Here is a 121896-nt window from a genome sequence, read left to right on the forward strand (position 1 = left end):
ACTAGTGAGAGACCAGAACAAGTCTAAAGAAGGAAGGTATGTGCTTTGTTTGGTTTTGATGCATAAAACTGAGGGGTTTTAAAATTCTGTTGGAAAGGAACTATAAAATAGGAAGACATGGGAGATTCAGGGGAGAAAGAAGAAAATCTGTAGATTGTACTCGATGAAAAGGAGGTGGCTTGGTCCCCCTGAGGTCAGAGAGAAAGGGGCATTCCTTTGTGATAAAAGGTTTAATAAAAATACATGAAGATCATAGGTTTTCAGGTTGGAAGGTAAGATAATGGTTATTAAAAAAAGCTTCAATTTTCCCTCAGAAGAAGGTAAAGTCACTGGTTAAGAGGGGGGAGGATTCTGTGGGGTAGAAAGATTGAGGATAACAGGGAAGGCTTGAAATAGCCACTGTGGAGAAAGGATAATGAGAGCCTGGGGGTTAATGCCTAGTTGTGCCAATCTGTACTTTGTGATGTTTTCTCCAGAGGGTAGGAATGAGTGGAGAACACAAACAATCTAGTTAGTTCAAAGTTGAGGAAACTGCTGCCGAGCATGATATGAAGACCGTGGAAGCAGGGGCTGGAGGAAATTGGGAAAGAGTCTTTGACATGAAGAAGCATTTGTTCTTGTCTGAATAGGGAGGTAAGAGAGGACCTGAGGAGGTGAAGGTAGCAGTGGCAGTTGGGGTCAGGGAGGTGAAGGGACAAGGTACCTTGACGAGACAGGGGCAGGTGTAGCGGGATCAGGGTGAGGGATTGGGGATGGGGGCCATGTATACAGAACACAAAGTTTGGAGTTCAGGTTTTATAAAGGAGGCAGATGGAGTGGCATGTTAGCTGGCGTGTGATGGGGTGGAATGTGAGAGAAGGAGGAGGTTATTGGAATTCAGGTGGTACAAGAACCGAGAGCTTAGGGTGTAGGATGTATGGATGCTGATGTGGGGATTGAAGGTCACTGGGATTTTGGCAGCATTGGGTGAAGAGGTCCTTGTAGCCCTAACATCATATTATTTGGATTTAGTATAAAAGGAACCAAGGGGGCTTCCCTGGTGGCGCAGTGGTTGAGAATCTGCCTGCTAATGCAGGGGACACGGGTTCGAGCCCTGGTCTGGGAAGATCCCACATGCCGCGGAGCAACTGGGCCGGTGAGCCACATCTACTGAGCCTGCGCGTCTGGAGCCTGTGCTCCGCAACAAGAGAGGTTGTGATAGTGAGAGCCCCGCGCACTGCGATGAAGAGTGGCTTCCACTTGCCACAACTAGAGAAAGCCCTCGCACAGAAACAAAGACCCAACACAGCAAAAATAAATTAATTAATAAACTCCTACCCCCAACATAAAAAAAAAAAGGAACCAACAATTAAGTCAGTGGTGTCTTTTAGTGAAGTTCAGTGAATAATACTGGATAACAACTGGTTAAGAATGTCTTTATTTTATTAAAGCAACTCAATGTTCATCTCCAATCAGATATTGTTGTGTGCCATGTCATAGTGGGAATAGGGTAAACTTTGATTCAGAAATTGATCCGACCAGCCATTTATCAGCTGTGTGGCTTAACTTCTCCAAGAATCTTTCCTTATTTGTAAAGTCAGAGGAGTAATACTGGCCACCTAAGATTGTTGAGATTTTCACATACTGGGACATAGATGAAATGGATGCCTAAGATGACTTGCCTGGTAGAGCCTTCTTCCTTCCCACCCCTGCCTGTCCTGCCCTGGGTCCACATGGGAGCCACTGCATTGAGACAAAATGCCCCTTTCCCTGGTCCCAGGTGATTAGTTTCAGGTGAAACCAACATGTACCCGCCAACACTTTGCACTCAAACCAGAATGAGTGTGGTCTGTCTTCCTCCCATGGCTGAAATCCTGGGGTGAAAAATACAAAAGGTGTGAGTCTTGGGAGCGAAACGGAGCTGATCTGCAGAGAGGTGCCAGGGAATCTCCTCTTCTGCCTCAATGGCAGAGGTGGATATTTTTTTGAAAGTGCCAGCAGATACAGTGTGTGAACATCCATGGCGGAGTACCTGACAGAGTTTGCAGGTTCCATAACTGCTTTTATTTTTTTTCAAGGTGTTTTGTAGGAGAGAGGTTAGGAGTCAAAAGTAATCTACGTGATTTACGAGACACTGCTCTGGAGTATGTGCATGGGTGCATGAGAGAGAGACAGAGACAGAAGGGGAGGAATTGGGAAGCTGGCAGAGGAGAGAGGGGAGGATATGAGACATAACCTCTGAGAAGAGTCCCAGCTAAAGAACCAACTTATCTTTAGTCAATAACACCCCCGCAAACAACCAGAACCTGCTTCCTGTCTCCACCCTGTACTTCAAGCCCAAGTTGGAAATACTCCTGGGAAGAGGCAACAACAACATCAGATTATCTTAAAACGAGAAGGAAATGAGGGAAGAAACAGCGATCCGGAGGTGGAGCCCAGCCACCAGGAGCCAGAAAGCGGAGGAGGGCGACTGTTCTGCTGAAACGTGGACCTTCTAATTCAAAAAGCTTAGTCACCAGACTGAGGACAGATAACGAGAGTGGGAGGAAGGACTGAGGAGTGTGGGGAAACATCTCAGAAGGCTCTGCAGTCCTGAGGCGTTGAGCGCAAAGCTCTCGATAAACTCGCAGTCCTCTGGAAGCTTCAGAAAACCAACTCAGGATAAAGCAAACAGCTCCATGGGGGATTTCACAGTGTAAAGCTAACTAACACCCATCGGACAGAGGCTCTGAACAGTGGAGATGGTTCAGAAAGCATCTTCTACCACTGGCCATGATTATATTCGATCCTCGAATAATCTGTAAAAATGTGGCTCCATTTGGACAATCACCATTTCGTGCCTAAATGGCCTGGTTAAAAAATCGGCTCCAACATGGGGAGGGGAAGGGTGAGCTGGGACGAAGTGAGAGGGTGGCATGGACATATATACACTACCAAATGTAAAATAGATAGCTAGTGGGAAGCAGCCACAGAGCACAGGGAGATCAGCTCGGTGCTTTGTGACCACCTAGAGGGGTGGGATAGGGAGGGTGGGAGGGAGACGCAAGAGGGAGGGGATATGGGGATATATGTATACATATAGCTGATTCACTTTGTTACACAGCAGAAACTAACACACCATTGTAAAGCAATTATACTCCAATAAAGATGTTAAAAAAAAATCGGCTCCACTATTTCACTCAGTCTAAGGTCCCTTAGAGCTCTAACCACAAGCTTAAGAAAAACGACATTCATTTTTTTAAACGGCTCTGTAGGGGACGAGTAAACACAGAAACTGATGTGGGTGCTCAAACCACCTGTTAACACTAGGTTATAAGCACCCAGATGAGTCAATTCTTGTTTTAACTTTATACCTTATCATCAAAATGAAGATACAAACTTTTAAAAATGTTTATCGAGAAATGAACAGATCCCTGAGAAGGTGTCACCAAACCCCTGCAGATCTGTGGACCCCAGGGTTCGGTAGATGGAGCCATCAGGCAAGGTGATCTGACCATTTCTTCCTGGCTCTGTGGAGGGTGAACTCGGTGGGTGAGGGGGAGACCGGAGACCACGTCTTCAGTAGCCATGGAAATAGTTGAGGCAGAAGGTAAAAGGAGTGAAAGACGGAAAGGGGAGGAAAGAAACGGAGGGGACAGCTTTGAGGGAAGGAAGGGATGAAGGCTCAATGGAGCCTCATGGCCACTAGGGGGAGAAAACAGAAGTCAGCAGTGTCTCTAACTAGAAAACACGCAATGCATCCATACTTAGGTTTCAAGTATCCCAGTCAGGACTCTTTTCTGTGGAGACAAGCTTCTGCGCACAAGTGATTCAACAAAACTCTACAGAAGGAACACTTAGTCCCATGTCCAGCGGGATGTGCGATTAGAAGCCTTGGGCCCTCTTCTCAACTCCGCTAAGTGTGGAAACTGGAGGGCATGATCCCACAGGCAGCTGTTTCCTGGTCTCAAAAGTGGTGGGCGGGTGGGTGAGTGGATAAAATGCTCAAAGAAAATTCCAGAGCAGCCTGATAGAAAGACCCAGAAAAAAAAAAAAAAAAGGTACCAAAAATTAAGTCCGGAAATCCCTTTGTAAATGGTCTGAGCTCAAACGAACCTAGCCTTGAGCTGAGCAAAAGATGCAGTCAGAGATAAGGTTTTGGAAAGTGATTTCCAATAATTGCTCTGTTCTCTGCCGAGGGGAGTAGGCAGCTTGGCTTTGAGAAGAAATGGCCATTTAACCGCCTATTGCTCAGGGCAACCGGTTTAATTCGAAGAGAGCCTGCCTGTGATTGACAGCTTAAGAAAAGTCAAGTTTATTTGCAAGAGATTTGAGATCGGATTATAATAGGGGTGTAGAAAGCTATCAAGCAGTTAGGAAAACAAGAGCAGATTTTAGATATGTTTAGCAAGTTACGAAAAGTCTATTACATAAAGGCTGAGTTCTTGTGAGAATTTGCTTGCAAGCTATTGGATAACTTCTAAGAAAAATAGTAACCGGAGGCATAGAAATAACTAAACAAATCTGGTGAATGAATTTTCACACACGGAGCAGATGTCACTACATAAAATCCAATCCAAAACATTTGATCAAAAGGCTCCTTCTCAGACAAGGTTAGAAGTACGTCAGACATGGGTGTTTAGAATACATAACCGTTGGTGCAACAGACAGTTGAAGCAGACTTTGGAAATTCCACTGAATCCCTCAAATTCCTAATTTTATATATACCTTTTTACAGTGATATATTACTGGGTATGAGTATAGAGTCACTATCATTTTGTTGGTTTACTTTCCTTTCAAAGAAAATAAGCAACTGGTAAAACTTTCAAAGAAATGCATTTTCAACCCAAGTAACATCTCAAAATGAATTGTTTATTGAACAGAGCATCCTTCTGGTGAGTTCTCGTTGGCTACATCTGCTGTTTGACAAGAGTCATTACTGAGTCACAGACTGACTCTGATTTCAGATTGTCCTCTGACCTTGTCAGAAGCCATGTATTGTGTTACATCTGTTGCTAGGACAAAATAGATAATTTATCCTCTTGAATTCCTTTTGTATCATGTACTTACAGTACCTATGGCATTGTATTTCACTGAATTTTCTTCTATATTTGTATCCCACTTGTTTGAAAGCCTTCAAGAGCAAAGAGTATGCCTCATCCCTCTATTTTTAGCTCCTGGACAAGTGCCTGGCATACCAGTAGCCCTCAATAAAAATTTATTGAATGAATGAATAAAGGAATGAATAAGAGCTTTCTTCAATTTTTGCTGATCTTTACACATCAAAACCTAATACAGTTTTAGAAAGCCATTGAAGGGAATCAGAATATGCCCTCCCCAAAGATGCCACTTTGGCATAAAGATGATTTTGAGCTGAAGACAATTCATAATCAGCGGATGCAAGAAGAATTCCCTGACCTTCCCTTCTCTGCCAAAAAGGAAGATATTAATTTCCATGTGTGAAGGTGTCCCCCTCTCTCTTCCCTACCTTTCTCTGTAGCATAAAGAGAAGATCAACTCATATCACTGGAGACAGGCGAGTCAACATCCCCCTAAAATAACTCTTACTTTCCATTAGTTCTCCCATATATTTTTCCTAGTTACTTCCCCGTGATTTGTCATCCCTTGAAGCCCAGCTCCCTGCCCTTTCTGTTAAAAGGGTATATAAGCCAGAGTCTAACCACTTCTTTGAATTTCACTTCTTTTCTATGAACTTTTGTGCACATAAATATTAATGAAAATTGTGTGCCTCTTCTCCTGTTAATCTGTCTTTTGTTAGCTTAATTTGCAGGCCCCCAGGTACTCACTGTAAGAGGATAAAGATTTTCCTACCTGACCTTATTATATTTATTCATATTTCTCTTTATATCTGTCAAAGAAACATTTCTCCTGGCTATATTCACTTTATTTCTTATCTTTTCTCTCCTCTGTTAACAATTCAAAGGATAGTATAAAAGCAAGAAACTTCTACCTTGACCACATGGGACTCTTTTTAAAGGCTTTTCATTCCTGTTAATGTCTCAGCCCCAAAAAGAAACTCCAGAGGTTTCCACTTTTCAGCCCCTGCCTTTATTAATTACCCCATTTTCTATACTCAAGGACTGTAAGCACATTTTCATCCTTATATTATTTTTGTCTGTTATTCTGTCAATGTTCACTGTCTTAGAGTATTTTTGATTATAGATTTGGCAAAGTAATTTTCTTCTTTCCAAAGGTTACCCCAAACTCTCATCTTTGTTCAGGGTAACAAAACTCTATCCTTGACCAAACTTTGGTCGGGTTGCTTTGAACACTCTTTTCAAGAAGGACTCAACTCTTGGACTCCTGTGTCTATCTTGGCATTGCCCAATTTTACCAAAAGCCCTGCTAAGCCAGGTAAGAGAATTCTCCCACCCTCCATCTCTGATCACTTTGATATCTGATTAAATTCCTCACCCATCCCCAGGTGATGTCTGATCACCCTGGCCTGCCTTCAGCAAGAATGTCAGGTTGGTTTAACCAGAATCCCCTTCATCCTGGCTGTTTTCTCTTTGTGATGTTCCATCCGCAGACCCCCACCCTGCTCCTGGTCTATAAATATCCACTTGTTCTTGCTGTCTTCAGAATTGAGCCCACTTCTAGGCTGCGGTCTCTCGTCCTCTCGTGCAATAGCCCCTGAATAAAACCTGTTCTTACCACTTTACTGTCAGACTCTGATTTTTCTTTCACAAGTTGTATAGGGACCAGTATCTCAAAAAGGACCTCTTGCAAAGGAGCCTCCTTTTATTTGTCACTCGCTTTGCCCTGCCAGAGTGTAATTTAAGAAAAACTAAAAACATGACTCTCAATCCTCTCCATTATCCATCTGGTTAGGATCACTAGAAAGACCATAAAACCAAATCCCTCACTGCTGCAACCAAGTGGAAATGACTTAGTGGCCTTGCATGAACTAGAACGAAAACCAAGCATATACATACTAAAAAGAACCTCAAACAGTACAGAGGATAAAAGAACCTAAAGAAGCCGAGAGTCAGCAAAGTTCAAGCTCCACTGCTTTTTGTCATTCACACTGGCAGCCAAGAAAAGACAAGCCTGGGCTTATGTAGCCTATGAGTTTCACGTCTCAAGCAATGCACTGTACCGGGCTTCCAGGTGAGTCCACGAGAGTGCTGCATGGCAGCCTCCAAAATTTCTAAAGTATAGCTTTTTAATGTTAAAAATATGCATCTCATGCATAAGTAAAAAATGAGCATGTGTCCAAGATTTTAACCAACTTGGTAATTAATGAAGGAACCAGTAAGACGTTAAGACTAGTTCAAAAGACACTTTGGATGGATGGATGGATGGATGGATGGATGGATAGATAGATAGATAGATGTAAACAGTTGGTTAAGAATGGTAAAATTTGTTAATAGATGCAAAACAGGTTAATATCTTATGGGGCAATTAACTGTAATCTTTGAGATTATCTTTTATATCTTTATTGTAGAAATGAATTATTACTCTAGTGAAACAAAATTTATTTGCCTTGTTGTGGGCAAGAATCAACTGCATTGCTATCAGTTTTTGCATGATAACTTCTTCTCTTATATCTCTTAGATATAAAATTACCTAGATATAAAAGTCAACCAGAGGTGCACAGCCCTATAGAATTAGACAATCTCCTAAGGGGTTTCCAGCCCTTTGCTGAAAGGACACTCTAATCGTTTTCCCCCATTTCCAAATCTTGGACAATTGCTCCTGACTTCCTTTGGAATTTTATTTATCTTCCCTCCCTTTCTCTCTCCCTTCATTATTTCTTTCCTTCTTTCCTCTTCATATATTTATTGATTATTTATTGTATTCTAGATCAGCACTGACCAATAGAACTTTTTTTTTTTTCTGATGTGGACCATTTTTAAAGTCTTTATTGAATTTGTTACAATATTGCTTCTGTTTTATGCTTTGGTTTTTTGGCTGCGAGGCACGTGGGATCTTAGTTCCCTGACCAGGGATCGAAACCACACCCCCTGCATTGGAAGGCGAAGTCTTAACCACTGGACCGCCAGGGAAGTCCCAGAACTTTCAGTGATGACAGAAAGTTCTATGTCCCTGCTTTCCAGTACGGTAGCCACTAGCTACGCATGGCAATTGAATAGCTGAAATTTGGCCAGGAGGACTAAAGAGTTTTTAACTGATTTAATTTTGACTAGTTAAAATCTAAATAGCCACATGTGACACTGGGGACCATCATGGAAGGCACAGTTCTGACGCTGTGTACGATTCTTCAGTATGTAAGGTTCCATGTCCCTCACCTCCCATCCCTCCTTCTAAGGTTTATGTGCTCACAGAGAATTTAAGCCAGGTATGAATGCACTGTTCTAGAAGGCAGTTGATGCTCTGTGGTCTCGGAGAGGAGACTACGTCTCGCTGGGCTGGTCTGTAAAGGCTTTAGACAACAGTGGATGAAACTTCGACTTGCCAAGTTATCAGAGAAAGACCTTCCAGGAGGAGGGGACAGGATGGCCAAAGTCAGGAGGTAGGTAGATGTTTAGGGACTGAGCAGTCGTCCTGGCAGGCCACCGCCCAAAGCTCAAGTAGGCAAGCTGGGAAATCTCAAGCTTTCTAGAAAGGAAAGGGGCTTGGAAACAGCCTGTAAAGTCCTCTGAAATCACTGATAATATCAGGACCTTCTCCTATAAAAGTTCTGGGAAATCACTAAACGCATGGGGGCAGGGGTGGGCATGGACAGGACCAGATCTTTATTATTAAAAAGCTCCATAAAGACAGCACGGAAGATGGATGGGAAGGCAGGAGCCACCGACGTGCAGGAGACGGGTTGGAAGGCTGTTAAAAAGCATCGACATGTCATACAGAGTGAAGTAAGTCAGAAAGAGAAAAACAAATACCGTATGCTAATACATATATATGGAACCAAAAAAAAAAAAGATTCTGAAGAACCTAGGGGCAGGACGGGAATAAAGACGCAGATGTAGAGAATGGACTTGAGGACATGGGGAGGGGGAACGGTAAGCTGGGACGAAGTGAGAGAGTGGCATGGACATATATACACTACCAAATGTAAAATAGATAGCTAGTGGGAAGCAGCCACAGAGCACAGGGAGATCAGCTCGGTGCTTTGTGACCACCTAGAGGGGTGGGATAGGGAGGGTGGGAGGGAGACACAAGAGAGAGGAGGTATGGGGATATATGTATACGTGTAGCTGATTCACTTTGTTATACAGCAGAAAATAACACACCATTGTAAAGGAGTTATACTCCAATAAAGGTGTTAAAAAAAATCATCGACGTGAGAGGTAATAGGGTCTGCATCAGAAGGGTGGTAACCAATGAGGTGGGATACATCCATCTGACATTGCTGTAGCCCAGAAAGGGGTTTATTTTTTATAAATATAAATTATATTTATATAAGTATATGTATGTCTCTGTGTGTGTGTGTATATATATATATACACACATATATATTTATATATATTTGTATAATATAATATATAGTTACATATAAATATATTTATATATTTATGTATATTTATATATTCATGTATATATTTATGTATATAATACATATATTTATATTATATTTATGTATAAATAATATATATTTATGTATATTTATAGACATATAAAGAATGTATTATATATATATATTTGGACTAACACGTTTCTTCAAGTGCTTTTTGAACAGAATGACTATTGGGGGTGTACTTAGACATGACAACCCTAGCTCTGACCATAAACAAGTAAGAGGAAGAATTACTTTAGGTTCTAAAGCCAGCTTTGTGAATCTCTGAGATTCTCAGAGCAGGCTTTGGATGACATATACAGGGTCAACCCTGGACAAAATTGTTACATATTAAACATTTTAGAGTATTCAGCATTCCTTTTCCCTATATATCCTGCATAACTAACATGGATTTAATTTATTAACTCATTATGTACCTGGCACTTCTTTAGGGTCTTTAAATATTTTATTAGTTTTCTGTTAGTTTGTGTTCATTTTCTAGAGCTGGTGTAACACATTACCACCGGTTCAAAGGCTTTAAAACAACACAAATGTATTATATTACAGTTATGAAGGTTAGAAATCTGACACAGTTCTCATGGGGCTAAAATCAAGGTATCAGCAGGGCTGTGTCTCTTTCTGGAAGCTCTCGGGGGGATCCATTTCTTTGCCTTTTCCAGCTTCTCGAGGCTGCCAGTATTCCTTGGCTCTTTGCCCCTTCCTTCATTGTAAAGAGAGCAATCGTAGGTCAAGTTCTTCTCCCAATACTTCACGTCACCTTGACCTTCTCTTCTGCCTCCTTCTTTCACTTCTAAGGATCCTTCTGAGTACAGTGGACCCACAGAGATAATCCCGGATCATCTCCCTATTTCAATAATCTCCCTGATTTGCAACCTTAATTCCATCTGCAACCTAATTCTCCTTTGCCATCTCCCCACCTCAAGGTCCTTAAAGGTAATCAACTGCAAAGTCCCTTTCAACACATAAGGTGACACATTCATAGATTCCTGGGATTAGGATGTGGGCATCTTTGGGGAACATTATTCTGCTTCCTGCAAATATATTATTTCCTTTGATTCTCACCACACTGTTAGTATGATTATCCCCATTCTACAGCATCTCGTGGCACTATTACAGTGATCCTTCTGTGTTGTGGATAATGAACCCAATGCTTAGGGAGCCTGAAGGCAGCAACCTGTAGCACACACAGCTTGCACAGCGGTAGTGCTAGGACTGGAACCCATGTCTGTCTCTCGTGCTCATTAACCTCTTCGCCACTACACCACACTAATTCTCACAAATGTCACTTTCTCCTGATTACTCCTTTTCTCCCTCAGAGTTTTATTCTCTCTAACCTACCCCAGAAAAGCATTACACCAGGAAGGTATGTCAAACTTGTTGCATTTTTAAAGCATCATGCTTCAAATGATACATTTCTAGGGGTACCCGCTTTGGGCAACATGAAGGTCTAGGAACAAAGGTCAGAAATTGGTGGAGAAACTAGCAAATTCAGAAGGGATATTTTGAGCTTGGGGCTTTCTCAGCACTTCTGGGCTATAGATGATTGTCTGCTTTGCTTCCTGAGAGGAAAGCCTGGATCCCATGCAGAGGCTGCTTGAGTAGAAGGGGTGATAAGATTTTGAGAGTGATTTAGAGTAACTTCAGATGGCGCCTTTCTGCCCTTCTCCTCCTGGGAGCCGTCCACTTACAGTGTCAAAAGACAAACTGGCCACATATATTCAACATTAGTTCCCTTTTTTTAAAAAAAATTAAGTTTATTTTTTAAAAGGAGAGAAAAGCTAAAATGCTAGGATGAATCGCATTATCAGACATCTGCACAGAGATTAGATGAGCTCATTATGGAAATTCAAGAGTATCAGACACATTTGGAAGCTCATTTCTGAAAAGGTAGAGTCCTGTTACTAAGGTAAAAGGGATCGTGCTATGGTCCTTTTTTTTTTTTTTGCCTTGACCTCCTTCATCAGCTAAAAGTACAACCAATCCAGATGGGTTCTGCTGGGTAGCATTTGATCTTTTGATGTGAAAGCTGGTTGGGCAGGTGTGTTGAACTTGGGAGATTTAATTGAGCTGTACACTTATGATCTGTGTGCTTTCTGGATGTTGTACGCTAATCAATAAAAAAGACACTAACGACAGAGTGAGAACCAGGGAACAATCTCAATAAAGGAAGCAGGACTGCTGGGAAGCAGAGTCTGCTTTATCCTGAAGTTATGAGGCTTGTTTCCTGGGCCCCTCACCACCCTGCGGGGTTCCAGTCAATGCCAGGGGTAGCTGGGAGCAGTGAGTTTTCTAGGTGGGAGGGGAAGGCAGATTGCAATTGGAAATTTCTTAAAGAAAGAGATAAGGAATTAATTATTAAGAATCCAGTGATTTCTTTCTTTATTTAAACACATACTCACTTTTTGATTTTAAAAAGCAAACCAACAGGACTTCCCTGGTGGCGCAGTGGTTAAGAATGTGCCTGCTGACGCAGGGGACACATGTTCGAGCCCTGGTCCAGGAAGATCCCACATGCCATGGAGCAACTAAGCCCGTGCGCCACAACTGCTGAGCCTGCGCTCTAGAGTCCATGAGCCACAACTACTGAGCCTGCATGCCACAACTACTGAAGCCTGCGTGCCTAGAGCCGGTGCTCCGCAACAAGAGAAGCCACTGCAATGAAAAGCCCATGCACTGCAATGAAGAGCAGCCCCCACTCGCCACAACTAGAGAAAGCCTGTGTGCAGCAACGAAGACCCAATGCAGCCAAAAATAAATAAATAAATAAATAAATAAATCTATCTATATATTTAAACAAAAGCAAACCAACAAAAACAAATGAACTCACCACTTGCCCTTGTAGAAATCACAGTGCTGTGACAGGAGCAGCCCTGCATGGAGGAGGAGGAGGAAAGACTACATTGAAATCCGTGTGAAGCAGGAAAGACAAATAATTTGAACCACTACTGCACTGATTCCCAAACAGAAAAGTGCCACAGGTCCTGGGAGGTTCTTGTGGATTGTAGTGTCTTTTGAAATCCCTACCCTCATGGAATTTACTTTCTAAAGCCGGGGTGGAGAAAGACCGACACAAACAAGCACAATATATGGCACTTAAAAGGAAACAAGTGCTATGGAGGAAAACAAACCAGGGGACTAGGACAGGGAGGGCGGCGGTACTGGTACTAGAAGTGTGGTGTGATTCTTTAAATGAGGTGAACAGGTAAGTCTTCACTGAAAGACGAAATTTAAGCAAGCCCCTGAAAACTTAGAGTCCTGTGGTCATCTGTGGGGATGCATCAAGGTAAGGGGGATAGCAGGTGCAAAGGCCCAGAGGCAGGAGTCCAGAAGCAGCCAGTAGCTAGAGCAGAGTTGAGGAGGGGTGAGTGGAAGGAAAAGTTTTCATGGAGTGCGCAGATCTTGTAGGCTTGCTAAGCCATTTCGAGGAGTTTGGCTTTTACTCTGAGTGGTTTGGGGAGAATTTGCTCAGAGGAGTGGTATAATCCAATTGTAGCTCAGTAACAGCAATATAATTTAAAAATGGACAAAGAATTTGAATAGATATTGCTCTGAAGAAGATACACAAATGGCCAACAAACACATAGAAAGATGCTCAACATAAATCAGCCATTAAGGAAATGGAAATCGAACCCATTGAATCTTTCTGGTATTGTACAAATTGAGAAGAGACAGTCTGAGGGTAGGTGTGGAAGCAGGGAAAAGAGTTAGGAGCCTAAGCAATAATCCAGGTAAAAGATGATAGTGCTGTTGGTGAGAGTGTAAAATGGTGCAGCTATTTTGGAAAACAGCTTGGGATTTTCTCAAAATTTAAGCATGGAGTTACCATATGACCCAGCAATTTAATTCCTAGGTATATAACCAAGAGCACTGAAAACTGTTCATACAAAAACATGTACATGAATGTTCCTGGCAGCATCATTCAAGAGAGTAAAAAGTGGAAACAACGCAAATAGCTATCGACTGATGGATGATAAACAAATATGGCATATCCATACAAATGGAATACTACTTGGCAACAAAATTACTACCTAATACAGCACATACACCAACATGGATGAACCTTGAAAATGTTACGCTAAGTGAGAGAAGCCAGTCGTGAAAGATCGCGTAGTGTATGATCCTATTTAAGTGAAATGTTCAGAATAGGTAAATCCATAGAGACAGAAAGTAGATGAGTAGTTTCCAGGGGTTGGGGGAAGGGGGAAAGGGAGAGTAACTACTAATAGGTACAAAGTTTCTCTTTGGGGGGAATAAAAAGGTTCTGAACAGAGACCAGTGATGGCTGCTAAATATATTAAAAACCACTGAATTATACATTTTAAAAGGGTATGTTTAATGGTTTGTGTGAATTGTATCTTAATTTTAGAAAAAAAGAAAAAAAAGAATGAAGGTTCTCAAAAGCTAAGTTATTCTTAAAAGAAGATCTATAAGGGGGACATGTATCAATTATTAAGACGTACCATATAGTCACAGTAATAAAAGTACAGCAGCAAAGTAGACCAACAGAACAGAAAAAAGAGTTCAGAGGCAGATTCATGTATAGAGGGGAACTTAATGTATAGTAAAATGGCATCATTAATCAATGGAGAAAGAATCCATTATCTAGCAGCTAGTATTAGGAAGAAAAACAAACCTGAATTAATATCTAGCACCGGATACGTGGACACCAAATGGATTAAAGACCTAAAGTTATTAGAAAACACAGAGGAATATTTTTTGTGACTTGAAAGGGGGGAAATTCTTAAAATCTCAGAAGTGCAAACAATAAGCTAAAACTTGATGTGTTTGATCACATCAAAATTATGAATTTCTGTTCAGCAAAGAACATCATGGACAAAACTAATAGATTGACAGAATGGAAAAGTTATCTGTAATGTCTGACACTGACAAAGGATTAATATTCCTGAATACAAGAGACACTTTTGTATGAACCAAGAAAAAGATAACAGCTCTAATAGAAAAAGTCAACAAAGGATACAAAGAGGCAGTTTATAGCAGAGGAAAGTCACATGACTATAAGCATATGAAACAAGGTTGAAATGCAGTAGACAGAAAAGCACAAATTAAAACAACAAGGAGGCACTGCCTAATAAATTGATTGGAAAAGTTAGAAAGTTGGAAAACGATAAATGTTAACAGGAATGTAAGGATACCTGAATCCTCATGCACTCCTGGAAAAAAACGTAGACTGATACCATCATTCTGGGGAGTGACCAGGCACTTATATTCCCTGACCTAGGAATCGCATTCCAGATATATATTCAAAGAAATCCTCATATGAGTCTATAAGGAGAAGTATTTGAGCATAATTATTGCAGTCTTTTGGGGGAGGGTATCAGGAAGGTATAGGCACCTGGCTATATCTCACTGGGAGAGTAGATAAGTAAAATGTACTCTAAGATTCACATGCACCCATGTGCGTACATGCACTTACATACAAGGTGTTAAGTGCTCCATAGCCTGAAGAATAAATCTTTCTTTCTGTAAATCTGATTTGTCTAAGCCTATTCCTAATTCTAATCATAGACAATCTCATGTTTTTCTTAGGTCACAGGTCACCTACCCCACATATCACTTATCACACCAGGTACCACAACATATAACATGGTTTCTAAAACCTACACTCTCCTAAAACACACAGGTCATAAGAGCTATGCTTTTGCATCTTTCCACATTCTGAATTTGTAATGCAGGAACAAGCTGGTTCCTTTGTTATCCTGAGAGCCCTGAAGTCACACTTGATTCTTACCAGTTTTCCTTCCAAGAGACTAGACCTCCTTTCAAAATCAGAGCCTAAACAGGAGCTCTTGTTCTATTGACAGACTTCCTGTGATGGCTGCCCACCTAAACTTCAGAGCATCAGTTTTCTGGATCTTAATTCCTTTCCTTTCAAGTTGAGCCCCTTGTAATTCAGCTCATATACTCACCAGCTCTTGACTTTGATCAGGATAGGAGCCTGCCAAGTTCCACTAGACCTTGAATTTTGCCTACTGAGATGAAGCCTAACTGTCACCTAGGCACGTTCTTTATTCAGTACCTTGATCTAGATGGCTCACCTGTTGTCAGGTCCCGGCCACCTCTATCCGCCTTTCATTCTTACTTGAAGAGTGGACCACAGTGCCCAGTGCGGTAGGCTAAAGAATGGCCCCCGCGTTAGGTCCCTGAACTATTCCTGGGACCTGGGAATGTTACCTTATATGGCAAAAGGGACTTTGCAGATGTGACTATTTTAGAGATCCTTAGACGAGGGGTGTTGTCTTGGATTACACAATGGGCCCAGTGTAATCACAATGGTCCCCAAAAGAGGGATGAAGGAGGAGTCCAAGGAGGAGGAGATATAATGATGCAGGCAGAGACTGCAGTGACACTCTCTGAAGATTAGCGAGTGGCCACAAGCCAAGGGATATAGGCAGCCACTCAAAGATGAAACACCCAGGGAAACAGCAGAGCCCCGGGAGGAACCAGGTCTGTCAACACATTGACTTTAGCCCAGTGACACTGACTGTGAAGTTCTGACCTTCAGAACAGTGAGAGAATTAATTTAAGCCATTAAGTCTGTGGTAGTTTGTTACAGCAGCAATGGGAAACTAATACACCAATAATCACTCCCAGAGTGTTATACTGGAGACCTCCTCATCATAAAACTGAAGGATCTTTTCCTTTCCTCCTTCCTTCCTAACGTCTCTTGGGATTTTAAGGGGAAACACCCAGATCTGGTTCTAATTAGTGTTTCCATGCAAGAATTCTTTCTTGGCATTTCTCAGAAAATTTATGTTTTCCTCAATCCTGAGAAAAATCAGTTGAGAAATTGGGGACAGGGAGAAAGTATTATCATCCTCCAGCAAGAATTAAAGCTTAACCGTCAACGTCGGAGAGGAGAATTTAGGATCTAATCAGTCTTGCCTGTGGCAGTTGCCAGATTATTAGTGTTCGCTTCTGGCCCTGTCTGCTGCTAACAGTGAGTCATTCTGGCACATAAAATAAATATTAATAAGCTTATAGACATTGTATGCTTTATTTAAATCCTATGAAGAATGATTTAAGAAATAACAAGGTTTAGAAGCAAATAAATCCTTAAATTGACAGTTTCTACACAAGATTCTTTGATGTTCTATTAATCTTGCTAAGAGATCCAAACATTACATTATTTTAATATAAGCCAATACTGTTTGCTGGCATTTCCAGTGTTTGAACATTCACTATATAAATTCTACTAAATTTAATATTTGTTTATTAAACAAAAATTTTTAGATATCCATAATAATGAGTTAAGTATATAAAGAATGCTGGAAGTATTTTAAGAATAAGTTATGATTTGGGGGAATTCTTGAGAAATTCTGTAAATTATGGTATCTCATTCCTGAACCCCCCAAATTTGTATCTATCAGGACTTTGGAAGCACTAGTTCAAATCCCTCCTCTATCATTTTACTAGTTGCACAGTCTTGGGCAAATTACAATTTTGAGCTTAAATGTCCTCATCAATCAAAAGGGGACAATATTACCATATAGGTTTGCTGCAAGAATTAAATAACATTATATATGGAAAGTGCCTGAGACATAAGTCTTCAAAAAAAAGTTCAAGAAACCATAGGGGTACCTTTTCATAATCTTGGACTTGGCAACGGATTTTTAGATACAACACCAAAACACAAGCAACTAAAGATAAACTAGATAAACTGAACTTCAGCAAAATTAAAAACTTTGTGCATCAAAAGACATTGCCAAGAAAGTGAAAATACAACTAACAGACTGGGAGAAAATACTTGAAAATTGTGTCTCTGGTATACCTGACCATATTTCCAGAATACATAACGAGATTCTAATTTTCAACAATGAAACAACAAACCACCCAAAGGTGGTAAAGGACTTGAATAGATATTTCTACAAAGAAGATATACAAATGACCAATAAGCACATGAAAAGATGCTCTCAGTGTCCTTCATCATTAGGGAAATGCAAACCAAAACCACAGTGAGATACCATTTTACACCCACTAGAATGGAAATAATAATTTTTAAAATGGAGAATAATGTGTTGGTGAGGATGTGGAGAAATTAAACCCTTCTACACTGCTGGTGGGAACATAAAATGGAGCAACTCTTGTTGAAAACATTTTGTCAATTCCTCAAAAAGCTAAACGTAGTATCACCATATGACCTAGCAATTTCCCTCCTGGGTATATACCCAAAAGAACTGAAAGCAGGGATCCGAACAGACACTTATATGACAATATTTACTGCAGCATTATTCACAAGAGCCAAAATGTGGAAGCAACCCAGGTGTCCATCGATGGGTGAACAGAAAAACAAAATATGGTATATCCAAACAATTGAATACTATTCAGTCATAAAAAGGAGTGAAGTTCTGATACATGCTACAACTTGGATGAATCTTGAAAGTGTTAAGCTGAGTGAAATAAGCCAGACACAAAAGGACAAATCCTGTATCATTACATTTATATGAAATCTCTAGAACAGACGAATTCAGAGCCAGAGGGTAGATTAGAGGTTACCCAGGCTACCAGGACATGGGGAGTTATTGCTCGATGGCTCTAGGGTTTCTGTTGGGGTGATGAAAGAAGTTTGAAGTTTAAGTGATGATGGTAGCACAATACTGTAAGTAATGCCACTGAATTGTACACATAGAAATGGCTAAAATGGCAAATCTTATGTTAAATATATTCTATAATAACAACAACAAAAAAGAAGAATTTGGGGAAAAAAACATAAAACGAAACCCCCTACATGGTTCAACAGGCTAATGAATTTGAAATGTAGTTTGAAACCTTTTTCTCATCCGTGCTCTAGGGCAGAGACACAAGTCCCATGGGTCTTAGCCCAGCTTTCTGAGGAAAAGCAGACCTTGAGACAAGGCATTTCTCAAAGGTATTTATTTTGGGAAGGGATCCCAGGAAATAGAAGGGGAATAGTGCGGAGACTGAAACAGAAAATAAGGGCAGCGGTTCCATAAGTACATTCTGGGCTCCGTCGTGCTGGACACTCCTAGGAGCTGAGGAGACTGCTCCCCAGAAGGTAGCACTTATCACCCACATCCTTCCCCATGGGGGACAGGTTGCCACGCGGGTGAATGTTCTTGCACGTCCAGGCTGGCAGGATGGGGTATCTGCGAGGGGCCTTCCCTCCCATCCTGCTGCAGCGTCAGAGAAGTGCCAGGCCAGAAAATGAAAAAGATAGCTGAAGCCGAAGCAAGTGCCACCAGGTGACATCTGGGGTAACAGTGGGCCATAGAAGGGCCCCAAAGAAGCATGGTGCACCCAGATGTGGGATTATAATCCTTGCCATGCTGCAAAGCCCTTGTCAGGAAAGCTTGAACATATTTAGATCAGAAATCTATAGTAACTCCATGCTATCTGTCAAGTGAAGTTTAAAACTATTAAATGAGATTTCTGAAGCCTCCACAATTTTACCTCAATGTATCCATCCTCAATTCTTTGATGACTCACCTCTATGTATGTCTGTGGTCCAGCCCCACTACTCAGCATTTCCCAAACACGGGACAATTTCCTTCATTTGCACGTTTGCTTGGCTCATTCCTACCATTTAGAAATCCCTTCCATCCTTAAAAAACCATCTGCTCTTAAAGGAATAGATCAGATCTCTCCTCTACCAAAAAGTCCTTTCTAAGAACAGGACAGAGGTGAATCAGGGTGTGGCTAACGACTTGGGGCGTGGCTAATGACTTGGGGAGTGGCTAATGTATAGGGAGGGCATGGCTGGCCAGGCGGGTTTCTTGGAGCTCTGGACAGAGTAGTACAGGATGAACCCTACTGTATATACAGTGAATGGAGTCAGGAGGTCAAGATGTCACAAGGGCAGGCATGAGAAAAACGGTTCAAAGAAAAGTAGCTAAGAAGTTTAAATGGAGAGGCAGGAAAGCACAGCATTAAATAAGGTGGAAAACTCAGAGGATGCGATAAGCAAGGAACGAGAGCCGAAAGAACGGGGCTCCAGCCGGTGGACAGATTCATTTAAAGGGGCGGAGCTGGAACTGAGTCTCTGGTCAGAAGTTCCCTCTTCCTACTTTTTAGCCCAACGCAATCCACATCTGTCCTGTGTCTCTCGACACACCTTGCATCAAGATGATAGCTGTTTGCACACGTACTTTATCTCCCCTTACAGATGGTAAGTTCCTTGAGAACTAGGATCATGCTTCTTCTACACTACACAGTAAAAGGCACAGTGTCTTTCCAAGTGGCAGTTCAATAGATATATGTTGGACTGGATTAACATGACACACCAAAATAATTTTGGCAAAACAAAACGTAGAGTTAGATTTACAATCCCTTTCCAAAGTTCAGTTAGTCAGATAGGAAATGCCATAAATAATAGCTGTCTGGGGTATTCAGAAGGAAGCAGGGCGGAACTGATATTTTAAGTATTGCCTATATGTCAAACTCTGTGCTACACGTGTTTATACATCTTATTTAATTTAATCCTAGTGGTTGTACTATTTTACAGATGGGGAAGCTGATGGTCTAGACGCTATCCAGAGTTATCCAGGTAGGAAGTGGCTATCTGATTCCAAAGACTCTGATCTCATTAGCACCCAAGATGTTCATGTTAAGATGTCAGAGAAAAAATGCATAAACAAATGTCTTCCGCCTTTGAGACAACCACGTAGCTGAGATAACTCTGAAACAGAAAAACCAAAAATAATGGCTGTAATGTCAGGGTCATGTGATTGTAGGTGACTTTTGTAAACTAAAAGTTCCAAACAGTCTGCAATCATGTTGCATTTCTGGTAAAATTTAATGCAAAAGAAGAGGCCGAGGGCAGTCTTCCTCGTCGATAGTAAAATATCTTACTCATGACGTTTTTTTCTATTTTATGAGCCAAGCAGCACCAAGGACAGCAAAATGAGGGACCTTTGAACTTCATTCCTCAAACTTCTGCTTTGCTCTGATCAGCTCCAGCCCAAGCCCATTTTAAGAGGTATATGGGGCAGTACCCTCAAAGGAGGTTAAAATTAACAGGCATCTTGGCAATCAGCAAACTCAGCCTCCTTACTTTATAGATGAGGACTCCGGGAACAAGTGACCCTCAGTGAGGCAGGAGCCTGGAGTAAATGACAGCTTGAGGCCAGGGATAATAGCCTCTGATATTCCAGACACATCAGCCTTGTGAAAGGCTGGGGGGAGGGGCTGTGACATCCCCCACCTTTCTGTGTCCATAGCCTTAGACTCCAGTTCCCTCTCCCAGTTCTTTCAAATCACTGAGACATCACAGTCCCTAGTACACACAACTGCTTGGTTTTTTTAACGAAAAGGTAAAAAGAAAAATAAACCAAGTATAGAGGAGGAGAAAATAAGCCACAGAAGACCCCAAAGTGGGAAAAAGACAGGATATGCCTGCAGTTGGCTGATCTGCAATATATGGGGTGGTTGGGTGTTATGGATTGAATGTTGGTGGCCTCCCCAAAATTCGTATGTTGAAATCCTAACCCCTAAGGTGATGGTATTAGGAGATAGGGCTTTGGGGGAGGTAATTGGGTCATGAGGGTGGAGCCCTCATGAATGAGATTAGTCCCCTTACTAAAGAGACCCCAGGGAGCTCCATTCCCCCTCCTGCCACGTGAGGACACAGTGAGAAGGCTGTGTATTGTCTGCAACCAGGAAGAGCGCCCTCATCAGAAGCCAGTTGTACTGGTGCCCTGATCTTGGACATCCAGCCTCCAAAACTGTGAGGAGGAAATTTCTGTTGGTTGTAAACTACCCAGTCCACGGAACTTTGGACTAAGACACTGGGGATGCGAGGAGACCCCAGGTAGAATCTCTTCTCTGGCTGATCCAAAATGACATGGGAGCTGAGAGGAGAGGAAGAAAAATAACAGATGGAATTCCAGCTATGACTCTTCTGGACCAACCCCCAACATTCCTCTGCAAACTGAGTCAAGCAGGAGGTGCTGTGTGCCAAAGCAAACTGATCACCACACACTATTCTCACCTGAGCGCTCATCAGCAGAGAACAGGCCCCCAGGTATGAAATGATTTGCTCGGTACCATTCCAGGTCCGGCAGAACTGGAGCCGGAACCCGAGGCTGCGTGTTCCCTTTAAAACCAGATGCTTCCCTAGCACTGCTCCTCAAAGCCTCAGGTGTTTTCCAGGGGTGCCATTCATAGGTGTCCCACTCAACACCCTCCTTGAGCCAGAAAACTCCCTGCTAAGGTGGGGCTTCCTCATGAGAGTTTGCTTGAAGAAAGGGGTCCGAGGCTGGGACACTCAGAAGCCACGTTCCCACTCGGTCCTGTCCCTGGAGTGCTAAGTACCCACTGGCTCAAGAAAGACATATTTTTTCCTGCACCCAATGAGGTTTCTTTTATTGTTTAATGTTTCTCAGAACCAAAGAAGACCTGCAAATAGAACATACAGAAAATATCCACCACTCGGCCCCACAAGCATCAGAAGCTGTCACTCCAGGTGCAGAAGGGAATCAGAGAGCCCTACGCTGCCAGCCCCCAGGCCCCTGCAAGCCCTGGGTCCTAAATTAAGGCAGGAGGAAGGGGCGGTTTAGACGTCTGAACAGCGTGTGAGACGGGAAGAGTATTCTCAATGGGCTTCCCTGGTGGCGCGGTGGTTGAGTGTCCGCCTGCCGATGCAGGGGACACGGGTTCGTGCCCCGGTCTGGGAGGATCCCACATGCCGCGGAGCGGCTGGGCTCGTGAGCCATGGCCGCTGGGCCTGCGCGTCCGGAGCCTGTGCTCCGCAACGGGAGAGGCCACAACAGTGAGAGGCCTGCGTACCACAAAAAAAAAAAAGAGTATTCTCAGTCATATTTGAAGAGCAGCCGTTAAGTCTGGCAAAGTGGGAGGATGCTAGAAGGAAGATCTCTCCTGGGTTTCTCCTTTCTATTCAGATGTCCTTCAGGACACCCTGGTTAGGGGAAGAGGGGGAGGAGGGGGGTGACTTTGAGGTGGCCGTGACAAGGCAAAGGTGCGAATCCCAGGCCCGGCGCCCCACCCCCGGCTGGGTGACCTTCCCCTTAGATGTTCCTCACAAGGGGTTCCTTGTCACGGAAGAGCCCGAGTCAGGGGATCTGTCACCATAAAGCACGAACACGAGGCAGGGCCCACTGCAGAGTTAACCTTATCTGAAAGGCATTATGTGGTCAAGGGAGACTTGGCAATCCTCGCGAGGGCTGCTCAGCAGAACGGGCCCGAGCGCTGAGAGGTTCTGCCCCCGGCGCGGCTCGACTCAGCTAGATGGAGGGCTGGCAAACATCCTGTCGGCGTGATGACTGAAAGGACACAAACCAGACCCCGGCTTGCGAAGTTAAGTCCATTCAAAGGAGAAATATTTATATTTTACATTTTAAATAGTCCCCGAGGGATGCACAATATGTGTTTCATCTCGCCTGGGTTTAAGAACTAAGCGTCCTCGAGAAGCAAAGCAGGCCCCGCGAGTGGCGGATTCAAGTGAGACCGATGCTCTTATCGTGGAGATCAAGACCACAGCCTTCCAAGACGGACGAGGCTTTCCGCACAGACACACGCCAGAGCGGCTACTCAGAAGAAAAGGTAAACGACGGCCGAACGAGGGGCGCGCACCCCATCACACCCCTGGCTGTCTGGACGCAAGCAGCTAAACCGTCACCTGTGTCCCCAAGCTGCTTCTGTATGATTATGTAGCAGTAGTACCCATTTCCAGGAATGCGTTTCTTGAGACTATGGGGGAATGATTCACAGATTTGTGCAGAGGGAGGGCTAGAACATTCTAGAAAAACCCACCAGGGGTGGGGGGGGAAGGCAGGTAAACTTCTGATCTGGGCTGACCTGCTTCGTACAGTGTGGAAGGAAATTGGGCTGCTTTAGACAGGAAGGTTCTTGAGGGAGAAGGGTGACTACGTCCCTAGGGGATCAGAGAGAGACTAGTGTAGTCCACTTGCTCTCCGGAGAGAGAAAGGACCACCCAAGTGGATGAACAGAGCAAGACCTGGATGTTAGGGCATTGGAAGAAGTCGGTATCTAAAGAAGTGAGGGAAAGAGCCAACATGCAGGATGTCTCAGCGGGTGAATCACTCTCCTCCTCTCCATCATGGGTATAGCCTTCAGCTCTGTGAGAAATACCAGGACCGTCTACCACAAGCTTCACGCAAGGCCTGCAGGAGCCCTGCCAGGGTGTGGGTCCCAGCCTCCTCGCTCTCCAGCTGTGTGACTTTGGCCAAGTCATTTTCTCTCTGGGAGTCAGCGTCCCTATCTGAGAAATGGGGCATTTATTTATCTTTTTATCTTTTTATCTTTTCAAATTTAAATAAGCTTGTATAGCACTTACTATGTGCCAGAAACTATTCCAGCTACTTACAAGTATTTACGCATTGATTCATTACATTTAAATAGGGAGCCAAGGTTGTTGTGAGGGTTAAATGAAACAACAGAGGTAACTGTTGGTAACACAGCGCCCAAAATATAGACAGTGTTTGGCAAATGTTGCTAAAGTTGTTGCTGCTGTTATTATTATTATTTTTCAATGGACTTGGTTTAAGCTGGTAACTGGTCTGATAAACAAAATCTGATTGACGGAAGTGACATAATAATAGCTCTCATTTATGGACTGCTCATTACATGCCAGGAACTAAGGTGGGCTGCTTACACAGATCGTTGACCTGGCGAGGCAGAAAGTGCTACACCCATGCTGAGGACTGAGGCTCAGAGAAGTTAAGGAACTGGTTCAAGTAACCACAGCAAGTAAGTGTCAGAGGCAGGCCTCAAAGCCCGGGCTCTTTCAATACTCCAGCCTATGGAAGGCAGGATAAACACATTTTGTTATTGGTGAACAGACTACATGAAGAAGCAGACTCGTCTGAACTGCTGAATGATCCCTAGATGTGGGTATGTGTGTTCTGTAAACATCAGTGTAGTCACGTCACAGTAACTACCACCGAGTAAAGGATGCCCTCACAGTGGCTGACATAGTGCCTGGTATACAGTCGGTGCCTCACAAATGCAGGTGGTGCTCATAGGTGCTGGCAGGGGGTTGGGGGTTCCCTATTTCCACCACGTGAGTGACTGCAGACGTGGAATGCTCCCCAACCTCTCATTCTCCCAGTTATAGAGTTACACAAATCATACTGTTATTCCTTTTGCAAGAAAAGTTTTTGCTGAAGAAAGAGACAAATGAGATCCAGGAAAGAAGACAAAGGTAGACTCGACACATCCAGGCAGCGTGGAGGCGGAAGGACGGGTCGGGAGAGCTGGATTCTGGGCTCAGCTCTGCCGCTCACCAGTGGCAGCATCTCGGCCGGGCCCATCCGGCTGCCTCAGCTTCCAATTCCTGGATTCCCAAGTCCTCTCAGGCTTGGGAGTCGCATTGGAATTCAGACACACTGGTCTAAGCCTGCGATGCAGTGACCCAGCCATCCTCCTGGTCAGAGCCTGGACCCCCAGCCCACCCGACTCTGCTGTCTGCATTCCTTGATGCCATATGGAGGGAAGGCTTCAGGAATTAGGGGTGAGGCTGTGACACTCTTTCCAATATTGTGTCTGGACAGCTTCTTCTCTCTCTCAACTCCTTTTCCCCAAAGCAAAGTCAGTTTCTCCAAACCCCTTTCCATAGCTTTCTCTCCTCTATTACTAACCCTTTGTCATCCAGAACTTGCCTCTGATCTGATCCTACATTAAGGCAGCCTCCTGTTGTTTGGAGTTCCACCTTTGGAAAGTAAAGAAATTGAGCTTGAATCCATCAGAGTTTCCTACCAGACCTAGCATCCTATGACTCTGTACATGAAGGTATATATACTCACATCTGATGTCTATTTCGGAGAAGAATTCTGTTTGACAGTTAAGGCTCTGAGTTACCAAGTCAACAATAGTCTTTTTTTCTTTTTAGATTTTTTTTTGATGTGGACTATTATTAAAGTCTTTATTGAATTTGTTACAATATTGCTGCTGTTTTATGTTTTCGTTTTTTGGCCCTGAGGCATGTGGGATCTTAGCTCCCTGACCAGGGATCAAACCCACACCCCTTGCATTGGAAGGTGAAGTCTTAACCACTGGACCACCGGGGAAGTCCCAACAATAATCTTGATATAGGACATAATTGGATAATCAGACAAACATTATTACATATGCTCAAATTTGAGTGTCTCCTCTTGAAATAAGTTGTCAGGAATAAAACCACCTATTTGTATAGAGATTCACTGTTTGAAAACACTCTCGAATGCATTTTCTCATCCTCCTTATACTAACCCTAAAAGAGAGATGGAATTAACCCCTCATCAATATCTTACAAACATCAGTGTACCTATGTAAGAGTAACCACCTCAAACGTGCACTGAGGGTTAAAGGAGAGATACTTGCAATGCCAGGAATGGTGTCTGGTACAGAGCTGGCGCTTAACAAATGAAGACACAGTCCTAGTGCCAGCAGTGTTACGGGGGATAGTTATTCTCATTATGTCATATAATGCAGTGTGGAATGCTCCCCCAAGCCTCACTTCTAATACAAAATTACTGTCTTCTAAAAAAGACAACTAGGGCCTCCCTGGTGGCGCAGTGGTTGAGAGTCCGCCTGCCGATGCAGGGGATACGGGTTCGTGCCCCGGTCTGGGAGGATCCCATATGCCGCGGAGCGGCTGGTCCTGTGAGCCATGGCCGCTGAGCCTGTGCGTCCGGAGCCTGTGCTCCGCAACGGGAGAGGCCACAACAGTGAGAGGCCCGCGTACAGCAAAAAAAAAAAAAAAAGACAACTAAACAGAGATCGTATCATTTTTTTTACCTATTTTTTCATGTTAGTCATAAAGGAAACACCTGAACAGTGATAAGTCAACAGTTGGGTTCTGGAGCAAGCAGTATACTCTGAATTTGACTAAAGAATTGGTCATTCACTACCAAAAAAGAAAATTACAGGCCAATGTCTTTGATGAATAGAGATGCAAAAATTCTCAATAAAATACTAGCAAACCAAATCCAACAACATATAAAAAAGAACATACACCGTGACCAATTTGGATTCATCCCAGGGTCACAAGGGTGGTTCAACATAGGCAAATCAGTCCATGTGATAAACTACATCAACAAAAGAAACTACAAAAACCACATAATCATCTCAGTAGATGTAGAAAAAGCATTTAATAAAAGTCAACATCATGATAAAAACTCTTACCACAGTGTGTATAGAGGGAACGTATCTCAACATAATAAGTTATTTATTACAAACCCACAGCCAATATAATACTCAACAGTGAAAAACTGAAAGCCTTCCCACTAAAATCTAGAAGAAGACAAGGATGCCCACTCTCACCATTCTTATTTAACATAGTATTGGAAGTCCTAGCCACAGTAATCAGTCAAGAAAAAGAAATAAAAAGAAGGGAAAACCTAAAATCCTCATTATATGCAGATAACATGATACTGTATATAGAAAACACTAAAGACTGCACAAAAACTGCTAGACCTGATAAATGAACCCAGCAAGGTAGCAGGATACAAGACTAACATACAGAAATTGGTTGCATTTCTTTACACTAACAATGAAATATCAGAAAGGGAATGTAAAAAGACAATGTCTTTTACAATCACATAAAAAAAATACTTAGGAATAAACGTGACCAACAAGGTGAAAGACTTATATGATAAGAACTGTAAACCATTAATGAAGGAAATTGAGATGATTCAAAGAAATGGAAAGATATCCCATGCTCTTGAACTGGAAGAATTAATATTGTTAAAATGTCCATACTACCCAAAGCAATCTACAGATTTAACACGATCCCTATCAAATTACCCACGACATTTCTTCACAGAACTAGAACAAATATTCCTAAAATTTAAATGCCAAAGCAATTCTGAGGAAAAAGAACAAAGCAGGAGGCCTAACTCCCCCAGGCTTCAGACAATATGACAAAGCTACAGTAATCAAAACAGCATGGTATTAACACAAAAACAGACATATGGATTAATGGAACAGAATAGAGAGCCCAGAAATAAACCCAGACACCTATGGTCAATTAATCTTTGACAGAAGAGGTAAGAATATACAACAGAGAAAAAAGACAATCTCTTGAGCAAGTGATGTTGGGAAAGTTGGACAGCCACATGTAAATAAATCAATGAAGTTAGAACACACCTTCACACCATACACAAAAATAAACTCAAAATGGCTTAAAGACTTAAATATAAGACATGACACCATAAAACCCTTAGAAGAGAACATAGGCAAAACATTCTCTGACATAAATCGTACCAATGTTTTCTTAGGTCAGTCTCCCAAGGCAATAGAAATAAAAGCAAAAATAAACAAATGGGATATAATCAAGCTTACAAGGTTTTGCACAGCAAAGGAAACCATAAGCAAAATGAAAAGTCAACCTACAGATTGGGAGAAAATATTAGCAAATGATGTGACTGACAAGGGCTTAATTTCCAAAATATACAAACAGCTCATACAACTCCACAACAGCAACAACAACGAAAACCAATTGAAAAATGGGCAGAAGACCCAAAGAGACATTTCTCCAAAGAAAACATACAGATGACCAGTAGGCTCGTGAAAAGATGCTCACCATCGTTAATTATTAGAGAAATGCACATCCAAACTACAATGAGGTACCATCTCACACTGGTCAGAATGGCCATCGTTAAAATGTCTACAAGTAACAAACGCTGGAGAGGGTGTGGAGAAAGGGAACCCTCCTATACTGTTGGTAGGAATGTAAATTGGTGCAGGAACTATGGAAAACAGTCTGGAGGTTCCTCAAAAACTAAAAACGGAGTTGCCATATGATCCTGCAATCCCATTCCTGGGCATATATTCAACAAAACTATAATTTAAAAAGATGCACGCACCCCAATGTTCATTGCAGCACTATTTACAATAGCCAGGACGTGGAAGCAACCTAAGTGTCCATCGACAGATGAATGGATAAAGAAGATGTGGTATATATATCTATCTATCTATCTATCTATCTATCTATATATATATATCTATAATGGAAATCTACTCAGCTACCAAAAAGAATGAAATAATGTCATATGCAGCAACATGGATGGACCTAGAGATTATCATATTAAATGAAGTAAGTCAGAAATAGAAAGACAAATACCATATGATACCACTTATACGTGGAATCTAAAGTGTGACACAAATGAACCTATCTATGAAACAGAAACAGACCCACAGACATAGAGAACAGACTTGTGGTTGCCAAGGAGGTGGCGGGGAGGGATGGATTGGGAGTTTGGGATGAGCAGATGCAAACTAGTATCTACAGGATGGATAAACAACAAGGTCCTACTGGATAGCACAGGGAAGTATATTCAATATCATGTGATAAACCATAATGGAAAAGAATATGAAAAACAATGTTTATATATATATATATATATATATATATATATATATATATATATATATATATGACTGAATCCCTTTTCTGTACAATAGAAATTAACACAACGTTGTAAATCAACTATATTTCATTTAAATAAATAAATAAATGAAGAGAATCGGTCATTGACTTATTATCACAGCCTTTTTGGAAAAAGGTGTCTTAGTCTGCTTGTGATGTTGTAGCAAAATACCATAAACTGGGCGGCTTATAAACAACAGAAATTGATTTCTCACTGTTCTGGAGATTGGGAAGTCCAAGCCCAAGATGCCGGCAGATTTGGTGTTTGGTGAGGGACCACTTCCTGGTTTGTAGATGGCGCCTTCTCGCTGTGTCCTCACATGGTGGGAGGGGCAAGGGAGCTCTCTGGGGTCTCTTTTATAAGGGCACTAACCCCATTCATGAGGGCTCCACTCTCACGAGCTAATCACCTCCCTACCTCCAAATATTATCACTTTGAGGATCGGGATTTCAACATATGAATTTGGAGGGGGGAGGCAAACAACATTCAGTCTGTAGCACAAGTCTAATAATCTTTATCCACCTTGTAACGTTGTTAGAATATTAACAAAAAGAATTTTTAAATAATTCACAAAAAAGAGACTCATGCTTGTACACCTATGGGTAAATACTTCAGATGTCTTATTTGTTATCCCATCCAAAAAGTTAGTTTGGCATTTCATTAGATTGGCCTCTTATTTTTTACTCAACAGGTTTCAGATATGGAGGGAGATTTACAATTTTTGATTGATTCAGTTGCTCATCAAATACTAACTCAATGCCTTTTGTAGATCAGGTAAAGATCAAGCTTCTGGAAATATCCAGATGCATGAGAAAATGCAGAGATAGCTCTCTGGTGGGAAAGAGGGCGATCTCTACTGTAATAAACCACAGAGCCCCAGGAGCCATGATAGAGGTTTGGTGGGAACATAAAAGATGTTGACATCATCCCCCTGGGCTTGGTGAGACCTAGGAGAATGAGGGAAGAACTTGTAGAAGAACTTGTGCCTGAGGCAAGCCAGGCAGAGGGAACCTCCTTGAAGATACACGGAGGTGAGGAAGAGCAAGAGGACGAGGAAAATATGCAAGCAGTCTGATTTGGTTGGTGCCTAAAACACAAAGAAGGAGGAGACAAAAATGCAACAGGAGAAGTAGAAAGAGGACAAATCACAGACAGTCTTTACTCCATGTTAAGTAACTTAGACATTTTCATGGAGGCAATAGGAAGAAACAAAATATTCTTTTCAATTTATTTATTTATTTTTGGCTGTGTTGGGTCTTCGTTGCTGCGCGCAGGTTTTCTCTAGTTGTGGCGAACGGGGGCCACTCTTTGCTGTGGTGCGTGGGCTTCTCACTGTGGTGGCTTTTCTTGTTGCGGAGCACAGGCTGTAGGAGCACGGTCATCAGTAGTTGTGGCACACGGGCTCAGTAGCTGTGGCTCACAGGCTCTAGAGCGCAGGGTCAGTAGCTGTTGTGCACGGGCCTAGTTGTTCCACGGCATGTGGTATCTTCCTGGACCGGGGATCGAACTCTCGTTCCCTGAATTGGCAGGCGGATTCTTAACCACTGCGCCACCAGGGAAGTCCCACAGACAAAATATTTTGAATAGAGGAATGACTTGATTTGGCGTTTAGACAGTTCATTTTGACAAATTTTTATTTAGCAGCTTTAGGGCAGTAAGCTAAGTTAGAAGAGTACAAAAGTGAACAAGAGCTATCCTTTTACCCTGAAAGACGAAAGTTGAAGGGAAAAGGTAGACAAGGAAAGACGCCACTTCAGAACACTTGCTGAGTACTCTGATGCCCTGGATATCTGCAAAAAGAACACCCAGATAGAGTTGGCGAACCCAAAACAGCTCCAAAAATAGGTGGGAAAATGCTTCTCTTTCCTGAGTTGTACATAGTACGTTGGAGTCTTTGCAACACAAGTACATACATTGTCTTTCTTTATTCCTTGCAACAAAATGCCCCTGCACAGGCATCAGCTCCCAGACTTGCTGGGGGGCCTTAGAAGTCATCTAGTTTCATATCTCTTTAATAACAGCCTTCCTCAACTGTTATTAAACCACCCAAGTCAGCTTGTTCCACTGTTGGAAGTAGATATGTTAAAAAGGTGATTCCTGCATAATATTTCAGAGGTTCCTCATCCAGTAATGTCTTTCCTGTTCTTTTAACTCTCGTTTGAGGCAGCGTGTGTAACGGGAAAGACCCCAGACCAGAGAATCACAGTGGCTCTGCCATTTACTAGCTGTGTGGTCTTGGGTTAGTTACTTAAACTTTCTGACTCAAGTTTCTCATCTCTAAAATGGTTTAATATGGGACTTACATGATAAGAGAAATATAGGTAAAGCAATAAGCAAGTCCCTTGTATAATAAATTTCAGTAAATAAGAGCTGTTACTATGATGATTAAAACATCATTTCTGGATATGCCTGTGCCCTCGCTTCTTTAAAACAAAAAACAGAAAACGAAAAACAAGCAAAACTTTCATGAACTCTCTCCAAATGTTGGTCCCAGTATTGAACTCATTACCTGGGTTCATCACAGGTAATATGGTCACAGAATACTGTCTCTCTTGGGTAGCAAAAAATATATATTAGGCAATTTCAGACATTTATTTCCAACTAGTCTCTACTGTAGAGAGCTGAGCTGGGTGACTTAGTCCCTAGAAGAGCTTCATCTCTTCCACTTTGGCCTGATAACCAGGTAGTTCTCTGTGCATTTTTTTTAAGAGTGATGCATTTAAAACTCCAAATGAGACCCATTTCTTACCCATAATAATCACAGTAGGTGACCTTGTGTATCTAACATTTCACAATTGCTTCCTGGATTGGTCAGAAACTCAAGATGAATAAATAGTTTCTGATTCAAGGTGGTGACGTAGCAGGATCCTGAACTCACCTCCTCCCACAGACACAATGAATCTACAGCTACATAAGGAACGATTTCCTCATGAAAAAAACCCCAAACTAGCTGGGTGACTCCTACACTTTGGACGAATGAGAAGAAAACCCACATGGAAGCGGGTAGGAGGGGCTGAGGCACAATCTCACCATAAACCCCACCAGCCACATGGTGACAACCCACAGTCAGGAGGAAACTCAGAACCCCGAGCTTCTCCCCAAGGAGCACAGCATTTGACCCCCATATCAGGCACCCAACTCTTCAGACCTGCACCTGAGAGATGAGCCTCCCCCCAAACATCTAGCTTAGAAAGCCAACAGGGCTTGTTCCATGAGACCCGTAGATGACTGCAAACTGAGAAACACTCTTAAAGGGCTCACATGCTGGGACTCTCACCCCAGGGACCAGGCAGAGGCAGAAACTGAGAGGTGCCCAGACTTTCTACAACAGAGGCTTATTGCTTATTTGTTTATCTTAAAGCATCATCCCAATGGGGCAGGCATCCAATTTAACCGACATTTACAGTTGGCTGAAATACTCTCCAGACAGAGGCCAGCGGCTGCCATCTCCGTGCTCTCCCTCTTCCTCACTCCAGGTGGCCGGTGTCACCCCAAAAGGAGCTTCTCACTTGTGTGGCACCCTCAATTGTGCAACTGCTGCCCGGGAGACTCATCTGCATCTCCTGGCTCTGATGCCCAGTGGCACTTACACTAGTGGGTCCCATAGGATTACAACCAATGGAGAAAGAATTCTTAACCAGTGGACACTCCAGGGACACGGCAGAAAGGCAGCAGATTGGGGTACCCCGTGTCTCTGTGAAAGAGGCCTGTTAGCTTATCTTCAGAGCTGCAGCTGGAGGGTCAGGCTTCTACTCAACACGTATCTGAGGACGGACTTCAATCCTCTCCAGAGACCTTGGAGGGTGGATTCTATCTCTGCACTTTCCTTCTGTTGTGCTCCAGAGGGCCAGTCTCTCCCAGAGGGGAGCTTGGACACACAGCTGGTGCCCCAGTTTTTCTGGCTACTTCCCAGGGGATGCTCCTTGATCACCTGGGTTGATCACCTGACCAGCAGGGTTTGCATTCATGGGACTGGAACAGATGGAGACAGTTCTTGGCCTCCCCCCCACCCCAGGGCACAATGCAGACAGCAGACTGAAACACACCCCCAGTCTTTCTGTGAAAGAGGCCTATTTGCTTGTCTTGAAGCTTTGGCCTGAGTGGAAGGTTTCTGGTTTGGTGCACATCTAGGGGTCTACTGAGGTGCACTCCAGGGATGGAGCCTGGTGGGTACCATCTCTGTGCCCTCCCTCTGCCTCCTTCTCCCTCTGGGTTGCTAGAATCTGTGGAAGAGGACTATTAGTGTATCTTCATTGTTGTGGTCTGAGGGGCAGGGCTCTAATTAAACACAAATCAAGGGGCCAACTACAATCCTCATTAGGGACCAGGGAGGCCAGCGAGTTCCATCCTTGCACCTTCCCTCTGGGCTGCCCCAGATCATTGGTTCTGTGAAAAAGAAGCTCTGTACACATATGGTGCCCTGGTTTTTGTGTCTGCTGCCCAGGTGGACACATCCACTGAAAGCCTGGCTCTGGTGACCAGTAGGGCTTGTGAGCAAAGAGAAAATGACAGTTCTTAATTGGCTATCACACCAGTTTTCAGCACACAGGGAGCAGACAGAAACACTCATCTCCCAGTCCTCCTCTGAAAGAGGAATATTTGCGTATCTGAAAAGCTGCTTCATGAAGGTCTGGCATCCAATCAGCCTGAATCTAGGTGCTGACTGAGATCTTCCTCTCTGGTAAAATGACAGGTCTCAGCACACCCTCAACTATTGGGAGCCCCTAAAAGTAAAGTAGTCTGCTTAGACAATCACAAAGGTTTGAGACACAACCAAGATCCAGGGCAACATTGAAAAATAAGTTTCATTTCCTAAATGAGGCCACTCCTTAAGCCTGAGAAAAGTGACTGTTTTATCTAATGCATCTAATGCAAAGCATTAAAGAAAAAAATGATGACATGGAGGAATATGTTCCAAATGAAAGAACAAGTACAACCTCAGAAAAAGACCTCAATGAAATGGAGATATGTGATTTACCTGATCAAAAGTTCACAATAATTGTCATAAATATACTCACTGAGCTTGAGAGAAGAATGGATGAACAAAGTGAGAATTTCAACAAAGAGATAGAAAATATAAGAAAGTACCAAATAGAAGTCACAGAACTGAAGAATATAATAACTGAAAAATATAATAGCAGGGTTCAACAACAGACCAGATGAAGCAAAAGAAAGGATGAATGAACTTGAAAGCAGGGCATTGGAATTCACCCCGTTAGAACAGTGAAAAGAAAAAGGAATGAAAACGGAGTGAAGACAGCTTACGGGATGTATGGGGCACTATCAAGAAGACCAACATTCACATTATGGGAGACCCAGGAGGAGAAGAGAGAGAAAGCAGCAGAAAAATTATTTGAAGAAATAATGGTTCAAAATGTTTCTAACCTGGGAAAGGAAACAGACATCCAGATCCAGGAAGCCTAGGGAGTTCCAAAACAGATGAACTCAAAGAGACCCACACCATGACACATTGTAATTAAGTGTCAAAAGTTAAAGACAAAGAGAGAATCTTAAAAGCAGCAAGAGAAAAACAGCTTGTTATAAACAAGGGAACCCCCATAAGACTATCAGCAGATTTTTTTCAGCAGACATTTTGCAGGCCAGAAGGAAGTGGCATGATATATTTAAAGAGCTAAAACAAAACAAAACACTGTCAAACAAGACTACTCTACCTGACAAAGTTGTTGTTCAGTGTTGAAGGCAAGATAAAATTTTGCAGCCAAGCAAAAGCTAAAAGAATGCATCATCACTCGACCAGCCTTACAAGAATTGTTAAAGGCACTTCTTTAAGCTGAGCAAAAGGGCACCAATTAGGAACAGGAAAACATATGAAGGTACAAATCTCACTGGTAAAGGTAAATATATAGTAAAATTCAAAATAATCTAATGTAAAGGTGGTGTGTTGATGACTTAAAAACTATATGAAGGTTAAAAGACAAAAGTAGTAAAAAAACATAATTACAATAATTTGTTAATGGATACACAGATGTACACTGTGACATCAAAAACATAAAACATGGGTGGGGGAAGTAAAAATGTAGAGCTTTAGAATGCATTCCAACTTAAGCTGTTGTCAACTTAATATGGATTGTTACAAATATAAGTTGTTTTATATAAGCTTCATGGTAACCATAAAGCAAAAACCAATTGTAGATACACAAAAGATCAAAAGAAAGATACCTAAACTTATCACTACAGAAAATCATCAAATCACAAAGGAAGAGGGCAAGGGAAGAAGAAAGAAACAGAGGAATTAAAAACAGTCAGAAAAGAATTAACAAAATGTCAATAAGTACGGTTGATCCTTGAACAACATGGGGATTAGGGGCACTGACCCTCCACGCAGTCAAAAATCTGCATAAAACGTAGAGTCAGCCATCCATATTTGTGGGTCCTCCACATCCACAGTTCCTCTCTGTCCACAGTTCCACATCCAAGGATTCAACCAACCACAGATCGTGTAGTATTATAGTTTTTCTACTGAAAAAATTCCACATATAAGTGGACCCATACAGTTGAAACCCACATTTTTCAAGGGTCGAATGTACATACCTGTCAATTAACTTTACCTGTAAATGGACTAAAATTCTCTAATCAAAAGACACAGAGTGGCTGAATGGATAAAACAACAAGACCCATCTATATGCAGCCTACAGGAGATTCACTTCAGATGTAAGGACACACACAGACTGAAAGTGAAGGGGTGAAAAAAGATATTTCATGCAATGGAAAACAAAAGAAAGCTCAGGCACCTATAAAATATCAGACAAAATACACTTTAAGACAAAAACGGTAAGAAGAGACAAAGAAGGTCATTATATAATGATAAAGGGGTCAATTCAACAAGAAGATATAACATTTGTAACTATTTACACAACTGACTTAGGAACACCTAAATATATAAAGCAAATATTAACAGACCTAAAGGGAGAAACAGACAGCAATACAATAATAGTAAAGGACTTCAACACCCTACTTTCATCAAATGGATAGATCATTCACACAGAAAATCAGGAAGAAAGTACCAGCCTTAAATGACACGTTAGACAACATGAATTTATCCAACACATACAGAACATTTCATTGAAAAACAACAAAATATACATTCTTCTCCAACATAGATGAAATATTCTCCATAGATGAAATATTCTCCAGGACCATGTGTTAGGCCCGTCTTAATAAATTTAAGAATAATGAAATCATATCAAGCATTTTTTCCAATTACAATGGTATGAAACTAGAGATCAATTATAAGAAGAAAACTGAAAATTTTACAAATACGTGAAGGTTAAACAACATGCTACTGAACAACAAATAGGTCAAAGAAGAAATCAAAGAAAATTCAAAAAAATACCTTGAAACAAATGAGAATGGAAATACCACATACCAAAACTTATGGGATGCAGAAAAAGCAGTTCTAAGAGGGAAGTTCCTAGTGCCTACATAAAGAAACTAGAAAAATATCAGTTAAACCACCTAACCTCATACCTCAAGGAACTAGAAAAAGAAAGACAAATAAATTCCAAAGTTAGTAGAAGGAAAGAAATAACAAGATCAGAGTGGAAATTTCATAGTAAAATAGACACTAAAAAGACAACAGAAAATATCAGTGAAACTGTAACAGAGAGAAACAAACCTGACTCCATATTGAATCTATTCCTTTAGCTCTAACTTTTGTGCTCTGTTGCCTGTGCTTAGTCATGCTGGTTCTGCACCTTTCATAAAAGAATGTTGCTTATAACCTGAAATATACAGTCTAGCCCATTCTCAAAGCTCTGACCTTTAAAGGTATAACACTTTTCCATTCATATAGAGATAAAAAGTTGCAGAACAAAGAATAACATTTGTCTTGTTGGAGGTTTATAGAAGCATTGTGACCAGACTTACTTGGACAGCTGCAAGAATAAAGGATTCTGGTACCAAGAAGTTTGCAACAAACAGCCACACTCCCTCCCCTTTCAGTATAAAACAAGCCTGAATTCTAACTTGGGTAAGATAGCTCTCTGGGACACTAGTCTACCGTCTTTTTGACCTGCTGGCTTTCTGAATAAAGTCACTATTCGTTGCCCCAACAATTCATCTCTTGATTTACTGGCCTGTCGTGGGATGAGCAGTAGGAGGTTGGACTCAGTAATAAAACTAAAAGCTGGTTCTTTGAAAAGATAAACACAACTGACAAATCTTTAGCTTGACTCACCAAGAAAAAATGAGAGACAAATCATATAAATAAAATCAGAAATAAAGAAGATATTACAACTGTTATCACAGAAAAACAAAGGATCATAAGAGACTACTATGAACAACTATTGGACAACATTGAAGAAGTGGATAAATTGCTAGAAACATATAACATATCAAGACTGAACCATGAAGAAAAGAATATCTGAACAGACTGATTCCTAGTAAGGAGATTGAATTAGTAATCAAAAACCTTCCAACAAAAAAAGGCCAGGACCAGATGGCTTCACTGATGATTCTACCAAACATTTAAAGATGAATTAATATCACCCTTCAAATTCTTCCAAAAAATAGAAGAGGAGGGAACAAACTTTTTTCTCAAGACAAGCATTACTCTGATATGAAAGCCAGACAAGGATGCCACAAGAAAAGAAAATTACAGGCCAATATCCCTGATGAGCATGTACAAGAATCTTCAACAAAATATTAGCAAGTCAAATTCCATAATACATTAAAAGATCATACACCAGCATCAAGTGGGATTAATTCCAGGGATGCAAGGATGGTTAAACAACCACAGATCAATCAATGTGATACATCACATTAACAAAACAAAGAATAAAAACCACACGATCATCCCAACAGATTCAGAAAAAGCACTTGACAAAATTTAACAACCATTTTTTAAAATAAAATCTCTCAACAAAGTGGGTTTAGAGGAAACATACCTAAACATAATTCAGGCCATATATGACAAGCCCAAAACTAACATTATACTCAATGGTGAAAAAGCTAAAAGCTTTTCCTCTAATATTAGGAACAAGACAAGGATGCCTACACTTATCACTTTGTTCAACATAATATTGGAGTCCTAGCCAGAGAAATTAGGCAAAAAAAAAAAAAAAAAAAAAAAAAGGAAAGGAATAAAGACAGGAAGGAAGGGAGGAAGGAAGAAAAGGTATCCAAATCAGAAAGGAAGAATTTAAACTGCCACTATTTGCAGACAACATGAGACTACAAAGAGAACACCCTGAAGACTGTTAGAACTAAAATGTGGATTAAGTACAGTTGCGGGACACAAAATCGACAAAAAAAATCAGTTGCATTTCTATATACTAACAACAAGCTATCAGAAAGAAATTTAAGAAAGCAATCCCACTTACAACAGCATTAAAAAGACTAAAATATTTAGGGATAAATATAACCAAGGAGGTGAAAGACTTGTACACTGATAACTATAAAATATTGATGAAAGAAACTGAAGATATAAATAAATGGAAAGATACTCCACAGTCATGGATTAGAAGAATTAATATTGTTACAATGTCCATACTACCCAAAACAATCTACAGATCCAATGCAATCTCTATCAAAATTCCAATGGCATTTTTCCCTAGAAATAGAAGGAACAGTCCTAAAATTTGTATAGATCCACAAAAGACCCCGAATAGCTAAAGCAATTGTGAGAAAGAATAAAGCTAGAGGCATCACACTTCCTGATTCCAAACTACTTTACAAAGCTGTAGTAATCAAAACAGTATGGTATTGGCATAAAGACAGACACATAGACCAAAGGAACAGAACAGAGAGGCCAGAAATAAACCCATGCATACAGGGTCAATTAAGTTATGACAAAAAAGCCAAGAATATACAATGGGGAAAGGACAGTCTCTTGAATAAACAGTCTGGGAAAACTGGACCACCACATGCAAAAGCATGAAACTGGACCACTATCTTACAAAATACACAAAAATTAACTCAAAATGGATTAAAAACTTGAATGTAAGCCCTGAAATCATAAAACTCCTAGAAGAAAACGTAGGCAATAAGCTCTCTGACATCAGTCTTAGTGATGATTTTTTGGATTTGACACAGAAAGCAAAGGCAACAAAAGCAAAAATAAACAAGTGGAACTACATCAAACTAAAAAGCTTCTGCACAGCAAAGGAAACTATCAACAAAATGAAAGTGAACCTGCCAAATGAGAGAAAATATTTGCAAATCATATATCTAATAAAGGATATGATTAGACATTTTCCCAAAGAAGACATATAGATGGCCAACAGGTACATGAAAAGGGGCTCAATATCACTATTAATCAGGGAAATGAAAATCAAAGCCATAATGAGATATCACCTTACATCTGTTAGAATGGCTATGATTTTTTTTTTTTTTTTTTTTTTTTTTGCGGTATGCGGGCCTCTCACTGTTGTGGCCTCCCCCGTTGCGGAGCACAGGCTCCGGACGCGCAGGCCCAGCGGCCATGGCTCACGGGCCCAGCCGCTCCGCGGCATATGGGATCCTCCCAGACCGGGGCACGAACCCGTATCCCCTGCATCGGCAGGCGGACTCTCAACCACTGCGCCACCAGGGAGGCCCATGGCTATGATTTTTAAAAAATGACAAGTGTTGGTGAGAATGCGGAGAAAAGGGAATCATTGTGCACTGTTGGCTGGAAGGTCAATTGGTACAGTCACTGTGGAAAACAGTATGGAGATTCTTCAAATATCACTACCATATGATCCAAGATTCCACTTCTGGTATTTATGTGAAGGCCACAAAAACACTAACTTAAAAAGATGTCTAGGGACTTCCCTGGTGGCACAGTGGTTAAGAATCCGCCTCAGGGGACACATGTTCGAGCCCTGGTCCGGGAAGATCCCACATGCCGCAGAGCAACTAAGCCCGTGTGCCACAACTACTGAGCCTGCGCTCTACACCCCATGAGCCACAACTACTGAGCTTGCGTGCCACACCTACTGAAGCCCGCCTGCCTACAGCCTGTGCTCCACAACAAGAGAAGCCACCGCAATGAGAAGCCCATGCACTGCAACAAAGAGTAGTCCCCTCTGATGCAACTAGAGAAAGCCCGCGTGCAGCAACGAAGACCCAACACAGCCAAAATAAATAAATAAATAAATAAATTTTTAAAAAAAGATATCTCTACACTCATGTTCACTGCAGCCCTGTTTACAATAACAAAGATAGGGAGGCAACCTAAGTGTCCCTGATGGACGAATGGATAAAGAAGATGTGATATATATGTATATACCTATGTACAATGAAATATATTCAGCCATAAGAAAGAATGAAATATTGCCATTTGCAATAAAATGGACTGACTTTGAGGGCAGTACACTAAATGAAAGAGGTCAGACAGAGAAATATAAGTACCATATGATCTCATTTATATGTGAAATCTAAAAACAAAAACAATGAGCTCATAGATACAGAGAACAGATTAGAGGTTGCTAGAGGCGGGGGGTAAGGGGTGGGCAAAATAGGCAAAGGGTGCCAAACTTTTACTTATAAAATAAATAAGTTATGGGACGTAGTACAGCATGGTGACTATAGTTAAGAAAACTGTACTGTGTACTTGAAACTTGCTAAGAGAGTAGACACTAAAAGTTCTCATCACAAGAAATAAAGAAGTTGTAACTGCTATGGTGATGGATGCTAACTCGACTTGTTGTGGTGGGTTGTTTAGCAATATGCACAAACATTGAATCATTATGTTGTACACCAGAAACTAATCATGTAATATATCAATTATATTTTAACAAAAAAATCCTTAAGCCTAGAAACCTTTTGGAATTTTAGAACTTAAAGAATTCATTTGTTAAATGATGTTAAGTTGTATGAAAATCATAACTTCCATTAAAAAAAAACATGCTGCATAGACTGTAGATCCTCATGGGAAGAAATTAACATGAACAAGAATAAGCAAAGCCACCTTAAATGACTGAGACCTTAGAGAGGAGAAGGGTTGACTGGGACCAGAGAGGATGGTAAAAATTGTTAAGATTGCTGGACCAGAAGTCTGAGATCTCGAGCTGAGTCCTTGGTCAACTCCTTTACAGAGATAAGAGCTTGGGCTATCATGTAGACTCTCCAAACCTCAATTTTTTCTCTATAGAGGCTGGGTGTTGCAGGGATTGAGGTCACAGATTCTGGAGCCAGCCTGCCTTAGCTCTGTAACCTTGGGCAAGTTAACTGACCCCTCTGGGCCTCAGTTTCTTCATCTGTAAAAGGGGGGATGAAAAGAGTGTTTCACCTATACTTCCAGGGTTCTTAAGAGAATTAAATGAGTCTTATACAGCACCTTTAATAGTATCTGGCACCTAGTAAGCACTAAAAAAATATTTGCTATTACATCACCATTATAAAATCAAAGAGTTGAATTAAATCTCTGAGGTTGGTTCTTGCACCAGCATCATGGGATGCTGTGGGCTGAGTCTAGGGGCACTCTGTACAGCTATTAAAGGGGAATGCTGAGATCGTGAAACAAAACTAATCCATAAACCAGAAATCCTGGATACTTTCCAAAATTCTGTGTAAAGTCAAGGGTAGGGATGGGAATTGGTGAGAGCCTGGGTGGGTCCCAGCTGGCAGCACCTGTCTCTGTGGGCAGGGGAAGCGGAAGATCTTTCTCTTTTTATATTGGTCAATATGACTAGGGAGATGGAGGGATTTATCATACAAAGCAAGCAAGCCTCTGAGAAGCAAGAGGCTTTGCAAAGCAGGTTAAGCAGCGGTGGGGGGATGGGCTGGGAGGTGGGGGGAAGGTCCGTATGATAAAGTCTGTCTCTGAGACATGAACATTGTGGTAGGGGGAGGGCAGGTGTGCAAGTACATTTCACAGGCCCTTCACACGGGGTAAGATCACTTTGGATTTGGAAAACTCTTTGGCTTCTCAAACTTCCTACGATTTCCAGTGGGTTTTGAGATGTGCCTATGGAGGTAAAAGCTTGACCATGGGGGGCTCATTGCCCCCCACACATGGGTGCTAGGGCAGGTAGGAACATCCGCTGGGTGAGTTGGCACCACTGTCCATGGTCCCCTCGCTGTCCAGGGTGGCTGTGGATACCTCCAGCTGGAGGGCACCTGCCCTGTTTGAAGAAGCCAGCACTCCCGAGGGTGATGTATCATGGACCCTGGACTCTTTTCAGAGCTGGTCGCATTCCCTCAGCAGCAGGTGCAACAGGTACATTGGCAACAGGGGCAGTGGGTTGAACTCCTTTGGGCTCTGAATCGAAATCAAGTTGTGACCATAGCCATGACCTCAGACAGGTTCCTCTCCATCAGCTTCCCTTATTCAACCTCCAGGTCCTTAGGAGTATGATCAGAGTGGAACATAATAGGTTTTGCTTATAGTTAGGGAGTTTGGGATTGACATATACACACCACTATATATAAGATAGAAAACCAAAAAGGACCTGCTGCCTAGCACAGAGAACTCTGCTCAATGTTATGTAACAAACTAAATGGGAAAAATTTTTGAAAAAGAATGGATACATGTATACGTATAACTGAATCACTTTGCTGTACACCTGAAACTAACACAACAGTGTTAATCAACTATGCTCCATATAAAATAAAAAGTTTAAAATAAAATAAAGTGAGTGCCTCTGGGTAACAAGAATAAATAAATAAATAAGATAAAGAATAAGAGAGAGGGGCTCACGCTGGGTGTAAGCATTATGACACTTGGAGAGAGGCTTCCCAGAGGAGGTGGCAGACTGGGCTCAACCAGAGGGCCCCCCACCATCTCCCCGGCTCTGGAAATGAGTCAAGGTGAAAAAACAGTAAGGAAATATTTGAGTGACTGGTTTGGAGGCTTGAGTAGAAGATTGTAAAGACATAAAAAGGTTTGACCTCCATTCCCTACCAAGGAAAGACATTTCCATGAGCTGAGGTACAGCCCTGAGAGGTAAACTGTGGAAATGTGATAAAAGAACAGGATACTGATGATGATGATGGTGATGATGATGTTGATTTAATATTTATTGAGCCTTCAGTATTCGCCATGCACTGTGCTTCAGGAGCAGTAAGCATCTCATACTGACCCCACCACAATCTCAGGAGGTAGGGTCTATTTTTAGCCCTATTTTACAGAAATAAAAATTGCTCAAAGAAGTTGTAAGTTTATTCAGTGGCATTGCTGGGATTTGAACCAAGATTCCAGTTTAGCGCCTGAATTCTTAATGCACACAAGAGCCCCAACCTGATTGGTCCAGTCTACCCTAGCAACCAGCATCGTCACAATCCAACCCTTCCCCTCCAGCTTCGAAGAGGAAAGGAAGTGGTCAAAGTGCAGTATCCTGAGAGGGGAGTCTTACAGAAAGAGGTACAGTCGCATCTCCAAAGTCTGGCTTCTGGAAGGGGTGGCAGAGGGGTGATCATGGCTGTAATTTATGGGCATATTTATATACACCCTGGTCTTGGTCAGCACGCGGCAGTGGAACCACCTTCCCAGGCCCTGAATTCTGCCTCACAGTAACATGATACCAATTCTCCTTTCCCTAAAGAGGGCCCTGTCAGTGGGTGATAGATGTTCAAATAAGAATTCTGTATGACTTGCTCCTTGGTTTTTATTCCTCCGGGAGCATTTCTAGTTCAGTGACTAAAAAACAAATCCATCACCGAGTAGAAATACAGTGGAATCCTAAATTTAGGCCTCCTAAACAGAAATACGCTAACGTTATTGTGAAATCTGGTTTCAAGGAAAACACCACTTACCCCAAAGCTCAGTGAGTAACACATAACTTAGATCACTGAAAGGGATGACCGTGGTCAGCCACCCCAAACTTAGACTCTGTCCATATTTAGAAGGCAAAACGTCGTCATAATATTTTTATCATTACCACTCAATTTTGAGGAAAAGAGAATTTCTATCAATTTTTAAGATTGCTTGAGGCTGGAGGTCCAGCTCAGGCTGTTGGGTTGCTGATAGGGCTTAACAAACAGCCAGGTATAAGGTAGCCTGGGGGGAGGGGTGGCCAACCTAGAAAGGTACCCGCAGGAGCTGCTACATCCTATTCCTAGGATGACCCTTGCAGATGACCTCTGAGGGCCAGGTCTTTGCTTACAACCGGAGCACACCGGTGCTGGGTTGCAAAATACTCCCTGAAAATGTCCCTCCAAATCCTTCCGACAGCTGTGACTCCTTTTAATCCCTCAACATCCTCGGCACCACCTCAGCCAACGGTCAGATTAAACCCACTCTAGATTAGCAGATGCAAACTAGTATCTACAGGATGGGTAAACAACAAGGTCCTACTGTACAGCACAGGGAACTATACTCAATACTCTGTGATAAACCATCATGGAAAAGAAGATGAAAAAGAATATATATATGTATAACTGAGTCACTTTGCTGTACAGCAGTAATTAACACAACATTGTAAATCAACTAGACTTCAATAAAATTTAAAAAGAAATTAAACCCTGGGCTTCCCTGGTGGCGCAGTGGTTGAGAGTCTGCCTGCTGATGCAGGGGACGCGGGTTCGTGCCCCGGTCCGGGAGGATCCCACGTGCCGCGGAGCGGCTGGGCCCGTGAGCCATGGCCGCTGAGCCTGTGCATCCGGAGCCTGTGCTCCGCAACGGGAGAGGCCGCAACAGTGAGAGGCCCGCGAACCGCAAAAAAAAAAAAAAAAAAAAAAAAAAAAAAGAAATTAAACCCACTCTAAGTTGAAGGTTACAGAGTCGCTCACATCAAGATGTTTAACTTAGCCAAGCCCCAAGCTACTCTAAACTTGAACTGGGAACAAACTCATCCATCAGAGCTTTTCTAACTAAACTGGCTTAAGTTAAGGCTTCACGCCAAAATCAGAACGTGCTCATAGAAACCCAAACACGGTTGGTGCCAGGTGCTTCTTTTGCGTAAGCTCCACACCACGTCGACCTGTACAAAGGGGCTTTGTTCAGCTACATATTATTCTCCAATAAAAGGACGACAAAGCTCTACACGTCGGGGCCGCTTACCTTTCAAGGCAAAGAGGAATCAAAGTGCTGCCTGCGAACTCTTCATCCGGTAACTCCCGCGACTGAACCGACGCTCACAAGCAAGGCGGAAAGAGCAGGGGCTTTCAACGCAGGAACTCAGGTCTAGTGTGAGGCTTGTCGGGCGCTCATCAGCGTAACGGGGCAAGGGTCGTGCGCCTGCTCTTTCATGACGCCAGGTGTGTCTGATCTCCATCACGCCAGCGAAGCTCGGGCGGGGGGCGGGGCATCCAATCAGCAGCATCAGCATCAGTATCACCTGGAAGCAGTTCAAAATCAAGCCCCACCGCAGACCTACAGCCTCAGAAACTCTAGGGATGAAGCCCAGCAGTCAACACGGTGAAACATCCTCCATCAGTCCTAATGTCTGCCGAAGTCAGAGCACTATTGCCTTGTCATGAGGCTCCCTTAAACGAAGCTCTAAAGACAAGTGAAGGAGAAACGCCCCTCATTTTGAAATCAAAGAAAGGTTGAAGCAGATTGTGTTTGGGTGCACGTGGCAAAGACTATCTACTGGTAAGTGAGGAAGTAGGAGAGATGTATTTGATGCAGTGCCATGAGTCATTCTGGCAGGAAAATGGGCTTTTTTTCCCTTGTCAAGATATCTCATTAAAAAGTAAGAAAAATAGTAGGCATCTGTTTTCCAAGAAAAATGACTAAAGCCAGAGTTCTTTTCTATTTTAATGATTTATCCTAGGTAATCAGGAATGTTGCTTGTACATTTCATGAACTTACCTACTTAAATAATGTTTAGGGTTCTATATTTCCTCAGAAAGAGCATAAAAATATGTTTCACTTAGTAATATTATTCTCATAAACACACTCTGTTAAATCTGTGACACTTTATGCATTAAATCTACTGCCCGACTCAAGTTTTATGTTAAAATTTTTTGAATTTCATCTTTTGTTTCCAGTTTTCTTTGCCGAGAACAGATTTCCTTTGGTGCTTATAGAGAAGAGTGCTGACACAGTAGCCTTTAAAATTCCTAAGTTTGCTCATTTATGAGCATTTCTGAGCCAGTGGGTCACACTTTCAGGTGAACTATGCTATACTGGTTTTTTTCTTTATCGTTGATTCAGAATCTGACATCCAGTAACAGAAGGTAATACAAACCATCACATTAAAACAAGACTTTATTACATTTGTTTGTAATTTAGTTTGCTTATGGTTTATAATCTCACATACACACAAAAAATATATTATTGACATCAAAGAAATTACGGCAGATTTTAACCCAACAGACGTCTGTCCACTTCAAATACTACAAACAAACATCCTTTACTAGGGAAAAAATATTTTTTGAAAGTTTACTAGAATTAATTTAGAGCGTATGAGTTACTAAGAAGGTGTGAGTTCCATCACAGTGTTGGAAACTAACAACAAAAATTCATTTAAGTACAACCTGACATTTATACACTATAGAAACAAAATTGCATTATAAAATCAATAAGTTAATGAACTAAAAGACATACACTTCACCTAAGATAAAAATATTTAATTTATAAATCACTATAGAATACAACAAAAGAAACAAAATGATGCCATTGAAATTGATTTTTGAAGGATTTTGAGACTCAACTTATATTTTAATATTTTGTTCATATATAGCCAAGAGTAAGAGGGAAAGCCAACCTAGGGTCAGTCCAAAGTTCTGCAGGAGAAACATCAACCACGGTCGCTGTGTTTGAACATGAGTCATTTCAGGAAGCTAAAAAAAGAATAAAAAACCAGAATAAGATCCAGATATATTCACTGCTGGGAAAAGTTTGGTGGGAAAACATGAGAGACTCTGTTATTCAGAACTTAATAACCTTTCAAATTCCCCAAACAGTTACAAAATGTTTAATACCTACTCTTACCAAAATTCTAAAACATTAGATAAATTAAGCCATTTGATTGTGGTTAGAAGGATCTTAGTGATACCAGTAATCTTAAAATGACACAGCTATCAACTGAAAGCAAACCCAACTCTTCTTATTTTTATTTTTGGAAGATGCTTAAATGTGCAATAGATAATAAATGAAAGGTATCATTTTTGATCGTTCTGTTAGGTTTATGAAGTTGCTAAATTCACTGGCTATTACAAAGCATATACTTGTTTCTTTTCAAAATGATGACCAAGGTCTTCCTGACCTTTGGAACAATAAAGGCATCATCTCCTAAGGCTATGTTTTATTCTCAGAGAGAGAAATGGCAACCGCTTTATGTTTGTGAAATGCCGTATGCCATTTAGAGGGAAACGTTCACTCAAGCATCTGTGTGAAGTGCCTCAATGTGTTTGTCTCACATTCTTTCGAATCCCTCACCCTGAGAAGGTCAGAGTGACTATATCTCTCTCATGACAGTCATTTCTATTGGAGCACAGGCTCAGGTCAACAAGGATTGGAGACTGAACGCCGCCTTGGCACTGCTGACATTTGGGGCTAGATAATTCTTTGCTGTGGGAGTTCTCCTGTGTATTGAAGAATGTTTAGCAGCATCCCTGATTTCTATCCACTAGATGTCAGTTGTACATCTGCCCCTAGTCATGACAACCAAGAATGTCTCCAGACATTGTCAAATGTCCCCTGGGGGCTAAAAATCACCTCTGATTGAGAACTACTGGATTCTTTTACCTAGCAAGAGAAAGGTCAAACATATAAAATATGCAAGGGCTTTAGATTTATGGCAGTGGAAAACAGGCTGACGTATTTTTTCATGCCTGTATGGGAGCATCCGGTATATATATACCTTTTCAGATTCTTTTCCCTTATAGGTTATTACAAAATATTGAGTAGAGTTCCCTGTGCTATGCGGTAGGCCCTATTGGTTATCTATTTTATATATAGTCATGTGTACATGTTAATCCCAAACTCCTAATTTATCCCTCCCGCCACCTCCCTTTCCTGGTTGGTAACCATAAGTTTGTTTTCTATGTCTGTGAGCCTCTTTCTGTTTTGTAAATAAGTTCCTTTGTATCATTTTTTTAGATTCCACATATAAGTGATATCATATGGTATTTGTCTTTCTTTGTCTGGCTTACTTCACTTCGTATGATCACCTCTAGGTCCATCCATATTGCTGCAAATGGTATCCCTTGCTTTTTTTTTTTTTAATCAAAATAATTGGCTCTGTGATAACTTGCCATCCATTCAGGGGTACCTTCTAGCAGCTCACCTTTCCCTCGACGCCTTTCAAGATGCTCTGGCAGAAGGTCTTATGTAACATTTACTTTCATTTACATCCATTTTATCATGCCCTTTCTTATATCTTTCCCCCTCTCCTGTTTACTCCTCATAACCCTGTAAGAGGTAAAATTATTAACTTCTTTCAGTTATGAGGAAACACTGGCTCAAGGAGGATGATGGCTCATCCAAAGGCACACGGACGTGATGTCAGAACCAAGACAAGGAGCCAGGGCATCTCATTATTGTAGAGGATATACAAACACCTACAAAGACCAGCTTTCTCTCTGAAATCCACCTCTATTATGGCCAATACATTTCTAACTAATTAGAAAAAAATAGAAAATGCAAACACTAAAAATGTCCAACTAGGCATAAACTAGCCACTGCATGTGATAAAAATATGTAGTAGAATATACAGATATCACACTGCCTTTGTCATAAAAGACATCACATTACTGATTCTGTTTTTAAGGCAGACACTATGCTCTGGAAAAAAAGCTATAACAGGCTAACTTTGTACACCTATAGAAACAGACAAACAATGAAAATCAACATTTCAAAACACTTTAAGGAGATTTTCACCCTGATATGGAAGCTTTGATCTTAATTTGAGTGGCCTGTCTGAACTTCCCATGTCCATGTGGTTTGGTAAGAAAACCCAGCTAAGCTTGCTTTTGAGACAATACTTGGCCCTCTTTTGGATGACTATGGATGATAATGTGAACCGTAATATCTCTTGGGTACATGCCAAAATACCAGAGAGTTCTGCAGAATGTCTTTCCAAAAGATACAAACATAAAATGCCAAAGCTCAGACCACATCTGATCACAGTATTTCACTTGCTCCAAATCTACCCACATTAAAAAAATTTTTTTATTTATATTTTATTTATTTATTTTTGGCTGCATTGGGTCTTCGTTGCTGCATGTGGGCTTTCTCTAGTTGCGGCGAGCAGGGGCTACTCTTCATTGTGTGCGGGTTTCTCATTGCGGTGGCTTCTCTTGTTGAGGAGCACAGGCTCTAGGCACGCGGGCTTCAGTAGTTGTGGCACACGGGCTTCATTGCTCCACAACACGTGGGATCTTCCCGGACCAGGGCTTGAACCCGTGTCCCCTGCATTGGCAGGTGGATTCTTAACCACTGCACCACCAGGGAAGTCCTACTCACTTTTTTTTTTTTTTTTTTTTTTTTTTGTGGTACGCAGACCTCTCGCTGTTGTGGCCTCTCCCGTTGTGGAGCACAGGCTCCGGACACGCAGGCCCAGCGACCATGGCCCACGGGCCCAGCCGCTCCGCGGCATGTGGGATCCTCTCGGACCGGGGCACGAACCCGTGTCCCCTGCATCGGCAGGCAGACTCTCAACCACTGCGCCACCAGGGAAGCCCCCTACTCACATTTTAAAAATAATTTCAGTCAGAAAATTTTGAAGGAAAATAAAGGTCCATGTGAATTAATTTTCAAGAGCATTTATTATTCTTTTCCTCTTTTTAAAATGCCCAACAAGAGGTTAAATGCCACCATTTTCCCCTGGCTTTCAAGTGAGGAAAGTCCCCTTTTCCTCCAGGGCAATTAAATTCTGTTATTGAACAGTTTTACAGATGTTGATTTATACCCTAAGACGAGAGGGGTGAAATGATGGATAGAGTGTGTTAACATTGAAGTAAAATGTAGAAAAAAAAGATGAGAAATGTTAGTAAAACAGCCTTGCCCAGAGATAGCACTAGGAGAAATGTTCTTTAGATTTCTTCCAGATATTCGGAAACGTTGAAGTAGAAAGTCCTTCCTTTTTAACCTCCATGCTTGGCAAGTTCCTCAAGTCAGATCAGTGAATGTCAAGATATGATAGTCAAAGTGTTGTAATTTTCTGGAAAATAATCTTTAACTAAGATGCAACTCTTTAACATACCACTAAGTTCTTTTTTAAAATTTTCAATCAGGCACAGGAAAGAAATTCCCTGAGATGCACAAAGTCCACATATTGACGGTGATTTTTCTACAGATAATTGTCCTTGCAAGTTCTATTAACTAATTCAGAGGTAGTTATGATGGTCAAGTGCTGAGTAGGATTTCTGAACATTTTAGAAAGTGATAGTAAATAAATGTTTTACACTTGAGTCCATCCTGATAATTGTATCCTTAGTCAAACTGAAGCTTTAAAATGAATGTTCACAGAGAAGCTAGAACACATCAGGAAAGAAAGTGGATAAATACTAATATCATGTACCATGTAGTAATTATATACTAAGGAGGACTTGTCACAAAAAAAGGTGGTCTGTAAAATATCCTCTGAAACTAAGATTCTGTCTCTCCTTCTTGTACATCTAAGGTTCACACTCCCAGGCCATACAAAGACTTCTCTGTCCATTTCCGTTGGTATTCTGAAAATGGTTTCTTCTTGGTGTCATTAAAGATCACTGACTGGATTTTGCAACATTCACCTTCATTATGGTTCATAAATGTACATGCTAAAAAAGAAATCTCAGTGTCCAATATTTCTATTGATATAATACACTAAAAATTTCAAAGGCCTTTCATTATTAACAATGTACAATTCAAATATAGAAATTCAACATTCATTTGTTGAAGACACTTGGTGATCTCTCTTATGAAGGTAAAATAGTAATGCAAATATTTTTCCCCTCTCAGGAATCCACAGCTTTTGGCGTCACCAACTTTCAAGAGAAATAATGCGTTTCTACATTCATGAAGCACAATTAACAACTGGTTTATGCCATCTTCTTTACAGAGGGACCTTAAAACCCATCGTGCACACTGAGTCGGGTATATATTTGCCTTTGGTAAGAAGAACCATGCTTATTCCTAAGAAATATGATGAGGAAAAAAACCTCAGAAGACTTTTTGTAGGGCATCCTAATAATGTTTAAACTCTTTAGGGGCACATATGCAATGGGTTGGTCTGTCACATTTGTAAATGGCTTGATTTTGTCCTTGCAGAAGATTCACTTCTAAAAACAAAATGGAAACTTGTTAATGGAAGTCACCATTTGGTTGGCAATCCTGCAATGATCTGTTTGCATGTGCAACTGTATACTTAATAGTTGTGTCACCTACAAACTGGCACCTGCCATCTACCTCTAAGGATTAAATTATGAGCTGCTGCAGCTGCTGACTTTCAAGACCTCCTGAAAGGAGTTCCGGGTAGAGATCAGAAATGAGGCGCTCTTTGCTCTGGGAAAAACTGGCAGAACAGGTCTTCAGATAATTAGATATTGTCAGGAGACGATTTTTTTTTTTTTTTTTTTGCAGTACGCGGGCCTCTCCCGTTGCGGAGCACAGGCTCCGGACGCACAGGCCCAGAGGCCATGGCTCACGGGCCCAGCCACTCCGCGGCATGTGGGATCCTCCCGGACCGGGGCACGAACCCGCGTCCCCTGCATCGGCAGGCGGACTCTCAACCACTGCGCCACCAGGGAAGCCCAGGAGACGATTTTATGAGCCCAAATCTTGCATCTCCTCATATCTAGAAAAAACACTAAAATCCTTCATGCTGACATCTGCTCCTCGTGACTAGCTAATCATGAGATTAGCAGAAACCTTCTGCAAACAATATGTGCTTGATTGCATGTACTCCCCCTCCACTAAAACCACATATATACTGACCTTCCCCCTACCTCTCTGAAGCAGTTTCTCAGAGCTATCTGGGATGCCGTCTCCTGGGCTATAGTCCTCATTTTGCCCCAATAAAACTTAACTCACAACTCTCACGTTGTGCATTTTTTTCCCACCGACAGTTGAATATCGAAGACTTCTGGATTCTGGTATGGCATGTAAGGAGATTACAAGTCACCAATTCATCCTAACACGTGAAAAACTGAACAAACTCAAAGATTAACAAGCCTTCTCAGATATGTCAGAGAAGTGAGCTCACAGGGCAAACTGCTGGCCTACATATGGAAAGCCAAGAAGACACAGAGAATCACAGTTTACTGTAGCAGAAACCACAAGCAGGAACTTTTGCAGGAACCAGTGCCAGGGTAGGGAAACTGGAGCTGTAACTGATGGATCGTTAGAGGCTGAGTGTAGACAAGACTAAGCGTTTTGTAGTGAGGTGGATGGACCTAGAGTCTGTCATACAGAGTGAAGTAAGTCAGAAAGAGAAAGAAAAATACTGTATGCTAACACATATATATGGAATCTAAGGAAAAAAATGTCATGAAGAACCTAGGGGTAAGATGGGAATAAAGACACAGACCTACTAGAGAATAGACTTGAGGCTATGGGGAGGGGGAAGGGTAAGCTGTGACAAAGTGAGAGAGTGGCATGGACATATATACACTACCAAACGTAAAATAGATAGCTAGTGGGAAGCAGCCGCATGGCACAGGGAGATCAGCTCGGTGCTTTGTGACCACCTAGAAGGGTGGGATAGAGAGGGTGGGAAGGAGGGAGATGCAAGAGGGAGGAGATAGGGGAACATATGTATACGTATAACTGATTCACTTTGTTATAAAGCAGAAACTAACATACCATTGTAAAGCAATTATACTCCAATAAAGATGTAAGGAAAAAAAAAAAAACTTCAGGGGGAACCAGTCTTAGGGAGGCCTCCCACCCACACACTTTTGTGAATTTTACTGCGAGGAGCTCTACCAGATTCTCACAGTGAATACTGGAGAAAAATGCTGTCAAGCTTCCAGCAAGAGGAGGATTAAAAGAGCCATTTTTAAAATATGCCAGAGCTTTTTGTTATTTTTAACAAAAATCTCCTGCCCTCAGGAGAAACTACTTTACCAGAGCCTAACCTACCTGGGGAAGGGAAGTACCCAACTTTAGCCCCTTTTCAGCCATTCTGTCCCACCTAAGCAGGGAGGGGACAAGAAATCCATGGTCCAGGGGCACAGGCTCACCAACAGATGGAGATCTAATCACAGGCCTATAGAACTCCCCCCCTCCCCCCATGTCTCACACTGCATTACTAAAGCCCTATTTACCACCATTCTTTTCCCCAGTACACTACGCCATCCTTTCAACAAAAATAATATGGAATACTACAGGGCAAAAAACAGTTTTCTGAAGAGACTGAACAAGCATCAGACCTACAGTCAGGTATGGTAAGAAGGTTGGCTTTATCAGACTAGGAATTTTTAAAAACTATAACTAAAATGCTAAGGGATTTCTGAAAAGAAGGCAACATGTGCAATAGCAGATGGGTAAAATAATCAGAGAGATGAAAATTCCAAGAAAGAATGAAAAAGAAATGTTAGAAATCAAAAACACTCTAACGGAAATGAAGAATGCATTGGATGGGCTTATTAGTAGACTGCATACAGCTGAGGAAAAACTCTCTGAGCTTGAGAATATGACAATAGAAACTTCTGAAACTGAAAAGCAACTGAAAAAAGACTGGGAAAAGAAACAGAACACAATATCCAAGAACCATGGGACAACTACAAAAGATGTAACTTATGTGTAATGGGAATACCAGAAAAAGAAAGAGAGAAAGGAACAGAAGTAATATTTGAAGAATAATGACTGAGAATTTCCTCCAAATTAATGTCAGACATCAAACCACAGATCCAGGAAGCTCAGAGAAAATGCCCCCAGGATGACATATAGGCATATCATCTTCAGAAAATTAAAGATAAAAAAAAATCTTGAAAGAAGTCAGAGGGAAAAAATATCTTATCTGTAGAGGAGCAAGGATAAGTATTACATCTAAATCTTTCTCAGAAACTACGCAAGCAAAAAGAGACTGAAATGAAATGTTTGAAGTGTTGAGAGAGAAAAACCACCAATCTAGAATTCTGTACCCCTAAAATTATCCTTTGAAAGTAAAGGGAAAAAAAGACTTTCACAGACAAACAAAAATTGAGGAAATTTGTTGCCAGTAGATCTGTCTTGCAAGAAATGTTAAAAGAAGTTCTTCAGAGAGAGGAAAATAATATAGATCAGAAACTGGAATCTACATAAAGAAAGGAAGAGTGTTCCAAAAACTGAGTAAGTAAAGGTAAAATAAAAGCTTTATTTTTTCTTATTCTTAATTGATCTAACAGATAAACATTTGTTCAAAATAATAATAGCAACAATGTATTTGATTATGCATTCTTGTGTGTGTGTGTCTGTGTGTGCGCGTGTGCATATGTATGCCTATGTAATAGTGAAAGGAATGACAGCATTGACACAGGGGATGGGACAGGTGGTTTAGAATTATTTTGTTATTATAAGGTACTTACATTACCCAATAAGCAGTACGGTGTTATCTCAAAGTGGATCTGGATTAGTTATAAACATATATTGAAAATTTTAGGGCAACTGCTTAAAAAACTAAAAAAAGAAGTATAATTAATATGCTAAGAAATGAGTGAAAGTGGAATCAAATAAATTGTTCAAAACCACAAAAGGTAGAAAAGTGTAGAAGACAGAAATAACAACAGGGAATAAGGGTAACAATTAGAAAATGGTAATAAATATGGTAGATATTAATCTAGCTATATCAATAATCACTGTAAATATCAATGGTTAAATATACCCACTAAAAGACAGACATTATCAGACTGGATCAAAAACCAAGACTCAGCTAGATGCTGTCTACAAGAAACCCACTGTAAATACAAAGATACATGTGGATTAAAAGCAAAGGGATGGGGGAAGATATACCATGCTAACACTAATCAAAAGAAAGCAAGAGTAGCTATATAAATTTCAAACAGAGCAGACTTCAGAGAAAGGAAAGTTATCAGGGAAAAAGATGGGCATTAGATAAGGAAAAAAGAGTCAATGCTCCAAGAAGACATAACAATCCTTTATGTGTATGCATCTAACAACAGCATGTCAAAATACATGAGGCAAAAACTGATAAAATTGAAAGAAGAACTAGATGGATCCACTATTATAGCTGGAGACTTTAGCATGCCTCTTTCAGAAATGGACAGATCCAGGAGGCAAAATATCAGTGAGATCAAAGTGGAACTAGAGAGCACCATCAATCAGTTGGATAAAATTGACGTCTACAGACTGCTCCATCCAATCACAGCAGAACACACATTCTTCTCAAGCTCACATGGAACACTCACCAAGATAGACCACATTCTGGGCCATAAAGCTTAATAAACTTAAAAGAATAGGAATCATACAATGCCTGATCTCAGATCACAATGGAATTAAACTAGAAATTAATGACAGAAAAATAGCTGGAAAATCCCCAAATACTGAAGATTAAACAACACAGTTCTAAATAACGAGTCAAGAAGAAATCTCAGGAGAAATTAATATTTTGACCTAGATGAAAATGAAAATCAACTTATCAAAATTAGTGGGATTCAGTGAACATAGTGAATAGAGGGAAATTTATGATTGAATGTATATGTTAGAAAAAAGAAAGATCTAAAATCAATAAGCTAAGCTTCCAATTTAGGAAACTAGAAGAAGAATAGCAAATTAAATCCAAAGAAAGAAGAAGAGGAGAAATAATAAAAATTACAGCAGAAATCAATGAAATTGAAAACAGGAAATCAATAGAGAAAAATCGACAAAACCAAAAGTTGATTCCATAAAAAGAGCAATAAAATGGATTAGCCTCTTCCAGGCTAACTAAGAAATAAAGACAGAAGACACAAATTACCAATATCAGAAATGAAAGAGGGGACATCACTAAAAACTCCATGGACAATAAAAGGATAATAAAGGAATATTATGAATAACTCTATGCCCACAAATTTGATAACCTAGATGAAATATACAAATTCCTTGAAAGACACAATCTGCTAAAACTAACACAAAAAGAAATAGACCATCTGAATAGGCCTATTTCTATTAAAGAAGTAGAATCAATAATTAACAACCTTCCAAAGCACTAGACCCAGATGTATTCACTGGTGAATTCTATCAAATATTTAATGAAGAAATTGTGTCAGTTCTCTACAATCTCTTCCCAAAGAAAGAAGCAGAGGAAATACTTTCTAATTCATTCTAAGAAGCCAGTGTTGTCTTAACACCAAAACCAGACAGAGATATTACAAGAAAAGAAAAATATAGAGCAATATTTCTCATGAACAGAGTTGTAAAAATCCTCAACAAAATATTAGCAACTCAAATCCAACAATGTGTAAGAAGAATTATATACCACAAAAAAGTGGGATTTACCCCAGGCATATACAAGCCTAGTTTAACATTCAAAAATCAATTAATGTAATCTACATTCCAATATCAACAGGCTAAAGAAAAATCACATGATCCTATCTATAGATGCATAAAAAGCATTGACAAAATTCAACACCCATTTATGATAAAAACTCCCAGTAAGCTAGGAATAGAGGGAAACTTCCTCATATTCACTATGAGCATCTATAAAAAGCTTACAGCTAAACATCTCACTCAATGGTGAGAAACTCAAAGCTTTCCCATAAGATCAGACACAAAGCAAGGATGTCCCCTCCCACCACTGCTTTTCAACATCGTATTGGAAGTCCTAGCAAGTGCAGTAAGAGAAGAAAAGGAAATAAAAGGTAAAGAGATTGGGAAAGTGAAAATAAGACTGTGTTTATTTGTACTTGACATGATCATCTATGTAGAAAATCCAAAAGAACCAACAGCAAAGCTCCTGGAACTATTAAATGCTTATATCAAGGTTACAGAACACAAGGTTAATATACAAAAGTCAATTGCTTTTCTATTTACCAGGAATGAACAAGTGGAGTTTGAATTAAAAATATATTACCATTTATATCAGTACCCAAAATGAAATACTCAGGTATAAATCTAACCAAATATGTGCAAGATCTATATGAGGAAAACTATAAAGCTCAAACAAAAGATGTCAAGGAAAAACTGAATGGAGAGATATTGCATGTTTATGAATAGGAAGACTCAATATTGTCAAGATGTCAGATGTTCACAACTTGATCTACAGATTCAATGCAATCCAAATCAAAATAAAAATCCCCGCAAGTTATTTTGTGGATATTGACAAACTGATTCTAAAGTTTATATGGAGAGGCAGAAGACACAGAATAGCCTACACAATATTGAAGGAGAAGAATAAAGTTGGAGAAGAACTTCAAGACTTACTATAAAGCTACAGTAATTAAGACAGCGTGGTATTGACAAAAGAATAGACATACAGATCAATGGAACAGAGTAGAGAACTCAGAAATAGACCCACATAAATATAGTCAACTGATCTTTGACAGAAGAGCAAAAGTAATAAAATGGAACAAAGTCTTTTAAACAAATGGTGTTGGAACTATTGGATATGCACATGCAAAAAAAATGAATCTATACACAGAACTTCCATAAAAATTAAGTCAAGATGAATCACAGATTTAAATGAAAAACACAAAATTGTAAAACTATTGGAAGATAATATAGGTGAAACCTAGATGACCTTGCATACACAGCCAACTGATTTTCAACAAGAGTGCCAAGACAACTTGATGGGGCAAGAACAGTCCTTTCAACGAATGGGGAAAACTGGATATCCACACACAAAAGAATGAAGCTGGACTCCTACCTTACACCATATACAAAAACTAACCCAAAATGAATCAAAGACCTAAATGTAAGAACTAAAACTATAAAACTCTTAGAAGAAAACATAGGGGGAAATCTTGGTAACATTGGATTTGTCAGTGATTTCTTGGATATGTCACTAAAAGCTTAGGCAACACAAGAAAAACATAAGTAAGTTTGACTTCATCAAAATTTAAAACTTTTATGCAACAAAGGACATTACAGAGTGAAAAGGCAATCCATGGAATGGAGAAGATATTTGCAAATCATATATCTGATAAAAGGTTAATATCCAGAACATATAAAGAACTCCTATAACTCACAACCAAAAAACAAACAACCCAATTACAAAATGAGCAAGTGACTTGAATAGACATTTTTCCAAAGAGAAGATATACAAATGGCCAATAAGCATATGAAAAGATGCTTAACATCACTAATCATTAGGGAAATGCAAATGAAAACCACAATGAGATACCACTTCACACCCATTAGGAGCACTATTATCAAAATAACAGAAAATAACAAGTGTTGGTGAGGATGTGGAGAAACTGGAACGCTGACTGCCATTGGTAGAAACGTAAAATGGTGTGGATACTATGGAAAACAGTATGGCAGTTTCTAAAATAATTAAAAATAGAATTATCATATGATTTAGCAACTCCATTTTTGGATATATACACAAAAGAATTGAAGCAAGGACTCAAACAGATATTTATACACCCGTGTTCATAGCAGCATTATTCACAATAGTCAAAAGGTGAAAGCAAGCCAAGTATCCATTGATAGATAAATGGATAAACAAAATGTGATATACATACAATGGAATATTATTCAACATTAAAAAGGAAGGAAGCTCTGACACATGCTATGACACAGATGAGCCTTGAAGATATTATGTGAGGTGAACTCAGCCAATCACAAAAGGACAAATACTGCATGATTCCACTAATGTGAGGTACCTACAGTAAATGGTCAAATTCATAGAGAAGAAAGCAGAATGGTGGTTACCAGGGGCTGGGCGTAGGGGTGTATTATTGTTTAATGAGTATGGAGTTTCAGTATGAAAATATTTTTTTAAGTTCTGGAGATGGATGGTGATGAAGGTTGAACAGCAATGTGAATGTGCTTAATGCCATTGAACTGTACACCTAAAATGGTTAGAATGGCAAATTTTATGTTATGGATATTTTACCACAATGAACACACACACATTCACTCACTCCAAGGTTTCAAAAACTTTGCTTTGATTAATTCTTTAGCTCTTTAGCTTACTGTAATATTACAATAAGTAGCATCTAGATTACATCTAAGAAAATATATGGTAAGAAGAGGTGTCATTTACTAAGGATTTATTGCATTCACTTTGTACTGAGAAACATGAAGTTCTGGGTTATGTTTGGATCTCCAAGTCCCAGAGCATAAAATGTGTCATGTTATGAATGTTTTTGTCCCCTCTCAAAATTCCTGTGTTGAAACCCTACCCCCAAATGTGATGGTATTAGGAGGTGGGGCCTTTGGGACATAATTGGGATTTCATGAGGTCATGAGAACAGAGCCCACATGAATAGAATTAGTGCCCTCAACACACATGACTATGTTGACCCAACAATATCCTGAAATTGGGAGATTCGTTCCCACTGACACAAGTCCTGTTTCGAATTTAGGTCTTTTAAAATTAGTAGCTATGTTTGTAAAACAACTTAATACAGTAGTGTTAACTTTCCTTACCAAGGAAGAAAGCAAGGGCCACAGCTCTCAGTGTGTCTGAGATCACCAAACTGGAGGCTTATAAGGTTCTTTTTAAAAATCCAGCATTAGATATTTTATTTGTTAAATATTCAAATACAAGATATTATAGGTTTCTACCTTCTGAATGGTATCCCAAGGGAATTCATGAAGCCATTTGCAACAGAAGATAAATGAAAATTTCTCTTTTGAAAACTGAGTTGTAAGACAAAGACCACATCATTGTCACATATAATTCAGAGAGACAAAGATGTTACCTGTTTTTAACTTGTATTTAACAATCCACTTCTCCATTTTTTTCCTTAGGGGAAGCAATTAAGTTAGACAAACTCTTAATTGTATAGCTCAGCAAAGAGAGTCATCAGCCAGCTGTAATAGTTTCCTAAGAAATGGATTGCTTTGGAAGATGTGTGTGTGTGTGTGTGTGCACGCATGCACATATGGTTTGAGAAACTAGTTAGAAGAAAAAAAACATGAAGAGCAAAAAATACAAACATTTCTGGTGGCCAATGTTTAAAAATTACAGAGCTCAGTGTTCATCAGAGTTGGGCCTATTAATCATTTTCTCAGTAGAAAATATCTAAGTGTAGGGTTTGACTGATTTTTAGAGAAATCTCTTTTTTTACAGAAAGAGAATGGAAATCTATCAAAATTGTTGGTAAGAATGATTTTCATACTTCTTGCTTTTGTGAAGAAATAATTGTGAATATTAAATTATATTCACTGTGCGGCCTGAAATGGTTTTTAAATGCTTCTCATTTTTTCACAGCAAAAGAGTATTTAAACGATGTCAGTTACACACATTGATTTCAAGTACAGTATTTGTTGAAAGCAAATATTCATATCAAGATTATTTTATGTCTTTTCTAACAAAATATCCCTTTTCTATAGATGAATATTGTTTAAAGGTCATTACACCTAGAGATTGCCAAACTTCAAAGAAAGGGTAGCTTACTAGTTTTTTTGGATAAAGGATTCATTTACCAGAGCCAACTTGGGATTATAGATTATTGATTGAATTGCACTGGATTTATTTAAAGTTCTCTGAGAAAGAAAGACTCAATCAAATGCAATAAATTGGAAGATAAAGAGAGCATGATGGGAACAGGGAATAGGACCAATATCCTAAACGTGTAGGAATAGCTTAATATTACAGTCACCTGCTTTTAAAAAGATAAGAAACCTAGCTAGGAGGGTGGCCCTTTTGTCAGTCAATTTATGTTTTTTTACCCAATTCACAATCTTAAAGCTGTTATATTTACTGAACTAAAATAATTGTAGAGAAGCCAATGAATGCCCTTCATCTGGACTGATGATAATCCTATTTACTGAGTGGGTTTCATAGATGGATCTTCTTTTTCTCTGTTTGGGTGTATTTTCAAAGCACAGGATCTAAGTTCAAAAATTCAAAATATTCTTTACCCTGCCTTTCATACAAAGAAAATTATTTGGTAATTGGAAAATGCTCCAGGCAAAAGGGTGGCTGTGATATTACTTGGAGGATATTATTTCCAGACAAAGGTAGATAAGCAAATTGCTCTAAGTGATTCCTCTTCAATGTTACTGTTTCTTCTCCCATTATTAGGTCAGTGAAAAGAAGTTTTAAAAGAGCATCAAAACAAAAAACAAAACAAAACAGGAACAAACAAAAAATCAAAACAAAAAACCCAAGTGCAGAGCAGAAGAGGAAGCAACCCAGAGATTTATGTAGTGAGAAAGACTGGTGGAGGGAGAGGGCTGGAAATAAGGTATATTCTCAATTAATTCACTGTGATGTACACGGAGGGGGCATGGGAGTTTCTTTTGCTTTGGCATGAATTGGTAGGCACTTCCTTCTTCTGTACCTACTTCTCTGAGTTACAGCTCCTCCACTAATAGCTTGGATGCTATTAACATACTAGATCCTAGGCAGCTGTGCAGTTATCCCCATTCTAGAGACATCTCCAGTCACATCCATCATGATAGCCCCTTGAGATTTCTATGGGCTTGTTGCTATGGAAACAGTTTTGCAGGATTTCAAACCTTAGGAAAAGTGCCTAAAGGTTTGAATCTTGTTTCGGATCCAAAATAAACCTTTCTTTGGCATAACCTGCTTAATGCTCTTCAAAATGAATTAACTTATTCTTTAAATAATAAATCATATCGTTAAAAATAAAGTCTCTCTTATCCAAACTGCTGAAAAAAACAGTACTTCCAGGGCTGGTCTTTTCCTTCTATTTGAGAGATTTTGTAAACTTTAGAGATGGTGGCTATGAGAAATCTTCCTGATTTTTTTAGTTCTGGGAATTTTCTTAGAAGGAATTTTCAGTTCTCAGACAGAATGAGAAGCTCTTACATAGCTGCCTCTGTTCCCGAGCACATCTAAACCAAGGTTAGTAGCACAGAGACATATTAGTTTTCTATGGCTGCTGTTAACAGATCACTACTAACCTGGTGGTTTAAAACAACACAAATTTATCTTAGAGTTCTGTAGGTCAGAAATTTCACTTGGGTCTCACCAGGCTAAAATCAATGTGTTTGGAACTGAGCAGAACCCTGTGGGCTCCCTCTCCCCAAGTAAAAAGGCCCCTCCATGTCCTCTGCCTCTTGTTTGTAGAAAAGCTGACATCTCCCAGGCCTTCCTGGGTCACAGAAGAGCAGGTTCAAGCAGTTAATGATTAGGATAATAGGGTCACAGACAGTGTCTGATGCACACTCCTGAGTTGTTTTACAGACACTATAATTGCCACAAGAAGGAAGGGCTAACTGCATGACAACCAGACTGCAGTCAGGACATAAGCTGCTCCATCTTGAGCAGCACTGAATCTATGGCTCCCACAACTCCAAGCACTGGCCTTAAGAGAATGGGATTAACACTATTGCACATAACAATCTGTATCTCTGTAGGCATCAAAATAATTGTAGCTTGGGCTTCCCTGGTGGCGCAGTGGTTGAGAATCTGCCTGCCAATGCAGGGGACACGGGTTCGAGCCCTGGTCTGGGAAGATCCCATATGCCACGAGGCAGCTGGCCCCGTGAGCCACAACCACTGAGCCTGCGCGTCTGGAGCCTGTGCTCCGCAACAAGAGAGGCCGCGATAGTGAGAGGCCCGCGCACCGCGATGAAGAGTGGCCCCTGCTCGCCGCAACTAAAGAAGAGCCCTCGCACAGCAACGAAGACCCAACACAGCCAAAAATAAATAAATAAATAAATTTAAAACAAACAAAAAAAGATGTGAGCTCTTTAAAAATAAATAAATAAATAAATAATTGTAGCTTTTTCTGCTCGTATATGTAAACGGGCAACTGAAGCTGTCAGCTAAGAGATGCTTCAAACCCATGTCAATATCTTTCACACTAAGACCTCGAGGCCCTTTCACAGCATGAAGCAGCTACAGAAGATGGACCTTCATCCCTAATCCCATAGAAATGGAATGATATCTGGGGGGGGGGGATTTGTAAACAGCTCTTTGCAGGAAACAGCCCACAGCAGGAAACCCCCTTTCTTGTCAACTCAGCAAAGCTACGCTGTAACTAACTTTTCAAGTAGGCACCCCCATGCTCTACTCATCCCCAGCCCCAGCACACCTATCAGATCTTGTGCTCACACAATACCTTGCCTAACTTGTTGGTTCTTTCTGTAGATCAAAGAAGTAGAAAAGAAGGATAAGTAATTAACAGGTGACTCTTCCCTTGCTTCCCCTTCAGTAATCTCGTGAACAAACAGTGTGGACCAACTGTGTGAACAAGACAGCATCCAAAGGAAGATCACAAGAAGTCAACAAGCCTGCATGCAGCAGGGGATGGTGACAACTCTGACCCCCATCTCAATAATTAACTGAGATTACCTCCGTTTTTCCCTTTAAAAACTTTCATGGCCAAGCAGATGGTTTTGGGGGGACACTGAGTCAATCATCTCCCCAGATCACCAGCATTCTGATTAAAAGCAATTTTCCTTTCTACCAACAACTGCCTCTCGGGTATTGATTTTCGAGCGGGGAGCAGCTGGACCTGAATTTGGGGACATATTTTTCCATTTTGGATTCTTTAGGGGAGAAGCTGTTTCTTTGCCTTTTCCAGCTTCTAGAGGCTGCCTGCATTCCTGAGCTCCTGGTCCCCTTCCTCCAGTTTCAAATTCAGCAACGTCAAATCTCTCTGACCTTTCTGTCATCACATATCTTTGTCTGACCACAGCTGGGGAAGGTTTTCCACTTTTAACAACTGGTGATTAGATTGGGACCACCCAGATAATCCAGGGTAATCTTCCCATCTCTGGATTCTAAACCTTAATCACACCTGCATAGTTTCTTTTCATATGTGAGATAACATATTCACAAGCTTCCAAGACTAGGACATGTATATCTTTCAGGGGCTATTCTATCTATAAAGAACAAATCTCATGAAATCTTTGTAGCAAACATGGGAGTATGAAAAGGATCACAAACCAATAGATTTGTTATAAATAAGATTTAGGGAAATAAGGTAAACAAGATACATGGATATTAACATATTAATCACAGACACGGCTAATTGCATCAGACATTTCTCCTGTTACATCACTTCAAATACTCTTTTAAAGCCCTACCACTTACTTTCCATATTCTGTGCAAATAGTAAGCAGGAAAGCAGGTGTGACTATATCAACAGCAGGCAAAGGAGACTTAGGACGAGGACTTTTACCAGAGATAAAGAGGAATCGTTCATGGTGATAAAAGTATCAATTCAATTAAGAAGATGTAGCAGCCCTATATATGCATGCATCTAATATCAGAGTGTCAAATGCATGAAGCAAAATTGATAGAACTAAGAAAGAAATAGGGAAACCCACAAAGTTAGGTCTGTATCCTAACTCCCTCAATCATTTCCTCAATAATTAACAGAACTAGTGGAGAAAAAAAATCATTATGGAATTTGAAAATATGAAGAACACTATCAACCAGCCTGACTTAATTGACATTCACAGAGCCCCTCACCCAACAGCAGCCGCACTCATGTACTTTTCAAATGCACATGGGGCCATTCACCAGGATAGACCATACTCTGGGCCATAAAAAAAGTCTCAGAATATTTCAAAGGGCTAAAATAATACAAAGTATATTCTCTGACTATGCAAGAATTAAAATAAATAACTAAAAGATATTTTTTAAAGCTATAAGTATTGAGAAATTAGGCAACATACTTCCATATAGTACATGGGTCAAATAAGAAAAAATCATGAGATGTTGTGAATGTTTAAAAACATTTCAAAATGATCAGCACTGGAAACAGAACATATCAAAATACATGAGACTCAGCAAAGCAGTGCTTAGAGGGAAATTTACAGCTCTAAATACTTATCCTAGAAAAGGAGAAAACATTGAAAATCAATGATACATTGTTCCACCTCATGAACCCAGAAAATGATCAGAAAATGAAATGCAAAGTGAGTAGAAGGAAGGAAATAATAGAAATAAGAGCAGAAACAACAGGCAAAATCAAGAAGCAATAGTATATAATCACTGCCAGTTTTTCTGCTTTTAGAATTTGTGCTTCCTGTTCCTGCAAACTTTAGCACCATCGGATCACACAGATCCTTGTCCTTGAGGAGAATACACCAGGGAATGTTTCCACTGAACTTGAAGTTATGTCTACCACCTGGTCACTTGAGCATCTCATGCTAACGGATCAACCAATAGAGAAAAAAGTTATTATGCTGATGGGAACAATCGTCAGTGGTTACCGTGACGAGTAGGGTGATTGCTACACAATGGAGTAAGCAAGGACTGTATCTGGAAACCTGAGAATTCCGTGGAGCCTTTCTTGGTGTTTCCACACCTGGTGACAGTGGTGAACAGGCAACCACAGGAACTATGGCCTGACAAGGACAAAGAGGATCCCTCAGGGAAGATCTGGGTGTCCCTACCAGCAACGAAATCGAGGTCAGTCAAAGTGCTGCCTGAAGGTGGGGAGAATCAAGATTGTCTGCTGAAAGGACAGAGATCATGAATATCAAATATTGCCTCAAGACCAGTAGGGTTTAGAGACTGTTTCCACTAACTACCTTGTATGAAGTCTTTGTGGAGATTTTTGCTGTCTACCGCTCTGCAGGGGCTTTGGTATAGATGGAATTCCAAAGTGAAGGAGACCAGGAGCATATTTGAGTGGTGGGTGGGGTCAACTGTTAATGGCCAGCACGTGTGTGCTATTTCATATTCTTTCAGCCCATCTCTCACCCCAGCTACTGCGGCAGAGACCATTTCCAAGAGGGCGTTAACCAGTCCTGTACAAAGCCTTGTTTCAGGTCTACACTACATTCCTCTTTCTCTTGCCCTGGGCTCCTCAGCGTGATGGCATGACACTGCCAGGGAACTCCCTTGGCACTCAGACATGTATCACCTGAAATGTGGGAGGTGACGCTTATGGGACCAACAAACAATGGGGACAGAAGCCCCCTCAGTAGGTCCTGTGTGGTGGATGCCCCATGGTGGTATTGAACTTAACAAAAACCCACTGTTTTACTGACTTTTTATCCTTCTCTGTTTCACCCCACCTGCCCTGCCCTTCTGCTCCCCGGGGTCACCTCCCAAGTTGACTGACTTCACACACGCCTCTGTCTTCGACTCTGCTTTGGGGAAACCCAGTCTAGCACATGGATCTTTATAAGAGAGAATGAATTTCCTCTGGCCACCCAGAGCTGCATTCATTCTTAACTTACTTTAGAAACTATTCAGTGGAACTGAGAGGTGATGTGCTTGGATAAGGCAATACCACTTTGGAGAAGTTTAGGCTGGCAGACTTGCCTAGTGCAGACTTTCTGCTTTGTTGGCATCATTGCTAATGGCCCCATTTTTGCCCCCAGTTCTTTTCCTTTTAGGAGTTTGAAATAACACACCCAATTTCTTTGAAACAAATAAGCAAAACAAAAATCTAGCTAATCTTTTCACATTAACCTTGCTCAGAAGATGCCTGGTAAATTTCCAGAATTTGGTAAATAGCCAGTGAATGAAAGTATTCCCCCTTACCCTTTAGTGGCTGTCATTTATTTTCTTTGCTGTTGTACAGAGTCTTGAAACCTTGTTTTCTTCCCTTGTAATGACAAAAAAGTATTTTCTTTGGCATGGCCCCAGAGTACAAGAGTTAAACTTGCCACTATGTGAAAGAGCTGTATTTGTTTAGAAGTTACTCTAAAGGCCGTGAGAGCAGGTGACCTGGATTATAGGAAGTAGCCCCAGGAAACTCAGAGTATTTTCTTTCCTGTCTTTTTGCCAGGATGCTGATTTTTCTTTGGCCAATAGTAATTTGCAATAAGGTCAGGATTTCTTCTAGTTAGAATTTCATAGGATGTCAGCCACATTGTTTTCTTACAAGCAATTCTTTATCCTTACAAGACCGGGAGAAGAAACATTGAGGGGAAAATGATGTCTTTAGCTTAGGGCTCAAATGGTTCTTGATAATCTTTTCAGGTCAATTTTAGGAGACAAAGAGAAAGGACTAACTACGTACATCCACATCCATCATACTTGAAGAGAGACTACACTGTGTTAAAACACAAATTCAACTTCAAAAGAATATAGCAACTGCCCCCAACGAACTCCTAAAGAAAAAAGTAATTAGAAATGCAAAGCTGTTGTGACCACCTAGAGGGGTGGGATAGGGAGGGTGGGAGGGAGGGAGATGCAAGAGAGAAGAGATATGGGGACATATGTATATGTATAATGGATTCACTTTGTTATAAAGCAGAAACTAACCCACCATTGTAAAGCAATTATACTCCAATAAAGATGTTTAAAAAAAAATGCAAAGCTGAAAATCAGGAGGCTCCAGAGTGAACTTAAGGATGGATCTACAGACATTTTAAATAAAAGGTAGCTCACGACATTCAGTGATGAGTGGCCGTGTGCTTTCTAAGTCACACAAGGCGAGAAATCCAGATTTCTCAAACTGGAAGGATGGCAGGATTCTCTAACACTGATTGCGGGTTGGGGACCGGGGTTCAGAAAAGATGGGTAGAATCAGCTGCACCTCTCACTATATTCACTACCAAGATTAGGGAATTCCCTGAGTATCATAGACAATATGTAAGAACATTTCTAAATATGAAAGTACATTTTGGTGTTTACCTCATATACTTGAATCTCATGAGAATTAAGAAAGACCACCAAAAAGTCATAAGCATTTACAGTTTCTTTTTTTTTTTTTTTTTTGGCTGTGCCCCGACAGGCATGGGGGATCTTAGCTCCCTGACCAGGGATTGAACCCGTGCCTCCCCACCCAAGCCCCAGCAGTAGAAGGTGGAGTCCTCACCACTGGACCGCCAGGGAAGTCCCTACAGCACAGTTTAAGATGGTGGTTTTACTTGAAGAGTCCGTTTCTTGAATTCTGCTTACAGAATGCACTCTTCTGGTTGTATAAGCCCAGGTTCCTGCCTTCCAGAATTTTTCCCTTATGAAACAGTCTCTTTACTTACTTCCAGGACAATCGCTGGTTTCTGCCAAATCACTAGTCAACCTCAATGGTCCTGTTCCACATATGACCTTCAAGATTGTTTATTTTATGTTTCTGCTCCAGGATGCATGTAATCACGTTTTATTTCTGATCAGATTGGCTTTCTATTGATTTTAGGTCTTAAATAGTTCTTTTGTTGGGACTTCCCTAGTGGTCCAGTGGTTAAGACTTTGCCTTCCAATGCAGGGGGTGCGGGTTCGTTCGCTGGTTGGGGAGCTAAGATCCCACATGCCTCGTGGCCAAAAAACCAAACCATAAAACAGAAGCAATACTGTAACAAATTCAATAAAGACTTCTTTTTAAAAATGGGTGATTTGGGGCTTCCCTGGTGGCACCGTGGTTGAGAATCTGCCTGCTAATGCAGGGGACATGGGTTCGAGCCCTGGTCTGGGAGGATCCCACATGCTGAGGAGCAACTAGGCCTGTGAGCCACAACTACTGAGCCTGCGCGTCTGGAGCCTAAGCTCTGCAACAAGAAAGGCCGCGATAGTGAGAGGCCCACGCACGCGATGAAGAGTGGCCCCCACTTGCCACAATTAGAGAAAGCCCTCGCACAGAAACGAAGACCCAACGCAGCAAAAATAAATAAATTAATTAATAAACTCCTACCCCAACATCTAAAAAAAAAACAAAGGGTGATTTTAAAAATATGTATTTCTTTTGTTAATTTATGCCATTTTAATTTGCCTTATTCCCGTCCATGAGACAGGAAAATCATTATGACTTTTATCTTAAGACATGTAAGTTGTAGGGGATTCCCTGGTGGTCCAGTGGTTAGGACTTGGCACTTTCACAGCCGGAGCCCAGGCTCAATCCCTGGTCGGGAACTAAAATCTCCAGGCCCCATGGCGCAGCCAAAAAAAAAAAAAAAAGACATGTAAGTTGTAAACAATCTAATAGAAGGTGACCTTAAAAAAACTGGTTTATCTTGCAGAGAACAGAACTTAAGAGGCAAAAAAAAAAAAAAGTGAAATTTCCCAGGTTCAATTCAGACTCTAGGGGATGAAACGTGATGATTGAGTTAACCTAACCATTAATGTCAGCAAGGACCTCTTCAGGAAAAATATATTGCAATTTTAGAGATTCAATACTATAATAATCTTTCTCATTTCACCAGCATGATAGCGCTTTGGCAGCTTAAAGATAGGGCTGGTTCATTAAAGCCAAAGAGCCCTTTAATTTAATGACAAATTCAGTTGAAATATTTTCTAATGTAGAAACAAAATGGCTGGCTGTTTAACAGAACTTTTCATTTTTCAGCTGGAAGTATAGGCCTCTTTTATAGATGCAAAGCTGGAGCAGAATGAAATGACAATCACTTTTTGACAATTATAAAGGTTTCAATCATTCCACTTAATTTCAGTTAAAAGAATGTCAATATTCTCTGAATCTCAAATTATGTTTCTTCTGCCTACCACTTACTTTCTTGGATTGCACAGAAAGAGAAGAGAATCTCCCTATTGATCCTTCCGTTTTGCTGCTTTTTCTCTGTTTTGCATTTTTAGTGTTTGGAAAAACGAAATAGAAAAACCACAAAGCTTACCATTTCCACCAAGGATAAATATAAGAACATCCCAGCAGTAACTGTTAAGATCCAGTTTTGAATACATGGATCCGTGGATACCGAGAGGCCAATATACAGTCCTATGAAGGCAGTTAAAGCACTTATAAAATTCATCAGGATGGCAATCTTAATAGGAAGTCCGGAGCTTAAGAGCACAGCAAAGTCTCCTGAAATTTAAGGGAAAAGAAAATAGAATTATCATTTAACCGATGATGCCTTTGTTCAACTCATGTGCTATTTGTTTCAAATTTCAGCAACTGGGGCCAATTTTATAAGTAAAATTGAATGATCAGTTAATAAAACACTTTCCTATATTTCTCTAGGATTTATAGCCTAACTCATGATACTTTAGGAAGTTACATTTCAAGAGTTCTGTTCCTTTTACTGCTCTGGAAGATAGTATATACAGAGAGAACTGTGACATACTCTTTACTTCCTAATGTCCTGTGACATGTTCAACTGAGACAAATGCAAAATAAAGTACTTGCTGCCCTGGGATTTCTGAAGCTTTTTACCTGGAAACTTGCCAGGCAAAATCCCAAGGTAGTAAACATTATATGGGCTTATTTTTTTTTTTTTACTTAGGCAGGAACTGCTATGGAGAAAGAGAAAATGACTTAAGGAGATTTTTAAATCATGGCAAAAGTTGGTTAGGAAAACAAGTTTTTCCTTTAGAAAATGTTTTACTGCCTTAATGATTATAGAAAAACCACCTTATTCCCTCTACACTTTTCCTCCAAAAGAAGAATGATCTTGTAATCTGAGAGGCTCTATTTCTTAGTTTTGGGATTGAGAAGAGGCTGAAGTTCAATAAAGAGACATAATGGAAAAGAATATAAAAAAGAAATGTCTATGTGTGTATAACTGAGTCAGTTTGCTATGCAGCAGAAATTGACACAACATTGTAAATCAACTAGACTTCAATAAAAAATTTTAAAAAAGCAACAGCCTGGGGACTCAGTTTCCTAGTTCTATTGCATAATTAATCCTATGAACAGGTCTTCAGACATTTTTGCTGGCCTGTTGCAGACTGTCAGCCACCTCTGTTGGGTTTTATCATAGTAGCTAAAATAGGACCATATAATATGGCCCCCAGACCAGGTTATGTCTTAACGGATTCAGGAAGGACCTTGGATAAACTCCTCAGAGAGGAATGGGTCAGTGATGATCAGTGACAGGACTTTGGGCAATAGATACAGAACCCAAGAGGTCAGGGGTGGCCCAAGTGGGCAATGTAAATGTGAAAGTGAGATAAGAAAGAGTGACTGCCAAAAGGCCTCTCTCTAGGGCTCGCATGTGCCTGGGACCAGCTTCTCCTCTTTCTGGACCTGTTTCAGAAATGTCTATTCCATCTCCTCTTGGTTCCTGGGAGGCAGGATTTGAATTACATGGGTTATTAAGATTATCCAGAAAAAGTGTCTTACATGAATCCGATACCATATGCCTGTCATTTCAATGTTACACTTGGCTTTAGACATTTTGTGTAAATCAGGCTGATGAAACCATGGCTTGGCTTTAATTTAAATGTTATTTTATCTCACTGGCCTGTTTGCTGACATAATGGATCAAAAGTTCTATTAATGTTTTTCCCACATTTAATATGCAGATTTTAAAGTTTTTGCTGAAATTCTTTTTTAAAAAATTTAAAGAATCTTTTTATTATGCCAGTATTTTTATTTATCTTTTAATTTAATTTTTATTTTGTATTGGGGTATAGTTGATTTACAATGTTGTGTTAGTTTCAGTTGTACAGCAAAGTGGTTCAGTTATACATATACATACATCCATTGTTTTTTAGATTCTTTTCCCATATAGGTTATTACAGAGTATTGAGCAGAGTTCCCTGTGCTATACAGTAGGTCCTTGTAGATTATCTATTTTATAGATAGTAGTGTGTATATCTTAATCCCAACCTCCTAATTTATCCCTTCCCCCCACCTTTAATGACTGTTTCCCATATAGAATTCTCCAGAATCCAAAAAGAGTCACTTCTGGATCCAGGAAATATCATAAAGGGGTCTAATTGAATTCTATCTTGAGGTACAGTAATTTTTTTCTAGTTCTTTGCTTTTGATGGTTTAAATAAATTATGAACAGAAAGTATTCATCTTTCAATCATGTGGTGGAAAAAGAAGCCTAGTAAACCATGGCTAGAAATATATTATGATTTTCTCAGCAAGCAGGAAGAGTGATTCTACTGTCAGACTTACCCATTTCGTGGGGAATTTCATGACACAAGATAGCAATTGTTGTGGTCACTCCTGACTCGGATGAAGATGAGAAGGCTGCTCCTATGACTAGGCCATCTGCAAAATTATGCAGGCTGTCTCCAACCAGGATCATTACTGCTAACAAGCTAATGGTTTTGCCTAAAGAACCAAAAAAAGGTGTAAGAAGCATTAACAAAGCACTACATAGTTCATGGAATCCTTCAGTTACGACCAACTTTCCCCTCCAGCCTCGACATTCTTAAATTGCACCAGATTAAGTAACTCCACTTTGTCTCAGCTTTCAAAATAGGTCAGGACCGGAGATGCGAATATGGCAACCAATATGGCACACTTGGATTTATGGTCACCATTTTTCTAATGGGTCTGACTAATTATGAGATAAGTTAGGGCATTTGCTCTTCTATCCTCCTGTTCAGCTGTGCCAAAAGAAGATAGAAATAACACTGGTATAACTTTCCAAAATACATTCGATGACCTTTCCACATAATGTCTTTTGTGAAGCATTTTTAAATAATTTAAGACCCTCGGAGCAGAATGCCATTAAAATGGAGTCTATTTTCTGAAACTGTCCCGAGTCAGACTGCCCCTCGTGTCAGTCTCCTGGAGTCAACTGTCAACCTCCTGCCACTCTGTGATCGTTCCCCTTTCTGGTTGGTGCTAACCACCCTCCTCTACTGCCTCCTTCACTCCCCAAATGTGACCACGGCAGAACCGCTTCCATCCCTTCCGATCCCAAAGTTAGCTTTGGAACGTTTACTGAATGTTCTGTCTTTCTGACTAGACCAACTAGATGTTGAATAAAATAAAGAGAAGCTGTCTTCATGCGGTTCTATTACATTATATACATTAGCTGATTAGTAGACAGCCAATGAAATAAAGTGGACCATAATGGGTTTAATTAATGAAATAATTAGATCACAGTTGGGTTCAAGTTTTTGATGGACAGAATTTCTGTTTTCAAAAACCTAAAACTGTGCATTAGTATTATGGGTTGGAGCCATTAACAAATACGAAAAGTATTCCAGGGATAACACATATTCTGACAGTGAACTACCTAGGTATACCATTTGATAAGAACAGCCATTAAAATCAATTGCTTTAGTCTAATTACTCAGTTGATGTGTACTGTGTGACAGGTGTTGGGAGTCGCTATTGTTACTATCAGAACTGCCCACAATATTCTAATAACTGGACACTCAATAAAAATGGGAAGAGGTTACCTTCCGGTTTCTGTTACCTGGTCTAAGACTGTGGAGGGACTGTATTGTAAATATGGTTTACTGGGGGGATATGATTTGACTTATTTCATAGCCCACACTGTGAAATAAGGAACTTCAGTAAACAGCAGATCTAGCCCAGACTGTCAGCCAGGAGATAAGTGAATTGCCTGTGTTGGAAAGACATGCCATGCGTTTTACATCTCAAAATCATGCTTTATTTAGAACCATCACGGTGAGACTCAGTTCTATCGTTCTGGTGGTTTCCTAATTCATTTCATTCTTTAACAAAAATGAGAAGATTTTAAGCAACAGTCATAAAAATACAGAATAAATATCAAAGTATTGAATTCAGAGAGTTCTTACTGGCATTGCCTGGAAGCTATCTGAGCCTAAAAATGCAAACAGGTCACTCAGCTGTTCCTGCCAATTTTCAGAAGTAAAGCTCTTCTTTGTGGAAATAAAATCAAATAATTTAAAGTAATCCATGTGACAACACTGCAGCGTACAAATAAATTGTGATTTCCAATCCATGCCTGTGTGTGTGCCTACACACAGTTTTGATATTAACAGCATATATTTGGATGGAAAACCTTTACCCAACTTATACTTTGCCAAGAAACACTGCAGCCTATTTTTGTTGCCTATTATTTTGTTATCTCTGATGATGGGTTTCTAAATGTCAGATCATGGCCATGTAACAAGCCACAAGGCAAATATACATATTTGCATATAAACAACAAGGAGCACATTGTGCATGTTGTTTAAGACAATTGAAACATTACTCAGTGGAAGACAAGACAAGCGTTCACTGGCAAATCAATGTATTCGTTACAGAACTATCAATAATATTTTACCTTTCCTTCGGTACATGGAAGTCATTTTGGGTTCCACATTTCTGACTTAGCAGAGGTTTTCCATGGTAATACCCAGGCTGGATCTTGTATCACGCTGCTTTTTGTTTATTTAAATCAGACTGTGGATAGGACTTTCACATCCTGAGTTCCACCAATGAGGTGATATGAAACAAGTAATCAAATATTTGAAGCTAATTCAATATGTCCCTGGCAAAAGGGGCAGTTGCATAACTGAATTTGGATTTGTTCCCTAATCATTCTGTATGCCAAGACTGATATCTGAAGTAGAAACATACGAGGTCTACAAACTATTTGAATACGACCATCATTATTACTCCCACTTCCATTATTACAGCCACTCTCTGCTCCTAATTGGACTAGGTGTAGCCTTCTTTCCGCTTCCTTTCTTCTAAAAACAAATACAAAGAAATGTCTCTGCTATACTTTCTAGGTGCCAGGCCTTCTAAAATTTCTCCTGGAACTAAATATTTAGAAGGAAAAATATCACTACCAATGTCCTGAAAAAAGAATTGGACAGACTACGTAATTACATATTTTGAATCATATAAATAAATTATGGCCGTGAAAACATCAAACACGTTCAGAACAGTGATTGTTACCACCTTGTTTGTTCTTATTAGCATTTATATCCTCAACCACATTGCAACCTAGGGATAAAGACCATTCCTAATTTTATTCCCCAGTGCAATCACAGTGCCTAAAACATCCTCAAACATTTTTTAAATTCATTTACTTTATTTATTTATTATTTTTGGCTGCGTTGGGTCTTCGTTGCTGTGCGTGGGCTTTCTCTAGTTGCAGTGAGCGGGCTACTCTTTGTTGCGGTGCATGGGCTTCTCATTGTGGTGGCTTCTCTTGTTGCAGAGCACGGGCTCTAGGTACGTGGGCTTCAATAGTTGTGGTTCGTGGGCTTTAGAGCACAGGCTCAGTAGTTGTGGTGCACAGGCCTAGTTGCTCCGCGGCATGTGGGATCTTCCTGGACCAGGGCTTGAACCCGTGTCCCCTGCATTGGCAGGTGGGTTCTTAACCACTGTGCCACCCAAGAAGCCCAAACATTTCTTGAATGAATGAAAGAATGTGAAAAAATACAGGGATGCATGCCTGAATGAATGATCACAAGGAAATTATTGCTGCATTAGCATTTCTTAGTCCCTCAGTGTTAGAGTTTAGTAGCTATGTAGTCCTGGGCAGTGACTTACCCTCTCTAATGACTGGTCTCTTCATTTGTGTAATTTGAATATTAATTATTCTTACTTCAGTAGAGTGTAAGAGGATTAAATGAGATAATCCATGTCACATGTTTAGCATTGTACCTGGCATATAATAAGTATTCAATAAATACCTCTTTTTCTTCTCAGGTAACTAACTTATTCTGATAGAATGGGCATAACTAATCATGACTGCTTAACATTAAACTATTGAGAAGTGTGTTTACAAAAGAGTAATATCAGCTAGAAAAATGGGGCAAGGATTCAGGAGCAACTGATGAAAACCAACACAGACCTTTAAAAAAAAAAAGTTCTAAGAATTATTCAGAAGTATGAGCAAAAGGGAATAAAGTCCTAACCAAGATTGGTTAATCAAATTCAGAAATAGGGAAAATCATAGAAAGAAGAAGACTGGATGCAAATTATACAAACAAATGAGTTATAGCATAAGATGTGAATAACGAGATAGCACTGATTTGAACTCTACCATGTTAACAACAATATCATAAATGAGATAGACATTTGTGATGAATTATCAGTAGACTGTGATAGAAGACAAAAAAACAGTACTGTCTCTAGACTTCATGGGAAGTAAAAGGCTCAAATTATCATGTAAGCAGGATTTTAAAAGAGCCTTGATAACCACGTAAGTATTTATGCTAATCAAAGTTTCCAGAGGATCAGTTTTAAGCCATTGGGGAAAACATTTTTAAAGAATGAAGTAACACTGATATTAATGTGTAGTAGGCTTCAAAGACTGATAGGAATGAGCCCTTATTAAAAATTTCATTGCAAAAGTTTTAATAATGAAATACATAGCCAATATGAAATTTACATGGTTTTCACATATTTATTTCAAAACAGATATAACCTCTTTCTATGGCACTTTCTATATTTAATGTTTGGATTTTTTAAATTGGTACTCACATTTTCTGTTGGGGGCGTTCAGACTGCCTATAGGAATTTCAGCTGCCTGTGCATCTTCTGGGCCTTTCTATTTTAAATTAAAAAATAAAATATGAATGATAAGCAATAGCCATCATTTTATCGAAAAATGAAACATGAAGAGTTATGTTGATTATCAAGAGACATTTTGATCCTCCGGAGTATATTAGAACTTTTCAATTTCATAGACAAACACAGAAGGTAGAGCCACGGGTCTGCAAGCATGTGTTTCCCACTATCTACATGTAGATGGAAATAGCACTCTTACATAGCTCAGAGTCTTCCATAGAGAGCTAGAGGCTACTTAGAGAGTCTGTAATTCATTATTAAATTATGGAAGTCTTTATGAAACCCAAAAGCCGTAGGAAAAAAAAATGATTCTTGATTCTTGACCTCAGTTGGCCCTGCTCCTGTACAGTAGACTGTGGATCTGGAATTCTCTTCTGATCTTTAAGTAGACTGTGGAGAAGAAACCATTGCAAAGCTAACACTTCATTTCATTCATCATAGCATAAGATGCTGTTTCTGTTGCGTTTCCAGTCAGGAAACAAAACAAAACAAAACAAAACTTGCTGACTAAGAAAGGAGATCAACAAACTTACAAACGAATACAATTTTAAAAGATTTTTCATCCTTTCACATGACAGGAAGGTGAGATTTTGGAATTGACTTCTACAAGTTGAGATGATATGATTTTATTTCAGAGACTGACTCATGGTTCAATTTCAGGAAAGACACTTTCCCTCCCTAGGCCTAAGATTCTTGTTCTATTGTGTGAAAAGAATACTTCTTATCTGTCTATGGAACATGTCCTTTTAGAAGCATATTCCTATCACCCAAAATTGTGGAAACTTTGAGACAAATTTAATGTGAGACATAAGCATCTTTTTTTTAATGTAAACAGAGAAAGTAAACTTAACGTTCACATGTTAGAATAACAGCAGTTATTCAAAAGATGTAAAGATAGGCTATTTTTGGAGAAGGGTGGCTGAGAAGGTAGGATCTGAAGGATACAGGATTAGAAGAGGTAGACAGGCCTCTTGCCTGAAATTGGTGGATCTAGAAACAAAAGAAAAATGTGGGGTTTTTAAAAATTACATTATATCAAAAGCCTGATTAAGATCAAAAGACTATTAAAAGACAGGAGTTCAGATATTTATTCCAGGATTTTTTTTTCCCAAAAAGCTATATATTGTCACAGTATGTAAAGGAATTTAGAGGCAAATATCTAAAACTCCTTTGATGACTGGAAAGATTTGTGAGTTCCTCTTCCTTAAAAAATTTCCTTAAAAAACAGGAAATTCGGAGCTTCCCTGGTGGCGCAGTGGTTGAGAGTCTACCTGCCAATGCAGGGGACACGGGTTCGTGCCCTGGTCCGGGAAGATCCCACATGCCGTGGAGCGGCTGGGCCTGTGAGCCATGGCCGCTGGGCCTGCGCGTCCGGAGCCTGTGCTCCGCAAGGGGAGAGGCCACAACAGTGAGAGGCCCGCGTACCAGAAAAAAAAAACAACACTTGTAAACAGAGTGATTAAGGATATGTTTATTATGTCAATCTGATCCATGTGGGTTTCAAAGAGGTGCAGAGAGCAGTGACTTGAATCTGTGGAAAATGCATTTTACCCTTGAAAACAGCTTTCAGGTGTTTGGCAAAGTTTTCCAAACAGGATTTATCATGATCAAGAATAGGCAAATCAGGAGTGGATTCTATTAATACTTATCTAGCCTACTGATTCTCATCTATTTATCAAGGAATAAAGGAAAGAAGGTAATCAAATCAGTAGAATACTTCAGGTCAGTAACCTACCAACTGGATAGTTGAAGCAGATTTGCCTCTGCCTGACTGGTCACTTAATTCAGTATTGAATGTAAGATGGCGGGAATGTCCCATATGCCCATGAACCAGTGACATGCCCTGCTGGATGAGGATGGTTTAAAATTAGTGCTGAAGCCAGAAGAACACAGGTGCAGTCTTTGTTAATTCCACAGTTCTATTTAACATTTTGCTTATTAGCCAAAGGGGTGGATGACACCAAAAGGGTACTAGGAGAATTTCATCAGGATAAATACTTGCTAAAATGAATGTTTTAGGGCATAGGACTGCCCTAAAACATCATGCATAGTCTAAATGCTTTAAGAATGCAACCGCAAATTTGAGGTTAGCAGATGCAAACTAATATATATAGTATGGATAAACAACAAGGTCCTACTGTATAGCACAGGGAACTATATTCAATATCCTGTGATAAAACATAATGGGAAAGAATAGAAAAAAGAATACATGTATGTATAACTGAGTTACTTTGCTGTACAGCAGAAATTAATACATTGTAAATCAATTATTCTTCAATAAAAAAAAAGAATGCAACCTCAAAAATTCTAGTCATGATTTACAAAGGCATGAATGGTGGTGATTTTATATTGTCTTTTTATTTACTGCGAAATTAAATTGTGAGTTCTTTCTGATGGAGATACCAAAAGGATGATCATCGAAACCGTACTGTACCCTATAACTACTAAATGAATATCTCCAGAAAGAAAGTCACCAATTAAAGTACTTGTAGCTTCTAAAATATTCACATTTCTTTTCTTTTACACAATATCATGAATCTTAAAATTATGTTCTTAGAACTCTTTTAAGTTCCCTGACAACTCCAAGGACCATCTGAAAAAAAAATAATTTTTGAATGTTCAGAATTTATTTCACTCATTTCCATCTGGTTACATTTCTAATTATTATGCATAAGTTGATATGTTGGCTTTCTGAATTAGTTTTTCCATCCATGAATGCTAGTCTATTGTGTATAAATGGGGATCTTATTATTGTCTTTAATGCTTAGTTAGATTAGAACTCCTTTTGTGGAGGTTAAGTTCCTAAATTTTTAGAGAAAGTGGGATTCCTAAGTTTTTAAGAAAGTGTTGGGATTGAAACTGTCATTCCTAATTCCTGAATTACTATAGTACCCTAGCTTGGGCCCCCGGCCAAAGAACAACCCTGATTCATTAAAACAGAAAAAATTTCTACAGAATTTTGTTTAAAACCTATTTATTGTGAAAAGTTTCAAATATACAAAAAAGCTAAAAGAACTCTGATGTCAACACTCAGATATTCACTCCCTAGATCCTATGATTGACATTTTATTACACGTATTTTACCACCCACCTATCTATCTACCATCCTTCTATCCATCCATAAACCACCTTATTTTTGATGCATGAGATAGAATTTTTGAATAAATTTAGGGGGGATAATAAACAACAAGTGCTGATATTTTAAAAGATAGTAGTCTTTTAAAAGACTTTTAAAAGATAGTATACCAAAATGTTCATTGCAGCTCTATTTACAATAGTCAGGACATGGAAGCAACCTAAATGTCCATTGACAGATGAATGGATAAAGAAGATTTGGCACATATATACAATGGAATATTACTCAGCCATAAAAAGAAATGAAACTGAGTTATTTGTAGTGAGATGGATGGACCTAGAGTTTGTCATACAGAGTGAAGTAAGTCAGAAAGAGAAAAACAAATACTGTATGCTAACACATATAAATGGAATCTAAAAAAAAAAAAATGGTCATGAAGAACCTAGGGGCAGGACAGGAATAAAGACACAGACCTACTAGAGAATGGACTTGAGGATATGGGGACGGGGAAGGGTAAGCTGGGACGAAATGAGAGAGTGGCATGGACATATATACACTACCAAATGTAAAATAGATAGCTAGTGGGAAGCAGCCACATAGCACAGGGAGATCAGCTCGGTGCTTTGTGACCACTTAGTGGGTGGGATAGGGAGGGTGGCAGGGAGGGAGATGCAAGAGGGAAGAGATATGGGAACATATGTATGTGTATAACTGATTCACTTTGTTATAAAGCAGAAACTAACACACCATTGTAAAGCAATTATACTCCAATAAAGACGTTTAAAAAAAAATACCAATAGCATCAGTTACTCAAGGAAAATGACTATAACATATATTACTTCTGCTTATACCTACAATACCTAATTAATAGAAATTAATAAAGACTTGTTTTCTGAGTAAAAACAAAAAAAGATAGTAGTGTTTGCTTGTTTAAAAGTTTGTTTAAAAGTCTTTTAAAAGATAGTAGTGTTTGCCCTGAGTACAAGCATTTTATAGTATGTGAACGGGAAGAAAGTCAGGGAATAAGTAGAAAACCATGAAGACTGCAGGATCCCAGGACTTTGTAGGGAAAGTTTATTTTAGTCTCCTGGATCTTTTTGTTTGTTTGTTTGTTTTTTACAAGCATTTATGTTTTTAACTATCCCACAAAACCGTTCATCTATTTTCTTATAGGGTAATATATAAGAGCAAAAAGAAACAAAATCTAAAAATAAGCCACACTGCATTTTACATTTCATCATATATATAGAAATTGATCAAATGCAGGCACAATGAAAGCAATTATTCAAGCTGAAAAAAAGATTTGCTGGAATTCCCACTCCTGAGCTTCTTGTTTGCATAATTTTAAATGTCCTTAAGATAGAAAACAATGCATAATTTTTGGAATTTTCAAAGTTTTTGTTTGCTTGTTCATTTGTTTTGGGTTAAGAAAGATACCCAAAACACAGATTGGTAGCTAGGCCTTTAAACCCCTTCATTCTCAGACATGAAATATTCTCCTGTTTCTAAACTAGCCAGGGAGGTCAAAAAGGAGGCTGTAATAAGTATAGTAATGGGCCAGCAACAGATGTTTGAAAAATTAATAATCATGCTTATAGGGAAGCTCTCAGTCAGAATGATCTGTGTGTCCTAGAAATCGGAGTCCCATCCCTTAAATAGACAACCTCATGAAGATGTTAATTACTTTTGAACAAGTATTTCTGAAATAAAAGACAAATATCATGAAGCCCTAACATAAAAGATAAATAAAATTTAAAATATACCTCGGCACTTGGTGATACAAGAAGAATAAAACATTTTTCTATTAAGAAAAATCCATGGATGCCTCCAATTAATCCCAACAGTTTCCAAATATGGCCCTTGTTTTCATGGAAATGCCCAAACTCTGAGGCTTCCTGCTTATGTAAACCAAGAACCTAAAAAGAGACAGAAAGAAATAACTTTTGATGACTTAAATATTATTTAGTAGGTCCATTGTTGAAAATATATTCAATTTCCATTCTGGGGAACCCCATGACAACACCTGAATTCATTCAAAGCCCAGTTTGCTTTTAGATGTATGAATACTTCCACTATATGATTTAATCAGGGCCAAATAAGATGTGAAAAAAGAAAGGAGAGCTTTGAAAAGCTGCTGCTAATGAGTAGACTAAAGCCTAAGCTTATTTCAGCAAGTGGCCTAAATTCTCATACATTCTCAGTCCTTTAGCTGAATTTTTTCCCAGTTCAATCCATCCCAATTTGCACAGCAAAGCTTTATAACAAATCAATGTTTTCTATATCCAGAACAAATATAAAGATACATTTCATCCAGGGTTTATTCACCCCATGCCCCATAGCAATTAAAGAAAACTTTTAATAAATGTTCAAATAAGTAAGAAAACCACCTGGAGGACTTTTTCCATTGAGTGCATCCTGTATGCCCAGCAATACTGTCAGCTCTCCGGGACACAAAAGGATACTAGAAAAGCATTAGGAATTTTCCTCTAGTTGACTTATCCCACTGGTTGTCTCATACATTTGTTGACCTCATGATTTCTTGTGAGCTAGTAAATCATAATGTATCATATTCCCTCCCCAGGAGAAGACAGTTTGGGAAATATTGTCGTTTCCATATTTAGGCTATTACTAACCATTAAATTTAGAAAAGAAAAAAATTATATGTGTATATGTTCATATAAATAGTGTATAGATATTTATGTACATATGCATATACATATTGATACGTATGTATACATATGTGAGTATATGTATGGATCTCCATATACACATTGAGTGTATGGACATAACTAAAGACATATACACGTTAGTCCACTTTTTCTTTTGGTAAAGACTTAAAAGGACAGGCACCTAATATTTGGAATTACCATTATGTCACAAAACAGAGGATGTCACATCAGAAAAGAAACCAGAGGAAAACCTCACAATTTCAGAATAAAATGTACATCTTCAAGTTGAATCAATGCAGCTAGTTAAAAGAGGAAATCGTGACAGTGGGATTTTTCTCATTTCTGTGCAGACCTTTAAACACTTGCCTTGCATCACATTCAGGAACCACTGATTTTTCTAGCTTTCCACCACACCTGTACGGCATCTATCTTCCTCTTCCCAATAACTTATGTCCTCCTCTCTTTCCTCAAGTAAAGCAACTGCCTTCTCAGTGAAACCCAGCTAAGTTCCCCTCTGTAAATATGTCTCTATAGGGCCGGTGGACAGTCCCACTCCCCACAACGTCCAACCCTGCTGCCTTGGGCTGTGTACTCTCCCACTCGGGGAGACCCAGGCAGCCTTAAGATCCTGTTGTTATTTCCCAGGATCCTGGGCAATGAACAGCTCTGCACCCACTGCAGTGACCTAGAAACAGGCTTCGGCCACCGCCTCAAGCCTGTAAGCCCTGAAATATTTCCTGAAACTTAGATTATAAGGGAAATTAAAACTAATAATGGTTTGTTTCATTTCTCCAATGCTCACTTTGCAATTTTCAGAACACGTAATAATTTTTGAGCCTCTAAGCAACAAGAGGGAACCTGCAGGAAATTGCCAGAGGCTTGTGGAAAATTTTAACATCTCAGACTTTGTGAGAGGTGGGGGAAATCACTGGCTCATCATTATCCATCATGAGAGATTTCAGAAGGAATACATAACCTCATCTGAAGAACTTTCTCCCTGAACTCTTTTGCATCTCTGGTTCTAATCCTTTCATCTCTGACAAATAAAGAGCTCCGAAGACTTCAGCAAAGAGCCAGCTCCCTGGAGACTGCATGTTTCTTAAAGGAAATCTAGACGCTAATAGTTGGGCAAGAAAGAGAAATTCATTTTGATGGTTCAAACAAAGAGAGGTTAATGGTGGTGCTATGACAGAGGTGCGGGCAGGTGTCAAGGGTATGAACGAGGGATAATGAGACACCCGGAAACTGGCCACCGCAGGGAACCGTTATCACTCTTAGGGCTGAAAGGGCAAAGGGCGAAGGTTGGAAATAACTGAAGCTCAATTACTGAAGCTCAGTGGGAGATGAAGTTAGGGAGGAGGCCTCCTGCAGGAGGTGTATTTCTGCAGGGAATCAGCTGCTTCTAGAGCCAGTGCTGGAGGGAGGGAGCGGGAAAGAGATACCCCTGCCACTCTCTCCTCCTGCCCTGGCTTTTCTGTTGTGCACCCCCTGGGGGAACTCAAACAACAATCCAGCCTGCAAGGGAGCTGAGGGGGTGCAATCTTCGGGGGCAGAAAAGACAGCAGAGAAGAGCAGAGCGTGGAGCTGAGGAGGGTTGGGGGCCACCGGAGAGAAACCAGTACATCTTATAGCCCATTCGTGTTCATTTATAGATACATACACTTCCTGAATGTTTGTTAATAGGAATCCATATCTGATCACATAGTTTTCAATTTCAAAAGTAAGAATAACCTGGTGGATCTAATGATTAATCATCTCTTTTCTCCTACAAGGGCTTTGGGGAAATAATACTGATGATCAAGGAAAACACTGGCCACTGTATCTATGCATCCACGTCACTGTGACATTCGGCATAAACACCTCCAGTGGCACAAAGTAAAGAGAAATTCGAAACACTCCATCTGAAACGGAAAATAGCCGCTTACCTGAGGAATCAGATGGAACAGAGCGTCCCCAGAAAGGGTCCCAACAGCCAGACCCACAAACAGCTGTAAAACGAGCCTATAACTCTCCTCGCAGCAGTGGAAGAGGATCAGGGTCGTCCCGAGCATGGAGCCCAGCGTGAGCAGCGTCACTGCCACGGTGCTGTAGCCATATTCTGAGCCAAAAAGGAGATGGCAAAACAGTCAGAGCCCCTGTGAGGGCCTCTGCCAGGGAACATGCTAGAAGAATCCAGCCTATACTATAACGGATAGGGATACAAAATTGTTTTGTGAGTGCTATATTGCGTCAAAGGTTTCAAAGTGGGCTTCCCTGGTGGCGCAGTGGTTGAGAGTCCGCCTGCCGATGCAGGGGACACGGGTTCGTGCCCCAGTCCGGGAAGATCCCACATGCCGCAGAGCAGCTGGGCCCGTGAGCCATGGCCGCTGAGCCTGCGCGTCCGGAGCCTGTGCTCCGCAACGGGAGAGGCCACAACAGTGAGAGGCCCGCGAAGGTTTCAAGGCTTTAATTTGTAAGGAGAAGAATGAAAAGACTTTCTCCAAATTACTCCGTTGCTTTGAAGTTATCCTGACTACCCCTTATGAAAAAATCACCCTAGCAAGCAAGGAGCCAGCTTACCTCCTACCCCCCAAAAAAATAATTTCTCTCACTTTAAACTACAACCTCTATTGACAGACACTGGTATATTTGTCATTTAATTTCATTTAAACATTTCGAAGGCAAGGAAGCAATGTTACAGAAGGAGCATATAGTTTGGGCCATTGTAGATCAATATTTGTGGACAAAATGAGCACTTTCTTACAAGAATTCTCAAAATTATTTGTGATGTCAGAAGTGTTTCTTATTCTCAGTGACTAAAACAAGCGACTGTATTGGTAAAAACTGATCAGTCAATGTGTAATGGATGATAATATAAATTTGGACAGCCTACCTTTTGGATTATTGCAATAAGTTTTTATAACCCCTAAAATTTATTCTGTATTTCTAAGCTTCTAGATTTTTTAAATGTTCAGAAAGTGCAATTTTTTACAATTATTCAAACAGAAACAAATACGTAGGAGGGGAGAAGAAATAAAAGGGTAAAGGAAGAAAGAGAAAGATTAAGAGAAAGAAATGGCTTTCAGAGTCAAGTATATATGATTTGGGGATAAAGAGTATTCACACACCATTTTCCTTTGGTTGCAGATATTCAGAGCGAATACTCTGTTTCAACTCAGAAGTTACTAATGTCAGGCCAAATGGTTTGTAAACAAGGAAGGTAGGTAATTACAAAATTAAACTATCATTTCCTTTCGTGACCACAGATAGATGAAAAATCAAACAATTTCAGCTATCATACTATTGCACTTAAAGCCCATTGTGGATTTTAAGAAATTACCATCTTAAAATGTGTTATAATTGAAGATGTTGCATCCTCATCATTCTTGTACTTTTCTGGGACAGTCATTCTCCACAGTAGGTCATGGTAATGACACTAGCTGGTAAGATGACAACAGGCTTGTGATGTGAAGAGGACCCTTATCGAAGTATAAGCTCTAAATTATACAGAGATCGAACATTAAAATAAAGTTGGTAGTGTACTCGGAGGAGGCAAAAAACTTCCACACTTTGAGTTTTCCTATCCTCACCGCTACTCCTCCGCCGTGAGCTTTCCCACCCTCACCGCGACTCCTCCGCCGTGAGTCTTCCCACCCTCAGCGCTACTCCTCCGCCGTGAGTCTTCCCACCCTCACCGCGACTCCTCCGCCGTGAGTCTTCCCACCCTCACCGCGACTCCTCCGCCGTGAGTCTTCCCACCCTCACCGCGACTCCTCCGCCGTGAGTCTTCCCACCCTCAGCGCTACTCCTCCGCCGTGAGTCTTCCCACCCTCACCGCTACTCCCTCGCCGTGAGTCTTCCCACCCTCACCGCTACTCCCTCGCCGTGAGTCTTCCCACCCTCACCGTGACTCCTCCGCCGTGAGTCTTCCCACCCTCACCGCTACTCCTCCGCCGTGAGCTTTCCCACCCTCACCGCTACTCCTCAGCCGTGAGCTTTCCCACCCTCACCGCTACTCCCTCGCTGTGAGTCTTCCCACCCTCACCGCTACTCCTTCGCTGCTAGGGAAATCTATAAAACGGCTGTTGTTCAACAGATACAGAGTTTCAGTTTTGCAAGATGAGGCATTTCTAGAGATCTGTTGCAGAGCAATGTGAAAATATTTAATACTATCGAACCGTACACTTAAAAGGGTTGAGATGGTAAACTGCATGTATTTTTTACGACATTAAAAAAAATAACAGAAATAGTCTGGAATGATCATGCACCTGCCTAGAGGTTTTATTTTGCTCTAATTTAATACCTATGTTGTTAAAAAATCCCTAGAAATATTTAACCAAGTTTTACATCCCAATCTTCCACAAATAGACAGTCAGTGGGAAAGTGACTGACCAACAGATAAAGACATCTGAAGTTTAACATGAGCACCTGGGTGCCTAATAAAGTTCAAAGTTGCCACATTTTCATGGTGGCTACAAAAGATCAGAAAATGTCAGGAATTCAGCAAGGACAAATTAGGGGCTGACATTTCCCAGGCAAAAGGCAAAGTTTCAAGTTCTTTAATTCTTCTACTTTCCCCATTGTCCTGAGGGCAGCTACAGTGTGGTTTTGGAAGAGAAAGGATGTTTCCTTCCTTGGGAGCTTGTACATCTTTCTTGATTGGAGTCAGATTTGATATAAATCTTTCCCATCCTTACAACAGAACTGGACCTACCAACTAAATTCTTAACCAATCCTGAGCAGCTTCTTTGAACAGGTCTGAAATGATTTCTACACGGCCAGAGCATTCTTTCCTGGAAATTCAATTGAAGGTGGTGCTTAGGGGTTGAGTTTCAGCATACTGAACACTGTGTTCTAAATAACGTCTCCCTGTGTCTTCCCCTCTTTAATGTCTTACATTCTTGTAATTTCAAAAGGCCAACAACACAAACCTTTCTCTTTAGTTATATGATGCAACCATTTAAATTGAGGACGGTGATGTTTTTCTAGGTTCTTTTAGTGAGTATGACTTGTTTGGATTTTTCTCAGGAAGACTATTTCCTAGAAGGGTCTAGAAGTTAATTAAAAAGGGAATTAAGCTTTTTTCATGGATCTTCAGTCCAAAACCCTGTTTCCAATTGGCCTGTATAACCAGACCCCGTGCCAGGGAGGTGTCTGGTTATACAGATCCATTTTTGAGCCATCACTGACCACAAGGTGTTGAATTATTTAGCTGCTCACTTTTCAATGAAGCTTTTTTTCCTCTCCGTGAACGTGGAGTCTTAGATGTATGGACCTGGCATGTTTTTGTTCACAATCTTCAAATGAATCACTCGATGTAGAATCCATTATGAGTTAGAAATAAGTAACTGAACAATTCTGCTATGATGGGCATTGCAGACTACCTCAAAGAGAAAGAAAAGCAGTTCTGAAAAATGTGTAAGGCCCTCAGATCAATGGTAATATTTTAAATATAGTTAAATGTCATATTTTTACTATCCATCATAGATGTTCTTAAGCCACCACTTTTTTTTCTTTTGACTTTTAAATGTCAGGTGCTTTAAATTTACAGAATGCATTTTTGTATGCATTAGCCCATTGGAACTGGACTGGTATACTGTGAAGTCTTAGAGTAGTGCTCACATACTGCAGTGATGTTATGGGTCACAGGTGAGTGTGAATATTGATCCTGTCACTTCCACAACCGGGAGGCTGGCACCTCCTTGCACTGGTCACCTCCATCCCAGAACAGCCTCTTTGGTTTACCCCAATGTGCCTTCATTTTTACTGTGTGCCATCATGTGGAAATGGATAGGAAGCCCTGTAATATCACTACTTCCCACTGTGCAGAGAAAGAGATGGGCTTGGGATATAAAGAGATTGCTGAAGATCACAGAGTTGGCTGGGGAAAGAAGGCATGCCTCAGCTCTGCATTTCTGATCCCAGCACTGATGTTCTTTCGCATATACCATGCCATATCTCAACTATGGACTTTGAAGTTGGTCCATGCTTGAGTCAAATACAGGGGACAAACTTGATTTATATAAGCTATACACAAAATATAAAATATTCGTTGAAAGGCAGTATAGCATAGGTGGTTAAAAACAGCTTGTCTGGGTTTGAATCCCAGCTCTATCACTTACCAGCTATGTGTCCATGGGCAAGCCACTTAACTTCTCTGTGCTTCAGTTTCCTCATCTCTAAAGTGAGGATAATAATAATAATTTCTAGCTGGTGGCACTGTGTGAGGACTCAGTGAGCTGATCAATGTAAAATGCTTAGAGCGGTGCTTGGTATACGGTACGTATCCTTCACTTACCATCATTATTGCATACACTGTGTGCATTAGCTTTCCGAGTAAAGAACCAGAACTTACTCTCTGGAGTGGGGGGTGCCAGCTTTGCTTGTTGGTCCTGGGGCAGCTGGCAAGAGCAGCTCAGCAATTGTTGGATGATTCCTGGACTCATTTGCTTAAAGTCCTCCTTAGAAATGGCTGAAAGCTTGTTCTGTAGAAATATCTCCACGAATTGTCCAGCAGAGAAGCAAGTCTGTAGGAGGAAGAACATAACACTGTTACCATCCTCAGCACCGAACCAAATTCCCCATTGACTACCATCCTTGAGGAGTCAGAACTAAACGGAAGGGTTCAAGTCAACCCTTCCACACGAAGCCATTACTGTGTGTGTCTCCCTGAAGCCTTTTGTCCATAACTAATTCCCCAGGATTATCTTTCATCTCTGATTAAAGCAGCTGTATCTCACTTTCATTCTGAGTATTATATAGTAGGAGTTTTGCACACTTTTGTCTTTCCTGAAGAGATGCACCGTGTTTTACAATGTGTTGGATAGTGTTCTAACCAGCAGCCTAAGGAAACCTTGAGGGGGGATGGCTTTGTATTATGAACAAAGCTAAGACTTCACAGGATAAACAGGAGCTCTGAGGTAATGAGGTCATCATCTTTAATATTCTCTGATTTAGCAAGCCTTTGTAGGCAACATGCATTTTTCAAAAGCAGTAAAAGTAAAGGTAATATTTTTAAAAGTGAATGCTGTATCAACTCGCTGGTGTGTAAACACTGAACGATATGGCTACCTCTGTCCCGTGACAGCCTTCCACCACAAAAACAATTGAAATCACTGTTATTGCCTACTGATTTCACTAATTTTTATCTAGATCTCTGTGATTTTTTTCATATTGTATAGGGATATTTATGAGATAAGAAGTAGAAACAGACAACAAATGAAACGGGTCTCTAAAAATTGCCTCAAAGCATCTGTCCATTTCAGAAGTGTTAAGGGCTGACATTTTGTGCATCAAAAATTACACTGAAAAGTTTTCATACGTGGATGAGAAGGGTGTATAGTTTCACTAGCACAAATGCGTATCTTCTACTGAAATAAGACCCCAATGCAAGATCAGTGTGATCTTTAGTTACAGTAAGGTATCTTTAAAAAAGTCAGCGATGTATACAAGGATTGTCTGATCTGCCATGCTGTAGAAAGTAGGGAATTTAAACAAAGGCACATGGCTAATCAGAAAATAATGATGACACATTTGCTGGATTCTCCCACACAAAAATTCTTTGGGATGATTCCAAGGGTTAAAAAAGCTTTATCTTGATTGGGAGATGTTTGGTTGCATGGAACAGAACCTACTCAAACCAGCAGACACCAAGAGGAGGATGCATGAAGCTTACAGAGGATGTGTGCGATGGGAAGGACAGCCACATTTCAAGAGGAACTGAACCGGAAGCTGGAAAATTAGAACCAATGACTTTTCTCTGTCTCTTTGGGGCTTAGTATTTTCTTCTTTCTCTTTCCCTCTGCAGACATCTACTTCCTTTCAAAGTCTGGTCTTCTCTCTTTAATAAACACATGGCCATATAAGCCCTGACCCTAAGGTGACCTTTTCATCCAAGAACCGAAAATTGGATTGAGTCTGCCAACCCTGACAGATCTGATTGGCTCAGCAAAGCTATAGATGGGTTTTCTTGGTCAAATACCCATTTGATTCCATCAGTTTTGCCCCTGAGATAGGAGGTGGGGCCATGCTCTTCAAACATGGTTTCTGGACCCAGCACTGTGGGTGAGAAAGCCATTTCTCAGAAAGGGATTGGGCAAGAACTCCCAAAGCTTTCTACTACAAGAAGCAGCAGCAGAAAGCTAAACTTGTGATTTTTTTCCCTTTATCAAAATAATTTACACCAAAGACAATAGTCCCTTTTGTATCATTTATTAATCATGGAATAGAATTACTTCATCATTAAAAATACTGGCAACACTAAAGGGAAACTAACAACAAACTTCTGATAATGAATCCTTCACAATAAACATTCTCATTGAAAAATGCCTGCCTGGGAAGTAAGAGAGTGGAAAGATAAACATGAAAAGAATGCCATGCATCTTCCCGCAGTTCACTGTCAAGGAACTGAATAGTTTCTAGTTTTAGAATACCTTCTCATAGAGTAAGGTTATTCTATTATAAGCTTCTATGCCCTTGATATTTACTTGCTGTTCCTGTACTATTTAGGTTATTGTTGCATTAAATTTCTTCTGAAATCACTAACACAAATGTCCTTAAAGGGATTCATTATATCCTATAAAATTTTGGTAGACAAAATGTTTTTCATGAAGAAGAAAACAGAATGGAAATTTAGATTATCAATAACCTTTGAAATAGCTTTATTCCTTCACATAAAACTTCAACATACTTGTACACTTGTGTTGACATCATCAGATTTCTGTGGAAACTTTACAAACACATTCTGAAGTGTTGCTTCTGGAACTTTAGTTTTGAGAATCCCTTGGAGGGCTTGTTAAAAGACAGGGTGATGGACTCCACAATTGTAGGGTACAATTCAGTAGATTCTGGGGTGGGACCTGAGAATTTCCATTTCCAACAAGGTCCCAGGTGCTGCTGATACTGCTGGTCCAGGGACAACACTTTGAGAATCACTGGTCTAAATAATATAGGCAGTATCTCCAGATCTAGCTTCTTACCTTAGGATCCCCTCAAAAGTCACAAAGAAAGTGACATGTTGGAACAGAGAAGAATTGAGAAAGAGGTTGTTTCGTTTATCTTGCAGAGTCAATACAGAAAATGATTATTACTGCTCTTAGAAGATGCATGCCTTAAGTAGGTAACCCCTAAATTTTGAGACATAACGTTCATTCTTTATGCAAATAGGGTCTCCATCAGACAAATGGGTTCCCTTCTAAGAGCTGGCCCTGAAGAAATATTTAAAGAGACTTTACAAATAAGGATTAATATAGGCATCAACTCTTGTTACCTTCAGTTGAATACACTAAGTGTGAGTTTGAGAGAATCAGCTTTAATTGATGCGTTTGATATGTGGCCTAATAATAGAAATTCACTTTTTAAAATATATCGTAGCAAAAATATGTGATAATGCCCAATCATTCATAACTTACAGGAACGACCTTCACTATTGTTAGGAATATTTAAGGAATTTTGCTCTTTTAAAATACAGACTGTGCTTAATAGGAATAGTAGCTCATCCAAGATATAAATACCAAAATTGTTTTATTTCTTTAAATCAACATTTTTCAAACAACATAGTTGTTCAGAGCACAGAATATGCCATCAGACAACCTATGTATATACCTCAGTTTCTGTAAACTCAAGCAACTACTTATTAGCTCCATGCCTCAATTTCCTAATCTGTAGGATGCAATCACATAACCTAACTTCATACAACTGTTGTAATAATTATATGAAGAATGCAGGTGAAATTGTGCAGTTCTAATACATAGTATTAATTTACTCATTAAATGTAAGCCATTATCATGGAATATCAATTTTTCAAGATTTTAAATAATAAGGGCAGGGAAGGTTTCTATGTGTAACAGAGTCTGAAAAATGCTGGATCCAATAAGATTACAGAATTTTATTTACTAAAGGATCTCCCCAGACACATTAATATGCTACAGTGCAATATGTATCTTCAGTATTTCCCAGTTAGATTTGACCATAGCACCCCTTTTCAAGAATTATCTAGGTAGACTAGTGAATGTACTTTGGAACACAACTTTAGGAAATAAGAATATGAACATGTTTATAGGCTCATATATCACCTTTTCTCAAAAACCTTCTCAGGGCTACCTACTATACAAATATTTATCTGTTGCTCAAAATCCAAAGTAATCTCTTCATAATCTAATCCAACTTTAAAGTGTTCATTCATCATTGTAAGTTTTTATATAAAGTCTATATCCTCCCACTACCCTGTTAGCTCCATAGAAGCCGTGCCTATTTTTGTTCAGTTATCTTTCCCTGGTGCCCATGATGGTGACTAGCACATAGTAAATGCTCACAGGTCTGCTGAATTAATTATTCATGCATTCAGTATGGACCCGGTGGAGGAAAGAGTAATATATATCATTCTCCTAAATAACTTGACCTCAAGTTTATGTCTATAGAGACCCACTTGTAAAAAGAAAAAAACCCTGCCCACACTGTGGAAATAGAATATTTTTACATTTAAGGAAATCTACATTATCCTTTAACTTTTCAACAACTCTTAGAGAATGTTCACAGCTACTTCCTTTGACAATAGCAAATGATGGTACAAGAGGAATAATGACAATACCTGATCCCAGGAAATTGGACTGTCATCTGATCCTGGGTCCTCGGATACAGATAGATTAGGGTAGGCCCAATCATGGATTGTTAGGTTGTTTTGTTCCCTTTGAAGTTGATGGATTCTATCTTTTCTGATACAGGTATTTTTAGTCCAGAGAGTGTTGAGGAGTTGGTCTAGTTCTAGAAATTTCATACAAAATCTGGTGTCACATAGAATAAAGACAGGCCAGTTTCAGAATAATCACAATTTCACACGGCCACAGCATAGATATTTACTAAGTAAATTTCTAAGTTCTAAGGAAAAGCCAAGGTTTTACTCTGAACAAGAACAGAGAGCATTTAGGGACTTCCCTGGTGGTCCAGTGGTTAAGACCCTGTGCTTCCAATACAGAGGGTACAGGTTCAATCCCTGGTCAGGGAACTAAGATCCCACATGCTGCACGGCATGGTCAAAAAAAAAAAAAAAAAGAATAAAGAATATTTATACTTCACATGGTTAATGATTCTCTCACAAGATCTTGAGATCTTAGGGCTGAACCATGATGAAATGAGCAATTCCAAAAATGGAGTGCCTTCTGATAAGACAACTAATTCTTTTTCTAGGTGTTCCCTATAAAAATATAAACAAAAGATGAAACTGATTTAATCCTTAGAAAATTTATTCCCTTTAGGCACTATACATCCTTAGTAGATTAACTATAACTTTAATGTAAAGTCAATCTAATCATTTTCCTCTTCAGTGTTTAATGCAGGAAAGAAACAGGAATTGAAAAACAGCTGGGATTACTGGGACAAACGAGACTTTGTTTTCTAATGCTACTGTGGTATGGTTGTCAGTTTGCAGACTGCAGTTTAGTTTTCCCTTGGTACAGCTGTAGCCTTAAAAAATGATTGATACAGAGAACAATTAAATATTATGGTGAATTTCTTGGAATTTATTCATCTTTCTATTTGTGAAAAAAATACCTCTGGTGTTTTCCTAAATGTTACCATCAGTAGTAGGAAAACTGAAAACTAGAATTACTACAATATTTTACTTTAAATGGCCAGTTTCAATAACAACAACAACAAAAAAAGAGAGAGAGACCTGCAAAGAAATGGAAAAGTGTGACTCAGAGTCAGGGAAAAAAGCAGTCAATAAATATGTATCTGAGTATTCCCAGATGTTGGATTTACCAGATGAAGACTTCAAAGCAGTCATTATAAGTATGTTCAAGGAACTAAAGAGAATAATATTTGAGAAATTAAAGGAAAGTATGACAATAATAAATTAACAAATAGCAATTTCTAATCAGGAGATCAAAACCATATAAAAGTCTAAATGGAAATTCTGGAGCAGAAGAACAGAATAAATGAAGTGAAAAATTCACTAGAGGAGTGCAACAGCATATTGAGATGGTAGAAGAAAGAATTGCTGAATATGGGGATAAATTAATAGAAATAATCTAATCTGAAGAACAAAGAGAAAAAGAAAGAACAAGTCTCAGAGACGTGTGGGAATCAGCAAATATACTGACCCATATGTAGTGGCAGTCACTTGGAGAGAAGAAAGAGAAAGAAGTAGAAAAAGATACTGGAGAAAATAATGGTTAAAAACTTTCTGAATTTGATGTAAAGCCTTAATCTACAATGTTCAAAAAATTCATCAGAGGGAATTCCCTGGTGGTCCAGTGGCTAGGACTCCATGCTCTCACTGTCAAGGTCCCAGGTTGGGGAAATAATATGGGGCATGGTCAAAAAACAAACAAACAAACAAAACAAAACAAAAAGAAGCTCATCAGACATCAAGTAGGATAAATATAAAAGATTCAAACCCAGACATAGTCAAACGGTTGAAAGTCAAAGACAAAGATATATCTTGAAAGCAGTGATGGAAAAATGACTCATCACATACCAGGGAGCATTGATACAATCAATAGCTGACTTCCCATCTGAAAAACAGAGGCCAGAAAGTAGTGGAATAAGATGTTCAAAATGCTGAAAGAAAAAACTGTCAATTACGGATTTAATATCCAGCAAAACAACCCTTCAAAAATGAAGGTGAGGAAGCAACCTAGGTGTCCATCGACAGATGAATGAATAAAGAAGATGTGGCTCATATATACAATGGAATATTACTCAGCCATAAAAAGAAATTAAATTGAGTTATTTGTAGTGAGGTGGATGGACCTAGAGTCTGTCATACGGAGTGAAGTAAGTCAGAAAGAGAAAATACTGTATGCTAATACATATATATGGAATCTAAAAAAAAAAAAAGGTTCTGAAGAACCTAGGGGCAGGAGAGGAATAAAGATGCAGACATAGAGAAAAGACTTGAGGACACGGGGAGGGGGAAGGGTAAGGTGGGATGAAGTGAGAGAGTGGCATGGACATATATACACTACCAAATGTAAAATAGATGGCTAGTGGGAAGCAGCCGCATAGCACAGGGAGATCAGCTCAGTGCTCTGTGACCACCTAGAGGGGTGGGATAGGGAGGGTGGGAGGGAGATGCAAGAGGGAGGAGATATGGGGATATATGTATACGTAAAGCTGATTCACTTTGTTATACAGCAGAAACTAACACCATTGTAAAGCAATTATACTCCAATAAAGATGTTAAAAAATAATATAAATAATAAATGAATTTTTAAAATGAAGGTGAAATAAAATTATTCCCAGATAAACAATGAATGGAGAATTCATTGGTACCCAAACTGTCTTATAAGAAACACTAGGGCTTCCCTGGTGGCGCAGTGGGTGAGAGTCCGCCTGCCGATGCAGGGGACACGGGTTCGTTCTCCGGTCTGGGAAGATCCCACATACCGCGGAGCGGCTGGGTCCGTGCGCCATGGCCGCTGAGCCTGCGCATCCGGAGCCTGTGCTCCACAACGGGAGAGGCCACAGCAGTGAGAAGCCCGCGTACCGCCAAAAAAAAAAAAAAGAAAAGAAACACTAGATGAAGTTATTTAAGCTGAAAAGAAATGATCTGAATGGTAAGTCAAGTCCATAGGAAGAAATGAAGAGTACTAGAAATATAAATATGTGGGTTAATATAAAAGACTATAAATATATTTCTTTATCATTGTTCTCTCAACTCAATGAGGAAACAAACTTTTCTTTCAAAGTCTAGAACATGATAAGGGTACAGACCATCCTCAAAATATTTACCATTATATTGGGGTTATTAAGCAATGTAATTAGATGACAAAGAAAAGAGACGCACGAATTGAAAAAGAAGAGGCAAAACTGTCTGAAAACTAAAAAATTAGGGCAAAATAACATGAAATATTTAATCATGGGACAGGTTATAAAATTAATCTATAAAGAATCACTAACCTTCACATAGACAATGACCAGTTAGAAGCTGTAATGAAAGAGAGGACCCCAGGTAAGAGAGCCAAAAGGAAGGTTAAATGCCTAGGTATAAATGTACCAGGAAATGTCTAAAACCTATGTGAGGGAAATAATAAAACACTCCACAAAAGCACACATGTAGATATGCACAAACAGAAACACTATGGGATATAAAAATGCAACATCTTATAAATATCATTTCTAAGTTACTTTATAATTATTTTGCAATTATAATAAAATTATCACAGGGTTATTTTTTCCCAGAGCTTGACAGTTAGGTGATATTTGTTAGGAAGAGTGAATAAGCCAGGAAGACCCTGAAAAGAAGAGCAATGAAGAAGGCTAGCTCTATCAGAAATTAAAATATACTATAAAGCCACTATAAGTAAAACAGTACAGTACTGGCACATGCATAGACAAGTGGGCCAATAGAACAGAATGGAAAACAGAAATAGACCTGATTGCATTTATCATTTTATTATATAAAAGAAGCATCTCAAACCAGTGGAGGAAATAATTTCCACTGCATTTTAAATAAAAGGTATAAAGAAAACTGCATAGTCGTACAGAGAAAATAAACTGGATCTAATCCTCACAACATGCACCAGAATTAATCCTAAATGGATCAGAAATGCAAGCATACAAGTACTAGAAGAAAACACAAGTAACTTCTTCTATAACCTGGGAATGTGGGAAACTTTCTCAACTCTAACTCAAAATCCAAAAGCAATAAGAGAAAAGTTTGATTAACTGGTTTATATAAAGATAAAAAATATTTGGAGAAACAATTATCCCAGCTTAGGCAGAAAATGTACAAGATGAACCTGGAATATTTTATACTGGAGAGCAAGGGAGATATAAAATGTGTTAAGGGTTTTGACAAAGGACTTACAGCCACCTTGAATAAGATTCCACTTCTCAAAGAGGGAACGATCTGAGTATCAAAAGGATAATAATGACAATAGATTGAGAGATAAGAAATCATAATGATATAAAAAGAAAAGCTCATTGTTCCTTGAAGGATGCAAGGAAAATGTTATTATTTTGTAAAGTGGTAAATTAAAGAATCAAGAGTTTATCCTTACTTTCCTTTAAGAACCTCAATAAAATGAAATTATGGTGAGGGAAAGATTTTCCACTAAAGAATTATTACACGGAAACATGAAGAAGAACTGAGAGAATTAGAAGATCACCACTGTGTAAGCCCCAAACAATTGATCAATCTAGGCAATGACCATCAATAGCTTATAACTTCTCAGAAAGAGACAACCAGATGTTATGTGTTGTCAATGGAAGATACCAACGATCAGACTGTAGCCCCAAATAAATAAGCAACCTAAAACTAATCAAACCTCTACGTATAAAAATCAATATACACGAAACACGGTGCATAGAAACACATGTAAGGGACTTCCCTGGTGGCACAGTGGTTAAGAATCTGCCTGCCAATGCAGGGGGCATGGATTCGAGCCCTGGTCCGGGAAGATCCCACATGCCACGGAGCAACTAAGCCCGTGCGCCACAACTACTGAGCCTGCGCTCTAGAGCCCACAAGCCACAACTACTGAGCCCGTGCGCCACAACTACTGAAGCCCGCGTGCCTAAAGTCTATGCTCCTCAACAAGAGAAGCCACCGAAATGAGAAGTCCACGCAAGGCAACGAAGAGCAGCCCCCGCTCACTGCAGCTAGAGAAAGCCCGTGCACAGCAACGGAGACCCAGGGCAGCCAAAAATAAATAAATTAATTAATTAAAAAAAAAGAAACACGTGTAAAATGAGTAGGAATGCAATCAGCAAAATCCAGATGGGATAAATGATCCCTTTTTGTTTTTTTCAACAAAAAATTTGCAACAAAATAGAATGGAGGGGAAGGGCATGACACCTATCAAAAGTAAAACGTCAGAGACATACCAACAATTCACATTTTATGGACCTTATTTACATCCTGGTTCAATAAAAACTAAAAATATTTTTTAAAAAGCAGAAAAATGTGAACATGAAGGAAATTTTTATGATATTAAGGAATCATTCATCTTTTTTAGCTGTGATGATGCTTTTTAAAAAATCCTCCTCTTTTAGAGATTCATACAGAAATATGTACAGGTTGATTGCTTCAAAATAATCAAGTGATTGGGAGAGGATGCAGGCAAATATAAGATTATCCAATTGCTGCTAATTGTTAAGGCTGGGGACTTTGTACATGGGGGTACACTATTTTATTGTTTCTACTTTTGTTTATGTTTAACAATCTCTATAATAAAAACATTTTAAAAAATTAAAAATACCATACTTTTTCCCCCCCTACCCCAAAATACAATTAGTATCAGTAGAGCCCTACCTCAGAGGCAGTTGTTAGAAAAAAAAAAATGCCTTGGGGCCTCTGGAATAAGCATCTAATTGCACTGGGATGGGATGGAATTCTGACTTCTCAAATGCAAAAGTGGCTGCTTTGTGCCCAAGTGGGTGATACTGAACACCTCTCACAAACAATTATTTTAGTTTTTTTATCCAGGGTCCATGATGGTCAATATCTAGACAACTTGCCTTGATCTTACAGTACAGCTTGCCTCTAACTGTATTCTGTATTCCGGTCTGATGGCTATTCCTATTTCTTATAGTGACTGAGCCTTCAAGTGGCATACATTTTTACTTGAAAAGGGAAATCATTACATTCCTTCGGCTGATATGTAAACTGCCCTGCTAAAACTCAATCACTCAAAATCTGAATTTAGCAATTCCTGTTTGCTACATCAAAATCATTCTCATGGACTTCCCTGGTGGCGCAGTGGATGAGACTCTGTGCTCCCAATGCAGGGGGCCTGGGTTCGATCCCTGGTCAGGGAACTAGATCCCACATGCATGCCGCAACTAAGGAGCCCGCGTGCTGCAACTAAGGAGCTGGCAAGCCGCAACCAAGGAGCCCACCTGCCACAACTAAGACCCAGCACAACCAAATAAATAAATAAATAAATATTAAAAAAAAAAAAATCATTCTCAGCGTAGCATGCTTTTCCCCGGCCTATTTCCTAGTGACGACCTCTAGGTAACACGATTGAATTATACTTTAACTTTCATCTTAATAAAGATTTCTTTCTCTCATTTCTTAAAGCAAATACAAACGAATTGCAGAAAAACACACCTGTCGTTCAGTGGGTTAGACAAACAAGTCAGAGAAAGTTCTGCATGGAATTGTATGATTCCTAGCTCTTGATCCCTTTCAGAGTTGGAAGATTTATCTAGATCATGAGGGTGTTGCTGGTACCTTGGAAAATGTGTATTTCTCTTCTATGTTGTGACTTCCCAAGAGGAAGTATGTGGCCTTGGTGTGTGTGCAAAGCAGGGCATTCTGATGCAGATGAAAAAATCAGTCATTTCACTCTTAATGTCTTGTCAAGTACAAAGAAATGCGTGAAACACAGATTCTGATTCCTTTCGTGATGTCTTATTTTACCTCAGATCCCTCAAATGCTGGCTGCCACGAATGTAGCCAGGATGCGTATTTTACAGTACTTTTATTTAACATTAAATGACTTACTTTTATGGCTCCAAGCAAACTGCTACGAAGCCTCTTGCACCCTTTAGAATACTACTGTATCCTTCTATATGATGTTCTGTCCCCCCGGGGCCCAGCACTTTGTACCACACAGGAAAGTGTCCAGTGAGTACTAGTAGCAGATCATAAAAATCTCTCCCTCTGGCTCTCCATCCACAATTTCATCATCCCTGCTCAAAGGAGCTGAGTGCATATGTTTGCCTTATCACCACATACATATCATAGCATGTCTGCCCTGAAAAGGCCCCCTGGGCTGTCTCACTACATGCTGAGATTAAAAGGGTGTTTAAAACATACCTGGACTAATTCAGTCATCGCAATGATTCTGCTTTTGTTTTTGGCACAGTTTATATTTAGTAGGTGTGACTGGGAAGTGAAATTCATGAAAAGCATCCTTACCTGATAGATGGAGAGTATTTGTACTATTCAAGGAACTGAAAATATATTCTGTAAAATAGTCTGGGGACGGCAAGTTTCTTTGTCCCAGACAAACACCTTGGAGGGACAAAGCAATGATTGTCTCCGCCAACTGAGGAAGTGTATTTTCATTGGCACCATCACTGCTTGAGATACCAGCTTTTTTCTGCAGCACTTTGGTTTCCATACACTGAAATCAGACACAAAGTAAAAAGAAAATTTTAACTTCTGAAATTATTCTGATTAGAACATCTCTAGGATTTCCCCCAAAGACAAGGAATCATTCTTCTAAAAGAGGAGTGAACTGTTGGTGGGAATGTGCCTACCACCATTCTCTAGTCTCAGATAGAACTCTATCTGGAAAATACCTGTTTCTTTCATCTGCCATGACACTGAATTTTCTAACTCCCATCCCATTGATTCTTATGTCTAAGCTTTCTCATTGTCCTACTGTAGAGCACAGGGAACTATATTCAGTATCCTATGATAAAACATAATGGAAAACAATATAAAAAAGAATACACATATATATATGTATAACTGAGTCACGTTGCTGTACAGCAGTAATTAACACCACATTGTAAATCAACTACACTTCAATAAAATTTAAAAAATAAATTTCCCCTTAAGGCCCCAGAGAAACCACTGAATATTATCAACAAGAGAATCGTACAATAAGGTAGGTTACAGAAATGTCACTCAGGTGGCAAAGTAGTAAATGGATTGACAGGGTTAGAACTTGAGGGCAAGAAGTCTAGTTAAGAAGTTATTGATTAATCCTAAATATCTCATGACCTAAGACGGTAGGACTACACATGGAAAGAAGCAGATGCATTTGAAGAATATTAAGAAGTTAGCCTTGGAAGGACTTGGAAGACAATGTGGAGTGCAGAGACAAAAATGACTCCGGTTTCTGGGTTTGACAACTGTATAATGGTAATACCGCCCACTATCCCACAAATTCTCCCCCCAAATACCCAGCATATATCTGGCGCTTCCCTAGGTACTGGAAATGCAGTGGTGACCCAAACCAAAAGCAGGTCTCTGCCTTCCCTGGAGCTTAAAGTTCACTGTTGTTAATAAAATAATAATGTAATCAAATGTAAGTTGATAACTTTGGCAATTGCTTTGAAGGAGAGGTACATGGTACCATGATGTAAAAACAGACAGCTATTTGACCCAGTCAGGCAGATCCAAGAAGGCTTCCTTGGGATTGTGGCGTGCGCGTGCGTGCACACACACACACACACACACACACTGATCTGAAGGAGTGGGAGAAAGGAATAGCCCAGGCAGGAGACACAGCATATGCAAAGTTTTTGTGGCAGGAAGAAGGATTGCAGCTATGCACAGCTGGAAGGCGGGCCGTCACTGGAGTGGGTGGAGTAAGGGGAGCGTGGTGAACGTTGAAGGTCTACTGGCATTTAGCGGAGTTCGCCCTTTATCCTCAAATCAACTGGAAGCCAAAGGGGAATTCTGAGCAAGGTTTGGGAATGGGGGTTATAGGACTGGATGTGTGTTCTGACAAATTCACTCTGGCTACCTGGTGGAGCACAAATAACCTGGAAAGAGAGTCAGTGCTTCCTAGTAGCACAGCAAGAAGGCTATTACTGCAGTCCAGGTACAAGACAGTGATGATGATAATGGACTAAGTCAACACGTTAGGGATCTCTTCAGGAGGTAACAGCAGTAGGACTTGGATTAGATATAAAGGGGGAAGAAATTTGGAAAATAAAATTTCTAGTTGGGCATTTGACTGGGTGATGATGCTATTCGCTGACCTATGAAGTGATACATGAAGACTGGATCGGAGCTCAGGGGAAGATGGCGGAAGAGTAAGACGCGGAGATCACCTTCCTCCCACAGATACAATAGAAATACATCTACACGTGGAACAACGCCTACAGAACACCTGCTGAACGCTGGCAGAAGACCTCAGACCTCCCAAAAGGCAAGAAACTCCCCCACGTACCTGGGTAGGGCAAAAGAAAAAAGAAAAAACAGAGAAAATAACAGGGACAGGACCTGCACCAGTGGGAGGGAGCCGTGAAGGAGGAAAGGTTTCCACTCACTAGGAGCCCCTTCGCGGGCAGAGACTGCAGGTGGCGGAGGGGAAAGCTTCGGAGCCGCGGAGGAGAGCGCAGCCACAGGGGTGCGGAGGGCAAAGCGGAGAGATTCCCGCACAGAGGATCGGGGCCGACCGGCACTCACCAGCCCGAGAGGCTTGTCTGCTCACCTGGGGCGGGCGGGGCTGGGAGCTGAGGCTCGGGCTTCGGTCGGAGCGCAGGGAGGGGACTGGGGTTGGCGGCGTGAACACAGCCTGAAGGGGCTAGTGCGCCACGGCTGGCTGGGAGGGAGTCCAGGGAAAAGTCTGGAGCTGCCGAAGAGGCAAGAGACTTCTTCTTACCCCTTTGTTTCCTGGTGCACGAGGAGGGGGGATTAAGAGCGCTGCTTAAAGGAGCTCCAGAGACTGGCGTGAGCCATCGGTATCAGCGCGGACCCCAGAGACGGGCGTGGGATGCTGGGGCTGCTGCTGCCGCCGCCAAGAGGCCTGTGTGCAAGCACAGGTCACTATCCACACCCCCTTTCCGGGGAGCCTGTGCAGCCCGCCACTGCCAGGGTCCCGGGATCCAGGGACAACTCCCCCGGGAGAACGCACGGCGCACCTCAGGCTGGTGCAACGTCACGCCGGTCTCTGACGCCGCAGGCCCGTCCCGCACTCCGTGCCCCTCCCTGCACCCCCCCCCCCGGCCTGAGTGAGCCAGAGCCCCGGAAGCAGCTGCTCCTTTAACCCCGCCCTGTCTGAGCGAAGAACAGACGCCCTCAGGAGACCTACATGCAGAGGCGGGGCCAAATCCAAAGCTGAGCCCTGGGAGCTGTGCGAACAAAGAAGAAAAAGGGAAATCTCTCCCAGCAGCCTCAAGAGCATCGGATTAAAGCTCCACAATCAACTTGATGTACCCTACATCTGTGGAATACATGAATAGACAATGAATCATCCCAAATTGAGGAGGGGGACTTTGAGAGCAAGATTTATGATTTTTCCCCCTTTTCCTCTTTTTGTGAATGTGTATGTGTATGCTTCTGTGTGAGATTTTGTCTGTATAGCTTTGCTTCCACCATTTGTCCCAGGGTTCTATCCATCCGTTTTTTTTTTAATCTTTGTTTTAATAATTATTTTTTATTTTAATAACGTTATTATATATTATCATACTTTATTCTATTTTACTTTATCTTCTCTCTTTCTTTTTTCCTACCTTCCCTCCTTCCTCCCTCCCTCCTTTTTCTTTCTTTCTTTCTTCCTTCCTTCCTTCCTTCCTTTCTTCTTCTACTAATTCTTTCTTTCTACTTTTTCTCCCTTTTATTCTGAGCCGTGTGGATGAAAGGCTCTTGGTGCTGCAGCCAGGAGTCAGTCCTGTGCCTCTGAGGTGGGAGAGCCAACTTCAGGACACTGGTCCACAAGAGACCTCCCAGCTCCACATAATATCAAACGGCGAAAATCTCCCAGAGATCTTCATCTCAACACTAGTACCCAGCTTCACTCAACGACCAGCAAGCTACAGTGCTGGACACCCTATGCCAAACAACTAGCAAGACAGGAACACAACCCCACCCATTAGCAGGGAGGCTGCCTAAAATCATAATAAGGCCACAGACACCCCAAAACACACCACCAGACGTGGACCTGTCCACCAGAAAGACAAGATTCAGCCTCATCCACCAGAACACAGGCACCAGTCCCCTCCAACAGGAAGCCTACACAACCCACTGAAACAACCTTAGCCACTGGGGACAGACACCAAAAACAACGGGAACTATGAACCTGCAGCCTGCAAAAAGGAGACCCCAAACACAGTAAGATAAGCAAAATGAGAAGACAGAAAAACACACAGCAGGTGTAGGAGCAAGATAAAAACCCACCAGACCTAACAAATGAAGAGGAAATAGGCAGTCTACCTGAAAAAGAATTCAGAATAATGATAGTAAAGATGATCCAAAATCTTGGAAATAGAATAGACAAAATGCAAGAAACAGTTAACAAGGACCTAGAAGAACTAAAGATGAATCAAGCAACGATGAGCAACACAATAAATGAAATTAAAAATACTCTAGATGGGATCAATAGCAGAATAACTGAGGAAGAAGAACGGATAAGTGACCTGGAAGATAAAATAGTGAAAATAACTGCTGCAGAGCAGAATAAAGAAAAAAGAATGAAAAGAACTGAAGACAGTCTCAGAGACCTCTGGGACAACATTAAACGCACCAACATTCGAATTATAGGGGTTCCAGAAGAAGAAGAGAAAACGAAAGGGACTGAGAAAATATTTGAAGAGATTATAGTTGAAAACTTCCCTAATATGGGAAAGGAAATAGTTAATCAAGTCCAGGAGGCACAGAGACTCCCATACAGAATAAATTCAAGGAGAAATATGCCAAGACACATATTAATCAAACTGTCAAAAATTAAGTACAAAGAAAATATATTAAAAGCAGCAAGGGAAAAACAACAAATAACACAAGGGAATCCCCATCAGGTTAACAGCTGATCATTCAGCAGAAACTCTACAAGCCAGAAGGGAGTGGCAGGACATATTTAAAGTGTTGAAGGAGAAAAAACTGCAACCAAGATTACTCTACCCAGCAAGGATCTCATTCAGATTTGATGGAGAAATTAAAACCTTTACAGACAAGCAAAAGCTGAGAGAGTTCAGCACCACCAAACCAGCTTTACAACAAATGCTAAAGGAACTTCTCTAGGCAAGAAACACGAGAAGGAAAATACCTACAATAATGAACCCAAAACAATTAAGAAAATGGGAGTAGGAACATACATATCGATAATTACCTTAAATGTAAATGGAATAAATGCTTCCACCAAAAGACACAGATTGGCTGAATGGATACAAAAATAAGACCCATATATATGCTGTCTACAAGAGACCCAATTCAGACCTAGAGACACATGCAGATTGAAAGTAAGGGGATGGAAAAGGATATTCCATGCAAATGGAAATCAAAAGAAAGCTAGAGTAGAAATTCTCATATCAGACAAAATACACTTTAAAATAAAGACTATTAGAAGAGACAAAGAAGGACACTGAATAATGATCAAGGGATTGATCCAAGAAGAAGATATAACAATTGTAAATATTTATGCACCCAACATAGGAGCACCTCAACACACAAGGCAAATACTAACAGCCATAAAAGGGGAAATCAACAGTAACACACTCATAGTAGGGGACTTTAACACCCCACTTTCACCAATGGACAGATCATCCAAAATGAAAATAAATAAGGAAACACAAGCTTTAAATGATACATTAAACAAGATGGACTTAATTGATATTTATAAGACATTCCATCCAAAAACAACAGAATACACATTTTTCTCAAGTGCTCATGGAACATTCTCCAGGATAGATCACATCTTGGGTCACAAATCAAGCCTTGGTAAATTTAAGAAAATTGAAATTGTATCAAGTATCTTTTCCCACCACAATGCTATGAGACTAGATATCAATTACAGGAAAAGATCTGTAAAAAATACAAACACATGGAGGCTAAACAATACACCACTTAATAACGAAGTGATCACTGAAGAAATCAAAGAGGAAATCAAAAAATACCTAGAAACAAATGACAATGGAGACACAACGACCCAAAACCTATGGGATGCAGCAAAAGAAGTTCTAAGAGGGAAGTTTATAGCAATACAATCCCACCTTAAGAAACAGGAAACATCTCAAATACACAACCTGACCTTGCACCTAAAGCAATTAGAGAAAGAAGAACAAAAACCCCCCAAAGTTAGCAGAAGGAAAGAAATCATAAAAACCAGATCAGAAATAAATGGAAAGAAATGAAGGAAATGATAGCAAAGATCAATAAAACTAAAAGCTTGTTCTTTGAGAAGATAAACAAAATTGATAAACCATTAGCCAGACTCATCAAGAAAAAAAGGTAGAAGACTCAAATCAATAGAATTAGAAACGAAAAAGGAGAAGTAAAAACTGACACTGCAGAAATACAAAAGATCATGAGAGATTACTACAAGCAACTCTATGCCAATAAAAATGGACAACCTAGAAGAAATGGACAAATTCTTAGAAATGCACAACCTGCCAAGACTGAATCAGGAAGAAAGAGAAAATATGAACAGACCAATCACAAGCACTGAAATTGAAACTGATTAAAAATCTTCCAACAAACAAAAGCCCAGGACCAGATGGCTTCACAGGCGAAGTCTATCAAACATTCAGAGAAGAGCTAACACCTATCCTTCTCAAACTCTTCCAAAATATAGCAGAGGGAGGAACACTCCCAAAATCATTCTGCGAGGCCACCATCACCGTGATACCAAAACCAGGCAAGGATGTCACAAAGAAAGAAAACTACAGGCCAATATCACTGATGAACATAGATGCAAAAATCCTCAACAAAATACTAGCAAACAGAATCCAACAGCACATTAAAAGGATCATACACCATGATCAAGTGGGGTTTATTCCAGGAATGCAAGGATTCTTCAATATACGCAAATCAATCAATGTGATACACCATAGTAACAGATTGAAGGAGAAAAACCATATGATCATCTCAATAGATGCAGAGAAAGCTTTCGACAAAATTCAACACCCATTTATGATAAAAACCCTGCAGAAAGTAGGCATAGAGGGAACTTTCCTCAACATAATAAAGGCCATATATGACAAACCCACAGCCAACATTGTCCTCAATGGTGAAAAACTGAAACCGTTTCCACTAAGATCAGGAACAAGACAAGGCTGCCCACTCTCACCACTCTTATTCAACTTAGTTTTGGAAGTTTTAGCCACAGCAATCAGAGAAGAAAAGGAAATAAAAGGAATCCAAATTGGAAAAGAAGAAGTAAAGCTGTCACTGTTTGCAGATGACATGATACTATACATAGAGAATCCTAAAGATGCTACCAGAAAACTACTAGAGCTAATCAATGAATTTGGTAAAGTAGCAGGATACAAAATTAATGCACAGAAATCTCTGGCATTCCTGTACACTAATGATGAAAAATCTGAAAGTGAAATCAAGGAAACACTCCCATTTACCATTGCAACAAAAAGAATAAAATATCTAGGAATAAACCTACCTAAGGAGACAAAAGACCTGTATGCAGAAAATTATAAGACACTGATGAAAGAAATTAAAGATGATACAAATAGATGGAGAGATGTGCCATGTTCTTGGATTGGAAGAATCAACATTGTGAAAATGACTCTACTACCCAAAGCAATCTACAGATTCAATGCAATCCCTATCAAACTACCACTGGCATTTTTCACAGAACTAGAACAAAAAATTTCAAAATTTGTTTGGAAAAACAAAAGACCCTGAATAGCCAAAGCAATCTTGAGAACGAAAAACGGAGCTGGAGGAATCAGGCTCCCTGACTTCAGACTATACTACAAAGCTACAGTAATCAACACAGTGTGGTACTGGCACAAAAACAGAAAGATAGATCAATGGAACAGGATAGAAAGCCCAGAGATAAACCCACGCACATATGGTCAACTTATCTTTGATAAAGGAGGCAGGAATGTACAGTGGAGAAAGGACAGCCTCTTCAATAAGTGGTGCTGGGAAAACTGGACAGGGACATGTAAAAGTATGAGATTAGATCATTCCCTAATACCATACACAAAAATAAGCTCAAAATGGATTAAAGACCTAAATGTAAGGCCAGAAACTATCAAACTCTTAGAGGAAAACATAGGCAGAACACTCTATGACATAAATCACAGCAAGATCCTTTTGGACCCACCTCCTAGAGAAATGGAAATAAAAACAAAGATAAACAAATGGGACCTAATGAAACTTCAAAGCTTTTGCACAGCAAAGGCAACCATAAACAAGACCAAAAGACAACCCTCAGAATGGGAGAAAATATTTGCAAATGAAGCAACTGACAAAGGATTAATCTCCAAAATTTATAAGCAGCTCATGCAGCTCAATAGCAAAAAAACAAAAAACCCAATCCAAAAGTGGGCAGAAGACTTAAATAGGCATTTCTCCAAAGAAGATATAGAGATTACCAACAAACACACGAAAGAATGCTCAACATCATTAATCATTAGAGAAATGCAAATCAAAACTACAATGAGATATCATCTCACACCAGTCAGAATGGCCATCATCAAGAAATCTAGAAACAATAAATGCTGGAGAGGGTGTGGAGAAAAGGGAACACTCTTGCACTGCTGGTGGGAATGTGAATTGGTACAGCCGCTATGGAGAACGGTATGGAGGTTCCTTAAAAAACTAAAAATAGAACTACCATATGACCCAGCAATCCCACTACTAGGCATATACCCTGAGAAAACCATAATTCAAAAAGAGACATGTACCAAAATGTTCATTGCAGCTCTATTCACAATAGCCCGGAGATGGAAACAACCCAAGTGTCCATCATCAGATGAATGGATAAAGAAGATGTGGCACATATATACAATGGAATATTACTCAGCCATAAAAAGAAACGAAACTGAGCTATTTGTAATGAGGTGGATAGACCTACAGTCTGTCATACAGAGTGAAGTTAAGTCAGAAAGAGAAAGACAAATACCATATGCTAACACATATATATGGAATTTAAGGGAAAAAAATGTCATGAAGAACATAGGGATAAAACAGGAATAAAGACACAGACCTACTTGAGAATGGACTTCAGGATATGGGGAGGGGGATAGGGTAAGCTGTGACAAAGCGAGAGAGACGCATGGACATATATACACTACCAAACGTAAGGTAGATAGCTAGTGGGAAGCAGCCGCATAGCACAGGAAGATCAGCTCGGTCCTTTGTGACCTCCTGGAGGGGTGGGTTAGGGAGTGTGGGAGGGAGGGAGACGCAAGAGGGAAGGGATATGGGAACAGATGTATATGTATAACTGATTCACTTTGTTATAAAGCAGAAACTAATACACCATTGTGAAGCAATTATACTCCAATAAAGTTGTAAAAAAAAAAAGACTGGATCTCGTTGGGTTGATTTATAACCTTGATTTTGGATATTTTAAGTGTGAGGTGGCTTTACCATATCCTTAAAGAAAAGATGTTGTATAGTCTATGTGGGTCTGGAGTGCAGGGAAGAGGTCTGGGATGGAGATACACTCTGGTGAGTCTTCTTTAAGTATAGATGTGCTACCCCAGAGAAAGCATATAGAATGATGGGGGCTAAGACCATGCCTGAAAGAGCACTAATGCTTAAAATCTACACAGAGAAAGAGAAGAGGCTGCAAAGGTGAAAATGCGGGTCAGAGAGAAAAAAAAAAACAGGAATGTGCAGCATATACAAGTCAAAGTAGAGACTATTTCAAGAGCTACATAAGCAACATCAAAGAAAGAACAGGTTCAGGAATAGAAATATGACTTTTGATTTTAATATTGAGTTTCAAGTGCTGAGCAAATATACACATGGAGAATTTTAAAGATGGGTGTATATATGAGTCGATGGCTCAAAAGAGAAATCTGGGCTGGCTTGCAACAGAATTGAAAGTCGTCAGTGTTTAGGAGTGCTTGACGTTGTGAGAGCATCTCACTCAACAAGAATATGTAGGGTGAGGAGAGGGAAAACCAAAGTGGGGGCCAAGGAGGATGCCATGATTTAAGGGATGGCAGGTCAAGTGGAACCTTCAAAGGAACTTGATACAGAATAGCTGGACAAGTGAGAAGAAACCAGGAGATGGGGGTGATGTGAATGAGAAAAAACATGAAGTATGGGCTGACAGAAATCAAAGACCAAAAGAGAGCTTCATGGAGGCAAGACTTAACAAAAGTGAGAGAGCAAAGAGAAGGACAGAGATGGTTGAGAAATACAATGTACAGGAGTGTGGGAAGGAGGAAGTATGTTCATCCAATGAGGACTCAAGGGAAGGTTACTAGTCAATGTTGCCTTCTTGTGACATAGGACAAAGTGGGAAAAGTGCGGATCAGATTTATTTATTTATCTACCTATCTATTTATTTATTTTATTGAAGTATAATTGATTTACAATGTTGTATTTAATTTCTGCTGTACAGCAAAGTGACTCAGCTATACATATATATATATATATATATATATATTCTGTTTCATACTCTTTTCCATTATGGTTTAGGGAGCTATATTCAATATCCTGGATTTATTTCTTTTTTAAGTTTGTAATTGGTGAGCTTGGCAAGAGCCTAGTCATAGCTATGGTGGGGAGCAGCGGGGAAGGCAGAGAGGCAGTTACCAAATTTTTAACAAATTTGGAGAAGTAGCCAGAAGATTCATGGATGACAATAACAAGTTAAAATAACAGAGAGTGTGAACCTCATAGAAGTGTGAGTTTTTCACGGAGGGTGTGAAAGAGTAACATCTCAATGTGCCACTGAGGACAAAGGAGGATTCTAACCATTGTTTCCAATCCCAAAGTCCTTAGGATGTGGTCACAAATACCCGTTCTCCATATAAGAGGCAGGACTGTAGAGCATCGTGTACATTTACCATGGAAACAGCCAAAGAGTGGGAAGAATGGAGAGAGGTGGTTGCATGAAGAGATTGAGTCAGGAAGATAAAACAGAGTAGGAAGAGGAGGAAAGAACAGAGGGATATTTAGATTCTGGACCATTAGGGAGGGTCGCTAGATCAGAATATGATGGTGTAAGGTTGTTTCTCTTAGTGAGCTGGTTAAGGCCCGCCCGGAGTTGCTGTTAGTGGCTTGACCTATGGAGGTTGAGTCCCATGAAAGCAAGACCTAGAAATGCTAGTCATGGTGGGCCTGGACTGCCAGCATCTTCTGTGACCTTACACCCCCTAGTCAAAGAGAGCAGCAGCCTGCAGTGAGGTGCCAAGAGGCCTCCTGCAAAAGTCTAGAGTGACTGACTTCCTAGTGGAAGCCTACCCCAAGGGCATGGGCCACAGGACCCTTCCCAGGAACTGGTGACAGTGGTATCCTCCAGGAGATAGTTGTTCTAAGGCCTAGCACAGGGTTATGACTCATCAGTAGCTCACTTCTTCTTGACTGAATAGATGAATAAAGTAGGTCTACACATAATACTGAATTAGTTTATTCTGTTCTAGGAATGTTTAATCTCGCATACTTTCGGAAGCCCAGGTATTTGCAGTATATGTTGGATAACCATAAATCTACATTAAATATATATACTCCGTCTGCCTTTAAGTGCTGGCTTTGCATTTGCATTTAACCTGTATCAAGACAGTAACACATAGGATGACTAAAATCCGAGTGGCTTATTTGAACCAATTTTACATTATGTAGATGTTGAACTGAGGAAATTCTAGGTAGGCACACCTCCCTATTTAAGCAAAAAACTGAATTCTATAAAGGAACCCCATTTTATCCCTTGGAAATAGAAAGAAAAAATATAACCAAAGTTTGAGAGCCACAAGATTAGAGTTACTGAAGTGATATCCACAAAGTCCTTAGTGAACAGTCTTTCCATTTGTTCTACCAATTATAAGAGAAATTTACAGCAAATTGGAGGATATGTTTGCTGGCATTAAGTTGTAGCATGATTGCACAGATACCTTTGAACTCCTAGAAACCAGAACTGAGGCCAAGAATCAAATTTATCACTATATGTTGTTATAGAACGAATGTTTGTGTCACTCCCCAATATTTGCATGTTGAAATCCTAATTATCAATGTGATGGTATTAGGAGGTGGGGCTTTTAGGAGGTGATTAGGTCATGAGGGTGGAGCCCTCATGAATGGAATTAGTGCCCTTGTATAAGAGATCCCAAGAGCTCCCTTGCTCCTTCCACCAGGTGAGGACACAACAAAAAGATGACCATCTGTTAACCAAAAAGTAGCCTCTCACCAGACACCAAATCTGCCCAGCGCCTTGATCTCGGACTTCCCAGCCTCCAGAACTATGAGAATAAATTTCTGTTGTTTATATACCACCCAGTTTATGGCATTTATGTTATATCAGCCCGAACGGACTAAGACACATGTCAGTGAATAATTCAAGAGAGAAAAAAAAAACACCACGTTCTGCCACACTCTTTAAAATGTGTTGGTGGTTCCTCAATTCATTCTTTAAGAAACTATGGCTTAAAAAACCCCATGTTCAGAGGACGTTTTCAGCTCAAACTTCCCATCACAAAGCAGAAAGCAAAAAGGTCATTGAAAGGCCAGCTTTTGCTGGAACAGTAATGAAGGCAACAAGACGCCCATTTCCTAAGAGTGGGAACTGTGAGAAAAGAAAAGCACTTGGGACCCCTGAACACATGCAGCACCAATTACAAGCCACAAAGGAGATAATGGCTGTGCTGTGATGAACAATGCCTTTTGCAGGCTGCATCCTCAGGGAACTAACTAATGACTAATTCATCTCTCGCCAACTCTTACTGCCTAATCCTTCCCTGGCCAGAAGGCAAGGCAAATAGACACACTGCTCTCACCGCTATAGTTCAGTCCTTGGAGGCTGATCAAAAGCCGTGACTCACACTCACTTTAGTGCTCAGGGGGACTCGGAACAGAGCTTCCCTGTCACCTGGTCTGCCTGCCCACCCACCCACCCACCCAGCCAGCTTCCGCCTAAAACTCATCTGACAACTGATTAATCATTACATCCACCCCCCCTTCTTTTTTCTTTAAAAACAAAACAGCTTTGTTGAGGTTAATTCTGAATTATTTTAAACAAAATAAAAAATAAAGAAATATTTTTGTACATTCACGTGATTAGTTGTTACATTTCCCCCTTCAGACTCAGAGTTTTAAATTACATCACTTAACATCTCATCACTAAAAACCCCTATTACTTACCTCTCAGAAGTTTTTGAGTATCCTAGGAATGAATTAGTGACAAAAAATCATGCTCTGAGACTGTATCTTAGCAGCAGAGCTAGTTAGCAATTCTGACTTTCTTACCTGGCTTCTGGAAGTGTCAAAGTACTGCCTGGTGAAAGCCAGGATGTCTTCCGTCTCATTCTGTGAAAGGAAATAGGAGTCTTCATCCTGCCTGAGGCTGAGAAGGCTGTGTAGGTAAAATGTATACTCCTTATTACTCATGTTGAGCTTGGAAGAGCAGATCTCTTCCTGATGAATGATGTAATAGAGGAGGAGAAGAGAAACTCTCTGGACCACTTCCTCTCTGAGCTGATCCTCGAAATCTCCTCCAGCTATTAGTAACAGGGCATCTGGTTCAAAGCACTGTGCAAAAAAACCCCACAAAATAATAATAAAAAGTGAAAAACAGAAACAAAGCTTGACAAATAGTCCCAGAACATTAACAACCACAGAGTCTCTGTTGCTTATTATTATTATTATTATTTTATTTTATTTATTTTTTTTGCAATACGTCGGCCTCTCACTGTTGTGGCCTCTCCCGTTGCGGAGCACAGGCTCCGGATGCGCAGGCTCAGCGGCCATGGCTCACGGGCCCAGCTGCTCCGTGGCATGTGGGATCCTCCCGGACTGGGGCACGAACCCGCGTCCCCTGCATCGGCAGGCGGACTCTCAACCGCTGCACCACCAGGGAAGCCCTGTTGCTTATTATTTTATGAATAGGAGGGGAAAGTGGGCAGCCTCAATAGCCCAATTCAAGTAAGACAATCATGGTTGGACTTTTATATAAAAAGGATGTCCTCCCAGAAGCCCTTATTCCCTAAATGCAACCCTTCTATCTCCAACTATAATAACGCAAGCTGTCACTTTTCTGCCTTGATTAACACGAGCTGACTCTGGCTTTTCAAGTGGTGCCTCATTGCATTTGGAATGAAATCCAAGTTCCTTATAATTTTCTCCTCAGTCTGGCTTCTGCCCATCCTAGCTCTCTTACCTTCTCTTGGCCTCCCTCCACCTCTCTCACTCAACTTCTGCCCCTGTGATTTTCTGTCAGTTCCACCAGGCTCTTTCCCACCTGATTTCTCAGGTCTCAGTTTCAAGTGCCACTTCCTCAGGGATGCCTTCCCAGATACCATTCCCAAACTCCCCATCCCTGCCCCGTGTTCTCTGGCACAGCACCATTCAACAAAAATATCACATAGGCTACAAATGTGAGGCACGTTTTAAATTTTCTAGTAGTCACATTTTAAACTGTAAAAAGAAACAGGTGAAATTAATGTGAATAATATATTTTCTTGAAATACATATGCAAGATACGATCATTTCAACACATAATCAAAACTCTAAAAAAGTATTAATGAGCTATTTGATGTTCGTTTTGTCACACTAAGTCTTTGAAATCTGCTGTGTGTTTTACACGTATCAGCATATCGCCACTGGGATGAGCCACATATTAAGTGCCTAAGAGCCACAGGCAGCTCTAGCATTACCATTTTTCCTTTTTTCTCATAGAACTAGGATTCTAAGATTACTATGTCTCCTTGTTTCTTTTCTATTTCCTCTTGAAGACAACTGGCTCATTAAGGCTGGATTTTGTCTGCTTTGTGCACAGGTCTATCCTCAGCCTCTAGCACCATGCCTGGCACTTAAGAAGAGTAAACATGGAATGAACAAGTACCATCTGCTTCTCTCTTAGCCCACCTAGGAGAACTGATGTCAGTCCTTTCTGAGAGGCAATCAGTTACCACATCCTGCTGTTAACAGAAATGTTGGTGGTTCGAGAATTACTAAAAATGTTTCCATGGCGCTTTGTTTCACAACCCACAGATAGACGGCTGGCTTGTCTAATCTGGGAAGTTTACATGGCAGAGGAAGGTGTTGGGGATAACGTGTTGGGACAGTGAGAAAAAGATAGACACAGGGGTTGTGGAAGAGAAGCTCTCCCAGCAAGATAAGAGCTGTGTTTCTTCAAAGACAGTTGGGTAGCTTCTGGGAATGCTCCCAGGATCTGAGAAGCAGCTCATGACATGGCACCAGCCTCAGAGTGAAGGCATCAAGAGACGCCTATCTGAAGGACATCCCTGGTGGTCCTGTGGTTAAGAGTCTGCTCTTCCAATGCAGGGGATGCAGATTTGATCCCCGGTTGGGGAACTAGGATCCCACATGTTGCGTGGTCTGGCCACTAAATAAATAAATAAATACATACATACATACATAAAATATGCCTATCTTGAGCCCCAGGGGAGTTGTCCCACTGTGGGATAATCTACTATGAAATCTTTTAATCTGTTCTCTGAGGTGGAAGTTTCAGGGGTCCTAATTCCACGTCTGCTGTGTGTCCCACTGGGTAGTATCTGGAAAATACCATCTGAGCCAGAAAGAAACATGTCATCCATCTGTAAAGCAAAGCATTGATCACATTCTTCACAAGCCACACAGATTCCGGTTTCTCCCCAACTCAACGGTGTGAGGCCCAAAACTCAGCAAACAGATGCAGGCTTCCCAACAAGATCAATTCTGAGTGTCAATATTAAACTCAACCACCAAAACCACAGCAGCCCTTTTCTGTTCCCTCCTCAGCCCTAGAGAAAAGTCCATAGGTTGGTAGCTGTTAGATGGGACTGACACCAGGACCCAGGGAGGTGAATCAGCTGAATCAAATAACTCCCTGAAACTAAAGTATCGGGAAAACTATTGGTCATATCAACTACCATGTATCAGAAGCCATGTGTCCAAGACAGTGCTGAGTATCTTCCATATCAAGGCATCCCTCAGAGTATAAATCTAATTGGTTCTGGAAAAGGTGTCGGATGTTCAATTTTTCAATGGGGGGAAACTTATTGCATTATTTTAAATAGAAAAACAAAAGCCCATATCATAATCCACCAAATATTTCTGCACAATCAAAAGCATTCAGAATACCAATTACCCAATTACTTAATGCATAATGAAATAATTAATAGGTACATATATATGCAGTATGCAAAGATCCTGCCCAGAATTAAGTATGAAGTATGTTTTCCTTCTATGAGGAAAATATACCCTTAGTATATGTGTAAGCCAAGTTTAAGAGAGGGTGAGTAACGTACCTAAAGCCACACGGTTAATAGTGGTTGCCCAGTCCTAATTCCTGCTCTGCCATTGATAGACTTTGTACTTGCTGTGCAGTCCCTCACCAGGTAACTTTCTCTCCCTCCTGTTTGGTATGAAGAGATCTGGTCAATTAGGAGGCTAGGGGATTGGTAGGGTTATAATATCCATCAGTGAGAACATGGTACAGCCAGCAGGTTGAACAAGTTCACCTTTAGAGGCTTCCAAGTGCTATTCAGGTCGTCTGATGGCACTGGGTAGGTGGGAATAAGAGTGCCAAGAACACGTAGGACCTCCGTGAGGCCACCAGACCACGTGTACGTGGCCCAGGTGTGGTTTTGTGCTGGTTGCACACAGCAGTGTCTGTGGCCACCCTGTATCCCATCCAAGCAGCCCGAGACCCTTGTCCACTCGTGGCTCCTTCTCCAGGCTTTTGCTCTGTGCCTTTCTAGGGGTGAGGCAGGAGGTAGCAGAGAAGAGGGTAAGATAGAGTTCCCTCTCCTATCAGGGCAGGTAGAGTCCCCTCTCCTATTGGGGCAGGTAGAGTTCCTTCTACTATCAGGCTAGATAGAGTTCCCTCTCCTATCAGGTTAGATAGAATACCCTGAATACAATCAGGCAGATGTTCACTCCAGAATTTTTTTGTAAAATGCTTACATCTTGGAAGGTAAATCAGTTTCTGACTTGGAAAAGTTTAAGTAAGTTGTGGAAGCAGCTCATTTTATCTCGCTAGAGATTTTGGTCATCTTGAATGAACAGAGGTAGCCTACCCCTTGCTCAAGTTTTTGAGGCCTGCTGAAATGGAACTTAATGGTGAATCAGAGGACCATGTGGTGAAAACTCTGTGCTGATATTTGAGTCTTTGACAAGTTACCTTAATGCAGAAGGTGGTGGCTTGAGGATAGAGTGGTGCAGGGAGAATCGGAAGCGCTAACATAAGGTAACTTCTCTTCTGGGCGTGGACGTGACAAAAATTGCTATGGGGGTTGGTGGGGGGGACTGGGATTTTCAGTTCATCGCCACTAGATTTGTTTCAGTTGTTACAGTTTTCCGAAGTGGATCAGTTGTGGTTTGGGAGAGGATGTTTAGCAAAATTTTGCAAATACTGGCACCCCATAGGCATCAGATCTGTCCCAGGCTCTGACTCCAGTAAAGTGATTCTTTGTTGAAGAAGAATGGACTCATTCAGAAATAATCCATTGACTTCCTTTGAATCTTGTCAGGTGGAGACATAAGGTTTAAGAGGAAAAGAAAAACACAGATTCTGGGAATTAGTTTTTCAACTTCATAAGGAAATAAACTTTGGGAAAAAAAAAAAAAGACTAGTCAAATTGTGAGAAGTCCCCTCTACTAAGCTAAATGGACTACTAGGATATTTGGTAGTAATTTTCTATGACACCCTGGAGCCAAATCAGATTGCCTTTTCCCAGATGCTTAATTCAGCTTTGTTTACTGCTTGTGTATTTCAGGCGAGAGCCTCCGCCACAAAGAGCTATGTGAAATCTTCTGTGTTAATAAGGCAGTTGTCAGAACCTACCCGGTAAGCTTTAGGAATTTTAGACCAAGAGATGTTTAGAATTTGATTTGGGGTTATGGGTAAGTCAACTGCCTTCTTTTAAGTTCTTAGATTTTTTAAGTTCTGTTTTAGGAGGGGGCAGGGTTGCTAACAATTGACTATACAACACAAGAGGGAAATTATATTTCTTCCTTTTCCTCCCAAAGATCTGGAAGGATGTCAGTTGATGACGGGCGCTAGCTTTTTGTGGGTCTGTACTAGATTTAGTGGCATTTCTAAGTGACAGAAAGGAAAGTCTTAACTGAGAAGAGTTCAGATAAACTTTCTCGATAAACAAGTTAAGATAAAGCTTGATACTTTTCACACTTTATCCCATGACCCTTATGACAACTCAGGGAGGGGGAGGGAATTAAATGCACGACCTTAAAGCATTGATTCTCTCTGAATGTGTCTGAGAATCGCCTGGAGATCTTGGTTAAAATCCCGAAACCTCTGGGGACAGTCGAGGTGAGCGGGGCCGGGGGACGAGCAGGAGGGGGATGCCGAGGAAAGTCTTGTTTTCTCAGCAGCACTGAAGGTCCTTCACAAAAGCTGCTCCAGTGACCTGGAAAAGGGGGGACTGGACATTTCCGCGAATATAAGCAGGGGAAGAGAGCTTGAGCTCGTATATGCATTCATAGATGGTCATGTGACCTCACAGGGAGCCCCCTGAGAAGGGAATCGGCATCTCGGCATCCTAACAGCTAGACGGTGCCAGAACAAGGATACGGACCCAGGGCTGACCTTCTCCAAACCAGATTCTTTTCCCTTCCCCACGCCTGGAACCCATGCAGGCTTGTGGTTCTCATCATTACTGAAGTGGAATTTATTCTTTTGGAGTTAATTAATCCCTCATTAAATGTATTAAAGCCCCCTTCTCACCCTTCCCGTTAAAAACTAAAAAAAAGAAAAAGGAAAGCCATGATCAGGTAAGAGTATCCATATTCAAAGGCGGCAGCTTGAATGGACTTACTTTTAAACGTGCAGTGCTCTTAAAAACTTCAGTTTTTTTGAAAATTCAGTTTTTACCTAGATCTGAAATAAAATTGGGAACTTTTTTTTTTCCTCCCCACACATTCAGGATACACACTGATTTCTTTTTTCAGACATTTAAGGACCTGAACTCACTCCATTGCCCTCTTTTTATCACAGAACTTCTGATAGGTACCGTGCCTCTCAGTAGACAAAGTCCCTAGGAAGACAAAAAAGGATTCAAGAACATGATGAAGACTTCTGGTTTGCACCAGAATGTGGGTGTTTGTAAAGCCAGGGTGTTTCTCCCTGGTTTTTGTGAATTGACACTGAGAGATTCCGTGGGTTCCTTGCTTAGATTATGGTGATTCGGATAAATTGGAGACTCCTGAGCAGGTGAAGCTGAGATTAGCCTTTTTTTTAAACCTTAGTCTCTGAGAGAAAGAGAAACAGCAGCAGCAGGAGGGTGAAGCTATTACAGACAGTGTTTCACTTCCTAGGAATGGAACTGAAACTAAATTGGCCAAATACTTGTTAATGTCATAGAAATCAAAAAAATGTACAAAACAACATTCCCCCCCCCAAAAATGGAGAATAATCTTGCCTGTTTACATCCCCCCCCCAGCTAAACTAATATTCAACCAGTCTTAATAAGGCATTTCATGTCATTAGAGAACATTTCTCTGAAGCGAATTCTCGGAGGACATTAATAAGATATGACTCCTAGTTATTTCCGGTGGGAAGTCTTCTGTTGCTATATATATAAATTAATGTCATCACAGATGAGTTGCCTTTACAACACATGTTTTCTCTAGGAACCCTTGGGAGTTTTACTAATTACTGAATTATTTACTGTTTGCACAGAGCAGAGAAAAATTCTGTTAGCAAGACCCTTCTGTGAAAAAAACAAAAACAGAAAACAAAACATTTGGCCAAGAAATGTTTCCCTCAGAACAAAGCATGATTGAGAAGATCTGCTAAAATTTATTGTGGGGAGAAATGATTTGCTTCTCTTATTTAGTTGGTTATGTCTTCATTTGTTTACTTATTTATTTGTGAGTGAGTTCATTCTGAAAAATCTCATCTCAGGAAAGGGATGCTCAGAGTGTTTTGGTCTGTTTTTTGTCTGAAGTCATTTTAAGACACGGGCTCTTGCCTCTGGGGCCGCTCTGGTCATTCCCCACCCCCCACCCAATGAAGACATTCTGATTTTAGATTAAATGTTGATTTTACAGCAATGCTGTTTTTTTTTTTTTTTTTTTTTTGAGGTACGCGGGCCTCTCACTGTCGTGGTCTCTCCCGTTGCGGAGCACAGGCTCCGGACGCACAGGCTCAGTGGCCATGGCTCACGGGCCCAGCCGCTCCGCGGCACGTGGGATCTTCCTGGACCGGGTCATGAACCCGTGTCCCCTGCATCGGCAGGCGGACTCTCAACCACTGCGCCACCAGGGAAGCCCGTAATGCTGATTTTACATTAAAGTGGCCTACAGAGATTTTTAAAAATTCCATCCAGGGAAAGTGAAATCTCAATCTCTGGAGAAGGAAGCTCCAGCCTGGGTACTTTGTGGAACCTGGCCAGGTGATGCTGAGGGATAGCCAGGGTTTGAGAGTCCCTTGATAGACTAGGAAATGCCTGGAGAATGGGTTTCTGGGGCCCATTTTAGCCCCACTGGGAGCACTTCCCTTCCCCAGCTTAGATTCCTCATTTTTAAGCAGATGATAATCCAATTCATTAACTCCCCATGATGCAAAATATTAGAACACACCTACCGATATCCGGGAGAAAGTACTTAAAATTCAACATTAGACAAATATCATATTGTTATTATTATGCCTCAGAAAACAAATGGCATCTATCTAACCAATCATGTTCAAGGTCACTGCAAGCTCATAAAAAGGATTAGTCAATCAGAGAGAAAAGGGGACTAGAAGTGCATACCTGCAAATAAATACCTCTAAACCTGCAGAAGCGTTGTAGAAAGACTTACAGAAGCATTACCATTTTAATAAAAACAAGTTCTCCCTGTCTCTAAATGCCATATGCAGAATGCTGTATGATTTGTCATATCCCAAATATGGGAGTTATTGCACCATAATGCATTGCCCACTCGGATATTGGAAGGTTTGCAATGGATTTTGCTTTCCTAAAGTAAGCGGCTAAGGAATGCATGGCTCTCTTTGGAAAATGCCCTTGTCCCTGATCCCATTCTATGGCACTAACCAGACTGCAATCTCCTTGCCTTCCGTCTCTCCTCCGTGGGCACCCGGTTTTCTCTAGCAGTGTTCTGATGAGGCTTCTCGAGTGGTTCAGGGGCGTGGGCTCTTCTGCCGAGAGGACACGTAGAATTCCCATCAGTTGCCCTGGACTCCAAGTGCCGCTGCTGTCTGGAGTTGAGGGTTTTTCTGTCTCAGTCAAGGGAACCAGGCTGAGTAGAAGGAACACCAAGAATACAGAAAGCTTTCTCCAGAAGCACATTTCCACTCTTCCTTTAGCCCAAGTCTGCCTCTGATGGCGGTGGGAGGGTTGGTGGGTTGGTGTTCACGGTGTCAACTTGCAACTGGAGGAATGTCTGTGGAAAGAGGAAAAATAAAGCCTTTAATTACTGTGCCTGCAACAGGTTTGAAAGGATTCATTAATTGGGTGGCTAAGCTGATTGGCAATGACAAGCTGTTTCTGAAAAACAGGGGGTCTGTAGCTCATTTATAACTCCCACCGGCAGGAAACCAGGGTGGGTGTAGACTTTCAAACTGTACAACAGCCAAGAAGTGTGTTATATTGTCTCTCTCTGAAATAGACATAGAGTCAAAAATTAGGAAGAATGCATTTCACTGTCTATCCTGAAGGTGCTATAGGTCATAAGACCCGGGGCAGGAAACACCCTCATTTATTTTTTTTATTGAAGTATAGTTGATTTACAATATTGTGTTTCAAGTGTACAGCAAAGTGATTCGGTTATACATACATATATATATATTTTTCAGATTCTTTTCTATTATATAGTTTATTACAAGATAATTGAGTATAGTTCCCTGTGCTATATAGTAGGTCCTTGCTGTTTACCTATTCTATGTATAGTGGTGTGCATACATTAAGCCCAAACTCCTAATTTATCTCTCCACCACTGCCAACAGGAAACGCCCTCATTTTATCCCATTGATTTATGGGCCTCATCAGTGAAGTAAGTAAATAAAAGTACACAGAAAATAAATTTGAATAAATTACAGCTATCATGTTGAGTTAGAAGATTTTTCGATAAGGAAGGGACTAAAAGAAAATAGTAACATCCAGAACATACTGGTTAGTTTTTAGTTTTCAGTTGATTAAAAGTATGAACTATCTTGGAAAAACAAGAGAGTTTCAAGGCCACGCGAGCCATGATAGATCCACATATTCAGGCCTCAGCAAAGAAGTGAAAGGACAGCTTGAGAACCAATCAGCTTTCTGGAAAAAAATTAATATCTTCAACCGCTTGCTTAAGGAATGCAAAATGTGAACAGCATCTCATGGCAGATCTTGGCCCAGAGATGAGCTAATAATGACTGTGGGGTGGTGAGAAAAACACTAAGATTACTTTCATGGTTTATAAAGGAAAGAAAGAGAGAGTTTAAGATTCTTATGTTAGCACTTAAAAAAAATGACAGACGATGATACAAACATTTCTAACCCCAGTGCTTACCTTCAGATGAAAGACAAATGATATTTATCTGGAGCTCTGTGGCCTTTTAAATCTCAGAGAGTATTTCATGGTTACAAAGTCCTCTGTTTTTAAAATTCCTTGACTGTGCGCTGGGAGCTAGAGAGGATTATTCCAGCCCAGAACAGTTTGCAGTTGCTATGGAGAGTAACAATGAAGGTGGATAAAAGTGAGAACTTTCTGTCTGGCCGATTTTCAGGAAAACCAAATTAGTGTCGCTAATGAACCTGACTTTTTATATCAATATTGACCAATTGTCTTAGAATTCTGAGAAAAACCTTAGAATTTCTTACAGCCACTTGCCCTTTAAAGGACTGAGCTAGGTCAAAAAAGTTCCCCTTGTAGAATGGAAAGGCTTTCGTGTTAGGTCAAGACTTCTTTTCCCCCCAGAGGATTCTGTGATAATTGTTTTA

The 121896-nt window shown here is 40.3% G+C and overlaps 1 protein-coding gene across 1 annotated transcript; it reads right to left on the reverse strand.

Moving 5' to 3' along the window:
* Positions 1-45953: 45953 nt before the first annotated feature.
* SLC39A12 (solute carrier family 39 member 12) lies at positions 45954-121541 on the reverse strand. The gene is made up of 13 exons (XM_082620017.1): positions 121466-121541; positions 120010-120358; positions 112256-112537; positions 99338-99545; positions 92057-92229; positions 87824-87995; positions 83415-83587; positions 80584-80736; positions 77480-77590; positions 75658-75724; positions 71407-71565; positions 69176-69363; positions 45954-46494 (listed from the first exon to the last, which is right to left on the reverse strand). The coding sequence occupies exons 2-13, from the start codon at positions 120262-120264 to the stop codon at positions 46366-46368; spliced, it is 2070 nt and encodes a 689-aa protein (XP_082476143.1). The 5' UTR covers positions 120265-120358; positions 121466-121541; the 3' UTR covers positions 45954-46365.
* Between the last annotated feature and the right edge of the window lie 355 nt (positions 121542-121896).

Source organism: Mesoplodon mirus (assembly GCF_964341445.2).
Source record: "Mesoplodon mirus genome assembly, chromosome: 4".
Classification (NCBI taxonomy): domain Eukaryota; kingdom Metazoa; phylum Chordata; class Mammalia; order Artiodactyla; family Ziphiidae; genus Mesoplodon; species Mesoplodon mirus.

What these genes read in the sequence shown, in the direction of transcription:
- SLC39A12 (XM_082620017.1), bottom strand. Translation starts at nt 120,264, where the DNA reads ATGTGCTTCTGGAGAAAGCTTTCTGTATTCTTGGTGTTCCTTCTACTC. An exon ending in GGCAAGGAGATTGCAGTCTG is followed by an intron (nt 112,538 to 120,009) that starts GTTAGTGCCATA and finishes TTTTTTGCACAG; the next exon opens with TGCTTTGAACCAGATGCCCT. An exon ending in CTGCTTCAACTATCCAGTTG is followed by an intron (nt 75,725 to 77,479) that starts GTAGGTTACTGA and finishes AATTTAAAATAG; the next exon opens with AAAGGCCCAGAAGATGCACA.